The 135591-nt window shown below is 51.3% G+C and overlaps 10 protein-coding genes, 1 long non-coding RNA gene, 1 other non-coding gene and 1 pseudogene across 22 annotated transcripts in view; 3 read left to right on the top strand and 10 right to left on the bottom strand.

Moving 5' to 3' along the window:
* The window catches only part of LOC132417175 (uncharacterized), a 12517-nt gene extending 9521 nt beyond the window's left edge, over window positions 1–2996 (top strand). For both annotated transcript variants that reach the window (XR_009517768.1, XR_009517769.1), the window contains one exon: window positions 2494–2996. This is a non-coding gene — a long non-coding RNA (uncharacterized lncRNA). The remainder of the gene's footprint in view (window positions 1–2493) is intronic.
* Window positions 1–4174, bottom strand: part of LGALS4 (galectin 4) — a 7560-nt gene extending 3386 nt beyond the window's left edge. Inside the window, exons 1-5 of the mRNA XM_060000827.1 lie at window positions 4111–4174; window positions 3873–3956; window positions 3461–3549; window positions 1661–1865; window positions 159–293 (exon numbers count right to left, since the gene is read on the bottom strand). Of these exons, the coding sequence (XP_059856810.1) occupies window positions 159–293; window positions 1661–1865; window positions 3461–3549; window positions 3873–3917 (474 nt within the window). The 5' untranslated portion in view covers window positions 3918–3956; window positions 4111–4174. The remainder of the gene's footprint in view (window positions 1–158; window positions 294–1660; window positions 1866–3460; window positions 3550–3872; window positions 3957–4110) is intronic.
* A 1238-nt stretch (window positions 4175–5412) lies between these two features.
* On the bottom strand, window positions 5413–15541 carry ECH1 (enoyl-CoA hydratase 1). Its single transcript, XM_060000511.1, has 10 exons — window positions 15438–15541; window positions 14828–15035; window positions 14614–14702; window positions 7609–7733; window positions 7477–7525; window positions 7282–7346; window positions 6448–6518; window positions 6286–6357; window positions 5874–6024; window positions 5413–5695 (listed from the first exon to the last, which is right to left on the bottom strand). Exons 1-10 carry the CDS (start codon window positions 15487–15489, stop codon window positions 5591–5593), a joined length of 987 nt encoding a protein of 328 aa, XP_059856494.1. The 5' UTR covers window positions 15490–15541; the 3' UTR covers window positions 5413–5590.
* Window positions 15542–18086: 2545 nt separating this feature from the next.
* Window positions 18087–32578, bottom strand: HNRNPL (heterogeneous nuclear ribonucleoprotein L). 3 transcript variants are annotated; one of them, XM_060000060.1, is made up of 13 exons: window positions 29993–30265; window positions 27945–28063; window positions 27086–27323; window positions 26870–26955; window positions 25781–25877; window positions 25622–25694; window positions 22248–22319; window positions 21856–22136; window positions 20659–20780; window positions 20167–20368; window positions 19270–19327; window positions 19072–19167; window positions 18092–18493 (listed from the first exon to the last, which is right to left on the bottom strand). In XM_060000060.1, exons 1-13 carry the CDS (start codon window positions 30251–30253, stop codon window positions 18435–18437), a joined length of 1764 nt encoding a protein of 587 aa, XP_059856043.1. In that variant the 5' UTR covers window positions 30254–30265; the 3' UTR covers window positions 18092–18434. The 3 variants fall into 3 exon arrangements, with proteins under 3 accessions (XP_059856042.1, XP_059856043.1, XP_059856044.1); XM_060000061.1 differs by lacking the exon at window positions 29993–30265 and adding an exon at window positions 32543–32578 and having other exon boundaries at window positions 18097–18493; XM_060000059.1 differs by having other exon boundaries at window positions 18087–18493; window positions 21856–22319.
* Window positions 32579–44378: 11800 nt separating this feature from the next.
* RINL (Ras and Rab interactor like) lies at window positions 44379–52264 on the bottom strand. The gene is made up of 12 exons (XM_060000672.1): window positions 52212–52264; window positions 51853–52012; window positions 50475–50577; window positions 49444–49516; window positions 49296–49360; window positions 48886–49035; window positions 48402–48800; window positions 47683–48000; window positions 47291–47422; window positions 46976–47139; window positions 45560–46893; window positions 44379–44524 (listed from the first exon to the last, which is right to left on the bottom strand). Exons 1-11 carry the CDS (start codon window positions 52262–52264, stop codon window positions 46831–46833), a joined length of 1680 nt encoding a protein of 559 aa, XP_059856655.1. The 3' UTR covers window positions 44379–44524; window positions 45560–46830.
* Window positions 52265–53667: 1403 nt separating this feature from the next.
* Window positions 53668–73102, bottom strand: SIRT2 (sirtuin 2). Of its 2 annotated transcripts, XM_060000673.1 has the most exons (16): window positions 73010–73102; window positions 72130–72176; window positions 68928–68976; window positions 68555–68668; window positions 65119–65160; window positions 64852–64958; window positions 64667–64723; window positions 63928–63996; window positions 58535–58664; window positions 56667–56726; window positions 56287–56342; window positions 56057–56133; window positions 55919–55970; window positions 54823–54893; window positions 54609–54675; window positions 53668–54488 (listed from the first exon to the last, which is right to left on the bottom strand). In XM_060000673.1, the coding sequence occupies exons 1-16, from the start codon at window positions 73023–73025 to the stop codon at window positions 54333–54335; spliced, it is 1170 nt and encodes a 389-aa protein (XP_059856656.1). In that variant the 5' UTR covers window positions 73026–73102; the 3' UTR covers window positions 53668–54332. The 2 variants fall into 2 exon arrangements, with proteins under 2 accessions (XP_059856656.1, XP_059856657.1); XM_060000674.1 differs by lacking the exon at window positions 72130–72176 and having other exon boundaries at window positions 53669–54488; window positions 73010–73093.
* A 279-nt stretch (window positions 73103–73381) lies between these two features.
* Window positions 73382–81840, top strand: NFKBIB (NFKB inhibitor beta). Its single transcript, XM_060000593.1, has 6 exons — window positions 73382–73644; window positions 79178–79283; window positions 79366–79699; window positions 80503–80591; window positions 80682–80939; window positions 81686–81840. The coding sequence occupies exons 1-6, from the start codon at window positions 73469–73471 to the stop codon at window positions 81779–81781; spliced, it is 1059 nt and encodes a 352-aa protein (XP_059856576.1). The 5' UTR covers window positions 73382–73468; the 3' UTR covers window positions 81782–81840.
* Window positions 81841–81912: 72 nt separating this feature from the next.
* Window positions 81913–84376, bottom strand: CCER2 (coiled-coil glutamate rich protein 2). Its single transcript, XM_060000055.1, has 5 exons — window positions 84247–84376; window positions 83951–83991; window positions 83702–83789; window positions 82910–83373; window positions 81913–82254 (listed from the first exon to the last, which is right to left on the bottom strand). The coding sequence occupies exons 1-5, from the start codon at window positions 84320–84322 to the stop codon at window positions 82165–82167; spliced, it is 759 nt and encodes a 252-aa protein (XP_059856038.1). The 5' UTR covers window positions 84323–84376; the 3' UTR covers window positions 81913–82164.
* Window positions 84377–84407: 31 nt separating this feature from the next.
* Window positions 84408–97139, bottom strand: SARS2 (seryl-tRNA synthetase 2, mitochondrial). 3 transcript variants are annotated; one of them, XR_009517662.1, is made up of 18 exons: window positions 96861–97139; window positions 92799–92894; window positions 91196–91225; window positions 90477–90617; window positions 90340–90394; window positions 89960–90023; window positions 89616–89721; window positions 88882–88929; window positions 88526–88634; window positions 88162–88207; window positions 87990–88077; window positions 87783–87892; window positions 87022–87115; window positions 86834–86926; window positions 86656–86721; window positions 86405–86568; window positions 85150–85205; window positions 84408–84456 (listed from the first exon to the last, which is right to left on the bottom strand). XR_009517662.1 is itself a non-coding variant. In XM_060000044.1 (17 exons), exons 1-16 carry the CDS (start codon window positions 97125–97127, stop codon window positions 86425–86427), a joined length of 1557 nt encoding a protein of 518 aa, XP_059856027.1. In that variant the 5' UTR covers window positions 97128–97139; the 3' UTR covers window positions 85100–85205; window positions 86405–86424. The 3 variants fall into 3 exon arrangements, 2 of the variants coding, with proteins under 2 accessions (XP_059856027.1, XP_059856028.1); XM_060000044.1 differs by lacking the exon at window positions 84408–84456 and having other exon boundaries at window positions 85100–85205; XM_060000045.1 differs by lacking the exons at window positions 84408–84456; window positions 85150–85205 and having other exon boundaries at window positions 85574–86568.
* Window positions 94203–94516, bottom strand: LOC132416317 (large ribosomal subunit protein eL39-like; annotated as a pseudogene).
* Window positions 97140–97367: 228 nt separating the features above from the next.
* MRPS12 (mitochondrial ribosomal protein S12) lies at window positions 97368–100441 on the top strand. 3 transcript variants are annotated; one of them, XM_060000056.1, is made up of 3 exons: window positions 97368–97432; window positions 97724–97791; window positions 99749–100440. In XM_060000056.1, the coding sequence occupies exons 2-3, from the start codon at window positions 97743–97745 to the stop codon at window positions 100117–100119; spliced, it is 420 nt and encodes a 139-aa protein (XP_059856039.1). In that variant the 5' UTR covers window positions 97368–97432; window positions 97724–97742; the 3' UTR covers window positions 100120–100440. The 3 variants fall into 3 exon arrangements, with proteins under 3 accessions (XP_059856039.1, XP_059856040.1, XP_059856041.1); XM_060000057.1 differs by having other exon boundaries at window positions 97376–97437; window positions 99749–100441; XM_060000058.1 differs by having other exon boundaries at window positions 97387–97428; window positions 99749–100441.
* Window positions 100442–100682: 241 nt separating this feature from the next.
* Window positions 100683–128631, bottom strand: LOC132416613 (F-box only protein 17). Of its 3 annotated transcripts, XM_060000048.1 has the most exons (8): window positions 128496–128631; window positions 107893–108258; window positions 107071–107182; window positions 106061–106120; window positions 105512–105544; window positions 105036–105131; window positions 104425–104560; window positions 100683–102297 (listed from the first exon to the last, which is right to left on the bottom strand). In XM_060000048.1, exons 2-8 carry the CDS (start codon window positions 108239–108241, stop codon window positions 102154–102156), a joined length of 930 nt encoding a protein of 309 aa, XP_059856031.1. In that variant the 5' UTR covers window positions 108242–108258; window positions 128496–128631; the 3' UTR covers window positions 100683–102153. The 3 variants fall into 3 exon arrangements, with proteins under 3 accessions (XP_059856031.1, XP_059856033.1, XP_059856035.1); XM_060000050.1 differs by lacking the exons at window positions 105512–105544; window positions 106061–106120 and adding an exon at window positions 102389–102510; XM_060000052.1 differs by lacking the exons at window positions 105512–105544; window positions 106061–106120.
* LOC132417395 (U6 spliceosomal RNA) lies at window positions 114235–114341 on the bottom strand. Its single transcript, XR_009517832.1, has one exon. It is a non-coding gene; the product is annotated as a U6 spliceosomal RNA (small nuclear RNA).
* Window positions 128632–135591: the final 6960 nt, after the last annotated feature.

The following is a 135591-nucleotide window of genomic DNA, read 5'->3' as shown; positions in this document are numbered from 1 at the left end:
GACACGTCTGTCTTCCCAGTAGACTGTCCTGGTTGCCGCTGGGTCTGTGGCGTCACCTGGCAAAGGGTCTGGCCCAGAGCAGGTGCTCAGGAAATAAGTGAATGTAGGGGTGAATTAAGGAAGACAGCAAGCAAACAAAAGGGGGACACACCACACACCTGGTTTGGGGCGGGCTCGCCTCCGATGAAGTTGATTGATTGAAGCTGCAGGTCGCCATCCACATGCAGGTGGGTGACCATCTGTAGCGGGATCCGGTGCCCAAACTCATAGAAGGGATCCCCATTTACCACCACCTGGAGGGCAGGGGTCAGGTCAGAGGTGGCACCTCTGACCCTGGAGGGTAGAAAACAGGAAGCAGGAAACAGGGAGATTTTTAACTTGGGGGTCACGAGTATTGAGGGTGAGCTGGGACAGCCTCAGAGTCAGGAATCTTGAGTCCACCGGTCAGAGGTCAAAAGTCAGCTCACAGATTGGTGGGCAGACGAGAATAGAGAATTTAGCCTGAGGATGGAGATTGGGAGATCACTGAATGGGAGTCCTGGTTTGGGTACCAAATGATTGGGTGTCAGGTCCAGCTCTGACATGTCTTGGCTGTGGGACCTTAGGTAAGTCACTCACTTCTCTGAGTCTTTGTTTCTGCCTCTGTAAAATGGGATCTCGCTCTGGGACTGTTGGGAAGGCTTGTCAGAGGCACTGTGGAAATCCCAGGTAGAGCCTTGCCTTGTCATCACATCTCAAGAGTACTGTAAGCCCTCACGGTTCTAGTTATAGTGCTAAGCAACGGGCACAGCCGAGACCCAGCTCCCCAGGACTGAGAGCTTCCTACGTGCTAAGCACTTTACCTGCTGGCATCAACATGGTGATGGGCTCAACAGCTCCATGAGGGAGGACAAAACACTGTCCCTGTTGTTCAAGAAAGCAGAGGTTCCAGGTAGTAGAGTGACCAGTTCAAGGTCACATGCTGGGGAGAGGCAAAGCCCAGACTTGAACCCGTGTCTGTCCGAGCTCAAGCCCTAATGTTAACCTTGGTGATGAGGTTAGATATCTGGTGTCTATATGAGGGCAGATAACATCCAGGTAGGTCATCCTCCCAGAAGACTTCTCCCATGGGTCAGGCTGGGACAGATGTGCACAGGGTGTCTGATGTGTGTCATTTATGGGGAGGCAGGGGATGGAGAGAACTCCATTCATATTTATGAATGAAATTATATGATAGCTGGGATTTGCTTCTAAATAACCGGAGGGGAAGTGGGAGGTAGAGATAGGAGCAGAGGAACCTGGAGTGGACAGCTATCGGTGCTGGCCAAGGAGAGGAGGGCTTCCCAGGCCTCTGTGCTTCTGTGTGTGTTTAGACTTCCTGATAAGAAAGGGCCAAAATACATACCTCGCAAGAACACGGGAGCAAGATGTTATGCATGAAACACATTAGAAGGCTCTCCGAGGTGGAGGAATGGGAATGAGAAAGAGAGGCAGGAGAGGAGGAAAAGAAAAGAAAAGTGAGGTAGGAAGGGAGGAGGGAGGGGGAAGGGAGAGAGGAAAAACGAAGAAAGAAAGGGAGAGAGGGAGGGATCAGAGGAAGGCAGAAAGGCAGGGAGGGAGGAAGGAAGGGAAGTGGGGAGGGAGGGGTGGGGAGGGGAGGCCTCGCCCTTGAGACTCTGACCTTGTAGTGCTCGGCCAAGACCATGAACACCAGCTCGAAGGCGGCACCCTTGCTGAAGGGCATGCTCCTTTTCTTCTCCTCCTTGCCCCAGTTGCCATTCTGCCTCGTGTTTAAGACCACCTTATCCCAGCCGTCAAAGCGGGGATTGAAGTGGAAGGCGACGTCTGCCTCTGGGCCCTGCCCCACCTCGAAGTTCACGAAGAACCTGGTGGGACACGAAGGGCTGTTCCCCTGGCCGCCCATGCCAGCGCACTATTGACCCAAGACTGGAGGGGGAGATCGTGCCCCTGCACTCCAAGGGGCAGATTCCCACCGCTACCCCTTTGCTCACTCCCTTCCCTGACCCAGCTTCAAATAAGACTGCTACTGGGACTCCTGCATTTACCCCAGCCCAGTCTCTATCGGCTCAGGTCTCTCTGCCCCCTCCCTGGCTTCTGAAGGCCATTCCCCACAGGCAGCCAGAGGGACCCTGTGAAAACCCAAATCGGAGCACCTTCCACAGCTCCCTTCACACCAGCAGCCCCCAAATTATTCCAAGGGGGCAGGTACACACCTGCCTCAGGACCTTTGCACTGGCTGTTCTTTCTGCTTGGAATGCTCTTCCCTCAGATACACCCCAGGCTCCCTCCCTCTCACCTCCTTCAGGTCTTTGCTGAAAAATTCCCTTCCCAGGAACCTTTCCCTGGCCACCTTATTCAAAGGGACGCCACACAACCCCTACCCCACATCTGCTCCCCATCTCCCTTCCCTCCTCATTTGTCTCCATAGCATTTATTGCCATCTGACTTATTATATATCTGACTTATTTATTTTTTATCTGTCTCCTCTACTAGGATGTCAGCTCCACGAGGACAGGGATCTTTGTCCTGTTGGATGCTCTGTCCCCAGCGCCTAGGCACAGAGTGGGTACTCGGTGGACACAGAAACAATGACCAAAGAAACAACAGTCCTATGACATCATTCAATTATCATCACCATTTTTTTTTTATCATCACAATTTTAAAACCATAAAAAAAGCTAAGTGGACTTCCCTGGTGGCGCAGTGGTTAAGAATCCGCCTGCCAATGCAGAGGACACAGGTTTGAACCCTGGTCCGGGAAGATCCCACATGCCGCGGAGCAACTAAGCCCGTGCACCACAACTACTGAGCCCACGTACCATAACTACTGAAGCCCACAAACCTAGAGCCCGTGCTCCACAACAAGAGAAGCCACCGCAGTGAGAAGCCCGCGCACCGCAGCGAAGAGTAACCCTCCCGCCACCACTCGCCTCAACTAAAGAAAGCCCGCATGGAATGAAGACCCAACGCTGCCAAAAATAAATCTAAAAAATTAAAGAAAACAAAAAGCTAAGAGTTGTTGTAGTGCTGAATATACGACTCTATATGTTTTACATATTGAATCCTCAAAACCCATTTTATAGATGACAAACTAAAGCACACAGAGCTTTCCCAGTCACACGGTTGGTAAGTGACAGAGCTGGGACATGAACTCAGGTGGACCGGCTCTGAGCCTGTGATCTTAATTCATGCTGTCATACCCAACAATTCCAATCCAGTGTCCCAACTCTGGGGCCACCTGTCATGGTGAGTCTCCCTAACACCTCCCAGCCCCCCTCCTGATCTGATCACCAAGCCCTGGACTCCCCAGACCAGAGCTGTTCCTTGGCCATCAGGTGCGGTGGCATAGAGCCCTCTTCTCAGCGGCGGGGAGGGAGGGAAATAGGCCTCCTGCACCTGGGCTGGAAGCCCCCTGTTTTTAGCCCCCTCCCAGCCTAGCCTGGCATGGGGGAGGGTCTTACCTCTTCATATGCTCGCTAGCCACTCCTTGGATGTAAATGGACATTCCAACTCTGAGACTGCCTGGGATGGGCCTGTGGTAGGGCAGCGTCTGCAGAAGGGGCCAGGTGAGGGGCCTCAAAGGTCATCTGCCTATTGCAGCCCTTACTACTCAGTCAGCAGCCCCTCCAGTCCCCCTCCCTTAAGCAAGGGAGAGGAAACCAAGGGGTGAGGGATCAGCGTGAAGATGAAGAAGGCTGAGAGTTGGAGCCGGATGTAAATAGTCTATCAGGGTGGGAGTAAGTCAAGCCCCAGGGTCAGTACTGGGTAAATCAGACCCACAACGCCCGGGTGGCTGCCTCTGAGGATCAGGGTGAGGGTAAATTGGTGCGTGGCGGTCAGGGTGGAGCTAAGCCAGGGACTAGGGTATCTCACCGGGTTGTAGGTGGGCTGGTAGCCTGGTGCAGGAACGAAGGCCATCTTGAGAGGCTGGGCTGGTGGCTTCTACAGTGAGAAGAGCTGCAGGAGTAGGGAATGGTGGCAGATAGCGGCTGGTGGCTGGCCCTTATACCTGAGGATAAGGGAGTGGCTGGCAGGGCAGGGTCCACAGGGTCCCTCTTCTAGGGATCCTAGACACACATCTTCTAGGGCACCCCCAGTCTCCCTCTCTTACCAGCCTCACTGGTAACCAGCCGGAACCCAGATCTTCTGGGCCAGGCCTGGGGTACTCAGCTCAGGACCGCCTCCTCTAGGCCCTCCTGCAAAGAGGAAGTGCTGGCGAACTTTGGCCCTTCAAGGGCCTTATCGGAGCCCATAAAAACCTGGCTGACCCTTTGTTGTCAGAGGGAGGGTGAGGCCAGGAGGGTTGGGCAGGGTAAGGCTAAAAGGAGTGGCCCAGGACAGATGGGCAACGGAAACAAGTGAAAAAGCAAGGAGGAACTGGGCACTCCTGATACTCCCAGGAACTGTTCGAGGACCTCAGTTATTGCTGCGCGCCTCTAGTATGTGCGTCATGTTGTGTATGTCGTGGTTTAGATCACTGACTTCTGGGGCCTGAGGTTCTGGGTTAAACTCCTTCCTCTGCCGCTTCTTCGCTGTTTGATCTTGCGTCAGTGGTTTAACCTCAATTTGCCCATTTGCCCATCTGTTAAATAGGGAATATTAATAGTATTAACCTCATAGGGTCCTTGAAAGGAATTACTAAGTTAATAAATATTCATAACAGGACGTGGCATATAGGAGACACTAAATTAATGCTTGGGGACTTCCCTGGTGGTCCAGTGGTTAGGACTCCATGCTTTCACTGTCGTGGCGCCGGGTTCCATCCCTGGTCGGGGAACTAAGATCCCACAAATCTCCCACAAGCCGCACGGCGCGGCCGAAAAAGAAGAAAAAAAGGAAAATAATACCTTGTAAATTAATGCTTGGTCTCTTGCCCTCATTCCAAACGTAAATCCAGGACGTTGGTTTATTTATTTATTTATTTTTCTGGCCACGCCACGCAGCTTGCGGGATCGTCGTTCCCCCACAGGGGACTGAACCCGGGCCGCTGCAGTGAAAGCCCTAACCACTGGACCGCCAGGGAATTCTCCAGGAGGTTGGGATTATATATGGAAAAGAGAACTCAGAGCTTAGAGAAGTGAGGCAGTTGGCCCAAGACTGGGTAGCAGCAGAACCCTAGCCAGACTCCAGCACCGGAACCTACTACGCTGTGTAGTGAGTGGGGGCCAGGCAGGGGAAATGCCGCCCACGAGCCTGGGGCAGGCAGGAAGACCGTCTGTGGCCTTTCACGTGACTTGCTACCAGCCCTGGCCTGCCCACTGCCACTCTGAATGGTCATCACCTGCATGTCTTCCATGCCCATTGGTCATATCTCTGTCCCCAACTTTCAGCACAACCATGGTCTTTGGAGCCCCCAGGATCATCATGTTAACCCCCTTTCTGCCTCGCCTCTCTCTCCAATAAGGACACCGGCTTCTTTATATTGCTTTATTGTTCGTGGGGCGAAGACAAGGCATGAAAACAGGGAGACTGGCAAAGAAGACAGCGAGGGGGACCATCTTCACTAATCCTCCCTCTCTGTGAATGAGGAAGCGCAGTCACGAGACGGGACAAAGCTAGACCCTGGGCCAGGACCTGGGATGAAGGGCCTCTCAGAGCTTGGAGAAGGTGATGGTCTTCAGTTCCTTCTTCTCCATTAAGGCCTGGAGAGACTTAACGACATCCTCTGTCTGCAGCATGCTCATGTTCCAGGATTTCTGGATAAAGACGGCGGCGGGGAATGGAAAGGATACGGGAAGATTTTAATTGGACCAATGAAAAATAGGAGATAGCAGCGCACCAGTCAGAGGACAAGGCCTGCAAGGGGCCGCTGTGCCCTGATTGGTTGCGCTGGGATCAGAGAAGGGATGTGATTGGTCGGACGGAGAGTCTCACCATGAAGTTGAGGCTGTCGGTCACCGAATGGTCGCGGGAGTAGAGCAGGTTGATCTTGGTGCTCTGCACCGCCACGGGGCTCTTGCTGGAAATCTCGGCTGCCAGGGCGAAGGCCGCATCAAGCATGACCTCCTTGTCTGGGAAGACCCGGCTGAGGATGAAAGGCATTTGCAGTCGGCGGTCTGAGAAGAGCTCTCCTCTCCCTCTCATGTATGAACAAGTGGCCAATCACCGTAGAAAATGGAAGATACCGCAGTGAAATGGACCAATCAGAGCAGGGCAGTAGACTCCAGACCACCCAGAGAGAGGAGGCCACTTGGAATCCATGAGTTAAGGTACTCGGGGATCCAGAGAGCCCCACCCAGGTCTGGCTGCCCCTGAGCTCTTATCCAGCACAGGCCTCAGCCCCTACCTGACCAGCCCACAGTCCAGGGCCTCGTCAGCCATCATCTTGCGGGCAGTGAAGGCCAGCTCGTTGACCAGGCTGCAAGAGGGCAGAGCGTGTCGGGGGTGGCAGTCATCCCAGGTCTAGGAGATGTCCTGCCGTCCCCTCCCCCAGGCTCCTCTCACCCACCTCTGGTTCCCGATGACTCTGGGCAGTCGCTGCAGGGTTCCCACATCCGCTGCCAAACCTAGGTCCACCTCCTGGGGGGAGCAATCCTGCCCGTGCTTAGTTTCTGCCCACTACTGTCCCCATGCAACCTCAATGCCAATGAAATTCCGCATTTACTGCAGAGGTCCCACCCCACCCCCACCTCAGAGACTCCCATTCCAAACACCCCGTTTCATTCCCATCCACGTACTTTTGCCCATGTAGGTTCCTTCGGTCTAGAATACAGCCCACCTTCCAATTCTTCTGCCCTCCCAATTCTTTGAGGTCAGCTGCATCTATCTCCAGACAGAAGCCTTGCTTATCCCTGCCCTGCCCCCCTCCAACCCTGAGCTCCATCGTGCCTCCCGCCCCCTCCAGCACTGACGCCAAGCAGCGCCCCTAGCCTCAACCCCTCCCTGACAACTTGACTCACTCCTGACCTCACACTGACTGCATGGCCTACCCTTGACTTCCTCCCTGGCCAAGTGTTACTTTTCTTTTCTTTTTTTTTTGCTCCTGTGGCACGTGGGATCTTAGTTCCCTGACCAGGGATCAAACAGGCGCCCCCTGCCTTGGAAGCGCGGAGTCTTAACCATTGGACCACCAGGGAAGTCCCAAGGGTTACTTTTTTTTTTTTTTTCCAAGGGTTACTTTTTAAGGTTCAGTTCTAACTCACTCTTCCATGAAGCCGTCTAGACTCACGCCCACCCCCTTAGCTTGCTCTGTCCCTGCTCTGCCCCTGCTCTGACCTGTCTCTGCCACTCATTTCCCAGCTCTAAGCGGGGCCCAAGGAAGCAGCTCAGGAGGATGGCTCACCTTCACCTGGAAGGAAGCATCCTGGGTACAGTACCGGATGTCACAGGCAGTGATAAGATCCACTCCTGGGAAGGAGAGGCCAGGGACACTAAACCACCACAGGACTGCTCCCCACCCCCACCCCCAGACTGTGGGGTTGCGCCTCGGGCCAAAGTCTAACTGGCAACAGATCTGGGTGGGTGGCTGCAGACTCACCTGCACCAATGCAGCCCCCATGGATGGCGCCAATCACCGGCTTAGGGCACTGGAAGGGGACAGGAGGGGCGGGGTCAAGGCTGGTCCAGGAGCGGCAGGAAGGGGGCTGCCCCGCTAGCCTCCCAGGGTCACCTTCTCGATGACGCTGAAGGTCTCTTGGTATCTGCTGAGGAGGCTATGGAGGTGCCAGCTGATACGGGCCACGTCGTCTCCCGCGGGCTGAAGGAGGCCTGAAGCCATGTCCACGAAGTCGATACCTGGTGGGGAGATCTGGGGAGGCTCACCTAGCCGCCCAGGCCCAACCCGTTGCCCTGGCTAGGGTTCAGAGGCCACGCAAACCACCACGGTGGAGGCAGCAACTCACACAGGAGGGACTGCCTTTGGGGTGTGAAGACAAGGCAAGCTAACGTGTATCGAGTCTTTGCTCACCTTAGCCTCACAATGACCCTCTGAGGTAGGTCCTATTACTACCTCCATTTTCCTGGGGGAGAAACTGAGGCACGGGGAGCTTAAATCACACGCCCAAGGTCACACTGGCTTGTGAGCAGTGGAACTGCGACTTCAAGCCCAGAACTATGCAGCCGGCTCCAGGGGCCGTGCTTTCCACTGTGATGCCAGATGGCCTGGAGGTCAAGGTTTTGGGCACGAGCAACTGCGTCAAAGGTGGTGATGTTTCCTGAGACAGGAAGCTCGGAAATGGAGAAATTTTTGTGGCTCCAACTTTAAGACAATCCCAAGCCTGACCTTTCCTCCACTGACCTGCCGCCACAGTCTGTTCCCCACATGCGGCCAGAGGGCACTTGTGATCACCTCAGGGCCCTCTCTTCTCCCCGACGCCCCCCATCCCTCTTACTTAGAATGAAATGCCAGGTCTTCTGCCAAGACCTTACCAGCCCTGCACAAGCATCATCTCCAGCCTATGCCACTGGGCACGCAGGCCTCCATCAGCCATTCCGGCAACACATTTGCTTCCTAGGGCCTCTGTGCCTGCTCCTCCCTCTGCCTAGAACAGCCCTTCCCCAGCGATCAGGCCACAGTTCAAAGGTCACCTCCTCAGAGAGGCCTCCTCTGGGCACCCTGGCTAAATTGCAGCCTGTCACCTTTCACCTCCTTTCTTGGCCATATCTCCCGCACTGCCTTCTTGTTACCACATAACTGTATGCTTATCTCGTTTAGTGCCTGTCTCCCTTTCTAGGATGTGAGCTCCATGAGCGGAGGAGTTTGTCTTCCCCATCTCCCCACCCCCAAGGAGTTTGGCTTTTTGCCCACCACTGTATCCCCAGTGCCTACCAGGGCCTAGCACACAGCAGGTGCTCAATAAGTGAACAAGACAGACAACAATCTCTGCCCCCATGGAGCTGCCCTTCTATGGGAAACAAACAGGTAAGAAGATACATTTTGTCAGCTGGCAATAAGTACTAAAAGAAAATTAAAGGAGGGAAGTGGAATGGAGTGTGTGTGTGTGTGTGTGTGTGTGTGTGCACGCGCGCCCGTGCGTGCACATGCACAGTGAGGGCTCTTGCAGTATTAAGTAGGGTGGTCAGGGACCCTCTTAACTGAAAAAGTGACATATGAATAAAGATCTGAAGGACCATAAGGGAGGGAGCTGTAGGGATATCTGGGATAAGAGAGTTCTACATGTCAGGAACAGCCAGTGCAAAGGCCCTGCGGTAGGAATGACCCCGGTGTCTGTATGGAGGACCACTGAGGCCAGCGTAGTGGAGTGAGCAAGGGGGAAAGCAGGAAAAGCCAACGTCAGAGAGGTGACAGAGGCAGACTCTGTGGGGCCTTGTGGGCCAAGAGGAGGACTTTGACTTTGACTCTGAGTGAGGTGGAGCTACGGGGTCGTTCTGAGCAGAATTTTCTTCTTCCCGAGGTGAATCACTCTCATCCTTTTGCCTGTCCTCTGAACAATGCTATTTGACAAACCTGAAAAGTCACTCCTACCTCCAGCCACACCCCTGACTCTCTGAGGCTCTGGTGCCTGCACAGGCTTATTTAAATGAACGAGAACACAGGAGTGTTGACTCAGGGTAGAGCTGAATTTGTGCAGGTTAAATATGGGTAAGACAGAACTCCTCTGTGTGACCCTGGCCAGGTCACTCCATCCTTTGGGTTTCGGGTTTCTGCTCTGTAAAATGAGCCTAAAATCCTCCCGAGAGCTGATGGGGCTGCAAGGATTCAAGTGACAGAGCCCAGAGGCGCTTTGAGCCATGCCTGGCACGTAATGGCATCACCACAGTTACTATTATTATATACTCCGTCTCAGCCGAGGCCAGAAGCGCCTGCATCAGCCTGCAGACATCTGCCAGCTTCCCACTAGGCCTGCACAGCTTGTATGACTCAGTGAGACCAAGCTTACCCCCAGAACAAGCCCAGCTTGGCACCTGGCCACACCTCCTCCCACTGTTTTTGCTGGTTTATCTGCCCTACCTGGATCTGCAGACACGGGTGTCTGCAACCCCTTGGAATAAACGGCCCCAGACCACGGTACAAGGTGTCCCCCTCCAGAGTCAGAAGTCATTCCGGAGAGGTCCCCTATCTCGTTCCCTGGGAACCTCAGTGTTTCAGATCTCCTTCATCATAACAATTAACTTATTTATAATCATCAATAATAATAGCTACGGGGACTTCCCTGGTGGCGCAGTGGTTAAGAACCTGCCTGCCAATGCAGGGGACATGGGTTCGAGCTCTGGTCTGGGAAGATCCCACATGCCGCGGAGCAACTAAGCCCGTGAGCCATAACTACTGAGCCTGCGCTCTAGAGCCCGCGAGCCGCAACTACCGAGCCTGCGTGCCACAACTACTGAAGCCCACGCGCCTAGAGCCCATTCTCTGCAACAAGAGAAGCCACCGCAACGAGAAGCCCGCGCACCGCAACGAAGAGTAGCCCCCGCTCGCTGCGACTAGAGAAAGCCCGCGCGCAGCAACGAAGACCCAATGCAGCCAAAAATAAATAAATAAATAAATTTATTTTTAAAAATAATAATAGCAGCTACATTAATAAAAGTTCCACATGAATTAATGTTTTGTGCCTATTAACTCGTTTCATCCTCACGGCAACCTGATGAGGTGGGGGCTCACAGCATCTCCCTTTTCTTCAGATGAGACCACAGAGAGGTGAAGGTGTGTGCGGCTGGCAGGGGTGGGAGGTGGCGGGCTCCTCCGGCTAGGCATACTTTGAACCAGCCTGTCAGACACCTGGGTCACTTAGCCGTGAAGAGCAAGGATTCTGCAGCAAGGCAGCCCATGTTCAAAAATCGCAGCAGTGAGAACTGGGCAAGTTTCTTCCTCTCTCTGGGTCTCAGTTTCCTCACCTGTCAAATGGGGATGGGGACTGAGCCTGTCTCATAGGGTCGTGGTGAGAATTAATATGTGTAAGGTGCTCAGAGACACTCCGCAAATGTAAGTAAGTGTGGGCTAGTTCTTTTTTTCTTTTTTTTTTAAATTAGTAGTTTCATTCTATCATTGAAACTGCTAATTAAGTTGAGTTTCTTCTTTCTGGCCTTCAGATTGAAAATGGGACGAGACGGCCACAATCAGCTGTGAGCTGAAAGATGAGGACCCCAGGCCTGGCACGGCTACACATGAACCCTCATCCTGCACTCCACGAGGGAAAGGGCTCAGAAACAGGGGCTGCTTTCTGTTTCTAGGTCCGAGGCACCCAGGAAGGGGGCTGGCACTGGAATGTTGAATGGATGAACAAAGGAATGAAGGAGAACAGAGAGAGTGGTAGAAGGAAAACAACGGGCACGACGTGCGGAGATGTTAACAGACGAAACAGAAAGAAATGCATTGTCTGAGCAGGATGAACTGTCATTACAGACTAGAGCGTCTGATGTCTCTGTGACACCACTGCTTGGAACTGACCCAGCTCAGAGCAGGGGGCGCTCGTCTGGAGTCGCCCTGGCTTCTGCTGACTCACTGGTTTCTTCCCAGGCCCCTGATTCTTTTTGTTTTGTTTTGTTTTTTGCGGTACGCGGGCCTCTCACTGTTGTGGCCTCTCCCATTGCGGAGCACAGGCTCCGGACGCGCAGGCTCAACGGCCATGGCCCACGGGCCCAGCCGCTCCGCGGCATGTGGGATCCTCCCGGACCGGGGCACGAACCTGTGTCCCCCACATCGGCAGGCGGACTCTCAACCACTGCGCCACCAGGGAAGCCCCAGGCCCCTGATTCTTGAAGGAGGCTCCTGAGCGCCTCGAGGGTGTTTAAGACGTCCACTGTTGTGTTATTCTTGAATAAAGCAGGAGAGCTTTTGGAAGCCCAGCCAGGGCAGTGTCCCTTCACAGAGATTCAGGGCTAGCCTGGTGACTGAAGGCCTAAGGTTTGGAATTCTCCTCTTGGAGAAGTGCTGTTGGGATAGCTGGGATGCCCCGGTAATGGTTCCTGCCACTTCATTAACAGGCTGTGATAAGAAGTGGAGAGCAGCGCACCTTCTACCTGGGTACTGTGAATTCTGCTGACACAAAGGGTGTCCTCTACCTGGTGTTGGACAGACCCTCGGAACTCCACATCTTCCCTGCCTTAACCTGTGTGAGCAGCTGTCAACCTCCTGGGGTGGGGAGAGGGGACTGCCTAGAAATTTGGGGGCCAAAATCATTTAGGTGGCCTTTACTTGGTCTTATCAAAAGAATTCCAATAAAATATTTTAAAGCAAATTAAAAAAAAAAAGAAAGAAATACATTGTTTACTGTCTGTCTTCCCCACTGAATTGGAAACTCCATGAGGGCAGGGCCTGGGGCTGCCTCAGTCACCACTGGGACCCCAACATTAGGCTGGGCCCTGTGCAGAAATCAGTGTATGTGACCTTCCACTTCTGGTATGGACCCTCCTACAGGTGCCAACTAGGTGCCCTTGTTGGACAAGATCCAATTACCTGAAGGCACCTGGCAGACTCTGGAAGAAGTGACTGGCCGAGTTACCTGTTTTTAAAGTTAACCTGAGGGCAGGCTGAAGTTGTGCTTGAAGAACCAAAGGACAAACAGAGCCCAGGGTGACCTCAGCTGATAGAAAGTGAGGGGGGGACATTCCAGAAAGCAGAGAGCCAGAGAGGGGAGCCCCAGGTTCTGTGTATAAGCTCTGCCCAAATCTCTTGTTGACCCATGAAGCAGGCAGGCAGCCCAGCAAAGAGATTTAAAACACTGACTCCAACTCAGCTGCTAAAACAGGAAACTCAACACTCTGGAATTATGTAATAGGATCCTGAATTTCCACATCATTTTCTCCCATAGTCCAATATCCAGGATACAATCTAAGCTTACTCTGAAAACAAAGAAACAGGAAAATGAGACCCATTTTTTTTCAAGAGAAAAGATAAGAAACAGAGATTGACGCCAAGGGGACCCAGATGTTGGAATTAGGAGACAAGGATTTGAAAACAGCCATTGTAACTACGGTCAATGATGCAAAGAAAAATATGGTTGTGGGACATCCCTGGTGGTCCAGCGGTTAAGCATCTGCCTTTCAATGCAGGGGACTCACGTTTGATCCCTGGTTGGGGAACGAAGATCCCACATGCCGAGGGGCAACTAAACCCGAAAGCCACAACTACTGAGCACGCGGGCCACAAGCAGAGAGAAGTCCGCACGCGGCAATGAAGATCCCGAGTGAGCAACTAAGAACCGATGCAGCCAAAGATAAACAAATAAATATTTTTTTAAAAATATGATTGTGACAAACAAAAAGATATGAAACTTTAGCAGAGAAATGGAAAATATAAAAAAGGACCAAATGGAAATTTGAGAACTGCAAAGTACAATACAGGCATACCTCATTTTACTGCACTTCACAGATACTGTTTTTCCTTTTGATTTTTTGGCTGCACCACACAGCATGTGGGATCTTAGTTCCCTGACCAGGTATCGAACCCATGCCCCATGCATCCCTGCATTGGAAACAGTGAATCTTAACCACTGAACCATTAGGGAAGTCCCACAGATACTGTGTTTTTTACACATTGAAGGTTTCTAGCAACCCTGCATTGTCAAATGGTTAGCATTTTTTAGCAATAAATTATCTTTTAATTAAGGTAAGTACTTTTTTTTTTTTGCGATACACAGGCCTCTCACTGTTGTGGCCTCTCCCGTTGCGGAGCACAGGCTCCGGACACGCAGGCTCAGCGGCCATGGCTCATGAGCCCAGCCGCTCCACGGCACGTGGGATCCTCCTGGACCGGGGCACGAACCCGTGTCCCCTGAATCAGCAGGTGGACTCTCAACCACTGCGCCACCAGGGAAGCCCCTGTACTTTTTTTTTAGACATAATGCTACTGCACACTTAATAGACTACAGTATAGTGTAAATGTAACTTTTACATGCACTGGGAAACCAAAAAGTTCATGTGACTTTCTTTATTGCTATATTCGCTTTATTGTGGTAGTCTAGAACTGAACCCACAATATCTCTGAGGTATGCCTGTATCTGAAATTTTTAAAAATCATTGGATGGGCTTAACAGCAGAACAGAGGTGACAAAGGAGTCGATGAATCTGGTCAATAGAAATTATCCAACCTGAAGAAAAGACCTGTGGGACAATCAAAAGATCTAACAGACATGTAACTGGAAATCAGTTCATGTGGACTGAGTAATTAATTGCACGAAAGCATGCAATTTTTTATTTTTGGCCACGCCACTCGCAGCTTGCAGGATCTTAGTTCCCCGACCAGGGATTGAACCAGGGCCCCTGCAGTGAAAGTGCTGAGTCCTCACCACTGGACTGCCAGGGAATTGCCAGAAAGCGTGTAATTATTACAACACGCTTTACTGACATTAGAAAAAAACAGATTCTGGGTGATTAAAGGCCTTGATCAAGGCCACAGATTCAGGATGAAAACCCTGACTTTAGAGCCGATGATCCTGTCATGTTCTGTTGGACTAATTTCTTTTCTTTTGTTTTTGCTGCACCGTGCGGCATATAGGGTCCTAGTTCCCCGACCAGGGATGAACCCATGCCTCCTGGAGTGGAAGCGTGCAGTCTTAACCACTGGACCGCCAGGGAAGTCCCATGGACTAATTTCTGTATTTGAAAATGATCAAAGTGGAAGTTAGAAGCTGCTTAAAACACTAATTATGAAGCATTACTCTATTCCCAGGAGCAGGGGAGACTGGCAGGGGTGGGTGTGGAGAGCACCTCGTACCTGAAGTGAACATTTTTCCTGCGCCAGAGATCACCACAGCACGACAGTCAGCATCTTCTGCAATCTTGTTGAAGCACACCACCATCTCGCTGTGGGGGAAAGGGGGAAGGGCTATGTCTGGCGTGGGAATCCCCTGCCCTCAGGCCCACCCCTGCCCAGTCCCTTAGCCCCTGCCTCCTCCTGCAGGCAGGCCTCCAGAATCTGCAGGCCGGACCTCCAGAAGGCCTTGTTCATGGCGTTTCTCTTCTCCGGCCGGTTTAGCTGCACATGCAGGATGTGTTTCTGGGCAGATGTCACCCGAAGGGACTCATAGCTGTGGCCTGGGGCTTCCTCGGGGGCTGCTTTGGAGGGTTCATCTTGTGCAAAGGAACTCAAGGGATGAAGGTTAAGGCTGAGACCCAGGTTGGTGCGGGCTGTCAATCCTGGGGAGATGAAGGAAGGGAGAGCCATTGATGACCCCAGACTGGGGGCACAGCACCTTCAAGAGCAGAGGGCACACATCTCAGTGACACTAGATTGGGGAACACAGTCCTGTTAGAGGCCTTGGTTTAGGGAAATACAGACTTTAAGATTAGGGCGCACTTATCAGTGGCCTCAGTATGAGGAACACTTCAGACCCGTGATCGTGGTACTGACTCCAGGTTGGGAACACCGAGCCGTCAGCGACCCGATTGTAAGACACAGGCCGTTTGGATGGGGGCACGGACCCCTGAGTTTAATAAGGGGCTCGGACCCTGCGAGACCCGGGACAGGCCTCCCCGTCCGACTGTCGCTGTGACAGCACGAAAGCTCAACGGACCCCCAAAGGTCAAGAGGTGACTCACGACAGGTCAGCAAGTTGCGGAGCCTCCGAGAAGCCGGAATCACCGCCGCCATAGCTACTGATTCGTTGGAGTAAACCGACAGGAGGAAGCTAAGGGGGCGGGCACAAAAGGCCGCCATGTTTGGTGAGGGCATCGAGTTCGCAGCCTGACCCCGGTGACGGTCCTCTTCTCGCCATCTTTACCAAGGGCAACCGGAAACAGCCTTCTAGGTTCGCCGGCCATTAGAGTGATTCGGTCATGGAACTTTTGGACCAGTAGATACCCGGGCTAAGAAAATGGTTCACGCTGCTCTTGGACATTCTGTACAGAATTCACCACAGCTGTTTCATAATGGTGGAGAAATTGAAGACAGATGAATGTCTAAGGGCATAATGGCAGAATAACTGCAGCTCTGCAAGTTTGCAATCATGCATTTGTGCCTTATTAACAAAAAAAAAAAAACCACAGGGGGCTTCCCTAGTGGCACAGTGGTTAAGAATCCTCCTGCCAATGCGAGGGACATGGGTTCCAGCCCTGGTCCGGGAAGATCCCACATGCCACGGAGCAACTAAGCCCATGGGCCACAACTACTGAGCCTGCGCTCTAGAGCCACCGAGCCACAGCTACTGAAGCCTGCGCGCCTAGAGCCAGTGCTCTGCAACAAGAGAAGCCACTGCAATGAGAAGCCTACTGGCCGCAACTAGAGAAAGCCCGCGAGCGGCAACGAAGACCCAATGCAGCCCAAAATAAATTAAAAAATAATACATATTAAAAAATAAAAGAAAAAAGTTACTACTGAATTTATCCATGTACGGGAATGGGAATATAGGCCCACCACCATTAAGCGCTGACTGTATAACCTGAATTGCCACACCACCACGCGATTGTACTATTTTATGTTGTATGCAGAGGAAACCGGCTGGGGAGAAGTCACTAGTTCAAGGTCTCTGTCTCTGGCAAATAGGGTTGTAATGAATACTTTGCTTTTTTTTTTTAAATTAATTTATTTAATTTTTTGTCTGTGCTGGGTCTTCGTTGCGGTGTGTGGGCTTCTCACTGCGGTGGCTTCTCCTGTTGCAGAGCACAGGCTCTAGGCGCTTGGGCTTCAGCTGTTGTGGTTTGCAGGCTCTAGAGCGCAGGCTCAGTAGTTGTGGCCCACGGGCTTAGCGGCTCTGGGGCATGTGGGATCTTCCCGGACCAGGGCTGGAACCCGTGTCCCCTGCATTGGCAGGTGGATTCTTAACCACTGTACCACCAATGAAACTCTTTTTTTTTCTTTCTGGTCGCACTGCACACTGCATGCAGGCAGAACTTCCTAGACCAGGGATCAAACCTGAGCCCCCTGCAAGGGAAGGGTTGAGTCTTAACCACAGGATCACCAAGTAAGTCCTACTTTGCCTTCTCAATGTGTCAGATAGTAAGGATCTTTTGGAAAACAGAGAACTGTTTGGTCAGCTACACAATGGAGAACTCTGGAACCACTATGCAGATACCAAGATGTGAGAGAAAAAAATTTAAAGATGTAGAACATTTAGTTAGATTGCTATAAAAAGTTATAGATGGCTGTACCTTCATAAAAAACAATATATGCATAGAACATCTAGGAGACTCATAGCTACTAACATGGGATGAAGACTGGGTGCTGGCAGACAAAATGGGGAAATTTACTTTTTACCCCCCTTGATTAGCTTAAAATAATCCTAGATTTTTACAGCTGCAAGGTGACTGTAGTTTGTCTAGAGGTTTGAAGCTTTTCCTGATGAAACTTTGATAAATGCCATCTGACTTCAGTAGATGTTAATGTTTAAAAACTCTACAGGAAATTAGCAAAGTGGGTTTTTTCAAGCGCACACAAGGAACTGGACTTTTTGACCTGCTCCTCTCTGCAGGATCTCTTCCCTCCAGTATGAGTCAAGGTTCTTAAAGGCGGCTCCCTTTCAGGTTATCGTCTGCCCTCCACCCATATGGCCCAGCCCCAACCATAAGCACAAGTTCCCACACACCAAGACTGGGGAATATCTATCAAGTTGCAACTGAATGTATCCTTTAACCCAGCAATTCCACTGCTAGGAATTTACCTCCAGATCAGTATCAAGGAAGTTGGATAACATCTGTATGAAGATGCATAGTAGTACTGTTTGCAGTAGCAAATTGGAAATTACCTTCAGAACGAAGTAAATTATGACATATCCACACAAGATACTGTGTAAGACTGAAGATAATGAGGTTGCCCTCATGTGATATGAGAACATCTTACAGTACAAAGCATTTTCTGTTAAGACACATATGCAAATAGAACTTTCCTTATGGAAAAAGAAAAACTTGTTTTCAAGGGGAGTGGGGAGATGACTTTCACTTTTGAGGTTTCATTTTCCAACCTTAAAGAAAGGCGGGTGTTTACTTTTTAAGATTAAGGCTTTCTTCTTTTTAAAATCTCTTCAATTTAATTTTTTCAACTATTTACTTAAAAAAAAAACTCTTCAACTAGATCCAGCTTGTTTGGGTAGAGCCCATGAAGGATGCCACCAGGTCTCCCAGATTCTCAAGACCCTTCATCACTTCCCAATCTGCAGCTCTGGCCCACACTGCTCCTCAGGGCTGGGTCGGCCCCTCTGGAAGGGCTGCAGCTGTGTCCTGGCCGGCCTGCCCCTCTTCAGAAGACTGTGAGGGAAGTAGACACCCCCAGAATCCCAGAAAGTGCTACGTTTATTTTCCAAACAATTTTATTGAAATGTGCCAAGAGTACACGGACAGCACAAATGTATGAACAGGAAAAAAAAAAAAAATCACATGTACAATAATTTTTAAAAAGTGAAGGTTAATCTTGGGAGATATCAGTTCCCCTTCCCCTCCCCCTTTAGACTTCCAGCGTTTCCATTACGGTTAAGCCTCTACTAACCTAGCATTAAAAAAAAAGGAATACAGGAACATCTGCAAAACAAAACAAACAAAAGAAAAAACCAGCATAAAGGAAAGCAATGTTTTCCTGCTCAGGTGGGACTCTCCATAGGCACCTAATTAGGAGGCGTGCTGAGCGGTGGAGAAACACAACTTCAGGGTGTAAGGGTATGGCCCATCTGCAAAAGAGAGCACAGAGGTGTAACCGGACCCCTCTCTGGATGCTCCCCCCACCCAGAGTCCCCTGGTTTTGCACACACCTCTCATTTTCTGCAATTCAACTGCAAGGGTCAAACTCTTCACTGCCACTTTTGAGACTCAAAAACAAGACTAACACACAAGGCATTTCTCCTCTTCCTTCAATTCCATGGAGGATCCCATTCCCAGCTTTTCAGCTGGCGCACAATAGGCCTGCCCAGGAACTGGGTGGGCAAATTTCACCTGCTGGCTATTACAGCCCCCTTTCCTGGGTACTGAGCCAGCCTCTGATGCACAGAGAATGGCAGCTCCCTGGAGGACAAGCCTGAGCAACGCCCAAGCTGGCAGAGCCGGTGGCAGCAAGCAGCTGGGCTGGCCCTCCCACATGAAACATCAGGCTGCTTCTCCTGGGGACCAGGTCCCACCTGCCTGTGTCAGTGACAATAAGGAAATCCCTGGGGCCCTATCTTGATGGCAGGAAGGATGGCTCTGGCCCGAAGCGAGCCAACCCATTAAGCAACAAGGGGGATGGATGACCGCAGGACCCACAGATACTCACTTGGGTTTTTCATCTGATAATGGTTCAGGAAGCCCAGAGTCTCCAGGGCATCGCTCTTGGACTCCCACTCCAGCAGCCCAGAGGAGCTGCGTTCACCTGATGGGAAAAACAAAGGTTTAAGGCTGACCTGAGCAAAAGCCAGGGAGCTGCCCATCTACAGTCAAGAAATGGGCGAGGAAGGTGGGGCAGTTTACTCACTTTTGCCTGAGAATACTTTCACAGAAGATGGCCGCTTCACTCCCAGCTCATCGCAGATCTGCAACAGAAACAGAAAACAGACTCAAAGGTCTTCCCTGGTGTTTCAGTGGTTAAGACTCCACGCTTCCACTGCAGGGGGCATGGGTCTGATCCCTGGTCAGGGAACTAAGATCCCGCATGCTGCGTGGCCAGAACAAAAACAAAGAACAGACAGACTTAGAAACACAAGGAGTGCCACATGGCGGAACTGAAGCACGCCACAGCTGAACACTTGGACTTTTCGGGACAAGAGTTTCTAAGCTTTTGTCACACGCTCTAAGGTGTCCCTGTAATCCCCCCAAAGGTTGAGAAACACTGCTCTTAGCTATTTTGTTGCCTAAAACCGGGAAACTGCTTTTTAAGTTTCCCATTTTCAGCTGTTATTTGGGTGTGTTCTGGCACTAGGTAAATGTTTGCTAAACCGAATAGCAACACCTCAGGCCACAGTAAGGCCCAAAGTCCAACTCCACAGTCAGACTTCCACCCTTCCCCAAAGCTGCCCCAGTTCCCTGACAGCACCATAATGGGACCCTCCCTTCTAATGTCATCTAGGCCCCAGATGGCCTGACAGTGTGGATGTTTCGAGATTGGACTCCAATCACCAGTCCGTCACCCAGACCGGGAGGAATGTTTCAAGGCAAATGAGCAGCCACTCTGACTTGCCAAAAATACAAGCAGCATGGCGAACTCCACTGCTGCTGGAAGTCTGGTGCCATTCTGAGCCTTTCTTGGTCCCTGCTACATCCCTAGCACCCAACCCAGAGCCCAGCAGAGCAACTCAATAGATATTCGTTAAAATTCAAAAATGAATGGCCTCCTCAGATGGCTACGCTGAAGGACCAAGTCCATGGCACCCACCTCAAAGAAATTCTCCTCAGTCACCTCCAGAGGGGCATTGAAAAAGTGCAGCACATTGCTGGGGTGCTGGATGCGGTTCTTGGCTGCCTGCTCTGGAGTGGAGAACCGATTGTTCCTTGACTCACTGAAGTCTTTGTAACTGCAGGACCCATCTTCTAGCCCGTATGACTGACCGGGCATGATGGCTGGTTGCTTGGAGACACTGCAGGAGGGAAGGGGAGCCCTGTGTCAGACCTCAAGTTGTCCCCCACCTCCTACTGTGGCCTCCTTCCTGTCTGACAGCACTGTATGCCACAGCTGAGGAGAGGCCGACACACTTTCGCCCGCTGTTTCAGAAGAGCATCTGGGAACACACCTGCACGCCCAACTCCAGCCTGGATAAGCACTTGGCTTCTCTGTGCTCCTCTGACCTCTGTCCAGAGTGGGCCCCATTCCCCCTCCCTCCTCTCCTCAGTCCCTCTCCAACCCTCCACGAGGAGCCTGGGTACCTACCAGACATTCAGCTTCTGCCCAAACATGAAGTTGTTATTGAGGTGAGTGATGGCCCGGTCCACAGCATATCCATCAGCCATCTCCACCATGGCGGCCCCTGGCTTGCTTTTCATGAATTTCACCTTGAGGAGAGTAGCCGTGATCAGCACCACCGCCCAGCTGTCAGAGACCCTTCTCCTGTCCCTTCCAAGTCAGTCAGAAGGAAGTCAACTCCTGCTCTGGATCGAGGCTTCCATTTCCTCACTTGTGAGGAGCCAGGAGAACAGAGAAGCATGTCTGGCCCACAGCAAGTGCTCAGCCCAAGTTGGGCAGCAAAGACTAGGCAGTCTTTCCCTAACCTCAGGACCTGACCCATGAGCGGGCCATTTAACAAAGCACAACAGAAAAGCAGGAATGGTGGGAGGAAAAAAGCAGCTATTTCCATCAACAGACATATATACAGATACTGAGTCATGACTATGTGGGTTATGGTATAAAAACACTAAAAACAGTGTCAGCTCTGAGTCCTGCTTCCACAAAAAGGCATGTGAACCTGGGCAAGTTATCTGCCCCCCATGCTTTTACTTCCCCTGCTTGTCTCACTAAGGATTCTTGTGAGAATGAAACAACTTACAACATTTAAAGCACTTTTAACAGTGGTACAAAAAAACCCGCTTCACACGTTATTAGCTGCTAATATTAATGGGCCAGGCCAGGGGCTGTAAACTCAAAGGCTTCTAGGACCCAGATGGCTTTGACAGAAGAAACGACCTAGTCTGAAGTGGGCAGTCACCAGACAGCCCCAGCCAACTATTATCCCAGGCAAGGCAGGAAGGCTCAGTGTTGCCATATCATCTGAAGTGTTCCAGAGAAAATCCTGACATAATGATCTTTAACTGTGATGGGTAAATTTTATACACCGTAATATTTACGTAATATTAAGTACTAACACTTTCATGTGATAAAGTCTTGTTTTTTTAAAAAAAAAAAAACACTGAAAATTAAAAAAAATAAAAAAATAAATCACCCACATAGCATGAGGACCAAATAAAATCCATCTGCAATGTCACCTGATTACAACTAGTCACCCTCTCTGGACCTGCTTGCTCCTAAACACGCTCCTTCCCCCTTCTTTGCTCACTGGGGGGCCAAAAGGTCGGGGCCTCCCCTGGGGCTGCCAGGTCTATAAGGAAAGCAGTGGACCTAGCGGAAGCTCACCTTCTCCACGTTGCCATACAAGCAGAAGACATTGAAGACCCGGTCACAGTTCATCTTAGACTGATCCAAGCCATAGACCATGAGCACAGGGCTGTCGGCGTGGGGGCCATACTCGGGTGGTGGGGGAGGGGGTGGGGGGTGCCCATACTGGGGGCCGTAGCGACTTGGGCCCCGGCGGTGACCCCCCACTGGTGGACCCATCCTTCTCCCTTCGTAGTGAGGTGGGGGGGGCCCGTAGCCCTCATCATGGTAATGGCTGTGGTACCCACCGTGGGGCCCTCCTGGGGGGTGGGAAGGAAAGAGAGGGAGGACGGGTGAGAATTTGCGCGTCGGGCGGCGGGCAGGGGCACATGAGCCACGGGAGTCCACGGAGGGGAACCCCCTGCCCTCACCATATTCTGCGGGGTGATCTCCGAGGAGAGGGGGCTGCCTCTGGCGTTTGTTAGGGTTGCTGCCAGGGTCACCTGCAGACAGAGAGAACAGTTAGAACCTAACTTGGAAAAAGAGCTCTCTCTCTCCCTCCTGACTAGAGGCTGATCTCAGCGTCCCTCAGCTCCTGAGGGCCTGGGCAGCGGCCTTTCCTTCCTCACAAGGGTTACTGGGGCTTCCTTCCTGTGGCCGGACCCAGGGTGGGCATGAAGCCCAGGCCTCAAGGGTGGAGCCCACTGTCCCTCCCGCCGCCCACTCCAAGCAGGCTGCTTTCCTTCATCCGTTAAGGATGAAGCCAGGTTCCGGGCCTCTCACCTTCCCGAGCTCCCCCTCTGGGGAAGCTGCAGCCACTATGGAAGCTGATATGGGGGCCGGGAACAGATTTCTAAAATAACTCCCAATGAAGGGAAAGGAGTTAAGAGCCAGAAAATAACACAGAGAAGGGTAGAAAAATAAAATTGGGCCCACAAAGCCCCAAGGGTCTGAGTGCGCTAGGGCCCACTCTCTAGAGAGAAGACTTTCTCGATCTTGGTACCAGTCACCCTCCCCTCTAGTCACATCCACCCCAAGAAGAGGGACTGTAGGAAAGGACAAACAGGGCGACATCAACATCAGTTCAAATGAGCAGTCATGTACAAGGCATCAACAGTCTCAGACAATGGCGCAGTTCCACCCCGCCCCAACCCCAACTGCAGTTCAAAATCGCTACCGTTAACTTAGCACTTGAGTGGCAAACACTGTGCTAAGTACTTTACAAACAGACATCACCGTTTCTTAAATTCCTCACAACAACCCTATGAGGTAGGTACTATTTTAGTCCCGTTTTACAGATAAGGAAAATGAGCACTTAACTTTTAACTGAGCAGTTATAATACACTTTGGCCCAAGGTCACAAAGCAAGTTAGTGGCCAAGCCGGGACTTCAACCCAGGCCTGGTTGACTCCAAAAACCCAGGGCTCGGGAACACTGCCCCTTCCTGCCACCCGGCCTGGGTTTTGTTTTCCAACAGTCATTACAAAGATGGAAAAGGGCTACTTACAGCAGAAGTACAGAGTACAATGTCCATTTGTCACAAAAAACAAATCTGTATTTTCTCTTACCATTGGACGCTTCAACAGTGAGTTAGCACAGTTCTGAAAGATGGCGTCCCATCAAACATACACTGCGACCCTGCATCACATGGTTTTACAGTCATAAATACAAGTTACGGTACACATCCGATACAACTTTTTTTTAAAGAATTGTTTTAAAAGTCAATGTTCTGATTAAATCAAAAATGGCTCACAGATGTTCTGTCCTCAGAAGATATCAGAAAAGTGGAAAATAAAGGTGTATGAAGTGGGTAGTGTCCCTCCATGTTGTCACCTCCTCACATTGTGTGCTGCAGTGCGGTGCTTCTGGCTGTGTAGCGTTCCGTGTGCGTGTCTCCTGGTTATGAGGTGTGCCAGTGGCCCCACTATGCCCGCGCTTTTGGCCTTGGGAGCACTCCCAGTTACCCGCCAGCAGGTAACTGTGTACCTCTGAGCTGTTTGGCTGTTTGGTTTTAGGTCTGTTTTGGTTTTTTTGATTTTTTTGCTGCTGTTGTGGTTTAAGTTTTTGGTTTTTTTTGGTTTCTGATCTCCAGTTGGTGCAGATTATGTTGGCAGCCGATGACTGCAGAAAAAATAAAAATATCAAAACAGAAAAAAAAAAAAAAGAAGGCCCTCCCCAAACCAAAGGACTTAAAAAACGAAAAACAAAAAAAACCAAACCCACATGGCGAGGAATGGAGAGGATCCTATTGTCTTGGAGGCCCATGGAATCTACTTCAGTCTATGAAACGTTCTCCGAAAAGAGCGCCGCTGGCTGGCTGGGAGAGCTCTGTTCTCTGTGTTTCCTACTTCTGTGTACATTTTCGGGTTCAAGTTTGCTTGGATTTTGACATTTTTTTAATGTTTAGTAAAAAAGCAGTGTCTGCTGCCATGTTGCGTCTCTTTCTTTGTCTCTGTCTGCCTCTGTGCTTGTAGCTGTTCCTTGGAGCGCGGTGTGGTGTTCTTGATGTAGTGAGCTCAAGTCTGCGGCTGTTTCTGGGGACGTGGTGGAGGCTGCGTGTTCTGTTCTCTCCAGGAAGAGCTAGTGGTTTCTACCCTGTGTGTTGGTGAGCAATGTGCAGAGGCAGAGCCGCTGAAGTCTGGTTCCCGAGGGGGTGGCGAAGCACCTCCCTCACTCCAGGTCACCTCAACAGCTCTCGTTTTTGACCCCCAGCCTGGGGGCGGCCAAAGCTGAGAGGCATCAAAACCAATGCACAGCCAGCCCCTGCCACTAGCCCTTGCCGGTCTGCACATCTTCTATTTATGTTCCTTGGAGAAGAAATGGTTGGTTGCCGTGTTTCTGTTAGCAGTCATGTAATGCCATTGCCCGCTCTGGTACATTCACTCGGTCACCAATTTGTCTCTGACCTCTGGAGGGGGCAGCGAGCCCCACAGCGCCCATTGTGAGGGTCCTGGGGAAGAGTCTAGCCCACCCGGCCCACGGCTTCCCAGCTGCAAGGGCGAACAAGACAGGCCTGCCTAGGAACGGGGGCCTGTGAGATGTCAGCAACCAGCCACCTCCCTCAGCCCATGGCCTAGTCCGACGTATCAGACCAAGACAGAAACAGAGATGGATGGTCTTGCTGAGGGGGCGCCGCTGTTTTTCAAAGGCAAGGCTCCACCTCTCCCTCCTATCCAAGGCAAACCATTCTTGACAGATTCTAGGAACGGGGTTGTCCATTTGGGCCCCCTGCAGAGATGTTGCATTCCCTCTACAAGTGAGGTGAGGCGTGTCCGCCCTGCTCCAATCCAGGGTGTCTCACCTCCACAAGGTCAACTTGCTCAAAGGCTCTGCTGCAAGGGCCTGGGAGCCCTCGTCACATCCCCAATCTGTCCCCCCAGAAGCAGACCCTGTCAAGAGTGGAGAGCAAGAGGACCATTCCTGGCCCAGTGAGAACGGGGTCAGTGACCCTAAGCAGGCTCCTAGAAGAAAAGCAGCAGAATCCGTTTGGGAGCTGCTACTGGTTTGTAAGCCACTGCCGTGGCCTGTGCTCAGTGAGGCCCTGCTCCCCACCCCACCCAGGCCTCTGCCTTGACCCTGCATCCTCTGCTGCGTCAAAGGGCCACAAGCAGCAGCTAGGACCTACAGAGGCCCCTCATTCACCCCCTCCCACTGGAGTGTATCTTCCAAGAGCTGATCCCCAAGGCCCTCCCATGTCCACAGGAGCCCAATGGCATTACATAACCCTGAGTCCAGGTCTATGAAGTGCGCTAGTCAAGTGAAGGCAAGGCGGGTATGTTTAAAACAAAGCTGCCGTCAGGATTACCTTGTCCACTGAGATTGGGGTTTGTGTAGTCCCAAGTATCCTGATCATTCTTGAACACGTTTAAGCGTGTAGGCTGCAGGGACAAAAAAAAGCTTGAGGTCAGCCAGGCTCCAGGCTCACCTAGGAAGCTGACAAGGGGCAGCCGTTCCCCAGACCTACCTTCGCATACTCAATCTTCAGAGTGCAACAGCCTGAGTAGATGTCAGCCCCATTGAGTGAGGCCTTGGCCCGCTGGGCACTCTGCACAGAGTCAAATGTGAGTAAAGTTAAGGGAAAGTCCCATCCCAAGAGCTCTCTGAAAAGAGCTTCAAGTTGCACCAGAGAGGGATGAGGACAAGTAGCACCCCAAAGACTGCTCCAAGCGGGCTCCGGGGTTAGTTCACTGCCCATAGCCACCAGCCACTTGTGCAGACACAGCTGGAGTGCTGCCCCAAATGCGCAGACGCGGCCTGAGCTCCTCCGAGACCTGTACTCCCCCGCCCCGCCCCACGGCAACAACCTTCTCTGCCAGCCTCACGGGCCAAGTCACCTTCTTCCTCAGCCTCATCTCCCGGCCCCCCCCACTTCTACACGCCTTGACTAAGCCTGAACAATCTCTGAAACGTTAACTAGATTATACTCCTGCCCTGAAAACCCATCAGTGACTTCCCACCACTGCACCCTGACCCAAGTTCACCCCACTGCCCGGGATGCCGTAACTTCTTCCGATGGCCTAAGGAACCCTCTCCCCCTCGTCAGCTACTCTTCAGTTGTCAGGTTGTTTGCTTCCTGCAACGCTAAGCTCCTGCCCACCTGAGGACCTCTGCAGATGTGGTGTCCTCAGCCTGAATATCAGTTCTTCCCTCTTGTATCTCAGGGCACATTCTTCTTTCCCGTCACACTTTAAACCCTGTACTTTCACACTACACACCACTTGAACATGTGTGTGTGTGTGTTTTAGGGGCGCCGACTCTCTGTGCGGTTGAAAATCCATGTATTTAACCAACCACAGATGGCTTAACACTGTCGTATACACTTAGTGAGTGAGACACACCTTAAGTGGACCCACAGAGTCCAAATCTGTGCTGTTCAAGGGCCTATTTAGCTGTGATTGTTTATTAACCATCCCTTCCATGAGACCATGGGCTCTATGAAGGCATCTGGCACATGGCAGGCATTCAGGAGACACGTGCTGATTGAAAAGATGGATTCCTACCAAGCCCTGTGAGCTCCCATCTCAAGGAACACCCATTTCCCAACAAAGGATATTCCACCATAGCCTGGACTCCATTCTTCCGGAAAATGACAATTCTCTGGACAGGACCACAAGGGTTACAGATAGTATAAAGAACATCCTGTAAAAACCAAACACAAGCAAGATGAAGGGACACTGGCAGGTCAGTCTGGCTCATGGGAGAAGACAGGGAGAAAAGGCAGGAGGGAGATTCCACAGAAGCAGCTTAACGAATAACCACTGGCACGCACCGTGGTAATCGAATAGATGGGGTTCAGGATGGTAAAGAGAAGCACACTGTTGACGCTCCTGGAGTCATCCGAGTCCCCGGGGCGGGAGATTTTCTGGCTGGTAGAGTAATTGACAAAAGCTGGGTGGCCCGCGATGTAGATCTGGTTGTCGGCTGCGTAGTTCACGGCATTGCAAGCCCCCAACACATCTTCAAATTCCACCAACGCTTGTCTCTTTTTAGGCATTACCACCACATAACTGGCAAAGAGAACACAGGTTGCAATCCTCTCAGGGGGATGGAGACAAGAGTCAGAGGACGGCCTCAGTTATCTGTGATCTGACTCCTCCCTGGCCTCTGGACTCTGCTGTGCCCGTCATGGTTTCTTGACCTGAACACCCCTTGCTGTAAGTGGCACGACAAGCAGAAGAGCTGTGTGCGGCTTTGGCATCAGCTTCTCTGGGCAGCCTTCCTTCCCAACCCCTCCCTCACCTGATCGAGTCAGATGCCTCCCACAGACGCCTGGGTTTCCCCTATCACAGTGTTGACCACTCTGGGTAGGCAACTGTCTGGGAGGAATAAAGACAGTGGTGTTCACCACTCTATTCCCATTACTCACCATGTGCCAAAATTACAAGGCAGAGAGAGAGAAAAAAAAGGAATGAGAAAAAAAAAAAAAAGGAAGGAGGAAAAGACACGGAACTTGCTGTAACTTATCCAAGTACAATGGCTAACCCCAGGAGTAATGGAGGTCCAGGACCTAGCTAAAGGAACCTGGACCGAAATGGCCGAATTACTTCTAACCAGAAACCCGGTGACACACAGGACACCAAGGAGTTAACTCAGCTGAATACCCAACCCCTGGCCTCTGAGCTGAGTACCTGATGGGTCCAAACTCCTGCAAGGCCTCCACAAGGTCAGCTTCCACCACGCCGTCAATCAGGCCCCTGATGTGGACAACTGGGGAGGCGGGGGTTTTGTGCGGGTCATCGTAGTTCTCCTGAGAAAGGAAGCAAAAATAAGACTTCATTTTCTGCTGTACAAGATGGTGGATTATTGGCTTCTGTGCCACTGGGGACTCAGACAGATAAAACATTCGAGTGTGTCACCCAGAAAAGACACACAGGGCAGGCAACTAGAGGCAGCAATTCAACCAATCACCCCAAAAGGATTCTGGGCCAGCAGAGCAGAAGGCCTGAGTGTATGGCCACATACCTAATGGCTCTTACTGTAGTTTCTGATGAAGGCAAAATGGAGGACCAGACAAGTCCCAAGTCCCATCTTACAGTCTTCCCAGCACCAGTCTCTTCCCACTGGTCAAAGAAATGTGGGAAAAGAGTGGCTTGGAAAGGGGACTCAATTTTCTGCTGCATTCACCCAAGTTTTTCTGCCCCTCCCCTAGTGGAGGAACCTACGATCACCACACAGCCAAGCACTGCTGCTCCCCACCACTCATCCCCAGGTCCAGCAGGTGCCTCAGACACCGTGGCATCCAGGCCAGTCTTGTCTGCGTCTAGTCTTTACTCTCTCACCAAAATCTGTATTGGAAAATACTACCTAGGTCAGACTAACGAAAAAGACAGTAAAGTCTTTCAAAAGAAGAGAAGATCCAACCTGTACCACTAAAAATCAAGACAGTTCCCTTCCCAGGGGAAGTATCTTTCCACCCACAGACAAAAGTGTCTGGGAATCAAGAAAGAGCAAAGTAACTTTCTCCACCTCTCCTGGGCTCTGGGCCCAGCCTCCCATGTGAGAACCACCAAGCAGAAGCCCATGTAACATGGGCAGAATTGGATTCTATTTCAGGAATGAACCACACAAACCACAGGAGCCACACTCGCCTGAGGGTTACCAGATCAGCGACCTGGAGCTCCACAGTCCTGAGTTCTAATCCCTGCCCCTCCTCACACTAGCTACAAGACCTAAAGGAATTTACCTCGCCTCTGTAAATGGGGAATAGTAAGCCCATTCCTTACCTCATAGAGGAGTGTTAAGAATTCAATTAAGATACCTTTCAAATGCGTGCAACAAGGCCTGGCATGGTTTAAATGCTAGTAAATCACGGCTACAGAGCACCGCTAAACCGTGGAAAACTCTGCAAATGGCTGAACGAGACAAGGCTTCAGGAACTTCCAAGGAGGAGGGAATGGGCTCCAAGCCAGGAGTAACAACTGGTTGTCTTTTCCGAGCAGGAGACTGAAGAGGCTGAATCCCTTACAAAGTGCCCACCCCTCAAGGAACATTTGGGTTCATCAAACCTACGGCACCCAGTTAACCCTCAGAAAATGTAAGCAAACTTGTGATAACTCGAAAGCTTGGTTCAACTTCCAAACGGCTAAAAAGACCTCTCACAACGCTTTCTTCCGGTTTATAATGCCCACAAAAATGAGGCAGATATTCTGGACTGGGAGAATATCCTCAAAGATATCAATCTCTGTACTGAGACAAACCATGACGCTACAAAGATCAAATAGCGATCAGGCAGAATACCCCACTCAGGCACGGAAAAAAGCTACCGCCCACTCGTTCCCCGCTCACGCGGTGCCCCCGCCCCCAACCACCCACAAGGCCCGGGCAAGAGAAGTGCGCCTGCGCATGGGGTCAGAAAAGAAAATGATAAAGAAAAAATCGGCCCGACCGCGTGCCCGGGCCCCACAAGCCAGCCCGCGGCGCCTGCGCACTGCGCCACCTGCAGCGCGAGCAGTTTCCTCCGCCCCCCCACACCCCGCTCTGTAGAGCGCGCACGCGCAAGCGCCTGTCCTCGCGCAAACCCCGCCGTTTCCCCAACGCCTTCCCCTCCCCCACCCCGTCCACGGCGCGAGGGCCTGGGCGCGTGCGCATAGCCCCCCTCTCCCCAAAATAAATGTTCTCAACGTGAGAATTTTCCTCTCCCTTCCCGGCCGTCTCCGGCTTAGGGCCCTGGCCTCACCCCGCCGCCACCGCCCGCCGCCCCGGCTCCTCCACCGCCGCCGCCGCCTCCATGCTGGTCGCCAGCGTTGTCAGTCTTGAGCCGTTTAGGGGCCCGGCCGCCCTCACTGCCGCCGCCGTAGTAGCGGCCACCGCCGCCTCCGCCGCCCGCCGCCGCCATCTTCACCATCGCTCCGGACCGCCTCCGCTGCTCGTCCGGCTGCTGCCTCTGCTCCAGCCTCCGACGCCGCTTCTCCGCCCGGGGCAGCAGCCTCCGCGACATGGCGGTCCAGAACCCGCCTCCCCCCGCCTCTCATTGGGGGAGGGACACGCCCGTCACCGGCCGCCCCCACCCGATAGGGGGAGCCAGTGGTCCCGCCGCTGGGGGAGGGGAAGCCTCCATACGCCTTGCTCAACGATTGGGTAAAGCTCACGCCGTTCTGCAGGAGTGCCCGCCCTTGTTTGTCTGGGACACTCCTTATAGGCGAGCGCTTTCTGCCAGTCATTTCTCCGACCCCGCCGCCTTAAAATAAACTCCAACTTGATTGGTCAGATTTCTGATACCGCCTGGCCTCGTTAGGAGCACCTGATAGGAGCGGCGCTCCCCACTCTCCCCCAAAGCCCCGCCTCCTTCCCACTTTCATTGGTCTTCTCGCTAATCCATCAAACCGAAAGCCCTTAGTCTTACGTCACAGCGACTACCTTCCCGCGCCTCTCCGCAAGGAACCAAGGAGGCCCCTCCCCTTTGCCTCTCTCCACTGGCTACTGCAGGTGTCCATCTTCTGCAAGACGCCCGATTAGTCAGTTGAGAGTGGAAAGAGTCCTCTCACCAGACGGTAGGACCACTGGTGGCCCTTGATTGGGTGAAAAAGGAGAGCCCATCCCTGACCCGTAGGCGCTCTTTGGCGCAGTCTAGGAAAGGATCGGAGGAGAGGACGCATGCGCGAATCGCTTTCAGGCGCCTCTGGAGGCGGGGCGACCCTCTAAAGGAGGGAAGGCCTGAAGTATCCTGGGTCTTTATTTACTGCTGTAAGCAGCCCCGCAAGGGCAAACTAAGTTAGAAGGGCAACTGCCAGTGCAGCTCTGTCTCCATCACTATATTCTATTCCTCTCCATCTCTAACCTTCACAACGCCAGTGAAAAATTTTTTGAACCCAATCTGACCCTTTCCTTCAGTATAAAACCATTTGCTATTGCCGACTATCTTATGACCCAGTCCAGTTCTCCGGCGTCCTTTCACCACTCTACCACTAAATTCAACCACAAATAACTCCTTTCAGTTTGCAGAAAGGGAAGGATCTTTCGCGCACCTCTGGATCTTTGGCCCGAGCAGGCCCTTCCAACTAGAACACTTTCTCCGCTATTCCTCCTGCCAGAGCTAAAGAATAAATTTCTCTTGTTCGTGCTCTGCTCACTCTGAGAAGCGTTCCTTGTCCCTACCAGCCCAGACCCTCGGCTTCCCCCATAATAACCCCTGATCGCTCAGGCCAATGGTTCTTACGCGACAGCCCTTACTACTCTGGGTCGTCACAATTTGGTGGCTTTTTCCGTAGCATTGAAGTGCTTGTGTGAGCAAGGGAGCGGTGGTCTCTGCCTCGGCCTTAGTGAAGCTGGCCACCCTACCAAGCGCCAGGTACAGCACCCGGCACAGTGCCAGCACTCTGCAAAGGGGAGTAGTTAGGGTATTCTAAGCGTCTGGCGGGCCTTGTTTCCTCCGAGGCGGGTAGGGCCACCCCGCAGAGTACACCTTCCCAAGTCTAAGGTGCAACGACGCCCAACAGCCGGAACCTGGGGGCGGGGCTGGGGGGTGACCTAGGATCCCGCCCTAAGGGCTTTAACCTTATGGGGCTGCCTGCTGGCGGAGGAGGGGGTAGAGGAGGAGGGGACGCTGCTCTTAGAAAGAGAGGAGACAGACGTGGTAAATGCGGGGACGCCCACCAAAGATGCTCTGGAACCTTTCCACTCGGGTGAAAGGGGGTTCCCGAAATAGGGGTCCTAGTGGAAACTAAGTTTGAAATGGGGTCAGTGGCACTAAGGGAGTGGGACCGTCCTGGTAGGTCCGCGGGTTTGAGGAGATACGAAAGTTGGAGTGGGCTGGTGGAGATGTAAATCAGCTCCCAATCACCCCGAAAAGATCCGAAAGAGCCGGCCGAACGGAGATGGGGGACGGCGCAGCGCCTCCAACACGTGATCAGTGCGACGGAATTAAGGCGGTGCGGCTCCGACTGAAGGGCGGGGTCGCGAGGTCCAGACGTCAGAGGAATGCGGTGGGGGGAGGGGGAGAGAGGGGCCCCTCCCCTCCCCGCCCCCGCGCCGGGCCCGGACGCCCCTCGCGCCGGCGCGCGCCGACGGGACGCGACGGAACCGTCCCACGCGCGGCAAGTTCCAGGCAGCTTGGCCGCCCGAGCGCGCCCACGGCTGGCGACCGGGCTGCCGCGTTATCTGCACACCCGCGCTCCCGGCCTCCGCCCCTCCCCCACCCCTTGCACACGGGCCGTGGTCGCGGGCCCCGGGCGGCGCCTCCCTGGGATCCCCCCTCACTCCTCCCTGACCCCTCGCCCCCAGCCCCTACCAGTTCGGCGGCGAGCCTGGCCGGCCGTCCGAGATCGAAAAGAGAGCAGACACTGGGAAGTTTTGGGGGAGGGAGGGGCGGGACTTAAAGGGACCACGACCTCTTTCCAGCCCGGGGGAAAAAAAAAATGGGGGGGTAGAGGGGGGAGATCGAGAGTTGCTCTGCGGTTGAATGGAGGAAACAACGCAAAAAAGGAACGGGAAGACTCCGCGTCCCTTTTCCCCAAACATCCCCAGCCCCTCAATACCCGCCCCCCATCCCTCACAGAAAGTCGCACAGTTGTTTGGGAATCACGCCTCATTCCTCCTGGTCAGCCAAGTGTTCTGTTGGTTGAGGTAAATGTTGCGGTGCACATTGTACAGACGGGGAAATGGGCTCAGGGGACGCTAGCGACCTACCCGGGATCCCACCGCTTGTAAGTGGCATATAGCAGGATTTGTCTGCCACCAAAGACACATAACCAGTGCACTGCAGTGCCTGTTACGGTGATGGGGTCTGCAATATCCCTTGGAGGTTAAGAGCATGAGTCCTGGGGTCAGACTGCCAGCGTTCAAACATGGACGGTGCACCTACTTACTCTGTGGCTTTGGAAAAGTGATTTAGCATTCTGGGGCCTCTGTTTCCTCATCCGGTAGGAGGTTGGTAATAGCACCTGCAACACTGGGTGGTCTTGAGAAGTGCTGAGAATGTCTGGAAGCAGAGGGAATCTCAGGTCCACCTCCATTTCAGAAATTGAGGCTCAGAGAGGGGAAAGACCAACTGAAATTCACCACAGCTGGGCAGCATGTGAAAGAACAAGTCCTCCCCTCCTTAGGTCCTGAACTGCGTAATCCAACCCTTGTGGGCCCATCCAAATCCATGCCTAACCCTTTCCACTTGTCCTCTACATGGCACAAACACTGGTTCTCCTTCTGTTCATCAGATACCCAGAGCTCATTCCTGACTCTGCACTGGCTGTTCCCTCTGTCTAAAACACCCTTCTCCCAGATCTTTGCTCCTCATTTGAGAGGCCTTGGCTCAAATGTCACCTCCTGAGCACCCCAGCCTAGTTAGTCGCCATACACAGTTATAATCATGGCTTCCCATTTATCTCCCTCTTTGCTCTTATTGCCATGTGAAAACAACCAGTTATTTAATTTTTGTCTCCTCACTAGAATCTGGGCTCTTTGGGGGCCAAAAGTGGGTATGTTTTCACCCCTCTAAGGACCTACCCTGGGGTCATTCACTCATTCATCAGATGTTTATTGAACTAACACTCTTTGGGGCATCTGGGATAAAAATGGTGAACCAGATAGGAAAAAATTCCCTCCTTCCAGGGGTTCCATTCTAGTGAAAGATGCACAATACATCAGTAAAATATGTATCAGAGGTGATAACTGCTATGAAGATAATAAAACAGGGAAGGAGGCTGAGGAGTACATGAGGGCAGTTTGCTCAAAAGGGTATTCAGGTGAAGCCTCACTGAGAAGGTGACATTTTAGCAAAGGTCTGAATAGGAGAGAGAGGAAGTCATGTGGATACTGGGGGAAGAGCATTCCAAGCAGAAGGAACATCCAGTGCAAAGGCCCTGTGGTGAAATGTGCCTAGTGTGTTCCAGGAATTGCTAGAGACCTTTGTGGCTGGAGTAGAGGAAGGGAGGAGTAAATGGTAAGTGATGACATCAGAAAAGGGGGAGAGGGCAGTCTGTGAGGGTCCTCCTGGGCCATGGGGAGGGGAGGACTTTGACTTTTACTCTGAGGTGAGGCCACAGGAGGGTTCCGAGCAGGTAAGGGCCCTGATCTGGCTCAGGTGTTCACAGGAGCCCTGTGGCTGCATGCTGTGGGTGTGGGAAACAGACTGTGGGAGGTGGGGTGGGAGCAGGAAGACAGGAGGCTAATTCAATGGGAATGAGCTGGAGAAGGTGGACGGGGTCAGGATGGGGGCCGTGGAGGGATTGAAGTGAGCAGGTTATGGATCTGTTTTGAAAGTAGAGCCCAGAGGATGGGCTGAGGGGTCAAAACTCCTCATGATTCAAAACCACCCCAACTGCAGGGCTCATAGTGGTGGCCAACCTCCCCAGCTCCTTTTGGTCCTCTATCCACTATGAGATGCTTCTTTTTTAAGGAGCATCTCTTCTCCCTCTCTCTTTGACACAGGCCTGTTCCATGGCATCCCAGGACCCGCCATCCACATCAGTGTCGCGAGTGTGCATAACTGCTCTCAAACACCTACAGCAAGCCCATCCAGGTGGAGGTGGGGATTCCCTTGGCTTGTAGCCTTTTGAAAAAACACTTTTTAAAAAAACAATAATTTTTTTAAAAAATTATAGTTGATGTACAGTATTATGTGTCCCTCCCATGATCACACCTAGACCTTGTCTCAATTACCACAGCCTCTTTAGAACCTCAGTTTCATGCATCTTGCGCTTTCCCGGTCACCTGTCTTTCTAGTTCACTCCCTTCAGAAGCTCAACTCCAATAATCCATTAGCCCTACCATGTTTCCATGACCCCTCCACCCCCTCATACCTTCACACAGATTAAATTCCTTGACAAACCACTATAATCGCCCCCTTACGCACATTCTCTACACACTTCCCCCTCTCCACCCTACTCATCTGGCAAAACCACAATCCTTGTTAAATCTAAGACTCCATCTATCGCATGCCTGCATCTGTGCAGATGAATGTGGATGGAAAAAAATACACAATCATGCTAACTGCTCTCGCCTTAAATTCATACCCACCGACTTGGAATGCTGCCTAAAGAATCTTGCCTCTGCCCCTGGTCCCTTGACTCTCCCAGATGATGTATCAGATCTTCTCCTCAAACCTCTCTAACAGCGTCTTCCTCGTCACTCTCAGCAGTGACTTTCTCCCTGCTTCCTGGGAGAACTACAGCCACCCTCCCCCCATATCCACTCTCCTCCTGCCTACTTGTGAGTGGGGTAGCTAGCCATGTTCCCATCTGCTGGGCTTCTTTTTTTTCCTATGCCTATTCTCATTTTTTTCTTCCCTAGTCAAGAAATTGGTCCCCTGTGGGCTCAGGGTTTCAGGAGAGAAATGTGACAGGCCCCAAAGCAGAAATAGGCCAGCTTTCTTTTCTTTTCTTTTTTTAAAGCCTCCTCAGGGCTCCAAGCAGAAATATCTTCATGGTCTATTGGGCCTCAGATTGAAAACTCAGATGCCTTTAGGGGTCAATGGGTGAAGCCATTGTGGTAGAGGAAAAGTTCTCAGTTGCATCACACAGTTGTGACTTATTTTTCCCCAAGCTTTATTGAGATATGCCTGACATTCAAGAAACCATACATATTTAAAGAATACGGTTGATGAGTTTTGACTTATGTATAAACCTGTGAAACCGCCACCACAATCAAGTAATGACCAAAAGAAACAAGGACACCTACTGTATAGCACAAGGAACTATACTCAATATTTCATAATAACCTATATGAGAAAAGAATCTGAAAAAAAATATAGATAGATAGATATAGATATATATGAATCGCTTTGCTGTACACCTGAAACTAACACAACATTGTAAATCAACTATACTTCAATAAAAAATTAATTAATTTAAAAAAATTTAAGAAGAGAATCTGAAAAAGAATATATAACAGAATCACTGTGCTGTACACCTGAAACTAACATGATGTTGTAAATCAACTATACTTCAATTTAAAAAATAAAAAGAGGGGACTTCCCTGGCAGTCCAGTGGTTAAGACTCTGTGCTTCCATTGCAAGCGTGCGCAGGTTTGATCCGTGGTCAGGGAACTAAGATCCCTAGGGACACGGGTTCAATCCCTGGTCCGGGAAGATCCCACATGCCGCGGAGCAACCAAGCTCGTGCGCCACAACTACTGAGCCTGCGTTCTAGAGCCCGCGAGCCACAACTAGTGAGCCCGTGTGCCACAGCTACTGAAGCCCGCGCCTAGAGCCCATGCTCCACAACAAGAGAAGCCACTGCCATGAGAAGCCCGTGCACTGCAATAAAGAGTAGCCCCTGCTCGCTGCAACTAGAAGAAGCCCGCAGTGAAGACCCAACGCAGCCAAAAATAAATTACAAATAAAATAAATTAATTTTTAAAAAATTTAAAAATTAAAAAAATAAAAAAAGGGGACTTCCCTGGCAGTCCAGTGGTTAAGACTTCGTGCTTCCATTGCAAGGGTGCGCAGGTTTGATCCCTGGTCAGGGAACTAAGATCCTGCAAGCCACACAGTGCGGCCCCCCAAAAAATTCTTTTTAATTAAAATAAATAAATACATTTAAAAAAGAAGAATGAATGGCTTAACCATGAAAAAAATAAAAATTTAAAAATAAATAAATAAAATATAAATTCTCAGGAACATCAAAAAAAAAAGAAGATAATGACTAAAAAGGTAATGAATATATCCATCATCTCCAAATTTCCCCCTGCCTCTTGATAAACGCTTCATCCCTCACCCCTCCACACACACATCCCCAGACAACCACTAATCTACTTTCTATCACTGTTGGTTAGTTTGCATTTTCTAGAATGGAATTATATAGTATGTACTCTCATGTCTGGCTTTTTTCATTCAATATAATTATTTTGAGATTCATACATGTTTAACAATAATTCATCCTTTTTATTTCTTTTTTTTTCCTTTCTTTTTTTTTTTTTTTTTTTTTTTGCAGTACGCGGGCCTCTCACTGTTGTGGCCTCTCCCGTTGCGGAGCACAGGCTCCGGACTCGCAGGCTCAGCGGCCATGGCTCATGGGCCCAGCCACTCTGCGGCATGTGGGATCTTCCCAGACCGGGGCACGAACCCGTGTCCCCTGCATCGGCAGGCAGACTCTCAACCACTGCGCCACCAGGGAAGCCCATTCATTTTATTTCTGAGTGCTGTTCCATTGTGTGGAATAGTTTATTTATCAAGTCACCACAATTTGTTTATCAAGTCACCCACTGATGGACGTTTGTGTTGTTTGCATTTTTTGGCAATTATACAAATAAAGGTGCTATGAACATCAATGTACACGTGTTTGTGTGGATATGTTTTCATTTTTTTAGTGTATATACCTAGGAGTGGAATGTCTGGATCATGTGGTAGGTATATATTTAACTTTTAAAGAAAAGTTATTTTCCAAAGTAGTTGTACCACGGTGTCCAACTACTATTACTATTAACAACAACAATAAAAACTGGCTGAAAATTTAGTATTTATTTTAATTCATTTATTCCTTCATTTGACAAATATTTACTGGGTACTGCTTTGTGCCGGACCCTGTTCTAGGCACTGGGGATTCAGCAGTGAACAAGGCACACAAAATTCCCACCCTCGGGGAGATGATGTTTGACTTATCCTCTCTCAGCCCAGATGATTTGGTTTTCTAGGTTGGGGCCACACACGTGCTGAGGAGCCAGATGGCCTGGTCCAAATCCTGGCTCTGCCATTTCCTAGCTATGTGGCCTTGGCAAGACCCCTTATCTCTGAGTCTTATTCTGTTAAAAGGGGGTGCTGATAATACAATCTTTACCTCCTAAGGTTGTGGCATTGTTGGTTTGCAAACTGGCCCCTGTACACAGAAGGCAAGGAGAGACCCAAGAAAGAGGCATGTCCAGATTGGTAGATGGCAGGTTTAAGAAGCAAGGGAAAGTTCATACGAACTTTTTTCATATCTTGGGCAGCCACAAGATAAGTAGATCTCCTTACCCACCTGCCAGAATCTTCAGAGTTTATATACAGAGGCCTTAACTGGGCTCAGTCACACATACCGTCGAGATGGTCTCAACAAAACCCTTCTCTCCCAAGGCTGTGTCTTTGGAACAGCTCCCACTGTGGGAAGAGTGGGCAGCGTACATTCCAAGGACAGGGGAGCGGGTGAGGAGACTCTGACTGCCCGGGCCCAGCTCTCAGGTCAACTGGCAGTCACGTGTGTCCTCTTGATGACCTCCGCCAACAGGCATACAAGCCACTAAGCATTAGCTATTATCTGTGCTGGGGGGTGGGGGGAGCCAGAGAATAAACAGGCAAAACATACATTGTCCCTTAATGAGCGTGAAATAGTGGCTTATAGTGGCTTTGATTTGCATTTCCCTAATTATTAGTGACGTTTATTATCTTTTCATGTGCCTATCAGCCACTTGCATATCTTTTTTGGAGAAATATCTACTTAAGTCCTTTGCTCATTTAAAAATTGGATTGTGGGGAATTCCCTGGCAGTCCAGTGGTTAGGATCTCTGTGCTTCCACTGCCCAGGGGAGAGCTGGGGGCACCGGGCCCGGGTTCGATCCCTGGTCGGGAAACTAAGATCCCGCAAGCCATGCAGCGTGGCCAATAAATAAATAAACAAACAAACAAATAAAATTGGATTTTTGTGGGGTTTTTGCTGAGTTTTAGGAATTCTATACGTATTCTGGATATTGACCCTTTATGATTTGCAGATATTTTCTCCCATTCCGTGGGTTGATGTAACACTCTGTTGATTGTTTCCTTTCATGCACACTTTTAAATTTTGATGTAGTCCAATTAACTTTTTTTTGTTGTTGCCCGTTCTTTTGGCATCACACCCAAGAAATTATTGCCAAATCCAATATCATGAAGCTTTTCCCCTATGTTTTCTTCTAAGAGTTTTATAGTTTTGACATTTAGGTCTTTGATCCATTTTAGGTTAATCTTTATATAGGGTGTTAGATAAGGGTCCAACATCATTCTTTTTTGCACGTGGATATCCATCCAGTTTCCCCAATACCATTCGTTGAAAAGACTGTCCTTTCCCCATTGAATGATATGGACACCCTTGTCGAAAATCATTTGACCATACGTGCCAGGGTTTATTTCTAGAATTTGCATTTTTAACAAGTTGCTGTTGAAAACCATTGATATATAGTATCAGATTGTTGCAGGAAGGGGGACCCCTTCCAGGGCCCAAGAGAGGGCTCTTGTCTAATACTCAGAAATGAATTGTCCGAGGAGAAATACACGCTGCAAAGCAAAAGACTTTATTGGAGAGGGGCATCCGGGTGGAGAGCAGCAGGGTTAGGGAACCCAGGAGAACTGCTCTGCCACGTGGCTCACAGTCTCTGGTTTTATAATAGGGTTAGTTTCCAGGTTGTCCCTGGCCAATCATTTTGACTCAGGGTCCTTCCTGGTGGCGCGCACATCACTCAGCCTAGATGGATTCCAGTGTGAGCGTTTCTGGGAGGTTGGCAGGATATATCATCTCTTCCCTCCACCTTTTGGCCCCTCCCAAACTTTTCTGGGCTGGTTTTACGAGAGATACTATGGGCGGGCACGTCCTCCCTCCTTTCAGCCCCTCCCGAATTCTCCCAGTTAGTTTTCAGTGGCAGCACCTCGTTCTTTACTAGGACCTTCTGTTGTGAGCCAGCTCAGGCAAGCGGTTATCATCCTGCCTGGCCAAGCTGGGCGGTTTTGGTCAACAGCTCCCTAACAAGATTAACAATAAAACAGGAAGGGAGGCTGTACTTTTTGAGAAGTCATAGAAAAGGTGATAGTTGAGCAAAGCCCTGCAAAACACAAGGGAGTCAGACAAGCGTGCGTCTGGGGAAGACGTTCCAGGTGAGGCAGGAGGGACGGGGGCAGGGCACAACTGTTAAAAGAATGACGCAGCCATTTGAGAATACAACAAAAACTAGTTAGAATCAACTAGGCCAGAGATGGCAGAAGATGTGACTTCCCATAAACCTTGAGCCCCATTATATGCTCATTGTAATACATAAGCATATGCTAAAAGACACACCCACAGGTGCCATGACAGTTCTGAGGCTGACCAAAAAAGGTCAAAAAATGGGCAGTGGCCCAATTCGTGGAAACCCCTGCCCCTTCCCCAAAATAGTTAGAATATTCCTTCTACTCATTAGCATATGAAATTACCCAGCCTTTAAAAACCAACTACCCCCCACGCCACCTGAGATGGTCGACATTCTGCCTATGGAATGTGTATCTCTCTAAATAAAAAATAAAATAGTGTTTCTTGCAAACCTAATTTCTGGTCTGAGAGATAGACCTCTGAGATCTATTTTTAAAATTCCCTTCTGGCTGCCACGTGGGTGGGTATCGCAGAGGATCCCCAGGACTTGGAACCAGGAGGCAGAGGGAGGCTGGGGCTGGACCAGGATGGGGCTGTGGAAAGGGAGGATGGGGTGGGAGGGAGTGGGGAGAGGAAGGGTGCAGGACGAGACTCAGGCTTTGGCTGGCCTAGGGACCAGGGGATCGGGGGGGCCCCCTGAGATGGGCACTAGAAGGAATGGGTTTCAGGGAGATGCTGTGGCCAGTTTGGGACACCATGGGAATGGGAGGCCAAGAGGAAGCATCCAGCACGAAGCCCAGAGCTCCAAAGTGTAGCCAAAGCCCTAAACCAGTGATACCCCAAACATCAGCCATTTGGTTTCACTTTCCCATACTTTGCCTCGTATCCACGCATCACCTGTACGCTTAGCTACTTAATCATTTTCTTTAAATCGATTCACTGTTTTTTTTAAAAAATTCAACACATTTATTTATACAGGAAACATCATTTTACTCCAGGAAGTGGAAAACAGCCATGAATAGAATATAATAGTACAAATAAATCCAATGATTCAGCAAGGATCAAAAAGAGGTGGGGCTTCCCTGGTGGCGCAGTGGTTGAGAATCTGCCTGCTAATGCATGGGACACGGGTTCGAGCCCTGGTCTGGGAGGATCTCACATGCTGCGGAGCAACTAGGTCCATGAGCCACAACTACTAAGCCTGCGCGTCTCGAGCCTGTGCTCCGCAACAAGAGAGGCCGCGACAGTGAGAGGCCTGCGCACTGCGATGAAGAGTGGCCCCCGCTTGCCGCAACTAGAGAAAGCCCTCGCACAGAAACGAAGACCCAACACAGCAAAAATAAATAAATTAATTAATAAACTCCTACCCCCAATATCTAAAAAAAAAAAAAAAAGGTGCTGAAAGCATTGGGTAAAAAAGTTGTTGGGGGACAGGTTATTCACAGGGTCTCAATGTACCACCTACGGATAACATCATAATTCAAATGGGAAGAAATCTGACAGTCACTTCCTATTATGGGCTGAACTGTGTGTCCCCACCAAACTCATATGTTGAAGTCCTAACGCCCAGTACCTCCAAATGTGACTATATTTGGAGAAAAAGCCTTTAAGAGGTGAAAATGAAATCATATGGGCAGGCCCTGATGCAACGTGAGTGGTGTTCTTATACGAAGAAGAGATTAGGACACAGACACACACAAAAGAAAGACCATATGAAGCAAAGGGAGAAAATGGGCATCTTCAAGCCAAGGAGAGAGGCCTCAGAATGAAATCAGCCCTACTGACCCCTTAATAGACTTCCAGCCTCCAGATCCATGAGAAAACAAATCTCTGTTCTTTAACCACCCAGTCTGTGGTATTCTGCTACAGCAGTCCAATCAAACTAATATACTCTTTAACTCAATGGGCAAACTTAGCATCACAGATCACGGGGTGCCTGATGGGAGGTACTGAGAAGGACCAAGCCTCACCTCCACAGTATTCTTCATTTAACTGCAGGACTGGAATCTAATCGTGAAGAAACATCAGACAAATCCAGCAAGTGGGGCTGTCCACAAGACATACTCACGCAGGATATAAAGAGCTTCCACAACTCAACAACAACAGCAAAACAAATAACCCGATTTAATTATGGGCAAAAGACTTGAATAAACGTTTCTCCAAAGAAGATGTACAAATGGCCAGCAAGCATATGAAAAGATGCCTAACGTCACTAATCATTAGGAAAATGCAAGCCCAAACTACAGTGGTAATCACCTTACACCCATTAGGATGGCTACTATCCAAAAAAGAGAAAAATAAGTGTTGGCAAGGATGTAGAGAAATCAGAACCCTTGTGCATTCTTGGTCGGAATGTGAAGTAGTGCAGCTGTTCAGGAAAACAGCCTAGAGATAAACTGTTAAAAAATTAATTTTAATTAAATTAAAAACTGTTGTAAAACATTAAACATAGAATTACCATATGATCTGGCTATGCTACTTTTGGGTATATATCCAAAAGAAATGTAAGCAAGATTTCAAAAAAGATATTTGCACCCTCTTGTTCATTGCAGTATTACAATAGTCAAGAGGTGGAAGCAACCCAGTTGTCCACAGAAGGATGACTAGATAAACAAAATGTGATATATACAAACAATGGAATGTTATTCAGTCTTTTAAAAGATGGGGGACTTCTCTGGTGGTCCAGCGATTAAGACTCCACGCTTCAACTACCAGGGACATGGGTTTGATCCCTGGTCGGGGAACTAAGATCCCGCATGCCGTGTGGTACAGCCAGAAAGAAAGAAAAAAAAGAAAAGTTTAGGGCTTCCCTGGTGGCGCAGTGGTTGAGAGTCTGCCTGCCGATGCAGGGGACGTGGGTTCGTGCCCCGGTCCGGGAGGATCCCACATGCCGTGGAGCTGCTGGGCCCGTGAGCCATGGCCGCTGGGCCCGCGCATCTGGAGCCTGTGCTCCGCGGCGGGAGAGACCACAGCAGTGAGAGGCCCGCGTACTGCAAAAAAAAAAAAAAAGTTTAAAAGATGGAAATCCTGTCCTATGCTACAACATGGATGAGGCTTGAGGACTTTATGCTTAGTGAAATAAACCAGTTCACCAAGAGACAAATGCTGTATGATTTCACTTACATGAGATATCTAGAGGTGTCAAAATCATGGGAACAGAAATTAGAACGGTGGTTGCCTGATGCTGGGGGGAAGGGGAAATAGGAGCTGTGTTCAATGGGTAGTTTTAGATTTAAAAGATGAAAACGTTCCAGAGATCTGTTACACAACAATGTGAATATAGTTAATACTACTGAACTGCACACTTATAAATGTGTAAGATGGGGGATGTCCCTGGTGGTCCAGTAGTTGACTCTGAGCTTCCAGTGCAGTGGGTTCGGGTCACATCCCTGGTTGGGGAACTAAGATGCCACATGCGGCATGGCCAAAAAACAAAAACAAACAAACAGAAAAAGAAAAAAGTGTAGGGACTTCCCTGGTGGCGCAGTGGTTAAGAATCTGCCTGCCAATGCAGGGAACATGGGTTCGAGCCCTGGTCTGGGAAGATCCCACAGGCTGTGGAGCAACTAAGCCCACGACCCACAGCTACTGAAGCCCGCGCGCCTAGAGCCCGTGCTCCGCAACAAGAGAAGCCACTGCAGTGAGAAGCCCGTGCACCACAACGAAGACTAGTCCTTGCTCGCCCCAACTAGAGAAAGCCCGCCTGCAGCAACGAGGAACCAATACAGCCAAAAATAAATAAATAAAAATTTAAAAAAGATAAGAGCGTAAATTATATATTTTTGCTACAATTTAAAATAAATAAATACATATGTACATACATAAACACATAATAAATCAATGAAATTCTTGATGCCCTGCTTGCCCTGGAGGTCAGCTCCTTCTTACAGGACATGACCCCTCCCATCTCCTGGGGTCTGACCACCCCCCTCAGTGCTGTATGAACATAAGATCAGATACTGTGTCCTGCAGTCTCTCCAATCCCTTCTTCCTGCTTCACTGCCCAATGCAGCCATCCTCAAGGTTCTTGGCTTTCAAAAACAATTGTGAAAAAACTCTATTCCCTGGGACATTTTTCAGTTGACATCTAAAATTACAGCATTTTGATCATTATAAAATGTAAATTTTTAATGGCAATGCATCTCTTCATTAGATGGATTAAGAGGGATTTTCCTATTTTTCTAGTAGACAAATGTCCTTGTTGCTGGAATGAGGTTGAGTATTAATTCTACTCTTATTTTTCCTTTTCATTAATAGTGCTGAGACTCTGTAAGTTTCCTGGGGCTGGTGTAACGAATGACTACAAACTCGGTGGCTTAAAACAACAGAAATTTATTCTCCTCCAGTTCCGGAGGCCAGAAATTAAACATCAGTATCACTGGGCTGAAATCAAGGTGTCAGCTGGGCCACACTTGTTCTGCAGGCTCCGTTCCTTGCCTCTTCCAGCTTCTGGAAAGTGTTCCTTGGCTTGTGGCCACATCACTCCAATCTGCAAGGCCAACATTTTCAGATCTCTCTCTGCTCTGCCTTTATAGTGCCTTCTCCTGTTCGTGTCAAGTCTTCCTTTGCCTTCCTTTTATAAGGACACATGTGGTTGCGTTTAGAGCCCCCCTCGATATTCCAGGATAATCCCTCCATTTTAATCCTTAATTTGGGACTTCCCTGGAGGTCCAGTGGATAGGACCCAGCGCTTTCACTGTCATGGGCCCAGGTTCAATCCCTGGTCTGGGAGCTAAGATCCCGCAAGCCTCAGGGCATGGGGAAAAAAAATCCTTAATTTGATAACATCTGCAAAGACCCCTTTCCAAATAAGGTAACATTCACGGATTCCAGAGATTAGGACATGGATATCTTTGCGGGGAGCCATTTTCAGCCTACCACAGAAAATGTGTTCATTGAACAAGTATTTATTGAACACCTACTGTGTGCCAGGCATTTGTCTAGGCACTGAGGATACAGCTATGAACAGAACAGAGATCCATAGCCTCCTGGAGCTGACGTCCTAAGGCTGTACTCACTGTCTAAAAATGGTAGCTACAGGCCCTGAGTGGCTATTGAGCACTTGAGATGTGCTGCAGTGTAAAACACACTGGAATTTGAAGATTTAGGATCATACACACAAAAAGAATGTTAAATATCTCAATAATTCAAAAATACTGATTACATGTTGAAGTGACATAATGGGTTAAATCGGATATGTTATTAAAGTTAAATTCACTCGTTTCTTTTTATTTTTTTTATTTTTATTTTTCTCTTTTTTCTTTTTCTTTTTCTTTTTTAATGTAGCTATGAGAGTGTTTAGAATTACATGTGTAGCTTGTATTCTATTTCTATTGGACAGCACTGTCCTAAGGGGAGGGAGAAGATTATGGACAATTAACACAGTAAATAAGTATATTATATGGAATGATTGGAAGTGAAAGCTTCTATGGAAAAAAAAAGATCAGGGTAGGGGAGTGTTTCCTATGGCTGCTGTAACAAATTACCACAAACTTAGTGGCTTAAAAAAACACCCATTTATTACCTGTTGCAGTTCTAAAGGTCAGATGTCCAAAATGTGTCTTAGGGTCTAAAATCAAAGGCTGAACTTGAGTGGACCTAGAGATTATCATATTAAGTGAAGTAAGTCAGACAGAGAAAGACAAATGTCATGTGGTATCACTTATATGTGGAATCCCTTCCCCCCAAAAAGATACAAATGAACTTATTTACAAAACAGAAAGAGACTCACAGACATAGAAAACAAACTAATGGTTACCAAAAGGGATAGCAGAGGTAGGGAGGGAGGGAGAGATAAATTAGGAGTTTGGGATTAATATATATACACTACTATACATAAAATAGGTAAACAACAAGGACCTACTGTATAGCACAGGGAACTACACTCAATATTTTGTAATAACCTATAATGGAAAGGAATCTGAAAAAGAATATATATGTACATAACTGAATCACTTTGCTGTACACTTGAAACTAACACAACATTGTAAATTAACTATACTTTAATTAAAAAAAAACAAAATCGAAAGCTGAGTTCCTTTTGGAGGTTCCAGGGGGAAATCCATTCCTTGTCTTTTTCAGCTTCTAGAGGATGCCTACATTGTTTGGCTCCTGGACACATCACTCCGACCTCTGCTTGCATCATCACATCTCTTCCTCTGAATCTGACCCCACTGCCTCCCTCTAATAAGGACCCTGGGGATTACATCGGGCCCACCTGAATCCAGGGTAATCTTCCCATCACAAGACCCTTAATTTTTTTTTTTTTTGGCCGCACCCCACGGTATGCGGAACTTCCCCCACCAGGGATCGAACCCCCAGCCCCCACAGTGGAAGCGCGGAGTCTTAACCCCTGGACCACCAGAGAAGTCCAAGATCCTTAATTTAATCACATCTGTAAAGTCCCTTTTACCACTTAAGGTAACATATTCACAGAGTATGGAGATTAGGGGGTGAACATCTTGGGGGGGCATTATTCTGTTTACCACAGAAAGGGCAAGCCAGAGAAGCTGTGGTTTTAGACAGGGGTGTCTGGGAGAGAGCCTCACTGAGAAGGTGACATCTGCCTAAAGATCTGAAGGAAGGGAGGGAAGGAGCAGTGTGGATATCCGGGAATGGCATTCCAGGAAGCAGGGACAGCCAATGCAAAGGCTCAGAGGTCTTCCCTCAGACCCGTTTCCTTTTCCTGGGAGCCCCTCCTTCTTGCTGCCTCTAGTCTAAACTACAGGGGTCAGAAGTTGGTGCTGCCCTAGGTGCCTCCCGAATCTTGCTTGCGGAGCAGAAGGGTCTGAGACTCTAATCATCACTGGCCTCTTGCACAATCTCTATTGCCCATGGTTCCTCAAAGGGCAGCTTGGCCTGTGGGGAGAGGCAGGAGCCTGGGTCAGAAAGGCAACAGATCCAGCCCTCCCCTCCACCCGCAGTCCAGAGGGGCGATCACCTGGGCTTCGGTGGGGCTCTGTCTATGCAGCGTCCGCCTGCGGTGCCACTGGCGCAGGGAGGCCCGGGCCTCAGAGCTGAGCCCCTGGGGCGCGCGGCCCGTGTCGGGCTGGTAGTGGGCAATGTGGTACAGGGCCCCAAACCACGTGGTCAGGTAGTACCCGGCTAGGGGCAAGAAGGGGAGGTCAGCGCAGCCCCCTCAGGTTCCCTGGCCGCCTGCAGGCTCCCTGCAGGTTGACCGCCTTCCCTCCCGCTGCAGGCGGGCGGCCTAGGGCGCCCCCTCTTGGGTCCCGGCGTTCTGGGGCTGGGGCGTCACCCTCTCCCCGTAGCTCGTCCGGATCCAAGAGCTCCATGAGAAACTCCACGTCAAGCTGAGTCTCCCCAATGTCCGGACTCCAGATTAGTTCCTCTGTTAGCGCTGGCAGGAAGGCGTCGGCCCCCAGGGGCTCTAGGGGAGCCGGAGGACAGGCGCTGGGGTGGACGGGGCGTGCAGGCACCTTCCATCCGATCCCCAGGACCGCAAGTGCTGGCTGCCCTTCCACTTTGCCGGGCATGCAAACGCCCGTTACTAGATTCCCGCGGCCCGCGTAGACGCCTCCTGCTAGAGCATGCCATCTTCCCCTCGACGTGTGCACGGGAGCCTTCTACCTGGCTCCTGTAACCCTCAAGCCACTCCACATTCAGGTAGACTCAAGACTCCTCCTTTACCTTGGTTTTCGTCCCGAGCCAGGCCCTCGTAGACGTCACTGCACACCGCCAGCAGGAGCGACACCTTGCGGCGTGGGGCGCAGGCTGAGTGGAGGCGCGCCAGGCGCGCGTGGATGCGGCTTCGCAGGGCGGGGACGGGGCCCCGCCTCTCATGCCCCGCCCCCTGAGCTCCCGGAGGCCCCGCCTCCGCTCGCAGGGCTATCTGTCGCCGCCGCAGTTGCCGCAGAGCTGGGGCGCGGAGCGTGCGGAGTCGAGTCCACAGGGCCGGCTTCAGAGGCGCCAGCACCGCCCGGCACAGGGCCGCCTCCACCGCGGGGCCTGCAGGGGTTGAGATGGGTGAAGGAAGGGTCGCCAGGCTGACCTATGCCTACCCTCTCTCTCCAGCGACCCATCCTCGCCAACCGCAACACCTTCCTAGCCTGTGGCCACCCACTTGTGTAGACTTAGGTGTGAGCACGTGTGGAAGGAGCCTGGGTGTGAACGAGCGCGTGGGAGAGAGAGTATGGCTGTCACACGTGTGTGAGATGGAGCAGTGGTGAACAGAATAGGTATTATTACATGTAGGAAAGGGCGTGTGAGTAGAAAAGGAAACAGGTATGCACACAGATGGAGAGAAGGAAGTTGGGTGTGAACACCTATGTAGGGCCAAGAGATGGCAAACATGAACCTGTGCGGGTTGGGAGAGTGGCCCTAAGTTCCCTCTCAGCCCTCCTCATTACCTAGATCCTCGTCCTTCTGGGGGGCCCCGGGAGCCCTGCTCTCAAAGACAGCCCTGACATCGGGGTCCTTTGCTAAGTGATCTTGGAGGTCAGCAAGGAGGTGCCGCATATCCTGAAGCAGCTCTGTGGCCGGGTCCCCAGGCCTGTGGGGACCTTCAGCCTCTGAGGTGAGGCGCACCCGAAAGCCCCGGAACTGCCTGGCCACGTAGCTGCTCCGGGCCCTGGCTAGAGCCCGGATGTGACGCGTGAGCGCATCCTCAGCTCCCTCTTCTTCATCTTTGTAGTCATCCTCCTTCTTCTCTTCCACCAGGCTGGCCAGAGCTGGCCTAGGATGGTGTACTTCTGGGCTGAGTGGGCCTTCCACCCAGGAGACCTGGTGAGGGGCTGGGGTCCTGGGGGCTGATGGGGAGAGAGGGTTGAGTTCCACAAAACAGTGGCGGCAGCTCCTTCATCCCTCAGGGGCCCGGGGCCCTGCTCATCTAACCTGGACCATGTCTCTCGGCAGTCTCTGGAGTTGTCTCTGGGGGCGTCTGCTCCATCTCCCACCCTCTGTGGGTCTCCAGGTAGAGCTTGTTCACCACAAAGAACACCCTCCCTGAGGTGTTGAGTTGGATGCTGCCAATCTGCAGAGGATCTGGGGGCCAGCAGAAGTGAGGTGTCCCAGGTGTCCAAGGGGCCAGCCTTAGTGTCCAGCTTCGTTACTGGAAGAACTGAGGCTTGGTCCCTGGCACCTCCTCCTCATTCGGGCCCAGGAGTCGAGCACCCCCCCCCACCTTTCTCAAACCCCAGCCTTATCTTCCCTCGAACCCTGTAGTTTGGTCCCTCAAGTACCATCCTCCTGGACTAAGGAGGTGGAAAGGTGGCCTCTTCCTCCATTAGAGAATCATGCCTCACCTGTGTTTTGGTCTCCAGGCCCTAGAGTGGGAGGGGGCAAGAGCAGTGTTCTGGGCAAAACATCCCTGAGAAAAAATGAGGAGTCACAGTATGGGTGAGGTATCATAGGGAAGGATCCCCCTTAGCCCTTTTGAAAGGTGACCTGTACCTGCTGGCTGATAGGAAGGCCAGGAGATGGGGCAGGTCTGACATGCAGAGGTTAGAGGACTCCAGAGACACACCTGCGGGGAGAGGGCAAGGAGGAACAAGTTAGAAAACTCGAGGGGTAGCAGCCTTCTTTTCCCTGGGACTCTCTCTTCCCCAGTCCTGCAGGTCCCCCAAGAACCTTCAGAACAAGGAAATTTCTACCCTTGCAGTCCCTATCTTTTCCTGTGACTTTAGGCTTGCATTCCACTTATGCCACCAAATAGGATTCATTCATTAGACAAATATTTATTGAGCACCTATTCATTTTCAGGCACTAGGGATACAGTTGTCAAAAGGCAGATACATTCTCTGTCTTCCTGTAGTTTACCTTTTAGTGGAGGGAGACAAAAATGAATGAGTAAACAAATAAAGATAAGAGTATTAAGTATTGAGTGCTATGAATGAAATGGAGTGATTGAAAGTGACCAGGGCTCTCATTAGCTGTGGTGGCCAAGGAAGATTACATTTCTACAGAGGCCTAAACGATGGAGACTAAACTAACCATTCAAGGAAGGGCATTCATGCAGGAAAAACAAATACAAAGGCCCTGAAGTTGGGACACATTTAAAATGCTCAAGAAACAGAGAAAACAGTGTGTCTAGAGTAGAGAGAATGAAGGGCTGTAGATGGAGAGGTGGGCGGGAGCTAATCATTCATCACCTTATAGGCCATGATGGGCTGTAAGGAGTCTAATGTTTATCTAAAGATGTTGCATGTCCTTTGCAGGGTTTAGGGCAGGAATGTATAACATCTGATTGATGTTTGAAAATATCTCTCTGGCTGCCGTGTTCAGAATGGAAGAAAAGGGTGGGAGCAGGAAGACCAGAGAGGAGGCTACTGAAATTGTCTGGGCAAGAGGTGATGGTGGCTAGGATTAGGGTGATGGAGGTAGAGAGCATTGGGGAGATTCAGGAGATATTTTAGAATTAAAACTGACCAATCTTGGTGATAAATTTGCTGTGGACTGCAAACTTGGGGGTACAGGCTCCTCACCTCCAGGAAGCTTCAGGATCTGGTAGGTGTTGATTTCCCCTGGTGAAGGTCCTGTCCTCAACACAAGGACCTGTCTGGGATCATGTCCTATGACCAGGAAACTCTGGGGGAATGGAGGCAAAGTTCAGCTTGAAGAGGATTTGTGCCTGCCTAGCCTCCATTGCCCTTATTTTGGGTTCCACACCTCAAATTTCCTTTAGAAAACTCTCTACTCCACTCTCTACTCTAGGTCCTGTGGGTGACTAACTCTCCGTCAAGCTCTAGGGGTGGGTCCATGACCTGACCTAGCCAATAGGATTGACAGTGTTCTCTGACCACTGTGATTGGTTCAGAGATGGGCACGTGCACCAAGCTCAGCCAATGGAAATCTTCCACAGGATTTTTGCTGGAGCTCTTTGGAAAGAGGCCTCTTTTTACACGGAGGTTGCTAAGCTGGCGAGATGTGGCCCTGAGCTGGGGCCAGCCATCTCTCTAACTACAAAGAGAAAGCCTCCCTGAGGAGGAAACTGTGGTATACCTGTTAGTTGCTTTATCCAGATCTATTCCCTATTCCTTGCAGAACTCCAGCTTTATTCAGGGCATTAATAGGCCCAGCCATAGAAGATGGATAATGAGTGATGTAGGCAGTGGTTCTCACCTCTGTATAACTCCCAGGTGAGCTTTTAAAAATGTTGCTACCTGGGCCTTATCTGTATATTCTGAATCAATTGTGAAGGCTTTTGTTTTTCCTAGTAAAAGAAAACAATGCAACTGGTGCCTCCTTTCTTCCTTCCTCCTGCCTGGAATGCACACATGTGCTTGGGTCCGGGGCAGCCACTGGATGACCATGAGGGAAGTCCAGGAGAATTGCAGAGAAGATGGCCTTGATGTCACCCGAGGAGCAGAACTGGAGCCTGCAGCTACCTTTCTGGTTATGTTAGAAAGATAAATGCCTATTTATCTAAGCTATTACAGAACAAGTGTTTACTTGCATCCCCAAATATTTAGAATTCCCTGCAGTTTAAAGCAAAGCCAAGGGAATTCCCTGGCGGTCCAGTGGTTAGGATTCTGCGCTTTCACTGCTGAGGGCCCAGGTTCAACGCCTGGCCAGGGAACTAAGACCCTACAAGCCTTGTGGCAAAACAAAAAAAAAAAGGGAAAAACAGAAAAACCAAGCCAAGAAGTGGAATGAAGAGAAATGTATACATTGTCTGATGTTCAGGATCCAGACATTCCTGAAATTACTTTTACTTCTGGGCTTTTCAGTCATTTGAATCAATAAGTAGCCTTTCAGTTTGCCTGGTCTGTGCTGTGGTTGTCACTAGCAACCAGCAGGGTCCGAACTGATTCAGAGTGTCATGGGGAGGGTCAGAGAGGGTCCCCGGCTGTGAGCACTTACCCCTGGTGGCCACAGCTCCAGAAGGGCTTTTGCATCCTGGGCATCCAGCTCTGGGATCTGCCACACCCCCCATGTCCTCTGAAGGCGAAGGAGTGGCTCTGGGGTCCCAAGGACTCTTAAGGGGGTCTCACCTGCTCCATTCGCCTGTGATGGGATTAGTCTGGGACACACAGGGACCAGGAGACCAGGGGACAGAGGAAGGCAGTTGGACACTGAGATGGGGTCAAAGGTACAGGAAGGGGAAGCCCAGGGGCAAAGGGTCAGAGATGGGGTTCTGGGTCCTGTGGCGGGTGGGAACTGGATGGAAGGGGCTTCTGAATCCAGGGGCAGGAGCTGGAGACAGCCCCAGCAGCCCTCACCTCTCCCCATCGGTGGGGCCTGCTGAGGCCTTGTCCTCTGGCTGTACCATCATCCTCAGGTTGCAGAAGGCCAGTGAGCCATGGTCTGGCCTCTGGCAGGGAGAAAGATAAGTCTATTTACAACCCGCATGGCAGAGACCTTGACCAATCAGAATGGACTTGAGACCCGTTGCTGTGCCAGGTATTAATTCTTTCTTTGCTGGATGGTGGGGCGATCTGGGGATCCCAGGAGTCTTGAGTCTTGACGTAGTGGGGGAGGAAGATGACTCAAACTGATAGCTATTTACCAAGGGGTAGGGTAATATTTCAGATTATAACATCCGGTGCAGCCTTATGAATGTGGACCAGCTAACTAACAACCTTGTCAAAATACAGTGCCCGGAAAAGGGCTCTGCCCACAGCAGGCACTCTGTAACGGTGACAAATGTTATACCACATTTCCTCTCCCTCCCTTCCCAGACCACAGAGGAGCCCTCAGATATTTTCTCCCAACGTTTTATTATGAGAGATTTAAAACATTCAGAAAAGCTGCAATAATTTTACAGGGAACATCCACATACCCGCTACCTAGATTTTACTATTATTCTTTTTGCTTTATCACACATCTGTCCCTCTATCCATCGGACCCCAACCCTTCTCACCAGGTAGAGAGTCCTACAGTGGGTTATCAGTTAAGGTGGGCATTCTAAAATATTTTCCCTGCAGCAGTCCCAGGAGTAGGAGTCCTAGGTCCATCCATGCATCCATCCATCCATCCGTGCACCCATCCATCCAACAAATATTTATTGAGTACAGGCCCAGAGTAGGGGAAAAGGGTGCCTGAGGAAGAGGGTGATGGGCAGAATAGGCCCCTGCTCCCAGGGGCTTCCATTCTTCTTGGGGTGGGTACAGGGGATGGAAAATAAACAGCTAAACAAATCAATCAGCCCACTGACCAGGGTATTAGGAAGTGGGAGACAGAGAGCAGGTGCCCTGGCCAGGGGAGAGCAGTCAGGAGGGGTGGGGGGAGGGAGACAGATGCTTGCCTGGGTCCCATGAGAAGGGGAGAAGGAGATGGGTGGTGCTGGGCAGGATGGGACGGCGGCAGCTGCCTGATACCTCAGGGAGGCAGTGGGTCAGTGGGGGGGGTGATGATGCCAGCTGCTCAGTCCCTGGGGACCCCTACCTGTTCTCCGAGGGGAGGCCTGGAGTAGCAGGAAGTGAAAGTGTTCCTCGCAGAGAGAGGAAGCTGAGTGGGCAGGGGGAAGAGGCGGGGCTGGGGTTATTTGAAATCGACCCTCCTCCCTCTTTCCGGGGGCTCAGGCCTTAGGTGACCGGGCTCTGGAGGAAGGGACCCTGGCAGTCTGGGAGTCCAGGGGTAAGACCCATGAGGCTCCCACGGCCCCAGGAGTCCCCTCTCGGCACCCTTCGGCACCCTTCACCCTTTCTCATGAGAGCCTGTGGATGTTCTTGTTTCTTAGGGGCCCAAGGTCTAGTCCCTTCCTCCGGCAGCTTCCCTGTGGGCCCGCAGGAAAGAATAGCGAGGCCAGACAGCTGATGGTTAGTTGTTTTTTGTTTTTAATTTGTCTCTAATAAGCGACACCATCTGCCCACCCCCGTCTGGGAAGCGGGTCCCGAGTTGGGGGGCCTGGCACCCACTTTGGGAGTTGTAGGCAGAGACTTGGGAGGCCTTGAGGCTTGGACCCCCCCACTGGGTGTGAGTTACGTCTGGAGGGCGCACCTCCTCACCCAGGGTAGGTTAGACTTCGTCGACTTGGCCTCAAGCCCCTGGGAACAGTAGAGAGCATGGGGGCCCTGGGGCTCTCGTCCTGGGACAGTTAGCAGTTTGGAGGTACCCCTGGCCCCCTGAGCAGTTAGAGATTAGGGGAGGCTGATCCTTGGCCCTAAGGGTGATTAGGGGCTGCGGGCTGTTAGAGACCGGCTGCCCAAGCCTCAGCCCCTAAAAATGTTAGAGATTCGCCGGGGTCAGGGGTGCTGGGACCCCAGTTTGGGGAGGGAGTAGTTAGTAGATTGAGGAAATGTTCTGAGCTCCCCAGAAAAGAGCTGTAAGTTAGAGGGGGCCAGGCCTGGTTGGGGCTCAGCTGTCCCAAAGCTGGGCGTCCTGCCTGGGAGATGCAGCTGTCACTGGGGTTTCTCTCCCTCCGTGGTCCTGGCCTCCTCCTTGGCAGGAGGTGGAGACTTCCTGGAGGAAGCTGAAGTGGTGGGGTTGGGAGCCCCTGACCCCGACTGGGCATCTATGCTGGCATGCTCCTTCCGGACAAGGTCCTCCAGTTCCTTCTGCAGGGGACAAAGTTCACAGAGGTCAGAGGTCATCATGCATCATAAGGTCAGAGGACCTGTGGGACGGGGGTCCAGGGACTGGGCTCAGGGTGGGCGGGGGTGGCCCAGGCTCCTCACCTTCCATCCGAGGAGGTCGGCAAGGGCCAGGCAGCCCTGGTCGCAGTCACCCAGCCAGGCCACATCCCTGTGGGCGGGTGAGAGTCAGAGCTCCCAGGTTTGTCCCAGGGCCCTGTCGGCTCTGCCCTGCCCTGTGCCTCCGTGCCCTCCCTCCCACCTTGGCCCTGTCCTTTGAAGGCTCCACTGCCCCTGCACTGCCGCGGGAGGGCCTCACCTGTAGGCCTTCTTGGAGTCGAAGTCCATGCCTCCTCCGAGGCCCATCATCATCCCGAGGAAAGGGTCCATCTGTGGGGAAGGGGGTGGAGTCGGGGGGAGCTAAGAGCACAGACCCTGGAGCCAGGTGGCTTGGGTTGGAATCCCAGCTCTGTGACTTTGCTCAAGTGGCCTGGCCTCTCTGAACGTCAGTTTCTTTCTCTGTAGAGTGGGGGTGATCATCAAACCCACTCCTAGGGTTGTACTGTCAGCGGGTTAATACAGAGGAAATGCTTAGCACGGTATCTGGCACACCGTACGTTTTTTGCCTGTTGGAGAAACATCTGTCCCCAGGAGGGAGCCCCTGCCTGGGAGTGAAGCTACCTCAGGAAAAGAGAGATGAGAGAGGGAGCGGGTAACTCCTGACAGAACTGCTGCAGGCCCAGGGGCCAGCTAGCCCTGACTCTTCAGTCACGGGAAGCACGACATTCTCGTTTTGGCTTAAGTCGCTTTGAGCTGGGGTTCTGTCACTCGTTCAAAAGGGTGAATGAGGGACTTCCCTGGTGGAGCAGAGGTTAAGAATCTGCCTGCCAATGCAGGGGACACGGGTTCGAGCCCTGGTCCAGGAAGATCCCACATGCCATGGAGCAACTAAGCCCGTGTGCCACAACTACTGAGCCTGTGCTCTAGAGCCAGCGAGCCACAACTACTGGGCCCGTGTGCCACAACTACTGAAGCCCACGCGCTCTAGAGCCCGTGCTCCGCAACAAGAGAAGCCACTGCAATGAGAAGCCCGTGCACCGCAACAAAGAGTAGCCCCCGCTCGCCGCAACTAAAGAAAGCCCATGCGCAGCAACAAAGACCCAACGCAGGCAAAAATAAATAATAAATAAATTAAAAAAAAAAAAAGGGGTGAATGACACAGAGGCCTGTGGAATCTTGGAGTCAGGGCAGCCTGGAACCTGAACACTGTGGATTCCAGAACCCTTAGGTCTGAGCTGAGGGGTCCAAAGTATCGGGATTCTCCAGAGACCTGTCCCCTGGTTCCTGAGGAGGCCGGGGGCAGGCAATGTGGGGCCCCTGTGTGGGGGTGGCAGGGTGTGACTAAAAGGACTCACCTGGCCAGTCTTCTCCTTGTTGATGAGCAGGCGCGGGGTGGAGAGGGGCGCCCTGGTGGAGGGCGAGCTGAGTGGTGAGGGCCTGTCCCGGCTCCCCCAGTCCCCAGCAGCCCCCCATAGCCCAGAACCCCAACCTACTTGCTGATAAGGGATGCGAAGGGCTGCACCTGCAGGGAGGTGCCCATGATGATGAGGAGGTCCACCTTCAGGAAGTCCTGTGAAGGGGGAGCGGCCAGTGAGGCTGGGCTGCGGTCCCCGGCCCCCGCTGCAAGCCCACCCGCAGCTACCTGGGGAAGCCACCTTCCCCAGGGCAGGACCCAGGCTGCCCCTGCGTGGACCGAGATGGGGGGCGCGGCGGGTATACTTACTGACTGCAGGCAGGAGAAGAAACGCGCCGGGAGGTTCTCGCCAAAGAACACGATATCTGAGGTGGAGATAGATGGACAGACAGACACAGGGAGAGATAGAGACAGTGAAAAAGCAGGGGGGCAGAGACAGGGAGGGAGAGAGAGGACAGGCAGGAGCAGAAGGTGGACCGCAGGGCTGGGACGGGAGTGTGGAGCGCTGGGGACAGACTAGGGGCTATGGTACCCACTCTCCCTGGGGCAGACTCCGGGCACTGGTCAGGGAGAGAGGGTGACGGGGCTGGATGGACAGATAGGGCGCGTGGCCTTCTTGGGAAGGGGTTAGTGGCTGAGGGGGTCCCAGCCTGAGTCTACCGCGGTTGGTCCCCGGCCCCAAGGCTCACCAGGCTTCACCACACTCCGACATTTCTCACACTTGGGAGTCACCTCGGAGAAGATCTTCTCTGAGCGTGGGGAACGGGGAGGGAGAAGAGGAGGTAAGAGGCTTTGGGCTGGGGCCGCAGCCTGCCTGCCCACCCCATCCTTCCTTCACTGTCAACACAAACACACCTCAGTCACCGGGCGGGCCTCCTGGGGTGTTTGCCCTGCTCGGGAGGGACCTCCCTTCTTAGACAGCTGTCCCTCCCCCGCCCCCAACATTCCTGGGGTGGCTCCCAGCACCAGCCTATAGCTATTAAATGAACAAACAAACAAATGAGCAGACACTCGCCCCTAAAAGGGGCAGCTGGGTTCCACCAACCCCCGACCCGGGGGATCTGGACTTGGGAGTGAAGCTCGGCCAGTGGGTCTTTGAGGGCAGCCCTACTTCCCCGTGGGTCAGAGAGGCCTGGTAGGCGCCAGGCCTAGTGGCAGAGAGGGAAGAATTATGCAGATGATGCTGGGACGGGGACAGAACCTTAGGTGCAGCTGCTTCCCACTCTCGGGCTCTGTGACAGACACACCCCTGCCCCCACGCACACCCCATGCTTATGACAATCGTCCTCATTGCCTATTGATTAAGGAAGCTTGAAAGCATTCTGTCACTTGCAACCCACAGAATCCTGGCTTGTTCATTCAACTATTCACTCATTCCTTCAACAGATATTTACAGAGCACTGCTTTCAGGTCTGTCATTTACTTGAGAATATTTTTGCATTGACAGTACATGACATTTTGCGGGTGACGCTTGTGCTACTGCTGTAAGAGAGACATAATGGGGTAATGTTAATTGTCCATCACCCCCAGCTGCGTGCACTTGGGCTATTCAGGAATCCTCACCCCAGGGGCGGGCAGCTGGCATGTTGTCAGAAGGGCCACACTCCAGGGGCCCTACTATCAGCGCTGCAGCTGTCCTTATCACACAGGGACACCAGAGGCTTTGTGAAATCAGCATAAAGAACATCAGAAATGGGTTTCCATGGATGAAGTAAGTGGCTTCTTAATTAGCACAATGGATGTCAGAAATCAGCTCTCACTGGCATTCAGGAAATGTGGATTGGCTGGATTTTTTGTTCCTCCTTCTCTTTTTGGACACTCTGCCCAGGCAAGAACAGGGATGAGGACTTTAGCAAGCCCTGGAGTTTGCATCCTTAAGGACAGCCCCCAGGCTTCATTCCTAACCAGGGCTGTGCCCAGCTTCACACGCCACGGCCTCTGCTCGCCTGAATCCAGCTAATCGGCCGGTTGAATCCTGTGCCTCTGGGGCAGTGCTGGCCGGTATGCTGGTTAGAGCCACATGTGACTTTTAAATTTTAATTAATACAAATTAAAGAAAGTTAAGAATTCAGTTCCTCGGTCACATTAGCCACATTTTAAGAGCTCAACAGCCCCATGTAGCAAGTGGCTGCCGTGTTGGACATTCCCCTCACCCCAGAAAGTTCTCTCAGATACTTCTGCTCTTCTTAGAGTGTAGCTGCGCTTGCCTGGATGAGCCCCTCATGTGAGACGGGGTCAGAGCGCCCAAAGGACAAAGAGCTAGGGTTTCATGACCTCACAGAACAGGTTGTAGGACCACGTGGGGGCCTGTCTGCTAACGCACGTCTCTGTGTCTGGAGTCCGCATCCATCATAACCTGGCTGTGAGGTGGTGTCGGGAGAAATGAACCCCCACTGCCACCTCCAATCTTTGGGGGCTGCCATTATCTGCTAAAAAGAGCTGCAGAGCTATGCAGGACAGAGCTGGCGTCCGCGCGTGGAGACCCTGTCCCTGGCGCTGGGGAGCAGACAGGGGACGGGAGGCCTGCCCTCAGGGATAATAGCCTCCGGCCCCTCACCTTTCATCCAGCTTAGCGCGTACTCCTGCCGGCAGACGGGGCTGATGCAGTGAGACGTGTAGAAGGTGCCGTGGGCCTCCACCAGGTCCTCGGCCTCCAGCCCCGCCACTCGCTCCAGGGTGTCTATGTTCTGGAGGGAGAGATGGAGGAGAGAGGGTCAGGAGCGAACCACACCCCCCAAGGGGCAGAAGGCATAGCCAGGAGTTGCGGCTGAGAAAAGCAAGTGGGACAGGGGAGAACGGAGGGAGGGAGAAGCAAGGGGCAGGGTGTGTCTAAAACTCTTCTGTTCATCCTGATGGTGCCTCTGAAAAGGTAAGTCATGGACACTTAAAGGCAGGGGCCCAAACTCAAATCTCTATGAGCCCAGACCCACTGCCACCAACCAGCCCTGGCAAATTTGGGCCACTTTGCTTCCGTTTTGCTGCAAATGTGTTTTGTTAGAACCAGACACTCTAGTGGCACCTGCCAGAAATTTGCTGAAATAAACATACAACTCTCCAGTGTCTCCACTGTAAACGCAGCCCCCTCAGATATGGCATCCTTGTGCAGTACCCAACCTGCACAGCTGTCTGTGGCAGCCCTGGCCAGGCATTAACATAAATCAATGAATCAGGAGGGTTTTTTGGGTTTTCATCACACTGTTTTCCTACTTAACCTTACTATGATCTGCTGCATTGATAGTATATTAACTTGTAGTCTTTTCAGACAGAGATACTTTCCTTATTCAACAGGCAAGAATATTCTTCTCTTTCACATAGACACTTGCGCTTTCTCCAGCCCCTCCGGAGCAGCTTTCGTTTGCCCACGAGGAATGCTGCTGGGGCAGGTGCTGCTGGAGGACACTGGCAGACGTTACAGAGATGGCCGGGCATATGCAGCCCCCAGCTGACCCGACGAGGTTTCCTGGAGGCTCCGTGAACAACTGAGAGGGTTCCCTTGCAAGGGCAGACAGCCCCAACTGCCCTCTCTGCTCCCAGCCAGCCATCAGTTTATCCCCAACACATGCAGACAAGCGTCACTGTCCCCAGACTCTCTGTGGCTTTCCCTCTCCCCCCTTTACTAGAAATGCTGGTTTTGCCTTTGTTTCTTGACTTAGTTACCAACTCCCGGACACGTAAGTAAGCAGTATGCACGCATATAACTAAATGGCACGTCAAAGGTCTACCTACACGCCTCTGTGTTACCCTTTGATGTCACTTTTTTTTTTTTTTTTGCTATGCTGTGCGGCTTGCGGGACCTTAGTTCCCTGGCCAGGGATCGAACCCACGCTCTCAGCGGTGAAAGCACAGAGTCCTAACCACTGGACCACCAGGGAATTCCCTTGATGCCACTTTTGATGGAGAAACCACAAACAAACAAAAATGAATGCGGTCAACCCGTATGTACTGGTAAGAAGGGATCTCTCCAAGATGTTAGAAGGCCCAAAGCACAAAGGCAGTGTGTACAGGATGTGAAAAAATCAATATATGAATTTGTGTATTTGCTTGCCTAAGTATGGAATATCTTCAAAGGAGACCCAAGAAGTAGGCAGCAGCCGTGGCCCCCGGGAGGGAAGCTGGGGCTGGGGAATATGGCCCAAGAGGTTCGCTATAAAGGCCAAGCAGCAATGAGTGCATGGCAACACACAGCAACTGACGTCTGGCCTCAGCATCAGGCAGGAAAGAGGTCATGGTGAGGAGGCGGGCCCTGGGCAAGGTGGGCAGCGGCCGCTCAGCTCCAGCCAACCACTCTCCCCCACAGAAAGCCACCCAGGGTACAGCCAGCTCTTCCCGATTTTCAAGAGGAGCCTGATGTCTGGGTTTTCATCTGCAATCTCTTGAATTTTAAACCTTGGCTCACTTCTGGTTTCAAGACATCACGTCTCTGACATGCTTTTAAAAAGCATGAAGCTGGGACTTCCCTGGTGGCACAGTGGTTAAGAATCCGCCTGCCAATGCAGGGGACACGGGTTCAAGCCCTAGTCTGGGAAGATCCCATATGCCACAGAGCAACTAAGCCCATGTGCCACAACTACTGGGCCTGCGCTCTAGAGCCTGCGAGCCACAACTACTGAGCCTGCATGCCACAATTACTGAAGCCCGTGCGCCTAGAGCCCGTGCTCCGCAACAAGAAAAGACACCGCAATGAGAAGCCTGCGCACCGCAACGAAGAGTAGCCCCCGCTCGCCGCAACTAGAGAAAGCCCACCTGCAGCAACGAAGACCAACGCAGCCAAAAATAAAATAAATAAATAATTTTTTTTTAAAAAAGCATGAAACTGCTATGTGGGTGCAGATATGGAAGGATCCTCCAGACAGGGCTTAAATGAAAGAAAGCCAAGTACAAACCCTATGTATGATGTAAATGCCATAGATATAGATTTAAAAGAGCGATAAGCTGGTTTGCTGAGGAGATCACAGTGACTTGAACGAAGGCGACAACTGTTCTCATGTTTGAATGGATACTTGTGTCTTGAGATAAAAATAGCATCGCGCGTGGCTTCGAAAGTGCTGCATCGTCACAATTCAGAGAGACGTGAAGACAATGTGTTCCAGAAAACTGGGTCAGTGACTCAAAAAGTGGCTGAGGTTAAAGAAGAGGGTGATGAGTTTAAAAAAAAAAAAAAAAAAGGTTTCGTGAAACGTGAGACTGGAAAAATTTTTTCCACCTTTGTCTATGTTACGTAATGCGCCATTTTGAATACGTATGCGTGCTTAAATCCACACATGAAGAATTGCAACTGGGGGGAAATGCCACCACATTTCACGCTGACCTCACAACGCATTGGTGTTGGCTTTCGTCTAAAAATAGCCTACAGCTGGTGTGCTTTCGTGGTTGGGGCAGGGGGTTCTGCCTCAGACAGAGCTGGGAAGCGAGCCCTCTGAGCTGCCCCCATGAGCCACCTGGGCCTGGGCCTGGGCTTCTCGTGCTGGGACCCCTGTGATCTCATCCTGTCTGGAGGGTTTAAACGTCGTCTATCTGCTGCTCTCCAGCTCGAGTCCAGACTCCTGTGTCCAGCTGTCTGCCCATGTCCCCAGGTGGTTGTCTAATGGGCATCTCAACCCCGACATGCCTTCAGCCAAGCTCCTCCTCTGCCCCCCACGCCTGCACGTCCCACCATCTCAATAAAAGGCAGCAGGTGCTCAGGCTGACAGGGAGCCAGTCATCCCTGACTCCTTTCCTTCTCTCACGAATCGTTTCACATTCAACCCATTGGCAAGTCCTGCCAGCTCCACCTTCAAAACGGGTTCGTAAGCCGCCCACCTCTCCCCTTCGGCGGCCCCCTCCCCGGCCCAGCCTCCATCCTCTCCTGCTTGGAACATCATTGCAGCCTCCCCCCTGGTCTTGGTACCCGCCCCCCACTGCTCCCACAGTCTGCCCCCCTCACGCAGCCAGAGGGACCCTGTGAACACCTGGGTCAGGTCACATCCCTGCCCTGCTCAGAGCCCTCCTGTGATTCCATCTCACTCAGGGGAAAGGACAAAGCCCTCCCTGTGGCCCCCAAGTCCCCACACGGTCCACCCCTGTCACCTCCCTGACCTCGTCTCCTCCATCTTCTCCTACTACTGTCCTCCCTGCTCACTCAGATCCAGCTTCTTCTTCTTCTTCTTTTCTCTTTTTAAAAATATTTATTTATTTGGCTGTGCCGGGTCTTAGCTGTGGCATGTGGGATCTAGTTCCCTGACCAGGGATCGAACCTGGGCCCCCTGCATTGGGAGCGTGGAGTCTTAACCACTGGACTGCCAGGGAAGTCCAGATCCAGCTTCTTGAACACGCCAAATGCAGCCTCCCCTCAGGACCTCTGGACTGGCTGTTTGCTTTGCCTGGAATGCACTCTCCCCCGACAGATGATCCCATGGCTCCCTCCCTCCCCTCCTACAGGTCTCTGTTTAAATGTCCTGCTTCTCAGTGAGGCCTTCCCTGACATCCTGTTCAATACAGCACCCCCGACCCCGCACACACAGAGCTTGAGTCCCCTTTCCTGCTCAGCTGCGCGCCATAGACCTCTCAGCATCAGCGTAGATACGCAACTCACCCATCTCGTCCGTTGTCTCTCCCCACACTACAGTGTCAGTTCCAGGAGGGCAGGGATGTCTGCTCCCTCCGTTCACTGCCTGCAGGGCCTGGCACTGGGTTGGCACTCAGTAAACATTGGGACAGAAGCTTACAAACAGGTTTGCCAGCAGGGCTATGGTGAGGATTTCATGAAGGCACTTGGCTTCAGGTGAGCTGTTCGTATCAAGTCTGAGTCACATCTCATGGAAAAAACTGACTCTCTGGGAAGAAAGGTCAGGTTTATTCTGAGCTGGGGCTCCTGCTGGAAGGAGGAGGCCATCCCCTCCCCCGCCAGCCCTGGGTGGGAGCACGTACCCCACTTGAGAATTCCGGACCTACAAAGATTTCATCCTCCCCCTGGTGGCAACTTCTGAGGCTGCAGGCTCCCGATTGCCAGGCGCAGGAAGAAAATAATAGAACACCTATTTCTATCCATGTGTTCTCTCTCTATTTCATAATTTTGGGTTCTGAGGTATGAATTAGAGCAGGCATGGTATCAGGGCTATAGTACATCATGTAATTTGAATACGTATTTATGAAACAAAGGTAGAGGTGCAAACATTTTTCCCTATTAGGGGTGCGAGATCCTAAAAGGCTCACCAACTCGGAAGCCAACAATGTGAGCTGTCCTTCCCTGAGGACACCCCGGCGAGGCCCTCCGCCAAGCACTTGACCTGTATGAGCCACGGCCCCACGGTACGCACAAGGCCTTTGTGCAAATTACAAAAGGGTGTCCCAGGACTTCCCCGGTGGTGCCGTGGTTAAGACTCCACGCTCCCAATGCAGGGGGCCGGGGTTCGATCCCTGGTTGGGGAACTAGATCCCACATGCATGCCACAACTAAGGAGCCCGCCTGCTGCAACTAAGGAGCTGGTGTGCCGTAACTAATAAGCCAGCGAACCGCAACTAAGGAGCCCGCCTGCCACAACTAAGACCCAGCACAGCCAAATAAATAAATATATTTTTAAAAGGTGCCCCACAAAAAAAAAAAAACGATAGTGCTCTTTCCTTAAGAGTTTACAGCTACCAGCCGGAAAATTGTCAGGTGTAGTGATCGTATTAGATCAACTCAGTTTGGAGTCATCTGCTGGAAAGCCCCGCCAAATACGAAATCTACGGTGCCGATAGTGTCTGCTCAGAGAAGTACTCCTGGGATGGCCCTGAGGGAGGTCACTGCCACACCACCACAGGCCTGAGAGGGCAAAGCTGTTCTGGCCTCTGTTTTATAGAAAGGGAAACTGAGGCTGAGAGAGGGGACGTGAGTCACTGCAGGTCACGTGACAGAGAAGCCGCGGCCTGAGCTCTCGGGGCCCCTCCAGCCCACGCTCTTCCTCCCAGCACGCCCGCGGTCCCGCCTACCTGCGTGTAGCAGCGCAGGAGCAGCCCTTTCTCCTTCAGCAGGCGGATGAAGTAGTGGCAGACGGTGGGCTGGAGGGGAGCAATCATGACAGTGCCGATGAAGACGGAAGACACTGACCGCGCACCGCCGTGTGCGGGAACCGTTCCAGGCGCCACGCCTGTTTTCCCTCATGGAATCGTCACACCGACCTCGCAAGGCGCGCACCTTTGTTATCCCCATTTCACAGGTGAGGGAACTGAGGCACAGAGAGGGTGACTGTCTTGCCAGAGTCACCCAGGTTGTGGAGTTGGGGTTTGCACAGAGAGGACTGGCTCTGGGGTCTGGGCTCTTGCATGTATCGTTAACTCATTTAAGCCTCACGACAACCCTTCTCGTGGACTATTAACAGCTTCATTTTACATAAGGGAAAACAGAGGCTCAAGGACACAAGAGCAGGAAATGAGGGACCAGGACTTGGACCCAGGCCGTCTGGGCCCGGAGCCCATGTGTATATATATATATATATTTTTTTTTTTTGGACGGTGCCACACGGCTTGCAGGATCTCATTTCCCCAACCAGGGACTGAACCCAGGCCACAGCAGTGAAGGCCCGGAATCCTAACCACTAGGCCAGGGAACTTCCCCAGAGCCCATGTGTTTAATGGCTATCATATTTGTCTGAAGGGCCCTGGAGGGGGCTTTCCCATGCCTGCTGGCCCCCAACCTTTCCTGTCACCGCCTCCGCAAAAGAGAGCTCACCTTGAACTGCCCAGGATAGAGTTCCTTGGCGAGGGCAAAGAAGGGCTCTGGGTGTTTCTGTGGGAGAGAGAGCCGGAGGGCAGGTGGGCACCCAGATGGCCCTGGTGAGATGAGAGCTGGAGAGAGGCGGCCACGCCTCCACCCCCCACCCCCATTACAGACGTTCCTCCCTGCAGGACACGTACCTTGAAGTAGCCAATCTCAAAGATGGCCTCCGGGTAGGGAAGATGGTATTTCTCCAGGTTGGCGTAGAGGCCCGTGTTTGGGGAGCGGAAGTCAGGGATGCCCGCCGCTGGGGGAGGAGTGGCAGCGGGCATTCAATCGATGAGGGACCTTGGCCCCTTCTCTACCACACTGACCCTCCCAGGCAAGGGCCCCCATACAGCTCCTCCCCAGCTCTTCGAAGGGGCACCCCCAACCAGGGAGTTCTCTTGGGGGAGGGGGGCACTTACAAGTGGAGATTCCAGCTCCCACCAAACAGATAACCCTGCGACCTGGAGGAGAAAAGTTTATGCAGCGTGGGTTTTTTGTTTCTGTTTTTTTTCAGTTTACGTTTGTTTACCGTTGTAACATTTTGTTTTGAACATCAAACACTGCTCCAAAATGTGACCATTTATCTTAAGACAGTTGTCTTTGCCATAAACTAAGTACTGAGCTGGTGTTCACAATGAACTTCTGACAGCTTAAAAAATTATTAGTGGCTCTGCTGTCTAATAATCAAATATATCATCACAGACTGAATGTAATGATTACATTAAAAGACCAAAGTTTCCCCTTCCCTTTCTTACCCTTAAATAATACCACCCACCACAGTCCCTGAAGCCGTTTACTCTGTGCCTGGCCCTGGGGCAAGCATTTCAGATCCCTGAATGGCTCTCCCAACCATTTCAAGGAGGGAGGTGTTAACATCCCACTTTATAGATGAGGAAACTGAGGCTCAGATAGGGGAAGGGGTCACACAGGTGACTGATGGAAGAGCCAGCATGGGGTCAAAGAATCCACTGTTTGAAATTACACCAATGGGGACTTCCCTGGTGGCGCAGTGGTTAAGAATCCACCTGCAATGCAGGGCACACGGGTTCGAGCCCTGGTCTGGGAAGATCCCACATGTCACAGAGCAACTAAGCCTGTGTGCTACAACTACTGAGCCTGCGCTCTAGAGCCCGCGAGCCACAACTACTGAAGCCCGCGCACCTAGAGCCTGTGCTCCGCAACAAGAGAAGCCACCACAACGTTCTCATGCGCACTGCAACAAACTGCAAGTAGAGAAAGCCCACGCGTAGCAACGAAGACCCAACGTAGCCAAAATAAATAAATAAATTTATATTAAAAGAAATGAAATTATAGCAATGTAGTAAGATTCCAGAAAAGGCCACTTGGAGAGAAATTTCTCCTCGCTAGATCTAGACAAAAATGCATGAGATCTTAGTGAGAGGGGTGGGGTGGGGGGTTCCCCCGGAAGAGCTGCAGGTTATTGTGAAAAAAATCTCTGGCCACCCCTCATCTTTTGGACATAATCTTGGATGGCCATCTATTTCTAGCATATGATACACATTCCTTCATCCTATTCCTTCCCTCCATAATCAAATGCACATCAGCCGTCGGAAGTCTGGTAATTTTCAGGTGAAGACCAAAGACTGGCCACTCTCAGCCCATGCCCAGTGAGCAGCAGAGTGGATAAGGGCTTCCAATCCTACTTCTTCTGCATACCAGCGGGGGCGTCTTAGTTCAGATCACCACTCTGGGCTTTAGCTTCCTGCTCTGTAAAATGGGCATAATCACAGTACTGACCTTGCAGGGCTGTTGAGAGAATGAATTCATCCCTGGGAAGCTTAGATCAGTGCCCAGCACTGATGATTCTACAAGTCACTCGTGCTCAACTTCTTTAGCCCCATGATTCGTACACCTATAAGCGCTTTGCTCCCCCATCGTCACCAGCTTTCAGAGAAGAAGATGGGGAGGCGTGGTAGGGGTGGCATCACTTCACAAGCACGTGGGGCTGTGCAGAAATAGCCCAGCTGCCTCTTCAGTGGCTGGCTGGCTGGCAGCCCTGCCACGCAGCACCCTTGGCATCTGCCCCTCAGCTGATGGACAGACACGGGTGTGAGGCGCCTGTGAACCGGGCGCCTCTGGGGTGTTCTATGCAAAGGAGGACAGCAAGGGTGACAAAGGCTGAGGCCTGCTACAGCCACAGCCCTTGGCTTCGTCTCAGAATGCCATTGGACTCGGCCCAGTGGACCCACCAGGGGCCATGTGGAAGGGAGCGTGCGCCCTGGATTCAGGCGGCCTGGCATCGAGCCCTGATTCTGCCTCTTGCCAGAAGTGTGACCCTGTACCCAGTCACAGTCTCTCTGCGCCTCAGTTTCCTCCTCTTTCCAGATCACTCCTCACAGGTATCATGTGAAGATCAAAGGAGGGGACACCTGTCAAGTGCTTAGCCCAGTGCCTGGCAAACAGCGAGAGCTCAATTCATTGTTATTATTATTTTTATATTTTTAAGATTTTTTTGGTGTGGACCATTTTTTTTTGTTTGTTCGTTTTGTGGTACACGGGCCTCTCACTGTTGTGGCCTCTCCCGTTGTGGAGCACAGGCTCCGGACGCACAGGCCCAGTGGCCATGGCTCACGGGCCCAGCCGCTCCGTGGCATGTGGGATCTTCCCGGACCGGGGCACGAACCCGCGTCCCCTGCATCGGCAGGCGGACTCTCAACCACTGCGCCACCAGGGAAGCCCCTCTGTCGACCATTTTTAAAGTCTTTATTGAATTTTGATTACAGTATTGCTTCTGTTTTATGTTTTGGTTCTTTGGCTGTGAGGCATGTGGGATCTCAGCTCGCCAACCAGGGATCGAACCCATACATACCCCCTGCGTCGGAAGGCGAAGTCTTAACCAACGGACCGCCATGCAAGTCCCCATTGTTATTATTTATTATTATCCCCTCATAGGCGCCCTCATGAATCAATTATCCTAAAACCCATGTGCAGGAGGACAGAAGGAATGAAAGCTTTGATGCCACTGCCTTCGTTCTCTTGGGGGCCCACCCAAGCCAAGAGATGGCTGCAGACAGCTGTCTGGCCTGCCCTAGGAGAGGGAGGTTCAGGACGGCTGGCCTGGCTGCCCTCGGAGAGACGGCAGCAGCTGGAGGACAGGGAAACTGGAGAAGACGTCCTCAACAAAAGGCTGTCCAGGACCCTCAAAGAGTGGATTGTTCTAGTCGAGGACTGCCGAGGGCTCGGTTTCTCAGCCTCTGGCGACCTCAACTCGTGGCGAGAAATATAAATTACATGGTGACCCCATAAAGAGGCACCTCTACACCACACCTGAAACAAGCCTCCTGTAATAATCGTCACAGGGAACACTTAGGCAGCCCTTGCTCTGTTCCAGGCCCGGTTCCAGGCATTTACATCTATGAATTTATGTAACCCCCTCATAACCCTATAAGGTAATTACTATTATTAGCGTCTTCATTCTGTCAAACAGGCCTGGCCAATCAGAGACACGGTGATTGGTTCAGGGGTAGGAATGTGACCCAACCCGGGCCAATTGGAGCCGATCTCTGCTCTTTTGCCTGAACTACTGGGAGAAAGGTGCTCTCTTCAGTGGGAGCCACTAGGCTGCTGGAACTTGTATCTGCCACTGCCAGGAGCAACCTTGACCCCAACACAGAGAAGAGCTGCACCAGAGAGGGTTCAGATTTTTGACAACAGCGTGGAAGCCGCTGAATCCAGCCACGATTAAAGCGGGGTTTTCATTACAGGATCAACACACTCCCTTTCTGGCATAAGCCGGTTTGAGTTGAGGTTCTTGTGACTTGCAGACGAAAGTTGTGAATTAAGTCACTTGGGGCCAGGAGAGGGGAAGGGGCCCAGGGCAGGCAGAGGACTCACAGCGCTCACTCTGCATGTAGCGGGTCACCCCTTCCAGGGTTAATTCGTCCAGCAGACGCTCCTTCTGGGTGCCCAGGCCCAGTGTCTGGGAGAAGAAATTCCGCAGGAAGTCCACTGGCCAAAAAGAAGAGAGACAGCAGCCGGGTGGGTGTTCAGTCAGGGTGCCCAGAGGCCCCGAGTGCCCCTGCCCAGCCCTGGGGCCCCGCCGCCTTCCCGCAACTAAGAGCTCAATGCCTGGCCCAGTCAGGGGCCTCCAGGCGCTCACACTGCATCTGGTATTACATACTTTGAATGTCACCCCTGGCGGAGGTGAGCACCCAGATCCCTGCCCTAAACCGCCCCCCAGAACCGTGCTCTCAAGGAAGATACTCACTCTCTCCTTCTCCGCCAGCCGCTCCTCCCTCAGTGTCTGAATCTGAGTCCTGGAAGGGGTGGGGGTGGGGTGATCAGGCCCCAGAAGTGGGGTGAGGGAGGGAAGGAAGTGGGGGTGACACCGGGTTTGGGGAAAAGGCTCTGGCTGGGAGCTGGGCCCGAGGAAGTGAGGGGTGGAGGGGACAGCGCTGGGGGCCAGGGTGTGGGCTCTGGGACAGGCTGCCTGTGTTGGAAAACCCAGCTCTGCTACTTGCAAGGAGCACAGTCTCCGGTGGGTGACTTGGCTTTTCTGAGTCTCCGAGCTCCTCCTCTTAGAAATGGAGCTCAGAGGACACTCATCTCAGAGTGCTACTGTGAGATGAAGTGAGTTCACCTCTGGGAGGTGCTCAGAACAGCCCTGGGGCGGGTGTGTGATGGTGATCGCTCAGGAAGCACTGGCTATGTTCTCATCACCTCCCGGTGTCCACGGCCTCGCCTTACAACCCCTTAGTCCCCTGCCCCGGCCAGCAGTCCTGCAGCCCTCCTCACCTACGTCACTCCTGTGAATAACGCCTCGGTCCTCACCCTGCGGCCGTCAGCCCTCCTGCCTGAAGCCCCCCACTCCACCTTTCCAACCCTTCCATCTCCTTTATCGACTCCTCCCCTCAGCCAGACTTCCAAATTGAGGGTCTGGGACTCTGTCCTGGGCCCTCCCTACTTTCTCTGTTCACCTTCCCTGGTCGGCCTCATCCACGCCACTGGTCTGTCCTCCAGATCCAGGGTTCCCGCAGCCTCCTGGTATGCCTCCTTCTAAGTGACCCCCGGTCCCTCACTCCCACCACGTCCCAAACTGGCCTCAGCATCTCCCCCAAACCTGCTCCTCCTCCTGGGCCCCATCTCAGTGTGGCTTCCGGCCCCCGGTCTGCCAGACGCCTCCTGCCTCCCTCCCCTGCCCTCCTGCCATAACACGTCCCCTCTCCAGGGCTCCACGTGGCCCAGCCTGTCCTCCCCGCGGTCCTGCCCCGACCTCCTCCCTAGGCTCCCAGCCTCAGTCTTCACCTCTGATCTACTCTGCTGCCCTGTGTGTGATGGCCTGCCTGGGTCGGCCCGCTCCCCTCCACTTCAAAGGCCCTTCTCTGTGGCTTCTCCAGTCTAATCATCTGATCACGAACATCTATGGAGTCTACCATGATGTCAGCTCCAAGAAGGCTGGGAGTTTTCGTCATCACCGCTGGAAGCCCAGCACCAAGAACAGGGTCTGGCACTCGGCGGGAGTTCCAGAACTATCCACCACTGCACAAACGGACACCGGCTGTGCTGTGTGCTAGCCCAGGCCTGGGCCCTGTAATGGACCTCATGCAATGGTAGGAATGCAATTCTGGGGAATTCCCTGGCAGTCCAGTGGTTAGGACTACGCGATCTTACTGCCAAGGGCCTGCATTCAATCCCTGGCTGGGGAACTAAGATCCCGCAAGCCGAGTGGTGCAGCCAAAAAAAAAAAAAAAAAAATCTAACCAATTCGCTCTCCTGTTTAAAACCCCTCCAACGACCCCTCTCCATCACTCACAACTCTGGTTCCAAGCCTTTCTGAATAGAAACCTCCCTTCCAAACATAGTGAAAACTTTTCGTTACTTTCGGACTACGTATGCTGCACAAAAACTTCGACCATTAGACAATGTATAACTTGGGGGCACTTGCTTCATGATTCCCTCACCCACAACCCCCGTCCCATTCCCCCACTTCAAGCTAACCACTCTTATTAACAGTACAATGGTAATTACTCCAGATTTTGTCTCTGCGGGTAAAACTCGTTATTTCCCCAGAAATGGGTCATACCACAGTACGATGCTGCAACTTGCATTTTGCGCCAAACAATATATCATAGACCTACCAGCTACATAGCGTTGCAGTGTGAGGATGCCCCATAGTTCATTTAACCCATCAACTGATAGCCGTTTGGGCTGTTTCCAGTTTTTCTGTATGAGACAATGCTGCAATTTACATCCTCGAATCTCTCTCTTTGGGACTGAGGATCGCTTTTTCACATGAAACCTTTTTCCCTGACAGTGGTCGTGCTTTGGGAGCCAGGCGAGGGAGAAGCCCGGCCTGACAGGAAGCTCTTATCCCCTCGGTGTGGCTCTGCCGTGCCTCTGTGGGGTGCTCTCATCACAGCTTCTGCACTGGCCTACATCTGAACTGCGATCTCGCGTCTGTGAGTGGGCTGGCATGATTTCAGGTTGCAGACAGTGAGGCTCTGTGGAAGGATTTCAGGGCCCTGCTGAGAACGTGGGAGCAACAGGGCCTAAGGGGGAGCTGGAGGTGCTGGTGGGGCCTCTGTGAGCCTGCTTCCAGAGAAGTGTCCGGGACGCAATGTGCCGGGTGCCGTGGGTCGCAAACCCGTGCCTGCCCTTCTAGCCAAGGAACAGTGGACAAGTTACTGAACAACTCTGTTTCCAATTCCTCATCTATAAAATGGCTACAGTAGACCTTGCCCCCCAACAGGGATGCTGGGAAGATGAAATGAGATGAGGCACATCAAACACTAAGCAGAGTACCCGGCTGGAGTAAGTACTCCATAAATGCTAACCATGAATATAATTAGCTGACCTCCCCAGCCACCTGATTACTGAACACATCACATTCTTTCATGCCCCTCAGTGTTTGCAAAAGCTGTATCCTCTGTCTGGGACACCATTTCTCACCTTGCCTGAGAAGATTCTAAATCACTCTACACTAACTACCATGTGCTGTGTCTCAATCTGACTCCTAGATCAGCCTGTGGATTCCTCCAGGGAAGGGACTGGCAGGAATCTGTGTGACCCCCACAAAGTTTACTCTGGGCTCCCAGAGTGCCCTGAGCTACTTTCATTATCACCCCATAGGGTCATTGTCTAGTCACTTGTCCTGTGAGATCTGTGAGTTCAGGGACCAAAGCTCTTCCATGCCCAGTGCAAATGAGTTTCAGAAGGGATGGGGGCCGCGGTGGGGAGGGCAAGGAGAAAGGAAAGTTTGGAAGGGCAGGCCTGGGGTTGAGGCTGCACACCCTTCTCTGACAGTCCCCAGAATCCACCATTCCCCGGGAGGATGAACCAGGAGGTGGGGTGAGGGACTGGGGCAGTGAGCTGAGGGCCCTGGGGTATCTGTCTCCCCTCTGCCACCTCCCCCCGTGTGGGGTGTTGGAAGTCCATCTCTCTCCTTCCCTCCACCCTTCCCTCCATCTCACCTGGGCCTCCTGCACCTTCCCTGCCTGGGTCTCCACAGGGTCAGAGGCTGGGGGAGGAGGGGGAGCAGATGTGGTTATGGTGAAGGGAGTGGTTAAGGGGGAATGAAGGGTTTCAAAGCAGCGGGGGGCAGAGGGGGTCAAGAAGACCCACCAACCTAGTTATACTGGGGTGGAAGTGTAAAAATGGAGTAGATGGAGGGAGGGAATGGGGAAAAGCAGATCTTATCAGAGTGGGGAGTGCTGGGAGGACAGGTGGTTAGTGAGGGACAAAGAGGCTGGGACGGGAAGGTTTAGGAGAGAGAAAAGAAAGTAAAGCATACAGGGTATGGAGGAAGACTTAGGAGGAGTTAGGAAGGACGCAGTAGTGTGTGAGTGTGTACGGGGAGGGTTAGGTTTACAAGCAGAGGGAAGCGTAGAAAGCAAGTGAGAAGATAAGAAGAGATACTCCGCCTGGAAGAGGTGTTGGGTGGTGGGGGGCAGGGAGGGTGGGATGGTAGGTTTAGGAAAGGAAGGAAGAGATAGGAGGGGACACCAGGGGTCCCCTAGCATCCTACAGTTCCCACTAACAACCAGGTACCCTCAGCAACCTGGACCGCGGCATTCTAAGTCTCTAGCAACGAGGGTCCTTAGCAACTAAGGTGAGAGAAAGACGCGATCATTAGTAACCTGGGGGACGTGGCAAACGGACCCTTAAAACCTCGCGACCCAGAAACCCACCAAGCTAGCAATATGGATCATTTTGCAACGGCCCCTGAATTCCATTCCCCCCCGTGCAGCCCCCATCTCCTGCCCCACCACGCCCGCCCTCGGGCCCCGGGGCCTGCAGCCCTCAGCCAGGCCCCGGCACGGCCCGACCCTCCCACCAGGGCCCCCGACTCACGATCCGGCTCAGCCATGGGCGCGGGGCGGGGGCCCTCGGTACTGTCACCGACTGCTCTGCCCCGTGACGGCACCGGAAACAGGAGGGGTCCGAGACAGGGCAAAGAACTACAACTCCCAGGAGCCATCGCGGCCGCCAACAACTCCCGGAGCTAGCCCCTCTGCGGTAAGGAAGACACAAGAGGGCTGGACTACGCATCCCAGAGTGCCCCGCTCCCGCAGCCATGTTGGTAAAGGGCGCGCGGAAAGAGTGGGAAAGGGTAGAGAGTCGCAGTCCATCTGAATACTCTGATTGGTCACGGTGTGGTATGGGGGCGGGGCGTTTACTATTTAACCCAGTCTGATTGGCTGAGTCAGGGGGCGTGTTGGGGAATTCCCCCCAGGGCGGAAGCGCTAGAATTCCAGGCAGAGCCCAGCGACTGGCGGGCGGCCGCTGGGGTCCCCTGAGGCTTTGGGGGCCATGGCCGGGGTCGCGTGCTTGGGGAAAGCTGCGGATGCCGACGAATGGTGCGACAGCGGCCTGGGCTCTCTGGGTCCGGACGCGGCGGCCCCCGGAGGAGGGCTAGGCGCGGAGCTGGGCCCGGGGCTGTCGTGGGCGCCCCTCGTCTTTGGCTACGTCACTGAGGATGGCGACACGTGAGTGAACCTTAGGCTGCCACACCGGGCCCTAAAATCCCACATCTGACTCCCTATTAGTCTCTGATCCTGACTTCCCAACCTCTCAATCCTAAATCTGTCTTCTAAATGCTTTCCCTGACCTCTAACCCCCAAGTCTAACCTTTGATAAATCAATTTCCAATCTAATTTTGATCCTAACCCCTTCCTTTCTGGAACTCTGGTTCTCAGAGCTCCACATCCATTGATTGATTCCACATCCAAGGCTCGATTTGACCTTCCTGACTGCGGTCCTGAGACCTATGTTAGAACTGAAGTTCGGGCAGGCTCCTCCTGACATCTCACCTCTAAATATGATCTTTGATCCTTAGCTCCTAACTTAGACGCATTAGATTTTGATTTCCGAAATTAATACTTGGCTTTTGACTCTAAGATCCCACCTTCTGAGCACTAATCTTCAAACCTTACATTCAAACAGAAAATGTAAACTCCATGACAGCAGGGATTCATCTGTTAAACAAATATTTATCCGACACCGACAACGTTTCAGGCCCTGTTTTAGGTGCCGGTGATAAGGCAGTGAAGAAAGCACAAAAACTTATGACTTGTGGAGCCTACATTCTAGTGGGGGTATATAGATGGCAGGGCAGACAGACTTACAGAAAGGAAGGGAGGAAGGGTGGGAGGAACAAAAGAGAAAGAAAGGTAGAGGGAAGGAAAGAAAGAAACAGAAAGCCACATAGACACAAAGTAAGAAAGAGAGACAGAAGAGAAGAAAGATAGGAAGAAACAAAGATGGAAAAATGAAAAAAAAATAAGAAAAATGGTATGTCAGAAGATAGTAAGTTCTTTGGAGAAAAATAAAGTAGGAAAGTGAGATAAGTAGATAATCTGGGGAGAGCATTCCAGGTAGAAAGAACAATGCTGTAAAGGCCCAACTGAGGGAATGTCCCTGGGGTTTTTGTGTGTTGTGTTTACAGTTGTATCCCCAGTGACGGAACAGTGCCTGGCCCATAGGAGGCACTCAAGAAACACCGATCTTCTCAAAGAACCAGCTGTGGTTTCATTTATTTTCTCTATAGGTTTTTTTTTTTCTTGCTTTCTATTTTGTTGATCTCTCTTCTGACTTTCATTATTTACTTTCTTCTGCTTACTTTAGGTTTAATTTGTTCTTCTTTTTTCTATTTTCTTAAGGTGGAAGCTGAGGTCATTGATTTGAGACCTTTCTTTTTTTCTAGTATAGGTGTTTCGTGTAAATTTCCCAGAGTAGTGCTTTAGCAGTATCTCACAAATTCTGGTGTGCTGTGTTTTTATTTTCACTTAATTCAGTACACTTTCTAATTTCTCTTTTGATTTCTCCTTTGGCTGGTGGATTATTTAGAAGTATGTTATTTAGTTTCCAGATAGTCCAAATATCTTCCTTTTATTGGTTTTTAGTTTAATTCCATTGTGTGTGCACTTGAAAAGAATGTGTATTCTGCTGCTGTTGGTGTAGTGTTCTCCAAGTGTCAGTTAGAGGTTGTATTGGTTTCTTTGGTTCTTCTGTTGTTCAGGTCTACTGTATCCTTGCTGATGATTTCTGTCTACTTGTTCTATCAGTTATTGAGAGAGGGGTATTGAAATCTTCAACAATAATTGTGGATTTGTGGATTTCCTTGTTCTATCAGGTTTTCCTTCGTGTAATTTGACGCTCTGTTATTAGGGGCACAAATGTTTAGGATTATTATGTCTTCTTCCTTAATTGACCTCTTTATCATTAGGAAATAATCTTCTCTATCCGTGGTAATATTCCTTGCTCTGAAATCTACTCTGATATTAAAATACTCACTCCTGCTTTCTTTTTTTTTTTAAACTTGTTTTTCATTGAGTATCTGTTTTTTATGCTAGCCAACGTTAGGGGCTTTCGTGTATGCTGTCTTATTTATTTATTTTTTGGCTGCGTTGGGTCTTCATTGCTGCGGGCAGCCTTTCTCTATTTGCGGCAAGTGGGGGCTACTCTTCGTTGCGGTGCATGGGCTTCTCATTGAGGTGGCTTCTCGTTGTGGAGCACGGGCTCTAGGCGCACGGGCTTCAGTAGTTGCAGCGCATGGGTTCAGTAGTTGTGGCTCATGGTCTCTAGAGCGCGGGCTCAGTAGTTGTGGCACACGGGCTTAGTTGATCCGTGGCATGTGGGATCTTCCCGGACCAGGGATTGAACCCGTGTTCCCTGCATTGGCAGGCGGATTCTTAACCACTGTGTCACCAGGGAAGTCCTTCACTCTTGCTTTCTTTTGACTAACTGGTGTTAGCATGGTATATCTTTTTCCATTCTTTTATTTTTAACCTATTTTAAAATTTATTTTAAAGGGTGTTACTTGTAGGTAGCATATAGTTGGGTTTTGCTTTTTTATTCAATCTGACAGTTTCTACCTTTTAATTGGAGCTTTTAGACCATTTACATTTAATTTAATTATTGATATAGTTATGTCTATCATCTCGTTATTAGTTTTCTACTTATCTCTTCTTTGTTTACCTTTTCCTCTTTTTCTGTCTTTTGGAACGAGCAAATTTTGTTCCGTTGTATTTCTTTTTCTTTTCTTTCTTTTTTTTTTTTTTTTTGCGGTACGCGGGCCTCTCACTGTTGTGGCCTCTCCCGTTGCGGAGCACAGGCTCCGGACGCACAGGCTCAGTGGCCAGGGCTCACGGGCCCAGCCGCTCTGCGGCATGTGGGATCTTCCCGGACCAGGGCACAAACCCGTGTCCCCTGCATCGGCAGGCAGACTCTCAACCACTGCGCCACCAGGGAAGCCCCGTTGTATTTCTTTTGTTGGCTTATTACCTTTAACTCTTTGTTTTTTATTTTAGTGATTGCTCTGAAAGACAGGTTGGCAAACTATGGTCTTTGCCAACAAAGACAGGCAAAATCCAGCCAGCTACCTGCTTTTGTATGGCTGTGAGCTAAGAATGGTTTTTACATTTTTAAAAGGTTGGAAGAAAATCAAAAGAAGAAAAACATTTCATTGCAAGTGAAAATTATATGAAATCCAAATTGCAGACGCCATTAAGTAAGTTCTGTTGGAATCCAGCCATGCCCATTCATTTACATATCGCCAATGGCTGCTTTTGCATCCTGACAGGAGAGCTGAGTAGGTGAAAGAGAGACCATGTCGTCCACTAAGCTTGAATTATTTATCTGTCCCTTTACAGAAAAATTTGCTGACTCCTGCTTTAGGGCTTATAGTGTGCCACTTTAACTTATTATGGTCTGCCTTCAAGTGATATGATTCCGCTTCTCATAGCATAAAAGAACCTTAGAATAGTATATTTCCATTTGTCTCTTCCTGGCCTTTGTTGTATTGCTGTCGTACATTTCACTTATACATGTGTTATAAACTCCACCAGACACTGTTATAATTTTTGCTTAAACAGTCAATTCTTTTTAAAAAATTATCTTCTAAAGAAATTTACATATTAAGAAAGAAAATCTTATGTACTTACCCGTATAGTTACTGTTTTCAGTGTTCTTTATTCTGTTGTATAGATCCATATTTTCGTTTGACATCATTTTCCTTTTGCTTACAGGTTTCCTTGAACATTTCTTGTGATGTGGGTCTGCTGGTGATGAGTTCCTTTTGTATAGTTGAAAGCAGCTGTATTTTGTCTCCATTTTTGAGAGATATTTTTGCTGGGTTAAAGAATTCTAGGTTGACAGTCCGTCTTTGAGTACTTTAAAGATGTGGCCGCATCGTGTTCTCCTGTATTATTTCCTTTGTGAAACCTGCTGTCGTGCTTACTTTTATTCCTTTATACTTAAGGTATCTTTTCCTCTGGCTGCTCCGAAGATATTTATCTTAGTTGTTGATTTTGAACAGGTTTTTCATGTGGGGCCTCGGTATACTTTTCATATTTCTTGTGCTTGGGAGTCATAGAGCTTCTTGGAGCCGTGGGTTTATAGTTTCCATCAGATTCGGAAAACTTTCTAGACATTATTTCTTCAAACGTTTTTTCTATCCCCCTGCTCCTTTAGGAACTTGTTACGGATAGACTGGGCCGCTTGAAGTTGGCCCACGGCTCACTGATGTCCTTTCCGTTCTGAAGTGTTCTCTGTGTTTCATTCTGGAGAGTTGCTATTGTGAAGTCCTCAGGTTTGCTAATCTTTTTTTTTTGGTAGTGTGTAATCTGTTGTTAATTCCATCCAGTGTCTTTTTCATTTCAGGTGCTGTAGTTTTTATCTCTAGGAGTTCAGTTTGAGTCTTTTTTTTTTCTTTTTTTTATCCGTGTCTCTACTTAACTTGTTGAATGTATAAGATACAGTTTGAATGTTCTCGTTTGCTAGTTCTGCCGTCTGAGTCATTTCTGGGTCAATGTCCATTGGTTGATTATTCTCACTATGGATCATGCTTTCCTGCTTCTTTGGCAGGCGGATTCTTAACCATCTAATCTTTGATTAGATGCCAGACATTGTAATTTTTACCTTGTCAGGCTAGCTAGCTTTGTATTCCTATAAATACTCTTAAATATTGTTCTGGGATGCGGTTAAATTACTTGTAAGTAGTTTGATCCTTTGGGGTTTTGCTTTTATGATTTGTTAGGTGGGTCCTGAGCACCCACCTAATCTGGGGCTCATTATTCCTCATTACTGATGAAGTAAGACCTTCCGGAGTATTCTACCCAATATCCTGTGAATTGTGGGTTTGTCCTAGTCCCGGCCCTGTGTGAGCACCAGGCATATCTCTCTAATCCTTTTGGATGGTTTTCCCCCAGCCTGGGGTAGTTTCCTTACACCCTTGCACTGACCAGTATTCTAAATACTCAAGAGGCCCCTCTGCGATCCCTGGGCAGCTGTCTCCTCTCTGGTTCCCTGTCCTGTGACTCCAGCTGCCTTGCTCTCCTGAGACTCAGCTCTGTCTCCTCACCTCAGGCAAATCTGCCTGCATTCCCCTTTCTGCATCATGGCTTGGAAACTCTCAAGACAGAAAGCTGTGGCAGTCAACTGAAGGGCTCATCGAGTGTGCTGCCTGTTTCCCTAGAATTGCTGTCATTCATTGCATGATGTCCAGTATCTTGGGAACTGTTGTTTCATATACTGTATTATGTCTGGTTTTTTTGGTTGGTCGGAGATGGGAGTGAAATCTGGTCCATGTTACTTCATCTTGGGAGGGAGTAGAAGTCTACTTAATAAACACTGGAGACTTCCCTGCTGGTCCAGTGATTAAGACTCCACGCTTCCACTGTAGGGGGCTCGGGTTCTATCCCTGGTCAGGGAGCTAAGATCCCACATGCTGTGCGGTGTAACCAAAAAACCCCCAAACCAAACCAAACCAAAACATTGATTAAACAAATTTGCTGAATTAACTCTGACCTGACCCTCCCAGGTTCCTGACAGCTGGTTCCAGAACTGTGGTCATAATGCCTAGCACCCAGCAGGTGCTCCACGTTTGTTGAATGAACGCATGCTAGAGTACTTGACCTCATAAGAAGTAAAACAAACAAACCAAAAAAAACAAACAAACACCCAAGCAAACTAAAAAGAGAGTGCCAGACCTCTGCCTTCTGACCCCGTCCTTGTCCTCAGGGCCCTGCACTTGGCCGTGATTCACCAGCACGAGCCCTTCCTGGACTTCCTCCTAGGATTCGCCGCTGGGACTGAGTACCTGTACCTGCAGAATGACCTGGGCCAGGTGAGCCACCCGTAGGCACCGTAGGGCTTGGGGGCCAGGCTTCTCTGTGTGACCCCCTAACCCCTGCCTTCTGCTCCTGCAGACAGCCCTGCATCTGGCAGCCATCCTGGAAGAGGCATCCACGGTGGAGAAGCTGTATGCAGCGGGTGCCAGCTTGCTGGTGGCGGAGCGTGGGGGCCACACGGCGCTGCACCTGGCCTGCCGCGTCGGGGCACACGCCTGCGCTCGTGTGCTGCTCCAGCCCCGCCCCCGGTGCCCCAGGGGAGTCCCCAACACCTACCTCGCTCAGGGCTCTGACCACACCCCTGACACCAACCACACCTCTGTTGCCTTGTACCCTGAACCTGACCTGGAGAAGGAAGAGGATGAGAGTGAAGAGGACTGGAAACTGCAGCTGGAGGCTGAAAACTATGAGGGTGAGTGTCCTCTGTCACTGGGAAGGGCCCGGGCTCCCAGGCAGGGTAAGGGTGCCTGGCTCTGGGCTCGGCTCTCCTGACTCAAAGCCTGGCCCCTTGGGAAATAATACCGAGGCTTTAGGGAACCCAGGCATCAGGCCCAAGGGCTCCTGCTCAGGTCCCAGCTTATTGAGAACCACAAGCCCCAGGCCACCCAGGACAAGGGAACTCAAGCGCCAAGCCCTCTGGGAAACTCTGGCAGCCCAGGTTCCCAGAGGTTGACATTGGAGTTCAGGGACAACCCTCCTCAGCCAGGCCTCATGGGAAAATAGACCTTGTCTACCCAGGGCCCTAGCATCTGAGTCTCAGCTCCCCCGTCTCTAAGCCCACCCAACTACTTGGGACCAGGCCCCTCCACAGGTAGAAGGGCGGGGTCCAGTGTTCATGGCCCACCCCACCCCCCAAGGTCATAGGCCCTTCAACTACTCAGGACCCAGGAATTTGGGGTCCTGGTTCTTTGTGAAGTAAGACCAGAGACTCAGGTCTCCTAGCCCCAAGATCCAGGCCTCCTGTCCAAAGCCCCTGGGCTCTTCATGCATGGGCCCCAGACATCCCACAACCCAGGCATTGGCACCACCAGCAAGTTCCAGACCACCTGAGACTTAGGCATTTGGGATGCAGGAGCCTCTTTGATATACCCAGGCATTCAGGAGCCAGACCCCAAACTCCATCACCCTCAGGCCACAGAACCATCCCCTAGGATCGTGGCATTGGGGGCCCAGGCCCACCCCCCCATCATCTGACATAGGTCACTCTGTCCCCAGGCCACACCCCACTCCATGTGGCTGTCATCCACAAAGACGCGGAGATGGTCCGACTGCTCTGGGAGGCCGGAGCTGACCTCAACAAACCGGTGAGCTGCCCTAGGGAGAAGGCGTGGCAGGGTGGGGATCGTCCCCGAGCGGGGCAGGGCCTCCTCTAACCTCTCTGCTGCACCCCACAGGAGCCCACATGTGGCCGCAGCCCCTTGCACTTGGCAGTGGAGGCCCAGGCAGCCGATGTGCTGGAACTTCTCCTGAAGGCCGGTGCCAACCCCGCCACCCGCATGTACGGTGGCCGCACCCCACTCGGCAGCGCCATGCTCCGGACCAACCCCATCCTCGCCCGCCTCCTCCGTGCACACGGAGCCCCTGAGCCCGAGGACGAGGACAAGCCTGGCCCCTGCAGCAGCAGTAGCGACAGCGACAGCGGGGACGAGGGCGTGAGTCAGGAGGAAAGACTGGGCGGCCCAGCTTGGGGGTCAGAGTAAACGGGCAGGTGGAAGGGGGAGAAGAGAAATTAGGCAGCACGTTGAGACTGACGTTGGGCTGCTGTGATTAGAGAACTCAGGCAGCAGTGAAAGTGATACCAGACAGCGATCAGGGGAGACCTGGACAGGGGTGGCGGGGAGAACTCAGGCAGTGGCAGTTGAGAAGTTAAGGTAGAACTCAGGCAGAGGGAGAGAAAAGACCTTGGTCCTAGTGGTTGGTAAACATAGGCAGCAGAGGGTGGCAGCATGGGGAGTTGTTTTGTGGGAGCAAGAGCTGGAGAATTTAGGCTGTGGGAAGATGACCTTGGGCAGCAGTGATTCAAACACGGGCAGCGGTGAGGAGGCTTTATTGGAGAACCCAGGCAGCAGAGACACTGCTGGGGGCAGGGGTTGTCGTTGAACGGTGGGGGTTGAGGAATGTGGGTAGAGGCAGAGGGAAGGGGCGGAGGGGGAGACCTCAGGCTGCGGCGGCTGAAGGGCTGGAGAGGCAGCAGGGCTGGAGCCCACGCGGTAGTGCTGGGAGAACACAGGTGACCTGGAAAGTGGTGCTTAGAGAACTAGAAGCAGGGAAGTTGAACTGGGAGCGGGGAACTTGGGCTTCAAGGCAGCACCCGGTTCTCAGGGTGGGTGGGAGAACTTGGGCAGCGGGCAAGGTGGCAGCCACCTGAGCCCCTCTGCCTGGCCCCCTCTGCCCCCAGGATGAATATGACGACATCGTGGTCCACAGTGGCCGGAGCCCAAACCAGCTACCTCCCACCCCAGCCTCGAAACCGCTCCCTGATGACCCCATCTGACTTAATTGTGAATAGAGTTTCCAATTTAATAAAAAAATCCCAGTTCTGACAACAGTCTCCTTCCCAGGCCTCCCGCCCACTCCTCAGCTCCTGTCCCTCTAAAATCAAGTGCTACGCGATAAGCCTTGGTGGTTTTCTTTGTGCTTTATTCACTCGGGAGGGTTGGACTGCGTTAGACTGGTGTCAGGGCTGTTTCCTGAGTCAGTCTGAGCCCAGCCCCTCTACCCAGCTCAGACTTGGCCCCTCAGGCCTGGTTTCAAGGTGCACCCTTCTCCCCACTCCTGCAGGTTGGGGAGCAGAATGGGGTGACGGACTGGAAGGGTTTGGGTGTCAACAGTCCTAAGCCGGAGGGTGTGTGAGGAAGGAGGACACGAGGTCAGGGGTCAGCCCGCCCTCCTGAGCTCCTCTCCCAGCATCTCCGTCGCCTTCTTCAGCTCATCTCTCGTGTGCTCCAGCCGTTCCACGTCATGCTCCTGGGGGGATCAGAAGTGGGGTGCTCAGCACCCACCTTCAAAGGCAGGCCACCTCAGTGGTTGCCCATGAATGTGGGCCAGGTCAGTTCACTTAGTGGCAACCAGCAGTGGTCATCGTGGGCCGCGATGGTCGCCCTGCTGGTTGCTGCAACCCTGGAAGGGTCACGGCAGCTAACGTGGCCAGCGGTGAGGCCTGTGGTGTGTGCCATAGCCAACGGCGGCAGACAGAGGACTAGCAAAGGCGCTCCGCTGGGATGCTGTGACCCATCTGTGAGGTGATGGCCATTTCGGTCACTGCCACCACCTTTGCTTCTCATGACCCAGCAGTGGTGTCCATCTAGAGCCCAGTGAACCAGCCGCGGCAGCTACTTCTCATGGTGGCCAACTTGCTGGTCACAGGCTAGCAATGGTGGCTAACCCAGGCACTTCTGTGTGGTAATGGTGGCCTCTTGGTTACTGCAATGGAAGTACGGAAGCCCTCCTGGTCAAGTGAAGGCCCCGCTTAGATGCTGCTGCCTAGTCCTCGTGTCAGTCCTGGTCTCTACGGCCCGTTTGTGGTGGGTCTTGCTGTTCATGGCCCAACACCGGTGGCTGTTCGGTAGGAAGTCCACTGGCATCTGCTCCACCCCACTCCCCCCTTGCCTCCTCCACTCACCTCCCTGTCCGAAGCCTCTCTCTTCTCCTGCTTGGGCTCAGCTTCTGCCTGGTGGAGGTGGTGGCGGTCCTCGTGCCTCTCTCCACCCGCCTCGGCACCCGGCCACAGGCTGTGGCCCCTGCCCAGCACCTGCACCCCCTTCTCCTCTGCCTCGAACTGGGCCGTCTCCTCATCGCTGGTCTGCCCTGCCACCCGCTTCCACGGGCCCTCAATGGTCTCCACGGGCCCTCTCTCCTTTTCCTCCTCCTTTCTGTGGTCCTCCTGGCGCAGCCGGCCGTGGAGCTGCTCGCGGATGGCCTGTTCCCGCACTTCGGCCTTGTGGGTCCTTTCTGCTGCCTCCTCTTCCTCGTCCCTCACCTCCTGGCTGGACCTTGTCTTCCCAGCCTCTGGCTTTTTAAAATCCCCAACCAGGAGGCCTTTCTCTTCAGTGGACCCACAGCCGCAGGACTCTGTCTCACACATTTCTAGAGGAAAGAGAGGATGTTCTCTGTGCAGCCAAACAGAAAACAGCCCTAGAGGAGTTCTGGGGCTGCCCGAGGTCCCACAGGGGCACTGCCCAGACCTGGGAGGGGAGAGTCAGGTGCTGGGAGACACTCTCTGCCCCCATCCTGTACCCTTGCAGGGAGCCCCGAGGGTGGGGCTAGGGGCCAGGCTCCTTCAGTCTGGACACACTTGACAATGCCGGGCCAGCCCAGACAATGGCTCTAGGATGAGAAGAGGACACCCCTTCCTCCAGGCAGCCCTGGTGGGGTGGGAGCTCCTAAGAGGAACTGGGGCCTGGGCCCTCCTTACCTTTGTGGAGCAGAGCCATGCAGGGGCCTCGCTTGGCCTGGCCCAGCATCAGCACTTCTGTGACCACCTCTGCCAGACAGCGGGTCAGCTGGGGGTGAAGGGTCAGAGGGGAGGTTGAGGGTAGGGCAGATGGGGGGCATGAGAACAGTGGGAGGGTTGGAGGGGAGACAAAAGATCGTGGAGGGGGCTGGGCAGGGGGGACCAGGGCCCCAGGGAGATGAGGCAGGGCAAGAGGGCCGCAGTCCTCACCTCCTCCTTGGAGGGTCGCGGTGCCAGGGGAGCCGCGTTGGCTGTGGAGGAAGGACGGGGGCGCTGGGCTCGTACTCCGGGCGCTGTCCCGGGTGCTGATTCCAGCTCCGAGGTCGTCCCGGTACCCACAAGTCCCCTCCCCCAGCCCCCCTGCCAGGTGCGCCGTCTCCACCTGGAAGCTCAGCCCGTGAAAGCTCTAGTCTGGCCCCGCTGGGTGCGCCATCCCCGCCCCCGGTCACCCGAGTCCCCCGCTCCCCAGGCTGGCCGGGGGGGTCGCCCTGGTCTCAGGCGCTCACCCGCCCCGAGCAGCAGCGCCAGCAGAGGAGGCAGCAGCAGTAGCAAGAGCGGCACGGTGGGCTCGCGGCGCTGCATGGCGGGGCGTCCGGACCAGGGTCCTCGCACCGTGCGGCCGGGGAGGCAGCTCCTTATAACCCGCGCCCCCAGTGGCCCCCACGGGAGGAAGTGACGTCACCACCACCCGCTCCCCGCCAGATGGAGGGCAACAGCTGCGGGGCGGAGACCCGCCTGAGACCCTCAATTATTCATGGGGGCCCACTCCCTGCACCCTCCCCTCCAGCTTCCAGCCCCTGAGCTCCAGCGCGGGGGCGGGGGGGGGGGATTCTCTGCCCAGGTAAACAGGGTCTGATGAGCTTAAGGCCCCACTGGGAGGCGGGACCTGGGTTTGAATCCAGAGGCAGCCACTTACAGACCAACCTTAGGCAACTCCTTCCTTTCCTTGGCCCATTTTCTCCTCTGGAAAGTGGGTCTCATAAATCTACTTCCTCAGAGCTGTATCTGGGCCCCACCTGAGTCCCAGCTCCTCCACTACCAGCTGTGCAGCCCTGGGACAACTGCTTAATCTAAGACCTGTTCCTCACTTGTGAAACAGGGCTGGTGACAACCTACTCCACAGCTTGACGGGGAAGATTAAATCAGTTACTGCACGTTAGCGTGGGCAGTGCTTGGCACTGCGAACTACACAGGTCTGAGCTCCCTCATCCCAGTCATTTTTGTTGAGCGCCCATTACATGCCCAGTCCTCTTCTAGACCCTGGTGCTACAACAATGAATGGGGCTACTGGCAAACTTCCCTGGCCTCTTGGAGCAGACATCTGAGAATGGGGAAAGACAACACTCAAGGAAGGAGGCTGCGGCGCAGCACAGCACAGCGGCACAGATGCTGAGTGCTGGGGTGTTTACTTTGGCCACGCTGGTCAGGGAAGTCCTCTCGGAGGAGGTGACATCTGGGCTAAGGCCTGAGTGACAAAATGCAAGCAATCACACAAGATCTAGGGGAAGAGTAGCCAGGGAGCGGTCTAGCAAGTGCAGAGGCCTGAGCTGGGAATAAGTCTGAGGATGAGAACAGCAAGGCAGGTTGGGGGGTGGCCAGAGCACGACAGGGAAGAGGCTGGTTGAAGAGGAAGGTGGGGGGCGGGTCACGTGGGGCCCCGTGGACCATGGTGACAGCTTGCCCTTTCCCCTGAGTGAGATGGAGCCACGGGAGGGCCCTGAGCAGGGAGGGATGTGACCCAACGCAGGTGTCCACAGGGTCCCTCTGGCTTTGTGCGGGGGACAGGGAGCAGGAAGACGGCCGACAGACTGCCGCGACTCTCCAAATGGGAGATATCAGTGGACAGGCCCAGCGAGGGGCCAGGGACGAGAGGGCAGAGGAGGGTTCTGGAAATATTTTGAAGGAGGAGCTGCCGGGGTTTGCTGAAGGATGGGATGTGGATGTGGAGAGGAGAGAACAGTCGAGGATGACTCTCAGGGCTGCGGCCTGAGGAGCTGGGAGAGCAGTTCCAGGTACTGAGACAGGGGCACTTAGGGGAGGAGTGAGTTCTGGCTTCACCGAGTTTGGGCTGCTTCCTGGACCCCACCCGGAGCTGGGGAATGAGGGGGGAGGTTGGACGTGAGGTGCCACTTGTCCCAGAGTCAGGGGAGAGGCCTCGGCATCCTCTCAATTCCCTCAGTGGCCCCCAAGCTACCCTCCACGTGCTCTGGGGATGCTGGACACTTCTGGCTTGGTTCCTGCAGCCACAGACCCCCTGAGGATTCAGCACCTCTGAGCAATAGCCCAGCATCCCTAGCAGGTTGGCCAGGCCACCCCCCTAACTCACAGACCCACAAAGGCCTTTGTTCCACTATTTATTGGGGGACTTTCTCTTAAGCACTGAGGGCGGGAAGAAGGAAGGAGGGATGGAGGCCTTCCCCCATCCCTAGAACCTCCAAGTCCCCTTGGAGGAAACACTGCTTCCCAGCACAGGCTGGGAGCTCCAACGACAACAGGGTCACTGACTGATCCTGAGGAAGTAGGGGCACAGGAGTGGTGGACCCTGGAGTCCAGGGGCCCAGGCGGGGAGCTGACATGAGGAAGGCAAATGTCGGGATGGCTCAGGACAACAGGTCCCAGGGGCCCAGCGACCCCCTAAGCTCCAGGAAACAGCGACAACCCTACTGGCCAACGAGGATGAGTCCTCAGCTCGAGGCAGGCTGGCCCGGGAGCCTGGGCTTCTGGGGCTGGTTGGGGCCGATGTACTGGAGAGGCACGTGGGTGGGGGTCGTGATCCGATCGGTGCTGAGGTAGGGCTGGAGGACAGGGGGCACGAGCACCGAGCCGTCCTGGGGAGAGAGCAGGCCTCAGGCGGCTGCCCTGCCAGCCCTGCAGCCTCCGCCTCCCTGCGTGAGATCCTCCCGCTGCCCCCTCACCTTTTGCTGATTGCTCTCCAGGAGCGCAATGAGGAGGCGGGGGACAGCACAGGCTGTGGCGTTCACCTGCGAGAGGGGCACGCTCAGACCCAGCTGCCGGCCGGCCCAGGGAGGGGCTGAGGTGGTGGGCCCGGGGCGCCGGGGCACTGGGGAGGGTGGGCGAGGGTGTGTGGCTCACCGTGTGGGCGAACTGCAGCTCCCCGGCCTCCGTCTGGACCATGACGTGGAGGCGGCGGCTCTGGAAGTCCGTGCAGTTGGAAGCACTGGTGACCTGGGCATGGGGGTGGGGTGGGCTGAGACGATGGGCCGTCGGCGGCGGTGGGGTCCTCTTTCCCACCCTGTCGCCCCGCCGGGCAGGGGGCTCACCTCGCCAAAGCGGCCTCGGCCCGGCATCCAGGCCTCGATGTCAAACTTGCGGTAGGCGGGCAGGCCCAGCTCCTGGGTGGGCATGTCCAGGACCCTGCAGCCCAGGAGAAAGACATGGCAAGGGCCAGCAGGTGAGAGGTGGTGGAGGAGCAGGGCAGGGGCAAGGGGAGGCGATGGAAGAGGAGGCAGCCAAAAGAGGGAAATGCAAGGGATAAGGTAGAGGACAGCGGCAAAGGGGAAGAGGTGGCCGAGTGGGCTGTTCACCATCGCCGTGCTTCCTTCTGTAACAGGAGCACCCTCAGGTTTTTGTAATGGGTCACCCAGATAAAAGTCCACCCTTCCCAGCTTCTCTTGAAAGCTCCGTGTGACTGACAGGGTGCGAGGAGGTGGGGCTTGTGACGTCCAGTCACCCCCTTAAAGGGAAGGGGTGTGCCCTCGCCCCCTGGAGGGTGAAGAGCCATACTGGACCATGCAGATGAGGCAGCACCCTAGGGATGGGGAGCAACAGGAGGGAAGGGGCCTGGTCTGGACACTGGAGTGCCCTGCGCAGCTTATGCGGCCATTACGATCCTATGCGGGATTTTATAGACTGATAGGTAGACGGACATCCTATATATAATCGTAACACAGGCAAAAGGGGGCAGAGGGAGAAGAGGTGGTGAGGATTTTCAAGATGGGGGAGCACCTAGCCAGCCCTTCCCTCCCTCCTCCCTCACCCCCATCCTCTGCCACCCACCTCAGCCCCCGGCCCCTCCCCGCACCGGAAGTGCAAGCCCAGCTCTGTCAAGATCTCCATCTGAAGGGACAGGAACTCCTCCAGCAGCTGCGAGCTCTGCTCCAGCCCAGGGCCTGTCACCCCAAACATCTCCACCTGGGGCAGGGCGGGGGGCACAGGAGTCAGGAGGCGCTAGGCTGTTGGGCTCGACGGGCTGGGGCGCTGGGCTGTTGCCAGTCCTAGCTATGCCAACCTTGGTGAAGTGGTGCACTCGATACAGCCCCCACGGCTCCTTCCCCGTGTCTGTTTCCGCCCGGTAGCAGGTACTGGAACAAACCATCCTGGGGGGAGCAGGGTAGGTGGGGTCAGGGAGAGGAGAGGGAATGTCACTGGTGGGGACAAGGTCTAAAGGAACTGGGCATCACCTGATTGGCAGATCCCTGAAGGCCACAGAGTGGTCCATGAAGTAGCCTGGGAGGAGAGGAGGACAGAATGGGTCAGCCAAGGCCACCATCCAGCCAGCCATAGGAAACCTTTGTGAGAATTACAAAAGGTGTCCCCTCTAGCAGATGCAACCTCAAGTCAGGACATGTGGCTGGATCCTCACCGTACCACTGTGCAGTAAACAACCTACACAACTGTACACGTAGGCCCTGGGGTCGCTGAGATATCCTGGGCGTGCAGCCATCACCCGCCAGGAGGCTCCTGGCTGTCCCCTTTTGATCCCCTCCTGCTCTGAGGACACTGGAGGTGTCCTCACCCCACTCTTGCGCCCAGGTAGGAACTCACCTGCAAGTCCCACCTCTGCTGTCCCGGCCAGGTTGAGGTCTTCAAAGCGGGAGGGGTCGATGTTGTAAATTTGGGATGGTTTGGCATTTGGTGTCATCCCACAGCCTTCCTGCGGAGGAGGCCAGGCCACAGAGGTCAGGGGTCAGGTAACCTGGGTGGCCCCCATTCTGCAGTCACAACCCCTGCTCCTCCCCTGAAAGCATCTGGAATCACCCTGAGCTCCCTGTTATGGCTTGACCCCCTCAACGCAGCCCCAGGGCAGGTTCCTCAGGGGAGACAGGCTGGTCTCTCCACCTGGAACCCTCAGAATGGGGCCTGACACACGGCTGGGCATGGGGAACAGAGTCCTCACTCACAAACACAGCTCCTCGGAGAAGGTCTGGCACCGTCATGGGGGTGAAGCCCTGTGAGGGGGGACGGGAGGGGTGAGGAGCACAGCCAGGACCCCCACCAGACCCCAAGCTCAGGCCTGAAGAAAGGACGCTGCAGGGTGGGCCAATGGCTCCCCCGTGTCACTCCAAAGTCCATTTCACTTCAGAGGAGATCGAGGCAGGCCTGAGCAAGTGGGCTTGGAGCTGGACCCGGGGTCCTGGGCCCCTGTCACTGGGGCCCCCTCTGCTGGTGCTTCCTGGTTTCCTCACTTGGATATACCACTTAGATCTGACCATGTCCCTCCCCTGCTGAAAGCCTTCTGTGGCTCCCCAGTGCCCTCAGGAAATGTCTGAGTCCCTCACCATGGCTAACATCCCCTGCATTCATCCCTTGCCGACACCTCCGGTTTCAACGGATGCTGTATTTCCCCAACACTCCCTGTACACTGCAAGCAGGCAGTGAGGGGCAGTGGTTACAGGTGCGGCTCCACACGCTAGCTGGGAGACCCTGGCTAGTTACTCCCTCATCCATCTTTAAAGGGGATAATAATAGCACTCACCTCGTAAAGTTGCCCTAAGAATTAAATATGTCAATAATACATGTAAAGCTCTGAAAACAGTGACTGGAGCAGAGGTCACCCCCTCCTCTCCACCCTGAGCCTTCAGAGCTCAGCTTCAATGCCACCCCCTCCAGGCAACCCTCCCATCCAGGCCCATACCCGGTGGATGAGCTTGTTGAGTGTGAAGTTGACCAGGCCGTGCTGCAGGAGGGCCCCAGCCCCACGCAGGTAATAGGAGCGGTGGCCAGACACGTGGGACAGACGCCTGGTAGACAGATGGGCAGACAGGCGGGGGCACGTGGGCCAGGGCTGGTGGGGGAAGAGGGGGACTCAAGCACCCCGGGGCAGAGGCCCAGCTGCCAGGCGGGGGGCCAGGCATCAAACATTCATGCCGGGCAAGGCCCTGGCAGTTCCACATCCCATGCTGAGCCCAATGAGGCAGAGCCGGCAGCCAGCTGTTGGGTTGGGAGGGCTGGGCGATGGGGGCTGGGAGGGGGGCTCACTTCTGACGGATGATGTCGAGTTTCTCAGCTATTTCCAGGTGGCCCCGGGGTTGGAAGGAGAAAGCTATATACGGATGAAAAGCAATGGGGTAAGAGGGGGAGGAGAGACAGGGACAGAGAGAAAGAGGATTAGAGAGAGAGCGGAAGAAGAGGAGGACAGAGGGAGGGAGAGAAAAGGAGAGGAAAAGAGAGGGGGGAGGAAAAAAAGACAAATACATGTGTGCGTGTACACACACACACACGTGTACCCGCACACACACACATACGAGACAGGGTGAGAAATGAGAAAGCCCTGGGGCTCTACAGGCTCCAGCCATGGTCCCAGACCCCAGGAGCCCCCGCCCCCAGCCTGGGGTCCCCTGGCCTGGGCTGTGGTGCACCTGGCTTGTCTCCAACCACATGGAGCACTCGGGCCTGGCTTTCGTCCCCGACGGGCTGCAGGGAAACAGTGGGTGTCACTGGGACGGTGGCACTAGGTGGACCCCTGGCCTCCCCCGCTGCCCAGCGCGACGCTCACCACGTCTGGGTGGGTCTGGTTGGGCAGCCTCAGCGCCCGCAGGTAGAACTGCTCCTCAAGTTGGGCCTCCTTGGGGTACAGGAGCATGAGTTGCTTCCGGATCTCCCGGCCACGTGCCCGCAGACTCTGATACTGGGGGTCCTGGGAGTGGGGCAGGCAGGGTCAGCCCAGGAGCGGGTGGGGTCCCTCAACCAGTTTGACCTTGATCCCAGCTAGCACAACCTCTGTGGTGGATGTCTGCTGCTGCCTGTTTTCACTCAACATCTGGTATTTCCTTCCAGGAACCTCCCCTCACCACCACAGGGACATGGCTCTGGCCTGGTCTACTAGAACATTCCATTGCTTTGACCATAGTGATTGGCTTAAAGACAGGCACATGACCCAAGATGAACTCATGAGAATCAGCCCCAGGGCTGTGTCTGGAGCTGTCAGGAAAATGGTCCTCTCTGCACCAGACCCTGCCTCCCCTTGCCCCAAGGGGAGAAAGCTGGTCTGGGAATAAGAAGGAAGCAGAAGCAAATATGGGCCAGGACCTGGATCCAGCTGTACCTGAAGCCAATCTTTTTAGTTTCATGAATCAATAGAGCCTCTTGATGTTATTTTCCTTACTCCTATTTGAGTTATGTTTTCTATTACATACAATGGAGACTTCATGGCTGATAATGGGATCTTTGCTGCCCACCCCTCACCAGGGACAGGATATCAACTCCCTGTAGTACCTGCTGCACTTGATTGTGGTCCTGGTTTACCTGTAGAAAAGAGAAGGAGGCGGTGATCAGGTTGATGAAGTTGGGGATGGGGAGGAGGGGTGAAAGGTCAGGGCCAGGGGATCTGAATTCTTTGCTCTGCCGGTGCCTGGCTGGACCCTCCTCCACTCTGTGCCTCAGTTTCTCTGTCAGTAAAGCTGGGAGGAGGCAAGGTAACATAATAGTAATCATGCCTGCAGCTCCATTTATTGAGTGCTGCCTCATGCCTGGCCAGGTGCAGAGGACTCTCATATGATCCTATTTCTTCATAACCCACTCCATGAGTTTCGTGCGTCAATGTGATGCCCGTTTTTTTTTTTTTTTTTTTTTTGGGGGGTTGAGGGTGGGGGGGTGATGCCCGTTTTGTAGATGAGAAAACTGAGGCTCGGAACGGTAAGGTCTGTGAGCATGCATTTGGAGGCCTGAGACCAAGGGTCTGTGATACTCTGAACCTTCTGTGGTCCTGAGCACCAGAGGGAATCAGGCAGATCTGGGTCTGAATGTTGGGTGCCTACCAGCTGTGCGCCCTTAGGCAAATCTCTTCCCTTCGCTGAGCCTTGGTATCCTGGTCTGTGAAATGGGCTAACAGGAGCTCCTTAGTAGGGCTGTTGCCTGGCTTCCTGAGAAGATGAGCTAGTGCTCACTGAACATGAACTGTGATCAATCTTGTTGTTTTCACTGGCTGCTCGCCTGTGATGCATGTAGCCCAGGGCCTGGCAAGACACAGCAGGTCACTGGGAGATGTAGTTAGGGTTGGGAGAGTGGTGAAAAGCTGCCCAAATGCCTGGGTGCCAATCCCACCTCTCCTGCTTCCTAGCTGTGAGACAGGCACATTTGAACCTCTTGAGGTCTCGGTTTCCTCAGCTGTAGAACCGGGTTTGTATTGTTCCTGACTCACAGAGCTGTGACGATTGAGAGTAAGGAAAGCACCTAGGACAGCGCCTGGCAGGCAGCGATGGCTATGGACACGTCTGCTATTATTACGATGACTGCTTTTCAGCCCTCTGTGGCAGACGCTGTTGGCTGTCTAACCCAAGACCATTTGCCCTCCTTCCTCCTTCTAGCCAGAGATCCCTGACTCAGTTCACCCTCCCCTGGGTAGCCTGCAGTTCAGGGAACGTGGGCCCAGCCAAGGTTGCCTCTTGTCATTGACTGGTGTGGCTGTGGGGTGTCTGGGCCCGTGAGACATGAGGGGACTCTGCTGGATGCTTCAGGAAAGGTCTCCCTGCTCTTGGAAAAGGCACTCAAGCCAGAGAAGTCCTGTTTTCTGCCTCTGGCAGAGACATGCCAGGAGACGCTGTACCACGGCAGGCACCCTGGGACCCTGAGGGGGCAACTGAGGTCAAATCAACATGGTGAGGTTGCAGGTGGAGAGAGAGGGAAGGAACCTGGCTTAGGGATGCTGGGGGGAGCTGCTAATTCATCAGTCCCAGGGATGCCTGGCCCTGGGTGGCTTGTTGTGTGACATAATGAATGTCCACCTCCTTCACGTTCCATAAATTGGGTTTCCTGTTACCTGCAGCCAGAGGCATCCTCCTGCCACCCCACCCCACCCACCCAGGACCCCCGCGCTCACCAGCAGGGCCTGCACTGCCTCAGCCACGGCCCCCTTCTCCTCCTCCAGGCTCCGGATCTGCTCCCGCTGCTGCCTCAGCTCCTGCCATGTTGAGATCTGGGGGTGGACACAGGAGGGAAAGATGTGAAGCGGCCACTGTCCCCTGCCCCTTCTGGCTGGAGCCTCGTCCCCTCGGCCCCCTGGACCAGCAGTGGGGTGAGGTAGAGACCACTCACTGTCCCCCAGTAGCCATTCTCCCCTCCTTCCCTTCAGTACTTGAACCCTCTGATGTTTAGCCGGGCACACAGCTGCCCAGAATTAAGACACACTCCCAGCCTCCCGGGCAGCTACATGTGTCTGTGGGCCCAAGACTGACCAAGGGACATGAGCTGAAGTGGTAGGTGTCACTCTTGAGTTGCCTCCTTAAAGATAAGCCCCCATTCTGGACTTTCTCACTCCCTTTGGACTGGACGACGGACCCTGAGGAGAGGTGAACAGGACAACCCCCTAAGGGATGCAGAGCAAGAAGACGAAAGGACCTGGACGCTGGGGGACGTGGAGCTGAGCCGCACTTACCTCTTGACTCTCATGTGAGAGCAAAACAGCCTCTGTCCTATGGGGCGGCCACGGCAGCTACACCTGCACTCACCAACCCAGGGGGGTCAGGAGGGTCAGGAGGGGCGGGAGAGACGCAGCCCCCTCCAGCCCTCACTCTTTGGGCACACCTACTGCTGTGGAGTCCCTCTGTGAGCCCAGATCCCCGAGCAAAGCCCTCTGTCCTCTCTGGCTGCAGTTTTCCCTTCGACAAAATGGTGCAAGCAACACTGTCCTACGTCCCTGGAAGGGGGAGGGGAAGCCAGAGGGGAGAGAGGGAGATCACAGGATGGTTTGTTACCCACTTGGTGGCTCCCCCTGGATGTCTCCTGGACACCTCCCAGCTCACCGTGTGCAAGAGTGACTCTGGGAAAAGTATCTCCCCCACATCTGCTCCTCCTCAGGGACAGCCCCACTAACGCCCACCCTCCACCCCAGCCCCGCAGCCAGGTACCATGTCCTGATCTTTCTGTCCTTCCTCATCTCCCCACTCCTGCCCCACCCCAGATCCCGTCATCACCCCCCAGAAGCCCTGTGCCAGCCTCCTGGCCTTCAGGCTCACCTTCTCCAGTCCAGCCAGAGTTCTTATACAATCCTCTCCTGCCTGAGAGCACCCCTGGCCCCCAGCGCCCCCAGGAACAAACTGCATGCCCTGCTACTGCCTGACAAGCCACACGCCATACTCCTCTCCATACTTATGCCCTAAGGAAGTGTTTTTCAAGCTTTGGAATGTGATCCGTTTGTGGGTTATAAATTTAACTTAGGGTCTCTAAACCAGCACTTTAGTAAACTGAGGTAAAACATACATAAAACTTACCTTTTTATTTTTTTCTTTTTCCCAACAAAAGGTTCACATGTTTATTACTGAGCTACACAGTGAGCAGTGGTGAGGAAAGATCAAGAAAAGAGGAGAGAGCATCAAACACAGGCAGTTGTTCCAGACACTAGTGATGTTCTGACAATGTGCGCCACTTCATATGTGAGGCTCCTTATAGACCCAGCTTGGTTCTTCTCCAATGTCTTCTCTTAGAGTTGTACCTGATTTTATTACCAGTTTTCATTCGAATCCACTGGGGAATGGGACGATTCTACTTTTGTTTCTTGGCCAGGAATCGCTTGATCCTGAAAGTCTTGTGAGAAGACATGGCGAGGAGTAAATCCAACCACCAAAATTTACCATTTTAATAATTTAAAAAGTATCTTAAAAATTTATTTATTTTTGGCTGCATTGTGTCTTCATTGTTGCATGTGGGCTTGCTCTAGTTGCAGTGAGCAGGGGCTACTCTTCGTTGCAGTGCAAGGGCTTCTCATTGCGATGGCTCCTCTTGTTGTGGAGCACGGCCTCCACACGGTGCATGGGCTTCAGTAGTTGTGGCACGTGGGCTCAGTAGTTGTGGCGCATGGTCTTAGTTGCTCCGTGGCGTGTGGGATCTTCCTGGGCCAGGGCTGGAACGCATGTCCCCTGCACTGGCAGGTGGATTCTTAACCACTGTGCCACCAGGGAAGTCCTTTAACCATTTTTTAAGTGTACAGTTCGGGGAGGAGGGATAAATTGGGAGATTGGGACTGACCTATACACACTATATAAAATAGATAACTAATAAGGACCTAATGTATAGCACAGGGAACTCCACTCAATATTCTGTAATGACCTATATGGAAAAAAATCCAAAAAAGAGTGGATATATGTGTATGTATAACTGATTCACTTTGCTGTATAGCAGAAACTAACACAATATTGTAAAGCAACTACTCCAATAAAAAATTGTTTTTAAGTGTACAGTTCAGTGGCATTAAGTACATTCATATCGTCGTGCTATCATCATAACTACCCACCTCTGGAACTTCTTTACATTCCCAAACTGAAACTCTGTACCCATTAAACTTTCTCCCCTCCTGCCCCTGACAACCACCATTCTACATTCTGTCTCTGTGAATTTGCTCCAGGTGCCTCATACAACTGGAATCACACAGTATTTGCCCTTTTGTGACTGGCAAATTTCACTTAGCATAACGTCTTTAAAGTGCATCCACGTTGTAGCATGTGTCAGAATGTCCTTCCTTTTTAAGGCTGAATGTTATTCCATTGTATGTATTTACCACATTTTGTTTATCCATTTATCCATCAGTGGACCCTTGGGTTGCTTCCACCTTTTGGCCACTGTGACTAACGCAGCTATAAACATGGGCATACAAATATCTGAGTCCCTTCTTTCAGTTCTTTTTGGGTATATATCCAGAAGTGGAATTGCTGGAATACATGGTAATTCTATGTTTAATTTTTTGAGGAACTGCCATATATTTTTTGTTTTTCTTTTTTGAAAAATTAATTAATTTTTAATTATTTTTGGCTGCGTCGGGTCTTCCTTGCTGTGCACAGGCTTCCTCTAAGTTGTGGCGAGCGGGGGCTACTCCTCCTTGCAGTGTGCGGGCTTCTCATTGCGGTGGCTCCCCTTGTTGCGGTGCTTGGGCTCTAGGCACGCGGGCTTCAGTAGTTGTGGCTCGCTGGCTCTAGAGCACAGGCTCAGTAGTTGTGGCGCATGGGATTCGTTGTTCCGCGGCATGTGGGATCTTCCCGGACCGGGGCTTGTACCTGTGTCCCCTGCGTTGGCAGGCGGATTCTGAACCACTGCGCCACCAGGGAAGTTCCTAGGTTTTCTTTTTTAATTAACTTCTCTGAGCCTTAACTTCCCCTCTGATAAAATAGGGGAAATAATGGTACCCACGTCATAAAGTTGTGAAATTTAAATGAGACTCATCTGTGTAAAGCACTTAAAATAGGATGGTAGGGGGGCCCAAGAGAGGGCTGGGAGGATTTGGGGTCCCCATCATCCTCAGCACCCCAGCAGGGTCTAGAAGTATGGTGACCCTGGTTCTAGTTCCCCAGCATGCAGTACTATATAAGTGCTAGCTTTATTATTATTAATAATAATATTCACTGCCTTATTCTCAACATCTGGAACACAACAGGGGTGCTCCCTACATATCTGTTCAAAAGCACATTCATTCATTAAATAACACTATTTAACTGCCTACTACCTGTGGGGTAGGTGCACAACTCTACCTCTCATTCTCCAAAGGCAAGAGGCAACCCCCGCCCCTACCGCTGATTCACACCCCCCCGCCGCTGATTCACATCCCTGTCCCCCATTTTCCTTCGTGGCCTTAGGATAAGCCTGGCATGAGGTCTAAGCACAGAGGACGCTGGCAGACAGTAAGTTCCTAACGCAGAGTGGGTACCCAGCACGCTTTATGGGGCAAGCGCATCATGGGTATCTAGACAGTAGGGCCTTAGCACTCTGGCTAACTGGCACGTAGTTAGGTGCCAAGTACAACACGTTGGCTAAACTTGGGAAGGAACTAAAATTCCTGCGATAAGACCGGCCCCTGCTGGAGAGTTTCTTGCTAGCCCATTTCGTCCGTAAAACGAACAGCCAATAGACAAAGCGGCCCGGCCTCGCAACCACCGGCCGGCGCAAGCGCACTCACGATCGTGGGCAGATCCTCCGACCGCAGCTCCCCCTTGCGGAGCTCCAGGGCGCGCGCGGCCTCTTCCGGGTATGCGCACAGCGGCTCCATGTCCAGCTGAGGGAGCGCGCTGTAGCCCTCACGCGCGTGCTCGTACAGGAGGTTCCGGTCTCGTCTCTCTGTAGCGAAACTTCTCCTTGGGCTCTGGTTGCAAACGCAGCCTCCCCGGAGCCGCGAGCCCCGAGCAGCCACCAGAGGCCACAAGCGCCGCATTATGGACGCAGCCATCTTGGAAGGGGGACAAAGAGACACGCACTCTTCGTCCCGCCCACTACGCGTTTAGACTAATTGCAAAGCAGCTATTCTTGGGACTAGCCAATCAGAGCCTGGAAGGGGTGAGCCCTCTCCCATGCCTCAAGAAAAAAGATCAGCGAGAACAGTTGACCGAGATTGACACTGTCGTTGCCCAATCGTCATCTGTTCCCCGCCCCTTCAGTGTACGGGAGAGGCAGAACCAGCCAATCCCTGCCGGGATAATCCCTAGACCGTGCTAGAGGCCGCATTCGGCGTGTCTGTGGACCCGGCTAGGGTCGGTAAGGTCGGCAGAGTTCTCGGGTCCTCCAAACTTCCCGGGCCTCCTCTCAGTTTCTAGTTTCCTTCTGTTTGTGAGCGGGGGCGGTTGGGAGAGCCTATTCAGAGCAAGACTAAATTTACGGAGGGATTTTCTGTTAGCAGCGTTAGGGGTTGTGGTTTTACAATGAGAGGAAATTCCTTAGATTTAACCGGAAGGCTCCGAGAGTGGGATGGGGAGAATTTGGACCCTCCCCCGACTACGGCCACTTTCCCTTCCTCCTGCTTAATGAGTCTCTTATCCCCTAACACAGGGACGCTGCAGGCGGCGGGATGTCCTGGTCCGGCCTTCTCCGTGGCCTCCGCACGTCCCTAAATCATGGTAAATGGGGGGCTTGGGCTGCAGAGACGAGGCTGCGTGAGGGTTATTTCCCCTGGGACTTGTGTCCCTCTGCCTTAGCCCCGAGTTTCGGCGGAGCAGGGGTTTCAAGGGCAAGAGGTAGGAAGTAGCATTTAGGCGTCTGGTGGGTATCAGGAGTTCGGATCAATTATTTTTTTCAGCAAATGATATTAAATACTTCCCATGGGTGAGACATCCAAGCAAGACTTTGAAGTCATTCATTCAACTGACGTTTTCTTTTCCTTTTTTTTTTTTGGCCGAGCCACACGGCTTGTGGGATCTTAGTTCCCTGATCAGGGATCAAACCCGCGCCCCTTGCACCCTTGCAGTGGAAGCGTGGAGTCTCAACCACTGGACCGCCAGGGAAGTCCCCAACTGATGTTTTTCAAGAGCCTACTACATGCCAGGCACTGAGAGGGACACTTTATTTATGAACCTAGTTCTTCCACAAACATCAAATGATTCTCCTGGGCCATGCCCTTATGAGAAATATTCCACTCAGTCACTCTGCAGACCTTTATTCACCAAGGGTCACAGGACTGGACAAGACAGATCTGTGCCCTGCTTGGGGAATCTGGGCTGGCTTGACATGCATATTTCATGGAAGCCTCTCACACACGGTGCTAAGGAGGGAGACCTGAGTGTGGTGCCCACCATACAGATGAGGACACTGAGGCACTGAGAGGTGAACAGTCTTGGTCAAGGGCAGACCCGTCGGAAGAGACTTCTAGGAATGTCTCGTCCTGAGGATTGTGCTGTAACTTGAGGCATAAGGACACATGGAAATGGACTGTAGGGCCAGGACCTGCCCTGAATCTGGAGGGGAGTGTGACATTTGGGTGTGAGAGGGCATTCGTGCTAGGGACACAGAGAGAGGATGCACCTCACAGCTCTGGCCTGGGAACTCCAAGAGGACATGGCCCAGGGTTGTCTCAGTCACCACTGCGTCTCCATTATTGATTGGGGCCAAGACACAGTAGGTGCTCAATGAATGTTTGTTGAAGAGAATCCAGTTGTTTGAGTCTTTTTATGTCCTATTTCCTGTCTATGAGCACATCCTGTCATCTACCTTAGAACCATATTCCTGCCCTTTTCCCCCACCTGCCTTTCCTCTCACTGCACTGCAGCCACACTGCCCTCCTTTCTGTTGATGTGTTCGTGGACACAGGCTGAGGCTGGAGCAGGGATAACGAGGGGGCAAGTGAGGAGATGAGGTCAGAGAAATAGCTCGCAGACCATGTGGGGCCTCGTGGGCCCCCCGGGGGGGAATTCGGCTCTTACCCTCACTGAGATGGAGCCACACGAGGGCTCTGAGCAGGGGAGGGATGTGATCTGACCCAGGTGTCCATGGGGTCCCTGTGGCTTCGAGTGGGGAGCAGACAGTAGGAGTCGGGAGACCTGGGAGGAGGACGAAGGAGGACAGGAGAGTCCAGTGGGAGACGGGGGTGGACAGGACCAGGGTGGATGCCATGGGGGAGGGAGAAAAGGGATTCTGATCAGTTGTGAAGGTTCAGTTGATGGGATCTGCTCACCGGGATAGGAGAGGGTGCGACGGGAGGAGGAGGAGTGACACCTCCCAGGGATACCCCTTGGGGTCGCTGTGGAGCAGCATAAATTAACGTAGGTACGATGCATAGAACAGTACAGGACACAGTGGGAGCCTGTTTGCGTTTACTGTTGTTTAAACAGCATTAAAATTAATGTCTTCTTTGCAGAATAAAATGAGTTAATTCATAGAAAATGCTTAAAATAGGACCTGACACGTGGTGGTTACTCCGTAAATGTTATATTACTCTCAGCCGTGAGTACCCCTAGCCGTAAACAAATGCACCCTGGCGAAGTGCTTGGAACGGTGCCGAGAACACCAGAGCGGAGTGGCTGATGCTATCATCTGTTCGCTGGGATAATAACCGCGGCCCTCCCGGTTGTGTCTCTCCAGGCCTAGCCCTGGCCCCGCGGCCTTGGGCCCCGCGTCCCATGGCCACCCTGAACCAGATGCACCGGCGGGGTCCTCCAAAGCATCCGCCTACGAAAGTGGGCCCCACGGAGGGCCGGCCACAGCTGAAGGGCGTGGTCCTGCGCACGTTCATCCGCAAGCCCAAGAAGCCCAACTCGGCCAACCGCAAATGCTGCCGCGTGCGGCTCAGCACCGGTCGGGAGGCCGTCTGCTTCATCCCCGGAGAAGGCCACAACCTGCAGGAGCACCACATCGTGCTCGTGCAGGGCGGCCGCACGCAGGACCTGCCCGGCGTCAAGCTCACCATCGTGCGGGGCAAGTACGACTGTGGCCACGTGCAGAAGAAGAAGTGACTCCCTCCCCACCTCCCCCGGGACACGGCGGGTGGGTGATCACCGCAGAACAAAACCTTCCCCTCGGGGCCCCTGCAGTGTCCTTGGGAAGCTAGTACAACTCTAGAAGTAGCTGGTCATGGTTCAAAGCCTGGCCGCCTCTTCCATCAGGACCACCCTTAACCCATAGTGGTCCTGGGTGTGAGTCAGAAAAAAGGCGCCCCTCTCCCAACACTCTTGGTTTCCATGTTGGCGCCAGGGACCTCTTCTGCTGGGACGAGACACTGTAGTGCCATCTACTGGGAAGGGGTTGCAATAAACACAGAGACACGCCCCCCCCCACCCCCTTGTGGTATTTGCATGGTATTTGCCCTCTGTGTGGTCTTGGGCACCGACATCGCCTCTGGCCTCAGTTTCCTCCTGCAGAAAAAAATAGCTCCACTTGCAGTATCGCCTTTGTTGGGTTTGGTGAAGATTAACCTGGGTGCTTTATGTGTATAACACATGCAGTGGCCACTCTGTTTTAAACTTTGGAGTTAGTGGGCAGCACTGAGGCCCAGTTCCCCTTCCTGCAGGCTGAGGGCCTGGGCACGAAAGCCCTGCTGTCAAGCTTCCTCATCTGAAAAGTGGCAGTAATTGTAATGTTGGCCACGAAGGGGTGTTGCAAGGATTAATGGTGTGTGCTGCTCTTCTGTCATTCTCAGACACACACACCTGGGTTCACATCCTGCCTCCACCTCTTCCTTGTTCTGTGACTCTGGGTATATTTGCTTCCCCCTCTGGCTTCAGTTTCCTCCCTTGGAAAATGGCACTGAGAGTGGTGCTGCCCTCACGTGATCATGTGCTTGGCCATGTTAGGTTTGAAAATTTGGGAGCTGAGCTTGTATCCTCAGGCTTTGGAACCCAATGTCTGGTATAAGTCCGGCTTCCCCTGTTTCCTGGCCAGGTGACGCTGGGCAGGCCTTTTAAACTCTGAGCCCGTTTCTGTCTGGACTAAATGGCAGTGATGACAGTGCCTCCGTGAGAGCTGCTGGGAGAACAGCTGAGATCGGGCACAGGAGCTGTTGGGTGAGCCCTTGTAGCCCGTCTCTGGGTTCTCAAAGCCCACCTCTGTTTCTTGCACGGCACTTAGCACACCTGAAGTTCTCACGATTGGAAACATCCCACAAGGCCTTTTAGGATCGGAGCTAGGGGCAGACAAGTGCATCAGTTACAGACAAAAATCCCCCATCACGTCATGCTTAGCACCGAGTTTATTGAGCGAGCTTGTTGGCTGCGCTCAGTTGGGGAAAGGAGAGCTTTCCTTCACAGCATGCCTTGCTCCTGGGGTCCATCTCCAAGCGGGCTCAAGTGTGGAGAAAAGGAGGCTGTCGCCTGACAGGAGGCGAGCTACCCCTGAGGCAGGGGCAGGAGGTAGGGGTGGAGGATACAGTTTGGGGGTCAGCACAGAACTGGCCTCAGAAATTCTGAAAGAAATGGCACCTGGCCCAGAGGGGAGGTGCTGATGGGCGTGGTGCTGGAGGCGGTTGCACGGGCCCGCTGCCAAATCCCAGAGACTCCCCAAAACAACAGGAAGAGTTCACTTTGAGGCTGCTGCTGGTCCCCTCAAGGACCTCTGCTCCCTGCCAGCAATCACCTTGCCCCCAAAGCATGCTGAGAAGAGTCCTTGTCCACGACTGCCCGCAGCTTTCCTCTGTCTGAAATCCTGGTTTGGCCTTTGTTTTCTGACTCAGTCTGTCAACTGATATCCACACATGTGAGAAAAAAATTTGCAAGTAACGTACAGGTCTCTGAGTTACTCTCTGACACTCCCCCTGGGAAGCTGGGGAAGCAAGTGACCAGCCTGGTTGGATCCCTGGTTTCTCGAATAGCATGGGGGCCACCACACTGAAGCAGCAGCAAGTGGGGTTCACTGGAAACATTCCGGGAACAGGCTACACGGGACCCCCACTGTCCTCGGGCATCCTCCGGCTCGTGGCTGCAGAGCCGACCTTGATTGACGATGGTGTCTGGCAGATGGCAGTCTGTCCCGGAAGGCTGGATCAGGCTGGTTAGCTAGGACAGGCGGATCCTGACCCTCACGCTGGAGTGGGTCACGAGGGCACCATAGTGCCCCACCCAGGAACGCGTGTCTCTTCCATACTGCTCAAAAGACACATAGCGGATGCCCTTGCCAAAGTTGGTAAAGACGTGGGAGACCTGTGCAGGGAAGGAGAGTGAGGGAGTGAGGCTCCATGGACTCCTCTTCCTCCGCAACCTCAACAGATGTTCCCCAACACCAAGTAGGTACCTGGCCCTGCTCCAGGCGCTGGGGATATAGCCGTGAAGAAAGCAGCCAAAAGATCGTATCCTGGCGAAGCTGAGTCTAGACTGTGACGCTGAAGACAGATGGGGGAAAGGGCGGAGGAAATACTGCAGGAGGGTGGGATTGTAAAGCAAGGGCCCCACTGAGATGACAGAGACTTGATGGGGCAGGGGAGCCAAGTGGGGATCTGGAGTGTTCCAGACAGAGGAACAGTCAGTGCAAAGGCCCTGAGGTGGCAGTGTGCCTGAAGCAGAGTGAGGGGAGAAGTAAGAGGTGGGGTCAGGGAGGTAGCGGGCAGATCGTGTGGGGCCTTTGAGATCGGCCACAGAAGGACTCTGGCTTCTGGCTTTTTTTTTTTTTTCTTTTAGCCACGCCACTCGGCATGTGGGATCTTGGTTCCCCTGACCAGGGATTGAACCCACGCCCCCTGCAGTGGAAGCGTGGAGTCTTAACCACTGGACTGCCAGGGAAGTCCCTGGCTTCTGGCTTTTTAATCTTCTTTAATTTTTTAAATTGAGCTAAAATCCACCCAACATAAAATGTACCATTTAAAACTGTACAATTCAGTGGTTTTTTTGTGTGTGTGTGTGTGTATTCGTAATGTTATGCAATCATCACCACTAATTCTGGAACATTTTCATCACCCCAGGAAGAAAACCTCCAATCCCTTAGCTGTCACTTCCAATTCCTCCCTCCCCCTATCCTCTGGCAACCAGTAATCTATCTGCTTTCTGTCTCTATGGCTTTGCTTATTCTGGAAATTTCATATAAATGCAATCATACAATATGTGGCCTTTTGTGTCTGGCCTCTTTCACTTAGCACAGTTTCCAAGGCTCACGCATGTTCAAGTGTGAATCTGTACTTCATTCCTTTTTATAGCTGCATGATAGGATGTTGGCTTTTGCTCTGAGATGTAGCCACGGAAGGGTTACAAGCAGGTGAGATCCGTGGTCTGACTCACCTTTTTTAAAAAATAAATTTATGGGCCTCCCTGGTGGCGCAGTGGTTGAGAGTCTGCCTGCCAATGCAGGGGACACGGGTTCGTGCCCCGGTCCGGGAGGATCCCACATGCCGCGGAGCGGCTGGGCCCGTGAGCCATGGCCGCTGAGCCTGCGCGTCCGGAGCCTGTGCTCCGTAGCAGGAGAGGCCACAGCAGTGAGAGGCCTGCGTACCGCAAAAAAAATAATATAATAAAATAAAAATAAACTTATTTTATTTATTTATTATTTTTGGCTGTGTTGGGTCTTCATTGCTGCACGCGGGCTTTCTCTAGTTGCGGCGAGCGAGGGCTACTCTTTGTTGCAGTACTCGGGCTTCTCATTGCGGTGGCTTCTCTTGCTGCGGAGCATGGGCTTTAGGTGCGCGGGCTCTAGACTGCAGGCTCAGTAGTTGTGACACACGGGCTTAGTTGCTCCGCGGCATGTGGGATCTTCCCAGACCAGGGCTCGGACCTGTGTCCCCTGCATTGGCAGGTGGATTCTTAACCACTGCGCCACCAGGGAAGCCCCTGACTCACTTTTTAATAGGAGCTTTCTGGATGCTGAGTCTGTGTGTTGGGTTGGGGGTGGGTGGGAAGAGATCAGGAATGGAAACCAAAAGACCACCTAAAAGGTTACTTTGATAAGTGAGGTATGATGAATGACAGTTTAGGCTCAGGAGCCAGCCTGGGGTTGAATCAGGCCCTGCACGCTTTAGGGTGACTTCGGGCCAGTCACCTAACCTCCCATGCCTCAGTTTCCCCAACTCTAGAATGGGGATGGAGCAAGGACTTCGGTTCACTGCTGCATTTCTAGCAACTAGAGCATAGCAGGCACACAGTAGGTGCTCAAAAATGTCTGTTGAACAACGAGGCCATTGTGCTAATGAAATGAATTAATGGGTGAAACTCTTGGGCAGGCCTGTAATAAGGGTTCAATGATTGTTAGCTGTTGTTATAGATACCCAGCAGTGCTGAGAGCAGAATTTGAGCAGGGTGAGAGGTGGGTGTGCCTTTGGGTGAGGGAAGGTAGTCTGGACCCACCTGTCGGCAGCCTCTTTCAGTCCACTGAAGGACCGGGTTGGGTGATGCCGAGAACTTGACCACTTCGTTTTCGTACATGTCCAGGAGGCGGACCCGGAGCCGGTAGATGCAGCCGCAGTTCTCCCGGGCACCCCACCTGCCGGGTGGCAGTGAGCCTTGATAGCCTCACCACCCGCTCAGGTCTCTGGGTTGGGGAGGGCGACTGAGGTCTGGCCTCCCTGCACTTTGATGAGGTTAGGCCTGGGAACCTAGGGGGAGGAGCCTAGGTGCCCCTGGGGTGGAGCCAGGGCCTGGGGGAAGAGCCTGGGTGCTCCTGGGGGCAGATTCAGGAGGCTGTGGGTCAGGTGTATATGGACGGGGGTGGGGAGGTAATGGTGTTCTGGGGAGGAACCACAACCTTGGGGAGGAGCTTGAGGGTGTAGGAATCTGGGGGTTCTGGGCTCACCAAAGTTCCGCCCCTCCCTGGCTCTGCTACTATGAGAGCATCGCTTCCCCTCTGTCAGCCTCACTATGAAGGGGGCACAGTAGCAGTGCCAGCCGTGGGGTCGATGGGGGTGTGAAATGACTCCCTTCTGCAGAACTGCTGCCACCACGGGGGGTTCTCCACTCACCAGTCGGCCACACAGATCTCGATCTGGGAGCTGTCGAGCAGCTCCTGCCACACACCCTCCATCACCAAGTCCACAAGCTGCCTCTTGAAGCACCATCTAGGAAGGGGGGATGATAGGATGGGTGGGGGGGGGGGTAGAGAATCCCATCATTCAAGTCAGCCCAGAAATCACCTCCTCCCAGAAGCCTCCCCTGACTACTACTAAAGCAGCCCATCAGGGTTGCTCTACCAGACAAGATGTATGATGGGCTGTGCAACCCCACTGGCCTCTCAGATCCCCTCCACCCTTCACTCTGCTGTGGACTCCAGGAGGCTGACTGTATGCAGGCCTGCCCCTAATATTTGTGGGGACCAGGACATGAATACAAATGGAGGCCCACATACTAGACATCTGAGCAGAGAATTCTGGGGTCTCCTCAAGCACCAAGAGGCCCATGGTCTAAGGTTGTGTTGCCTGTATGGAAGGGTCTCCCTTACCCTCTACTTCCTGTTGGGTCAGCCAATGAGAAGCTCCAGCAGCAGATAGAAGGGAGAAGAGAGTGAAATCAGGGTATTTATTCTCCTGGCTCCCTCCCAAGGGATCATCGTGGGACTGTTGTATTTCTCAACGAAAGGGCCCTCTCCACAGTGCCCTCTCCTCCCAGCCTTCTCTGTCTTCATGTTTCAGTAATTGCTTCCTCCCCTTACCCCTGCCAGGCCTAGGGGTGGTAAAGTCCCTTCCCCCCACTGTTACTAGCCTAGAGTCCTGTAGTATCTCTTGTGTTCTGCCTGCACCTTTGTAAACAGTCCTTCTCCTCGAATTTCAATGTGCCATAATAACAGAAATAGTGATTTATCAGAAGAACTGATAAACTGACCAGAACTGAACAGAGTGCTCAAGGACAGACCTAGGTTTGTATGGGAACTTCATAAATGATAGAGGTGGCACCGCCATTCCATGGGGGAAGGGAAGGATTCTTTAGTAGATGGTGTTGGGAAAACTGGCTCAATATAAGGAGGGGGATAAAAAGAAAACTGGATCCTTACCGAACATCACATTCAAGGTGGATTAAAGATCTAAATGTAAAAGATAAAACTATGAGGTTACTAGAAAAGAGTATAAGAGAACACTGTTAGGATCTAAGGGTAGGGAAGGATTTTTTAAACAAAATTTCAAAGAACAAATTCTAAAGCAAAAAGATGAATTTGATCATATGTAAATACCAAATAACACATGGACATAGTTAATGCAGATGGTAGAGTGGGGGATTTCTATAATGTCCAGGATGGACAAGGGACTGACAGCTAGAATATACAAGAAATTCTTGTATATCAACGAGAATAAGATATCAACCTTAATAGAAAATATGAACAGGCAACTTACAAAAGAGGGAATCCAAAAAGCTAACAAGCACATGAAGAGATGTTTAATTATTAGTAAACTGAAACATGCAAATTAAAATAACAATGAGATAGCCCGTCACCCCTAATATACTGGTAACTACTAGAAAGCTAGATGCCACGAGAATGGTTGACTGTGGGGGGAGGGCACAAGGAAAATGGGTATGGGGTATGAGGATAGAGAATCAGCCAATCAAACTGTTTTTATGTCTTCACAGCATTTACCACATCAGAAGCTCTGAAGTCAGACTACCTGGGTTCGAATCCCAGATCCACCATTTATAATAATGGTATTTGTGTCATAGGGTTATTGCCAGGATTTAAAAATTTACATGTAAAGCATCTGGCATAGAGTAAGCCCTCTAAATGTTTATTATGTTTTTGGTTTTTTTTTTACTGTTTATGCGTTTAATGGCTTCCCCAACCCTACATCTAAAATGCAAATGAAAAAAGAGCAGTTTCCTGATCTTTCTGAATTTTCCTTGTGTCTCTGACATGTAAAACAGTGCCTGGTACCTGGTAGGCCCTTAACAAATATTAGCTGGTTGACTGAACAAATGAATGTGCGAAGGAGAGGCTGAAAGTGGGTGAGGGTGAGGATGAGGACGGTAGGGTAGAGTCCCCCTCCCTCGCACCAGGGATCAAGGGCCACTCACTCGAAAGAAGTCACGAAGCAGGTCTGGGAAGGAGCGCCCGGCACCAGTATTAGGTTCTTTTCCACAGCCCAGCCATTCCCGCCGTGCTCCACCTCCCAGCCTCTGAAGCCCTCTGTGAGATACAAAAGGGTTGAACACCAGGAATTCGCCCGCCAGCTCGCCCCGCAGAGAACCCGCCATCACCTAGCTTGCTCCGCCCACCAGCTCCTCCCTCCCAGCAGGCTGTATTCGTGGTCCCACCCCACAACGGCGTCACTCAGCCCTGCCCATCCACTCAGCTTCTCCCCAGCCTCTCTAGGCCCCGCCCCCTGTTCTGCCTCCCTTCACTCTCAAACTACTGGGCTTCAATTCTGGCCCCGCCCCGGGCTCCTTACACCACCGCTTCCGGGCCCCTCCTCCCTTGGTCCCGCCCACTCATTCAGTTCCCCTCCCCACAGCCTCTCAATACGACCTTATATTTCTATGCAAGCTCCGCCCCTGCCAGCACCCAATCGGCTTCTCCCCAGGCCTCCCCGGGCTCCTCCCCCTTTAACCGCGCCCACCTAATCTACAGTTCAAGCATAGCTTCCCGGCCCAGTCCCCCGGATCCTTCTGCTCTGTCTCGCCCAGCCATCTTGGCTCGCTATACGGCCCACAGCCCCTGGCTCCTCCCACCCAGTTTCCCAAGAGCCTCGACCACGTCCCCTGGCTCCCGGCCCCGCCCCTGTCTGCTTCACCCTGGCCGCGGCCACTCACTCCACCTCGCCTGGGGTCCCCAGGCCACACATCCTTTTGGTCTCTTTTTTCCCGCCCCTGCTGCTAGCCCGTGCACCCGGCACCCACGCTCTCCGCAGGAGTTGAAGATGAGGTTGCGGCCGAGGGGCGCTCTCAGGCAGTAGCGCGCCAGGGCGCAGAGCGGGAACTCTTCCTCGTCCTCGCTGTTGGGCGGGCAGCGCTGGGCCACCGCGTAGAGAGCGCGGCCCTCCGCGCTGCGGTCGCGGGCAAGCTGCAGCAGCCACACGGTGGGCCCGTCCACCACGTCGCGCCAGGCGCGGCACACTGGGCGGCAGCGCGTCACTAACGCTCGCGGTGGCACGTGGCTCAGCACCTCCACGAGCAGCTCCGGCGGCAGCGCGTCCAAGGCTATGGGCGGGTCCGCGGGCAGCCGCCGCCGCGAAAGCCGGGCGCCCATCTCCGGCCGCCAGAGTCCTGCAGGTCGAGAGGGGTCGGCGGGTCAGAGCAGCCCGGCCTCCCTCCACCTCTCCTTCCAGGACGCAAGTCCCCTGCGACTTGACCGTGACCTCACCAGGTACACGGGCGACCGGGGGACTGCCATAACCAAGAAAATGCAGCATCTATTTCCTACCACTTGGCTCTGGACGGGGACCGGTTTCTCCCCACCTTTCCCCCTCAAGCAACAAACCCCTGGCCTGATCACGACCCCACCAGGACTGCTAACCACGACTTCTTCCTCTGGCTAAGCACTTTACATATGACCATATACACACTGAAGACCCATGAGAAAAATCCACCGAGGAGGAAGCCATTTCCATCCCATCCCCCAACCTGTCCCAACTCCAGGGCCTTTGGAATCCAGGACCTGTCCTTCAGCAAAATCTATGTCTTCAATCTCTTCGCTGAAGATTCTTGTCACATTTTTGCTCTAACCAGAACCCAGCTGTCCTGTGGGCCTTCCAAGTGGGTAAATCTCCTTGCTCCCTGGTGCTGTTTCCAGAGATTCTCCCTCCATCCTCCCCCAAATGCCGCAGCTATGAATCTCATCATCAGGGTAGATCGTTTGTCACCTTGTCGTCATCATCTGCTGACCCAGATGACTACCCCTCACTTCTCCATGATTTTAGCTCCAGGCTCACAGCCACTCAAGCTGTTCTTATCAACATTCTTGGTGATTTCCGTATCCAGGATGACGATCCTTCCTTCTGCCACCAGGCCTCTCTTGTTCCCTGACCAGCTGTTCTTCTAGCCCCTCCATCCCGTGGTCGCACCTACACCTTGTCTCAGTAACCACAGCCTCTTCAGAACCTCAGTCTCAGGCTTCTCACTCCCCACGCATCACCTCCTCTCTTTCCAGCTCTCTCCCTCCAGTGCCCTAGACCTACCCCCCCCCACACACACAGTCCTTCCAACCACTATGATCTCCCATCCTTTGTCCCTACCTCTTTTTCACTGCCCCACACCCCCTCAAGTCCTCAGTCTTCCTTATCCAGCTTAAATTCCTTGGTTAATCATTTAAAACATTCTTTGCATACACCCTTGCCTCCTCTGGCTTCTTCCAACGCGTGCCCCGGTTAAATCCAGCCCTCCACCTACCTGTGCCTGTACCCGCACAGTTTAAAGCAGCTGAAGAACAACACACAACTCCACTGGCTGGTCTCACTTTAAGTTTGTGCACTTGATGCTCAAGTGTACCCACAGTGCTGCCTGGCAATCAGATTACATGTCTCTTATCCTCTTGCTCTTCCTCTCTGTAGATAACTATTTCACACCTTCTCCCCTATCCCCAACACATCACACTTCCTTCCACCTTTTCACTCTCTCTTTGCTTCTCATTTATATTTTTTTTGGCCGCGCCGCGCAGCATGGAGGAATCTTAGTTTGCCTACCAGGGATCGAACCCATGCTCCCTGCAGTGGAAGCATGGAGTCCTAGCCACTGGACCACCAGGGAATTCCCTCCTTGCTTCTTATTTTGCAGAAAAACTAAAATCGATGGGAAGTGAACATCCAGAGACCCCCACCGCCCCATGTACCACTGTGCTTTCCCACTGTGACTGCGCCCACCCCAGGTCACCGTCTCACGGTTCTCCCCTCTGTCTGCTGCACCTTCAGCTTCCCCCTCTGCACTGGATCATTCCCGTCAGCTCGCACAGAGTCATCTCTCATTTGAAAACAAATTAAACTCCTCTTGACTCCACCTCCCCTTCCAGCTCTGACCCCATTTCTTTGCTCCTCTTTATAGTAAATCTTCTCCAAAAAGTTGTCACGCTCACTGCCTCCATATTTTCTACTGATATTCTCTCTCAAACCTTCTCCAATCAGACTTTGCCCTCCTTCTCTACCCTGAAATGTCAAGGTCACCAATGACCCCCCTTGGTGCTGAGCCAGTAGTCACTGTTCAATCCTCACCTTGCTTGACCTGTCAGCAGCACCTGACACAGTGAGGTGACGCTCTTCTCACTTGGCTCTGGGCCAGCATGTCTCTCTGGACCCCTCCCGTCTGCCTGTGGCTCCTAGTCGGTCTCCTCAGCTGTTCCTTCCTCCTCCCTCTGATTTCAGTGTCAGGGATCGGTGTTTTTTTAAAAAACAAATTTATTTATTTTTGACTGCGTTGGGTCTTCGTCGCCGCGCATGGGCTTTCTCTAGTTGCGGCAAGCGGGGGCTACTCGGCTACTCTTTGTTGGGGTGCATGGGCTTCTCGTTGAGGTGGCTTCTGTTGTTGCGGAGCACGGGCTCTAGGTGTGTGGGCTTCAGTAGTTGTGGCACGCGGGCTCAGTAGTTGTGGTGTGCGGGTTTAGTTCCTCTGCAGCATGTGGGATCTTCCCAGATTAGGGCTCGAATTCGTGTCCTCTGAATTGGCAGGCAGATTCTTAACCACTGCACCACCAGGGAAGTCCCAGGGATGAGTCTTTGAACCGCCTCTATTCTCCATCACCTCTCACCTGGACCATTACTGTCTCCCTGCTCCTTTCCCCAGCTGCCAGGTGTGAACACCTGAGTCAGGTCCTGTCCCTGCCCTGCTCAGAGCCCTCCTGTGGCTCCACCTCACTCAGGGTCAGGGCAAGGTCCTCAATGCAGCCCACAAGCCCCACACGATCTGTACCCATCACCTCCCTGCCCTCATCTCCCCCTCACTCACTCTGCCCCAGCCACACCGGCCTCCACACCTCAGGGCCTTTGCACAGGCTGTTTCCTCCACCTGGAACCAGAGCATTTCTTGGCTCACCTCCACATTCCCTTCAATCTTTGCTCAGATGTCAACTTCTCCATGAGACTGTCCCTGGCCACATTATTTACAATTTCAGGGCCTCATGACCATCACCTCCTCCTCCTTCCCGTTTTCTTACTTTAGTCTTCCCTAAAGAAACCCACTTCACAGATGAGCAAACTGAGGCATAGCAAGGTGAAACACCTTTATTTAACAAGAACTCAGTGAATAGCTCAAGACCTAGTGAGAAACGCATTTCATTTCCCCATCAGGGCAGAAGAGCTTAGTGATGAAATGCTCATGCCTGGGTCCAGCCAGCCTGGGTTTGAGTCCCAGCTAAGCCTCTTGCCTCAAGGGCAAATCACTTCAACTTTTTATGCCTCAGTTTCCTCTTCTGAAAATGAGGATGTTAACCTTACCCACTTCATAGGGTTATTGTGAGGATGAAACGAATTAATATTTATTTGTAAAGCGCTTAAATAATCGCTGGTGTTTCATAAATAAAAGTGGTATTGATATAATATTAGACACTAAATTATGTTAGTTGCTGTTATTATTACACACCATAAAAAGCTGGTGAGCAACCACTTAGCTACAATATTTTCATCTGGTGACATTTACTGAGCCCTGACTAAACCACCCGTGCCGAGCATTTAAGCTGGATCATCGCACTGAATCCCATCATCGTGTTTTAATGTCCAAAACAATCCTTGGAGGTTGCCCTGGGTTAAGAGGCTTCAATGATCTAATGCTTGTTATACTATCTAATGCCAGTAAGTGCTCCATTCATGTCAGCGGTTACTATTTTGAAATAAATTGATTAAGGTCTTGTTAAGGATTAAGGCTCTATCAAGCCAGTGGTCCGTGGACGTGGCACAAAGCCCGATTCCCCTTCACCCCCACAACAGAGAACTGAAGTTGTGGAGACACGCTTTAGAGACTAGGGTGTGCTTTGCCCCAGGTGGTTATTAGCTGCATTAATAATTAGCTGCAATTTACAAGCAAATCCACCAGCTTGCCCGGTATGGATGTGTGCCGATCACTGGCAAACAGGGGATCCCTGGAGCTGGGGGTGGTCCCCTCACACAACGAGGGCAGCCAGACTTCACTGAGGGGCAAGGACCTTCACATGATGTACCATACGAGCCCTGGGTATTCAAAATGCTTGTGTGTGATGCTCTCCTGAGGACCACGAGGTGCCCTGTAGCCAACATGTCCAACACGGCTGAATGCCAACGACTGGCTGGGTCAGAATGGCACGGCGCTGCCTGCTGCTAGGGTGTTTGGGAGTGTGTGTGTGTGGGTGTGTTTGGTGGGGAGGATATTGTATTGGTTGTCACAGTGACTGGGGGATGCTACTGATATTCGGTTTCCAGGGACCTGTGATGCATGGCAGACATCTTCCCCAGATGGTTATAACAACGTATGCAAACTGATGTGCTCTTTTCCAGGAACTGGTCATTCTCCATTAAGGAGTGGCGTCCACAGCCCTCCCCTTGACATGGGCAGGCTTTGGGATTGTTTCGCCTTTCAGAGCATTGCAGAAGTGACATTGCTAAGGGATTTCAGAGGCTGGGTCAGGAAAGAGGATACAGCCTCTGCCTGACTCTCTGGGGATGCATGCATGGGGAGCCGTGAGTCCAGTGGTGTGCTCCTAAAACGTTTAACAACTGGCTCTGTAGGGGAAAAAAAGAAAAGAGTCTGGGTGTGTAACGTTTGCTGATTTCTGTGGTGTGAATACACCTTCCATGGCTGACAGCAAGCTACCAACACGACGTCCCTGGACTTTGGCGTTGGAAAGAGCTGTCCACAACGTGCTTCCAGGATCCGGTGCGAGCCAGCTCCAGCACACCACGGCCTGAGTCACCATGTAAGTCTGGCTGCCCTGAAGTCGTCACATTGGAGATACACCGGGAGATAGACATGCTTGGGAGCCCCAGCTGTTTGGGTCTCCCCATCCAAGGTGCTACAGAGAGGAGTGAATGAGCCCTCAGATGACCCCGTCCCAACCACTGCCTGATGGCACCTGCACTAGATAGAGCCCCTGAGAGCTGCTTAGCTGAGCCCAGTCAATCCCCAGAGCCGCCAGAATAATAAAGGAATGGTTATTGTTTTAAGTCATTGCATCTTGAGTGGTCTGTTACGCAGCACTCGCTAAATGTAACGATGCTCAGTGACCTGCATTTCAGGGGACAGGTACCCCTCACAAAGGGTGGCCAAGAGAATTCCAGTCAGCATTAAAAGTTCCATCTGGAATGGATAAAGAAGATGTGGTCCATATATACATGGAATACTACTCAGCCATAAAAAAGAATGAAATGATGTCATTTGCAGCAACATGGACGGACCTGGAGCTTATCATACGAAGTGAAGCACATCAGAAAAAGACAAATACCATATGATATCATTTATATGTGGAACTAAAATATGACACAAATGAACTTATCTGTGAAACACAAACAGACTCACAGACATAGAGAACAGACTTGTGGTTGGTTGCCAGGAGGGAGGGGGGTGGGGGAGGGATGGACTGAGAGTTTGGGATTAGCAGATGCAAACTATTATAAATATTATAGAATGAATTAACCACAAGGTCCTACTGTATAGCACAGGGAACTATATCCAATATCCTGTGATAAACCATAATGGAAAAGAATATAAAAATGAATGTATATGTGTGTAACTGAGTCACTTTGCTGTACAGCAGAGATTAACACAACATTGTAAATCAACTCTACTTCAATAAGTTAAAAAAAAGTTCCATCTGGGCAGAGGAACTGCCTTTAGAAACATTTAGAAAGATTTTTTTTTCTTTCTTTTTTTTTTTTTTTTTCCTTTTTTAGGGTACGCGGGCCTGTCACTGTAATGGCCTCTCCCGTTGCGGAGCACAGGCTCAGCGGCCATGGCTCACGGGCCCAGCCGCTCCGCGGCATGTGGGATCTTCCCAGACCGGGGCACGAACCCATGTCCCCTGCATCGGCAGGCGGACTCTCAACCACTGCGCCAAGAAGAGGAAAGCCCTCTTCTTGTTTCTTGATCTGAGGGCTGGTTACATGTGCGTTCGTTTGTAAAAATTCATCAGGCTGTACAGTTTGTGTACTTTCTAGAAAAGGTTTACTAGAAACGATAACAACAATAAAAACAGAGATGGTAGTCCGTGGAAAGGAACCAAGGGATGTCCAAAAAGCTCTCCCCACTGTTATCAAACAAAAGATAGGATTATTATTATTACTATTATTTTAAACTATGGAACGCTTCACAGATTTGCTTGTCATCCTGGTGCAGGGGCCAGGCTCATCTTCTCTCTATTGTTCCAATTTTAGTATATGTGCTGCCAAAGTGAGCACGATAGGATTATTTTTAAATGAAGGACCCCATGAGAGCATTAAGAGGTAGCTTCTCTCTCTCTTCAGTGGTTCCTCCAATCAAGTAGGGCCTTTTTATAGTGATGGAAAATTTTGCACAAAAATACCTCCGTGACTCAGTGGTGATACCATTGCCATGGTTTGGTGGTACATACTTATAATAACCATTATTTATGATTATTTTTTATGGCTCTAGGGACTGACTGGGCTCAGCCAATCAGTTCTCAGCGGCTCTCATGCAGCGGTCCTCAGGCAGGGGCTGGTGCTGGGTCACCTGAAGGCTCATCACTCTGTCGAGCACCAGAGGTGGGGACTCAAACAGCTGGGGGCTCCCCAGCATTTCTCCGTCTCCACGTGGTCTCCTGCTAGCACATACTTTTCCCTGAGTAGCCAGTTTTTTTTTTTTAATGCTTTTTGCCACATAAAAGTAAACACTTTATCTTCTTTGTTGTTGTACAAATCACGATGATGGAACTGTCCTTCTCTCTCTCTTTTTATTTGGCCGTGCGGCGCAGCATGTGGGATCTTAGTTCCCCTACCAGGGATCAAACCCCGGTACATTTTGGTACTTGAAATATCATGTCGTTAACTTTTGTTTTATGAATTTGGAAGACTGAACAGTTACTGTGAATAGTAATATTTCAGTATCGGTCTAAAAAAATACATGGGTATTGTCCTTGTCTCCCTTTCTTAGGAGTCAGTGTTTATCCACTGTATAATTATTTCAGCTTTGGGAATTTCCTGGCAGTCCAGTGTTAGGACTCGGAGCTCTCACTGCCGAGGGCGTGGGTTCCATTCCAGATCAGGGAACTAAGATCCCACAAGCTGTGCAGCGTGGCAAAAAATAAAAATAAAAAAATTTTAAAAATCAGCTTTTCTGTATGCTTGAATTCGCTTCTCTGTATCGTTGAATTTTTTCAGAATATAATCATGGGGGTAGAAAAGACCCAACTGCCAAAGATTCAGTGTCCGGGCTTCCCTGGTGGCACAGTGGTTAAGAATCCGCCTGTCAGCGTAGGGGACACAGGTTCGAACCCTGGTCCAGGAAGATCCCACATGCCTCGGATGCCACAACTACTGAGGCTGCGCTCTAGAGCCCATGAGCCACAACTACCGAGCCCGCATGCTGCAACTGCTGAAGCCCGCATGCCTAGAGGCCATGCTCTGCAACAAGAGAAGCCACTGCAATGAGAAGCCCGCGCACCGCAACGAGGAGTAGCCCCCACTCGCCGCAAATAGAGAAAGCCCACACGCAGCAACGAAGACCCAATGCAGCCAAAAATAAAATAAATAAGTTAAAAAAAACAAGATTCAGTGTCTGTAAAGCCTATTAGGACCCTCTACCGAGGGCAGGGAGCAACTGAAGGTTTCCAGGATCCTGGGCTGCTGCTCCCAGCAGGATAGCTGATGGTCAGGAGCTCCCACTATGGAGGCAGACGATCAACGTTCAAATCCTGGTTCTGCCTCTTCTTGGGCAGGCCATCACTTACGCATGTTGCTGGCCTCTGAGCCTCAGTTTTCTTGTCTGTAACACGGGGATAACTATTGTTCTACCTCAAATGATGGATGTGAGCAGTGAAGGACAAATATCCCTAAGCCATGCCTGGGACTCAAGGAATAACTCTCAATGGTCATAAAAGAGCTGTAGGCTTTCGCCCTTTGGATGAGGATTTGATAATCCGAAAGAATTAGGAACCTAGTGAGATGCTCTCTGTGGATCCCCCTTGGGGAGAAGGGAAGTGGGAGAGGGGGTGGGCACACATCTACCTCATCACCCTTTCAAAACTCTGCCAACTACCCAGGGCACCCATGTTGCACTTGAATTCCTCAGGGAGAATGCATGAGCAAACCACCAAGCCAAAGCCAGAAACTACTTCCAATAACACCCCATGGAGAGATATGCACCTGCATAAGCTGGGGAATCTTGGTGGTGGGTTTTGTGGTGCATTTCTGCTGTGTGTGTACACGTATATGTTCCATTTATATTTGCACACAGGGAGCCCTGTTTCCCAGAATGGGTACCTTTTTAAAAAAATTACCTTCATGGATGTATAAATTACATCCAATAAGATGCACACATTTCAAGTGTACAATTTGTGTTCTAACAACTGCGTACAACTGTACAACCATGCCCACAGCCAAGATGTGGGACATTTCTTTCACTCTGAAAGGTTTACCCCTTCCCAGTTAAGCCCCACCTCCATCCCCGCCACTAATCTGCTTTCTGTCACTATAAATTCGAGTTTTCTCTTCTAGAATTTCATATAAATGGAATCATATGGTGTGCCAGTTATTAATTTATTTCCTCACAGCTCCAAGTTGAGAAATTGGAATCTGGGCGTGTAAATCTTTTCCCTTTGCCGGCTGACATGTTAAATATTTCCAGTAGAGGGAGCCAGAGAGGCATCGCAGGAGGAAGTAGTGTTAGATTCTGCTGCACAGCAAAGTGAATATGCATACATATATCTCCGTATCCCCTCCCTCTTGAGCCTCCCTCCCACCCTCCCTATCCCACCCCTCTAGACGGTCGCAAAGCACCAAACTGATCTCCCTGTGCTATGCGGCTCCTTCCCACTAGCTATCTATTTTACATTTGGTAGTGTATATATGTCCATGCCACTCTCTCACTTCGCCCCAGCTTCCCCCTCCCCCCACCCCGTGTCCTCAAGTCCATTTTCTATGTCTGCGTACTTATTCCTGCCCTGCCACTAGGTTCATCAGTACCATTTTTTTTTTTTTTTAGATTCCATATATATGTGTTATTTGCAGTAAGGTGGATGGACCTAGAGTCTGTGATACAGAGGAAGGGGTTTTGCTTCCCACTTCCAGACTGCCGGGATAGGCAGCTTCTCCTGCCCCATTCCCAGGCGTACATGCATGCTTCTCCGGTGTCGGGCAGTCAGCAGCATCCTTCAGCCAGCACCCTCCCCTGGCACCCACCTCAGCTGGTTTCCTAGCTGAGTGCCGCTGGTGGGATACTTCCTTGGGAACTGCTTTCCCTGGCATCCTAGAGGACTGACTTCTGGCAAGTTCCAGAGGGTGGATTTCCAGCAAGTTCTACAGGTGCAGCACAAAGGGATTCTTTTGCCCTTTAGTGAGCCATCTCCAAGTGTTCTCCAAAAACAGCAGGGATTCTGGGGCTGCCACGGACGGCCTGGGACTGGCATCTTTCTCAAGCTCTCTGTCTTAGATCTTAGGGGTAGTGGCTGCTCCTTGTAGTTGCTATTTCTTATTCTTTAGCATTCTCTTATTTCTTAGCGGCTAATCCCTCTAACTCTAACCCTCTGCTATAATTAATAATTCTGTATATTAAACATTCTCCCTTCAAATTCCTGTGTGGTTCCAGTCTCCTGACTGGACCCTGACTGATAACTATAGAATGTGCCCCTGTGTCTTCTTTCCTTCAGCATCACATTCTGTGATTCAGCCACATCGTTGCATGTATCCATCAGCAGTTCACTCCCTTTTATCGCGGAGTAGTATTCCATTGAACAGGTTACACCACGACCTGTTTACCCACCCAGCATGATGGACATTTGGGTTGTTTCCAACTTGGGGCTATTATGAATAGAGCTTCTATGAACGTGCACACCCAAGTGTTTGTGTGCACATATGTTTTCATTTCTCATGAGTAACTATGTAGGAGTGGAATTCTTGGATCACATGGTAAGTGTGTATTTCACTTTACAAGAACACGCCCATCGTTTGTTTCAGCATGATTGTGCCATTGGCGATCCCATCAACCATGTATGAGAGTTGCAGCTGTCAGCATCCTCATTTATTAATTTTTTTTTTTTTTTTTTTTGGCTGCCCCTTGCGGCTTGTAGGATCTTAGTTCCCCGACCAAGGACCGAACCCGCGCCCTCAGGATTGGAAGTGTGCAGTCCTGGACTGCCAGGGAATTCTCTCCCTTATTAATTTTAACTCTTGACTCTGAACTGTGGTGCCAGTGTTGTTTCTAACCTGTGACAAATGGTTACAGAAAAACCATCAATAAAACAAGATTGAAAATTCTTTGCTTTGGGGAATCATTTGCATGTACAAAGATCTGGTGTGTCTTCTCCTTTAAGAAGGCAGACTGAGCTATTGATAATCAGAGCCTCTACTGGCCTGGAAGAGTTTTTAGGTAGATTTTTAAAAAATGGTACCCTTTCTGGGTGAATGCAAGCCGGGGGTAGCAGGGCCTGGTGATCAGAGCAAGGGCTGCGTTCAAGCCCCCGGCTGGCCTCATAATAATAATAGCTAGTTCTGTGCTAGAGGCTCTCAAAACAGAATCCCAGGAATCCCAAGTTCAAATGCCTACAAGAGACAGGCAGTATCCAAAGTGAGACCAACTTGGTGGAAGCAAACCGGAGAGAAGAGCCCAGGCTGGAGGCTGTGCCAGTGTTCACTGGGGCTGATTTATTGCCCAGTAGGAAGGTGGGCCCAGTTCGGCTACATTTTCCGGTTTGTCAAGTGATTGGAAATCCCTGTTTTTATGTGAAATCACCCAATTTTTAAATGTTAGCAGTGCATTTAAAGAAAAAAAATAAAGAACAGTGTGGGCCAGGTGAGACAGATCTGCAGACCCAGGAACTGATTGCGGGCAGCCTTTTGTGGCTTCTGTATTATCCCAGTTGATCTTCACACCATGAGGAAACTGAGGCCCAGAGAGGTGAAATGAGGCACAAAAGGTCACACAGCAGTCAGAAGTGGAGTGGCGATGGGAATCTGGGCAGTCTGATCTCCCTCTCAAAGGGCATCCTCCCTATGTACAGCAAAGAAATTAAAAAGCAAAGTGAACAGGAGGGAGACCATCACCAAGAAAGAAATGCTGATAAATTTCTGCAAGACAGAAAGCAGAAAGAAGTGTAGGGGCTAGGACAGAACTCAAGGTGGGGACAATGGAGCCTCAAGGACCCCCAGAGGCTCTGGACCCAGAGTTGAGGATCCAGAGGGGCCCAGGCTGTGGTAGAAGTACAGGTCAGGAGTCGAGAGGGCAGAGGGAGGACAGAGGTTAGTCCATCTCTGAAAAACTGTGCCTGTTGGTTCCCTGTTCCCTCACCTTCCTCTCCCATGCTTTGCCACACAGATCTCAAGCTGCCCAACATTCACATACAGGAAAAACAAAACAATACTGGATGACTGTTCTTTGAAAACATTGCATGAAGCATCCAGGAAGAGCCCAGGCTGCTGGTGCTCCTGAGGGTAGCCTTCCCCACTCTGGCATCCGGGAGTGAGCTCCCAGCAGCCTGGTTTCCCCCAAGTTATCACTGACAAGTGCTGCCTCCAAACACAGGGTTCTCAGTCATACCTTCAGCTGGACAAAGAGGGTTCTCAGTCATACCTTCAGCTGGGAAAGCAGGACCATATTTACGAAAGCCCCAAATTTCATACCAGTTACTTAAATAAGTCACCCAGCCCCTTGTTCGTTTGAAAATGTGATTGGACAAGCAGGGATCACCAGATGCTTAAAGAAAACCAGCAGCCTGAAAAAGAACCAGTAAGATAAACATGCAGGGCTTCCCTGGTGGCACAGTGGTTAAGAATCCGCCTGCCAATGCAGCAGACACGGGTTGAAGCCCTGGTTCCTGAAGATGCCGCGGAGCAACTAAGCCTGTGCGCCACAACTACTGAGCCTGCAAGCCACAACTATTGAGCCCGTGTGCCACAACTGCTGAAGCTTGCACGCCTAGAGCCCATGCTCCACAACAAGAGAAGCCACCGCAATGAGAGGCCCATACGCTGCAATGAAGAGTAGCCCCTGCTCACCGCAACTAGAGAAAGCCGCGCACAGCAACAAAGACCCAATGCAGCCAAAAATAAATAATAAATAAATTAATTAATTAAAAAAAAAAGATAAACATGCAGAGCAAAAGTGAACTGACCCCAGAGGTAACAGAGACAGTTCAGAGGGCCAAAAGAATGTAAAGGAAAAGAAAAACCCTAATTCGTACACTCAGGGCCGGCTTCAGGCTTCATGGGTGTGTGACCTTTGGAGTTGTACTTAGAAGGGCTCCATGCCTGTTTAATGGTCTGCTACTGCCAACCTGAAATTCTTAATCGTTTTTGAACAAGGGGCCCACATTTTCATTTTGTACTGGGCCCTGCAAATTATGTAGCTGGTCCTGAGTACACGTAGATTTGAGAAGAAATTCAAAGCAAAACAAGAACAGCATACTAAAAAAGGAAGAATGTCTTTTAAAAAAAAAAAAGGAAGACTGTCGTCAAGAAGAAAAAAAGAATTCCAAGAAATAGATGGGATGAGTTAAAAACAGGAAAATCCTTCTCTCAAAAGAGAAAAAGTAAAGTTATTTAAAAGAACTGCAGGAAAAACAAAAAACTGTTTAAGAAAGTCATGGCACAAATATGATATACACTGAACCATATCCATGTTATATCCATTTGATAACGTACAAGAAAAAGGAATCCATTTGACCTGGAGGCTAGGGGCATTCTCCTTATACTAGCTCTGTTTATTGGTTTTCATGGGGAAAATATTGTTTTTGTTTTATTGAGATATAATTAATATTGTGTAAATTTAAGATGTACAGCCTGTTTTTTGGTTTTTTTTTTTTTTTTTGGCCTCAGCACGTGGCTTGTGGGATCTTAGTTCCCTGACCAGGGATCGAACCTGGACCCCCGGCAGTGGAAGCAAGGAGTCCTAACCACTAGACAGCCAGGGAACTCTCCAGCCTGTTGATTTGATACATTTATATATTGCAATATGATTATTTATTAGCAATGCCTTTATCACTTCACATAATTATTTCCTTTTTTGGTGAGAACATTTAAGATCTGGTCTCTTAACATAAAGATTGTCTTTTCAAAAAAAGACAATCTTTTGGATTGTGCTAGGAAATCTACATGCAAAAGGATGAATTTAGGCCTTTACCTCACACCATACACAAACATCAACTCAAAATGAATCAGAGACCTAAATGTAAGAGTTAAAACTATAACATTTTTAGAAGAAAACAGGAGAAAAATCTCATGATCTTGGGTTAGGCAAAGATTTCTTAGATACAATACCAAAAGTATGATTCATAAAAGAAAAAATGGATTAATTAAACACCATCAAAATTTTAAACTTTTGTACTTCAAAAGACATCATTAAGAAAATGAAAAGACAAGTTATAGATTAACTGAAAATATTTGCATACCATATATTTGATAAAGGACTTGTATCTAGAATATATAAAGAACACTTAAAATTCAATAATAAGACAATCCAATTTAAAAATTGATGAAAGGGGCTTCCCTGGTGGCGCGGTGGTTGAGAGTCCGCCTGCCGATGCAGGGGACGCGGGTTCGTGCCCCGGTCTGGGAAGATCCCACATGCCGCCCAGCGGCTGGGCCCGTGAGCCGTGGCCGCTGAGCCTGCACGTCCAGAGCCTGTGCTCCACAACGGGAGAGGCCACAGCAGTGAGGGGCCCGCGTACCGCAAAAAAAAAAAAGATGAAAGATTTGAATACACATTTCACTGAAGAAGATATACAAATGACTAATAAGCACGTGAAAAGATGCTCAACATCATTAGTCATTAAGGAAATGCAATTTGAAATCACAATGTGATGCCACTTCATGCCCACTAGAATGTCTATTGTCCAAAAGACTGGCAAAGGACAGGGAGAAACTGGAACCCTCACACACTGCTGGTGGGAATGTAAAATGGTACAGCCTCTTTGAAAAACAGTTTCTCTAAAAGTTGAACATTAAAAAAAAGAAAACGTTAAACATAAACTTACCATGAAACCCAGCAATTCTACTATTAGGCTATCTACCCAAGAGAAATGAAAACACACGTCCACGCAAAGACTTGACTGCAAAAGTGCATAGCAACATTATATCTTCGGAAACAATCCAAATGTCCATCGACTGGTGAATGGATAAACAAAATGTGGTATAGTCATACAGTGGAACACCGTTCAACAATAAAGGAATGAAGTACTGGTATGTGCTACAATATGAGAATGAACCCCCAAACAGTATGCTAAGTGAAAGTACCAGACACAAAAGATCACGTATCGTATGATGGATTCATATGAAATGTCCGGAAAAGACATACAGAAGGATTAGTAGTTGCCTGGGACTGGACATGGGAACAGGAAGTGATCACAGATAGGCACAAGGGATATTTTGGAGGTGATAGAAATGCTCTAAAACTGTGGCGATGGCTGCAAAACTCTGTAAATTCACTAAATCACTGAATTGTACACTTAAAAGGGCTGAATTTTATGGTAAGTAAATTGCACTTCAATAAAGCTGTCCAAGAAAAAAAAAAAAAACCCCAAACCCGGCAAACTTTACAGTTAAAGCATGTAAGACTTAAATAGTGTAACGGAACAGACTGTAGAAGTAATCAACCTTGACAGTGTGAAAGCAAGTGTACAACTGACAAAAGATGGGAAAGGAAAAGGTGGGAGGAGGGGAAGCCAAGACGCTTCTCTCACTCACTCAGTATCATGGGAATCAAAAGTTGCCAGAATAAGAAATACAAGTGAAGCATAAAATTTAAAGTTACAAAGGTAAATAAGAAATGATCTTTTAAAAAGTACAATTATTAAAAATTAGTGGAGCGAATACACAGTGAGCTAAACACCATCTTTCATAGCAGACAGTAATAGACGATACTGAATCTCCCTATTTCTCTGTCATTTTCACTGTCATCACCCTCTCAGTTATTCAGCTGCTTTCTGGACCACAGCATGGGTGAAATGGGAGGCAAAGTTACTTCTGATTTTGGTATATTCTAGTTTAAATGTCACGAACATCATGCGTATTAAAATCAATCAACCAACTAGCCAACTAGTGCAATGTCACCATAATTTACTTAAAATGCCACTAGTGAGAACTCCCATACACACCTGACGAGAGTAAAAATTGGTGGAACCACTTTGGAAACTAGTTGGGTATTTTAAAATTTATTTATTTATTATGTGGCCGCACCACAGGGCATGTGGGATCTTAGTTCCCCATCAGGGATTGAACCTGCCGCGCCTGCAGTGGAAGTGCGGAGTCTTAATCACTGGACCGCCAGGGAATTCCCTAGTTGGACATTTTTAATTTATTTATTTTTGGCTGCATTGGGTATTCGTTGCTGCGTGCGGGATTTCTCTAGTTGCGGTGAGCGGGGGCTACTCTTTGTTGCGGTGCACTGGCTTCTCATTGTGGTGGCTTTTGTTTGTTGTGGAGCACGGGCTCTAGGCACACAGGCTTCAGTAGTTGCAGCACGTGGGCTCAGTAGTTGTGGCTTGTGGGCTCTAGAGCACAGGCTCAGTCGTTGTGGCGCATGGGCTTAGTTGCTCCACGGCATGTGGGATCTTCCTGGACCAGGGCTCGAACCCATGTCCCCTGCATTGGCAGGCGGATTCTTAACCACTGCGCCACCAGGGAAGTCCCAAGGCATTTTTTTTTTTTTTTTTTTTTTTGCGGTACGCGGGCCTCTCGCTGTTGTGGCCTCTCCTGTCGCAGAGCACAGGCTCCGGACGCACAGGCTCAGCGGCCATGGCTCACGGGCCTAGCCACTCCGCAGCATGTGGGATCCTCCCGGAATGGGGCACAAACCCGTGTCCCCTGCATTGGCAGGCGGACTCTCAACCACTGCGCCACCAGGGAAGCCCCCCAAGGCATTTTTTACTTAAGTTAGAAATGTGCCTTCTCCATGACCCAGCAATTCGACCCCAAAGCCAGGAAACACATACTAGGATATTCACGACAGCATTGCCCCTAACAGCTTCAGCCTGGAAATGACCCAGGTGCCCATCCGCTGTAAGGTGTATAAACAAATTAAGGCAGTCACAGAATGGGATACTAAGTAGCAATAAAAAAGAGTTAACGACAAGTAAACACAACAACACAAATGGACCTCAAAAGCATAATTTTGGGTGAAGTTGCCAGACACAACAAGTCACCCAGAGTGCGAGTCCCAGGACAACCAGACAGCTGGGTGGCCTGGGGCAGTCCTGTCTACACCTAGTGTCCCAGGGTAATTAGGGTCATTGTTAATAGTGACCCCTATCACTTCCAAAATTCCCTGGTTTAGATGATAAATTATATACTCACACCAGTGGTTCTACTCTTAGAAAGCTTACAAACAAGCTAAACCAATCAATACTACTTACGGATGTACACACATATTAAAAGGTACTAACACCATATTAAAAAAACCAAGCAGGGAGACGAGCATTATAAAAGTCGGGACGCTGGTTCCCTCCGCGGGGATGGAAAGGGCTACTAACCAGAGGAGCATCTGGGGGCTGGTAATGTTCTCCTTGTTGACCTGGGTGCTGGTTATAGACTTCATAATTATTTGTTAAACTGTACATGTATATTTTATGTACTTTTCTGTATGAGTGTTATATTTCGCCATTTAACAATTATTAGTGCTATCAGTGAACACCATGATTATTTAAGTCAAAGAAGGAAACAGTCGCACTGCATCTTAGTGCAAATAATAGTTCATATTTGTCGATGCTTTCTTTGTGTAAGGCATCCTGAGAAATTCTTTACGTGCATCATCTCATTCCCTGGAGGCAGCACTGACATTTCTGGGGCATCACAGGGCTAGCCGGGGACATTGGTTTTGGGAACTGCTGGTGACAGCCTGCAGAGGAGGTGGCACTGGGGAGAGGTGAAATGTTGCCAGTTCCACATTCAGTCAGCCCCGGTTTCTCCCCAGCCCTAATTCAAACTTCTTCGTGAATTTGGGCATGTGGCTTTCCCTCTCGAAGCGTAGATTTCCCCTCTGGAAAATGGGAAATGTGCAGGTCCACATCTCCCGTCCACAATCCCTAAATCCAAAAGCTCTGCAAACCAAGTCTTTCACAGACCCATTTGGTGGCAGAGCTGCCTGGAACGGATGGAAGGTTTTATTTATGGTATGAACTTGCATTTCACTGAAGAAATGTCAGTGTGTTTGATTACTCTCCAGCCCCACCAGGAATCCTATCTAATGTACAGGATGGTTCCTATGGCTTGCCTCATAGTCACTTCCCAAACGCATTGGTCCTCAAAAGTTTTGGCTAAGACACTGTGGACTTGTAGTAACTCTCACTTCTCATGGTGATGGGGAAATTCAGTGAGATCAAGGCCTGGCCCTCGACAAGTGTTAGCTGCCATTGTGAACGTTGTGACTACGATTAGCACTTAAGTCCATCTACGGGACTGGAGTCTGTGGCTGCACCTCCTTATGTCAGAATCACGCAGCCATTAAAGCCATGACTGGAGGAATGTGGGCTAAGGGGATCCTTAGGGAATAACGAAGCACAGCAGGACATGAAACTGCAGCAACGGCAAGGTCAGAGCCATTCAGTGAACTTAAAAACGGCAAGAGAAAAATGCCGAGTTTGGGACTTCCCCGGTGGCGCAGTGGTTAAGAATCCACCTGCCAATGCAGGGGACACAGGTTCGAGCCCTGGTCCGGGAAGATCCCACATGCCGCAGAGCAAATAAGCCCGTGCGCCGCAACTACTGAGCCTGAGCTCTAGAGCCCGCGAGCTACAACTACCGAAGCCCACGCGCCTAGAGCCCATGCTCTGCAACAAGAGAAGCCACTGCAATAAGAAGCCCGCACACCGCAATGAAGAGTAGCGCACATTCGCCACTAGAGAAAGCCCGTGTGCAGCAGTGAAGACCCAATGCAGCCAAAAATAAATAAATTAAATTAAAAAAAAAAGAAAATGGCAAGTTCAAAATCTATCTCCAGAAAAAAAAAGGAGTAGAAGGAAGGGCTCAAGAGCAGTGATGATGTTATGAGTAGTTATTCCCAGGTGAGCAGACCATGGTAGTTAAGAAAAATCCTTCACAAAATACTAACAGCTAATGTTAACTGCACTCTAACTGCTCTAGGCATGTGGAAAGTGCTTTACAAGATCTCACAGAAGGCCCCACAACAACCCCATGAGGCAGGTGCTATTTTTCAGCTGGGGAAACTGAGGCTTGGAGGAGGGAAGCAACCGACCCAAGGTCGCCTGACAGGCAAGTAGGTCGGGGATTTGAACCTCAGTGTGGAGGACTCCAGGGTTTGTGCCACTGTGCACGTCTTCATCTCTGAGTTTCTATACTGTCTTACTTTATTTACATCAAATTTTACCATAAAAATGTCACCGTACAGAAAAGTTGAAAAAAATAGTTAAAACGAATATCTCAATGTGCTCCATATTTTGCCATATTGGCTTTCTCTCCCTCCCTCTCTTTTGATTAACCTTTTTCCTTTTTTTGATGGTCTTGAACCACGTGGCATTTTATTTGAATTGCATTTTACATTTTCTGTCTTGGTATGTTGTGACTCCAGAGGACTAGCTACTGTTGCCAAGGCGAGATGACTTTGGGTAACTTCAGGGATCCACAGGGGTTTTTGTTTGTTTTCTAAATTATTTTTTATTGGAGTATAGTTGATTTACAATGTCTCTTTTGATGAACTATTAAACATGCATCTTCTAAGAAAGAATAAGGACCCTCTATAAGTCTATACTAACATTTAATCCACTAAGAAATCCATTCTACCATCTAATCTTCACTCCATGAACACTTTTTCCCATTGTCCCAAGGTCTTCTGGAGCTGTATCTTCCTAACAAAGATGGGGCTCACACACTGCTGGGGGTGCTCATGTCTCTCTAATCTCTTTTAATCTAAAACACTGCCCCTGCCTTTTCCATTTTTCTTAAAGAGATTATATTTCTTTTATCATAGGAAAACACTAAGGCAGATTTTTCTATTTGATTTGTGAATCATATGTATAACTTGACTGGATTGAAAAATTAGCATTTAAATAAATATAAATACTTTATTAAAAATATTTTAGGGACTTCCCTGGTGGCACAGTGGTTAAGACTCCACGCTCCCAATGCAGGGGGCCGGGTTCGATCCCTGGTCAGGGAACTAGATCCCACATGCATGCCTCAACTAAGAGTTCGCATGCCACAACTAAGGAGCTCGCATGCCACAACTAAGGAGCTCGCAAGCCACAACTAGGACCCAGTGCAACCAAACAAATAAATTAAAAATATGTATATTTTTTAAAGTAGATTCCTCAGTCAGGCCATACAAAAATGGGAGTCAACAGATTATATACATATATATATATAACAAATATATATATAGTGATATATAGATATATTTAACGGAACAAGAAAACAAAAGTTTACAAAAATTATTTCATGTTACAAAAGTGCCAATAGAGAAACTAAAAGGAATGTCATGATTATTTAGGAAGGAGGGAAACCGTGGAGATGATTGATAAACTAAGAAATAACAATGGAAGAATTTGCTTTAAAAATTTGGAAGTAACTACCAGAGTAATAAAAAGCAGAGGAAGGTTTAAAACCATGCACCACGGATCACAAGTTACTTTTGCCATTTCTGAAAAGTAATTTAATTACAAAGTTTTAAAACTGGCTGCGGGGGAGGGTGCGCTGTTTAAACGACTGATATTTCATGCAAAGCTTTGTCCCGTTTGTCTTTTGTTCTCGTGTTACTGGGACATTTAAAAAATTGTTATTATTTATTTTAAAAGTAGGTTGGTAATATTGTAAATTTGAATATTGGTAATATTCAAAATAAGGGGTAAACAGCTGCTGTCTAAAGTTGAAGGACCAAGATACGGAGTGTTAACAAATATTACTGAACACTGCAAAGGTTAACTTAGAACAAAATTTAAATTGGGTGGAGCGGCCGCAGCTAAAAACATACTGTGCCCAAGTTGCTAAATCGAGAAACGGCGCTCTAAGATCTTCTGATTCACAGATTTTTCCGCCAGTCAGAGGAAACAAAAACCAGAATTGGTAAAAAGTGGTCTGGCCTTTCACCAGCTGCTGCGAACACGTGTTGGTCGGGTACGTTTCGGAGGGGGATTTATTTAATGGTGGCCTCCGCGGGCCAGCAGCCGAGCGGAGAGGCGAGGGCTTTAGAGGACTGCTTTTAGCAAAGCCCTTTCCGAACGATCTGGGGCTTTCAAACGTGCGATTGTGTAACTCTGGACTTAAAGGGGCAGAAGCTGGCTGGGGCAGGCCGGGAAGGGGCACTAGGGCGCAGGACTCTCGGGACACGCCCCTCCGGGCAGGGCCTGGGGCGGAAATCCTTCCCGGGGCGCCTCAGCCGCGAGTGGGGACGGGACACCGGTCCCGACCTGGGTCCCTACCTGTCCCGGCGCTCACCTGGCGGCCTGCTCGGAGGCGGCGGCGGGCTAGGATCCCCTTCCCCACCCTGCTCTGAGAGGCAGTCGGGGGGCTCCCCGGGAACGGCCGCGCCCAGGGAGCCCCGGGACCCGCGCTCTGGGCAGTCGGTCCTCTCCGGGGCGGACGGCTGTGAGATCCCGCGGGCGGGCGGCTGCGCGAAGCCGGAGCGAGGGAGGGGCGGGGTCTGGGAGGTTGTAGGCGCTGGGAGGAGGGCCCAGCTGCCGCAAGGCTGGCGGGGAGGAGACCCAGCCCCCGCCCTCGTGCATCTCGGGGCCCGCTCCTCTGAGAGTTTACATTTTCTCCACGTGGTTACGTGCTGCCCAGGCGCCCCGCGATTTGAGACCCGGGTTCCCCGGCGCTTAGCGCAGGCACCACCGGTGGACGAGTCCCACCTCCCGGGGAGCCTCCCGCCGTGGAAATGGTCCCAGCTGCCCCCACCCCCCTAAATCATGTCTTTCCTTCCTTTTCCCGCCACCTGCCTACAACCGCCTCGCCGTTCACAACATCTCTCCCACCATACGTCAACTTCTAGTAAATGGCCGAGCTGTGACTTCGACCCTGGGCTTGGTGTGAAACACTTGGATAGAAGCTTCTATCCACAGGGGTTCTCTCGAATTTACATTGTGTCCCCAGGGTGGTAGTGTCTCAGAAGCCCAGGCTTGTTCTTAAGTTGAGCCTCTCTGCCAAACATACCTCTCTGGGGTGACAACCTGGGCGCTCCTACATTAGAAACCTGCCCCCTCCCCTAAATTGCAGACAAGGTAATTAATCCGAGGTTCACAGGAAGGATGGGGCCAAGACCCATTTCTCTCTTGACCTCTGCCCTTGGCCCTGCACAGTTTCTTCGGATTGCCCTGTACTGCGCAAGGAACCTCAAGGACTGACCTTAGCCTCCCCAGAGCCAGTCTTCTGAGCTCCAGGCCTCCCACAACCTAGGAAATCGTCACCAGTCCCAGTTACCCCAGCGCTCACTCATCACGGGCACTGAAACTGATAGAACACGTCTCTGTACTTAGCAGAGCCTAGGTTCCTCTGTCTCCCGGTAGAGAGACTTCAGGGAGAGGCAGAGTGACAGGTAAGAAAAGAGTTTACAGTATTAGTATAGGACACTTTTGAGGCCTACAAGCTGGTGGGCAAGGGAGTGCCACGCCTGGAGAACTTAGTGGGCTACAGTTTTATAATCAAAGGAAAAGTGGAGAGGGGGAGAAGACCACCTTTTTCCTCATTCTTGAGTAGATGGTGAGCTTCCATCATCAGCTCCTCCTCCATGTGAGGTGGGGGAGTTTTCTTGTCCCTCCATGGTCAAGCCGGGACTGTCACGGCGCAATGGAAATGAGCAAAAAGGCGGTAACGTATGCTAAAAAAATGTAAATCATCTCAGGGTTCAGTATAATGTCACCCTTTCCTTATATTTTTGTTTTCAGTGTGCCCAGAGGAGCATGTCCTAGGAATCATTAACCTACTGAGCTCACTGGGCAAGACATGGGTCTCATGCCACCATCGTTTTATTGTTTTGGGGCATGTCTCATGCTTCTGTTGCATGGTTTTGTTGCTAAGCGAGGCTGCTTGGTGTTGTAGTTAAGCAAACATGCTTTCTTGAGTGATCATTAACTTACAGGGGTCTCCCATACTTTTTTCTCTACTTAAAATCCCCTAGTGGGATTAACTAATCACCTACTTTGTCCCTTTACTCTGTCCCTATCAACTATGCTAAATGGAATATGCATTATTCCATGGGCACCTCTCCTGAGAAACTGAGGCCCAGAGATACGTAGGCTTTGCACGAGGTGCAAGTCACTGGCTTGGTGGTCACACAGGAAAGGGTTTAAGCCTCGGTTCCCCAGGTCCCCTCCGCCGGAAGCCTCAGAAAGGCACCACAACGCCATCATGAGGACGGCGTGAGGTCCGTGCCTGCAGCGCGCAGTAAACGTCAGCTCTCGTTATTTGTACCATCTGCCTTTCGAAGCATTTTCTGCGGTGGGTTGTAAAATTGTTGTATTATTGGTAGCGTGTATAGTATCGATCCACACACAGTCCCATATCTGAAAGGCCTAGGACTAGATGGTTTGGATTCCGGATTGTTTATTTTTTACTTTTCAAATTTAGAAGGCAGTAGAATGCATATGACATATATACAGCAATCTGCAGTATTCCCAGCAGGATCAGGGCAGCATTCCATGATCATGTGATATTTCTGCGTTAAATTGTGTGTAGAAAGAACTACTTAGTGGAATAGTTATGAGTACCTGATGTCAGTTCAGTCAGGTCTTATTGCTTGAAGAGATTGGGGCCTAATTTATGAAGAAAGTTTGTGGGTAAGAAACTATAACAATGTTTTTAAGTTGTTATTTATTTATTTATTTATTTATTGAGCCTCACTGCACAGCTTGTGGGGTCTTAGTTCCCCGACCAGGGATGGAACCCAGGCCCGGTGCAGGGGAAGTGAAGAGTCCGAACCACTGGACCTCCAGGGAATTCCCTATTTTTTTAAAAAAATAACTTTATTTATTTATTTATTTTTGGCTGCGTTGGGTCTTCGTTGCTGCACGCCAGCTTTCTCTAGTTGCGGTGAGCGGGGGCTACTCTTCATTGCAGTGTGCGGGCTTCTCATTGCAGTGGCTTCTCTTGTTGCAGAGCATGGGCTCTAGGTGTGCAGGCTTCAGCAGTTGTGTTTCCCGGGCTCTAGAGAGCGGGCTCAGTGGTTGTGGCACATGGGCTTAGTTGATCCGTGGCATGTGGGATCTTCCCCGGGCCAGGGATCGAACCCATGTCCCCTGAATTGGCAGGCGGATTCTTAACCACTGCGCCACCAGGGAAGTCCCCTTGATTGGGTCTTGAATTGGTGATTTCCTTTGGGTTCTGTCTTGCTCGGGGCTAGTTTTCTTTTCCTGTCTGATGATCTAGCTTGTTCCTTGCCATTCTCAACTGAGGAGCAAGGCTGGTGTCTGGTAGGTGATGGGACTGTGCTTCCTGTTATAAATGTTGGACTGTTTTCCCGCCAGGTCTCAGGGTGAATGGGAGCTTTGTGTCTGGGCGTGGGGCTTGCTGTCGGGCCAGCCTCACATGTGGATGGTGAGAGACCAGAAGCCCCACTTCCGGCTGCCCCTCCCCTCCTCCACAAGTGCCGAAATAGGACTGGCTTTTTCCAGAAGCTGACACCTAGCCTAGTTACCACCTCAGGCTGGCAGAGAGCTGGATCTCTTTAGGGAAGCGCCCTTCGATTCTTGTTGTCCTGCCCATGAATGTTGGGTGGCCTGTGCCCTGGGGAAGGGGGGAGGAGAGGGTGCAGGAAGTGTGGAAAAACTATCATCTGAGCCTGCCTTGGCCCTTTTTTCTCACTCCTGCCTGTCTCCTACAGCCCGGGTCATGCTGGGCTCCCTCTTCCCTGCAGTCCTGTCCTGAGTGCGATGACCTCTTCACTCTGATTCATATCCCCAAGCCTCTAGCAGGTTTGCCTACCAGAAAAGTGTGGGAGTCTCTTACATGTGGGTGGTCTCTGCAGTAGACTGAGTAAAGACCCCCTGAACATATCTGTGCCCTAATCCCTGGGACCTGTGAATACTGCCGAATGCGGCACAAAATATTTTACAGGCTTGTAACCTCCAGAACTGTAAAAGAATAACTTTTGTTGTGTTAAGCCATTGAGTTTATGGTCATTCGTTGCAGCAGCAACAGGAAATGAATCCAGTCTCCTCCCCCAGCCCTTTGTCAGCTGATTTCCTTTTTTATTCCATTACTTTATAGAAATGGGAATGTATCATAACCTCTAAGGTGCTAAGACCGGGGGTGTGGGGGGGGGGGGGCTCTGGGTCAGACTTTATCTCCTGGTGACACCGCTGATTACTGAGTGACCCGAGGCAGGTCACTTTGCTGTCTCACCGTGTTGTCATTTTCCTTGTGGCGTGAAGGTCAAACTGGATGACGCAGAAGTCGCCTCCAGCTTCTGTCAGGCCTACAGATCTGTTTTGTTTAGCTTTCAGTGTTTTAAAGTTTCTCATTGTATTTATTTTGAATTGGATAATATATTTACAAGGTATAAAAATTTAAAAGTATAAAAAAGGTTTCTAGGGCTAATCTCTCTTCTACCACTGCCCTCAGCTACCCCAGTTTTCCCCTTGATTCAGACATGTTCTTGCAGAGATTTTCTGTACATGTACGAGGAATTATGCAGACACACACTCTCTTCAAATAAACAATAACATACCATGTACTCCCTGTTTGACACTTTGCTTTTACCGTAAATATATATTTTAAAAATCCTTTTCCTTTATGGTTTATTACAGGATATTGAATATAGTTCTCTATGCTCTACAATAGGACCTTGTTGTTTATCCATTCTATATATAATCGTTTGCATCTGCTAATCCCAAACTCCCAATCCATCCCTCCCCCACCTCCCCTCATTTAATATACTTTGATGATCTTTCCATATCATTACATAGAGAGCTTCCTTATTTATTTACTTTTATGTATGGGGGTACCCCATGTCTTACTCTCATCCTTTACTGATGGAAATACAGGATATTTCTAATATTTTGTTTACCAACAGTGTTGCCATGTACAGTGTGTGTCATCATAGTATGTGTATATTTCTAAAAGCGGAACTGCTGGATCACAAGATATGTGCATGGTTGTAATTTTAAAAAGGAACAATGACAGGTGTTGCTGAGGGTGCAGGTAAATCGGAACCCTCATACACCGCTGCTGGTGAAAACATAAAATGGTGTAGCGGCTTTGGACAGCAATCTGACAGTTGCTCAAAAAGTTGAACTTAGAGTTCCCATAAAACCCGCAATTCCACTCCTAGGTATATACTGTAGAGAAAGAAAAACTTATCTCCACACAAAAACTTGTACACAAGTGTTCATAGCAGGATTATTCATAATAGCCAAAAGATGGAAACAACCCAAGTGTCCATTAATTAATGAATAGATAAGCATAATGTGATATTTCCATGCAATGGGATTATTGAAATGGGATTACTGAGCCAGAAAAAGAAAGGAAGTATGGACACATGTTACCACGTGGATGAACCTTGAAATCCTGTTGATAAGTTAAAGGAGCCAGACACAGAAGGCCACATGCTGTACCGATTCCATTTACATGGAAATGACCAGAATAGGCAAATTTACAGAGGCAGAAAGTAGACTAGTGGTTGCCAAGGGCTGGGAGAATTGCGGAGAACGGGGAGAGGATAACGTTCTGGAATTAGATAGTGGTGATGATTGCACAAGATTGTAAATATACTAGAAACCACAGACTCAAACACTTTACAATGATTAATTGTTTTGTTATGTGAATTCTATCTCAATAAAAAAGTGATACTTATGAAAAAGTATGTGCAGCATAAAATTTCCTTAGCTACTGCAGAATTACCCATTACTCACCAGGAATGTATGCAAGCAGCCATTTTTCCCTGCTGCTGATTTGCTCACAACCATTGGGCTGGCGTGTCAACAGGAATACTAGCTAATCTTTGTTCTTTGATAAAATCGTTAAGCAGTTATTCTTCTATATCAGAATTCCCTAACCAATTAAACACTCCTTCCAAATGTAATCACTTAAACCCTTCACAAGTCTCATATCAGATCTTTGCAAACGTTGTAAATACCTTAACGAATAGATGAGGCAATTGTGTGATATTATAATGATTGTAAAGCTAATTACTTGTACTGACACATGTCACAAATGTGCTGACACTGTGGGTTTGAATTTGTTTCTTGACGATGGCTGTTCCAATGTGTATTCTTCTTTCCTGTTGGGAGTATGATTTTATTTGCCAATGTGAAGAGTCAGAGTTATTGCCTCAGAGCTGCTGAGGTTTTGGGTGGAGGTGGAGCCAGTTTCGGGATGGCCGATGATTCAGGACCAGTGAGGAGATGGGGGGGCACCCACCGCAGCAGCCCACTGATGTGGTCTTTCCTCAAAACTGTCCACGGTATTGGCTCTGAACAAGCAGATAGGCTGGCACTCTTTGTTCCGAGCAGGATCTGTTTCCTTTTCTTCCTTTTTTTAATATTTATTTGGCTGCGTCGGCTCTTAGTTGCGGCACGCGGGCTCTTCATTGTGGCGCCTGGGCTTAGTTGCCCCGCAGCATGTGGGATTCAGTTCCCTAACCAGGGATTGAACCCAAGTCCCCAGCATTGGAAGGCGGACTCTTAACCACTGGACCACCAGGGAAGTCCCTGAGCAGGACCTGTTTCTATACAGTCAAATCCAAAGCCCTTCATCAGTGTGGCTTAATAAAACCCCAACTTACATTTTTAAAATATATTTATTTATGTTTGGCTGCGTTGGGTCTTCCTTGCTGCGCGGGCTTTCTCTAGTTGCGGCGAGCGGGGGCTACTCTTCTTTGCAGTGCACGGGCTTCTCATTGCGGTGGCTTCTCTTGTTGCGGAGCACGGGCTTTAGGCGCGCGGGCTTCAGTAGTTGTGGAACACGGGCTCCGTAGTTGTGGCTTGTGGGCTCTAGAGCGCAGGCTCAGTAGTTGTGGCGCACGGGCTTAGTTGCTCCGCGGCATGTGGGATCTTCCCGGACCAGGGCTCGAACCCATGTCCCCTGCATTGGCAGGTGGATGCTTAACCACTGTGCCACCAGGGAAGTCCTTAACTGTTTAATTTTCTTTGGACGCTCAACAGAAGCTTCTAAAAAGCGAAACCTTCCCAAGTATTTAACTCTTACAATAAATTACAAGAGTGTCAAGATCTTTTAAATATTCTAGTACCATTTACTCTGTTTGAAAAATTCCCTTTCACATTTCAGTGACAAATTACAAGTCTAAAATAATGTATTACTCAATTACACACTTCAAGTTGGAAGACTTACATTTGCAGGACACATTCGTCACATTTTCTCCTATGCCAGATTCTCTTAAACATTTCAAATATATTAAATACCAAACATCCCAGATGATTCTTAAACATAACACAAAACTATTAATTCTGTGGGTTCACCTGACTTTCTCTGATTGTAAGCCTTCTTACAACTAACTGGGCATTAAAAGACACTCATAAGGAAAATTTTACTAGTGAGGTGAGGGCGATTCTTGGCCGGGAATTTGGGACTGGAACAGGAG

This window comes from Delphinus delphis, chromosome 20 (genome assembly GCF_949987515.2).
Source record: "Delphinus delphis chromosome 20, mDelDel1.2, whole genome shotgun sequence".
In the NCBI taxonomy this organism is placed as follows: domain Eukaryota; kingdom Metazoa; phylum Chordata; class Mammalia; order Artiodactyla; family Delphinidae; genus Delphinus; species Delphinus delphis.
Note: the sequence above shows the minus strand (reverse complement) of the source record. Positions and strands in the feature narration are given on the sequence as shown.

Excerpts from the sequence above, each read along its gene's own strand:
- MRPS12 (XM_060000057.1), top strand. The coding sequence starts at position 97,743 with ATGTCCTGGTCCGGCCTTCTCCGTGGCCTCCGCACGTCCCTAAATCAT. Across the intron at positions 97,792-99,748 it reads CCGCACGTCCCTAAATCATG|GCCTAGCCCTGGCCCCGCGG; the intron begins GTAAATGGGGGG and ends GTGTCTCTCCAG.
- LOC132416613 (XM_060000048.1), bottom strand. The coding sequence starts at position 108,241 with ATGGGCGCCCGGCTTTCGCGGCGGCGGCTGCCCGCGGACCCGCCCATA. Across the intron at positions 107,183-107,892 it reads CTTCAACTCCTGCGGAGAGC|AGGGCTTCAGAGGCTGGGAG; the intron begins GTGGGTGCCGGG and ends TGTATCTCACAG. Across the intron at positions 102,298-104,424 it reads CTGAAAGAGGCTGCCGACAG|GTCTCCCACGTCTTTACCAA; the intron begins GTGGGTCCAGAC and ends TTCCCTGCACAG.
- NFKBIB (XM_060000593.1), top strand. The coding sequence starts at position 73,469 with ATGGCCGGGGTCGCGTGCTTGGGGAAAGCTGCGGATGCCGACGAATGG. Across the intron at positions 79,284-79,365 it reads TGCAGAATGACCTGGGCCAG|ACAGCCCTGCATCTGGCAGC; the intron begins GTGAGCCACCCG and ends CTGCTCCTGCAG. Across the intron at positions 79,700-80,502 it reads GGAGGCTGAAAACTATGAGG|GCCACACCCCACTCCATGTG; the intron begins GTGAGTGTCCTC and ends CTCTGTCCCCAG.
- HNRNPL (XM_060000059.1), bottom strand. The coding sequence starts at position 30,253 with ATGTCGCGGAGGCTGCTGCCCCGGGCGGAGAAGCGGCGTCGGAGGCTG. Across the intron at positions 28,064-29,992 it reads CGGCGGGCGGTGGCGGCGGG|GAGAACTACGATGACCCGCA; the intron begins GTGAGGCCAGGG and ends TTCCTTTCTCAG. Across the intron at positions 19,168-19,269 it reads GAAAGTATTCTCAGGCAAAA|GTGAACGCAGCTCCTCTGGG; the intron begins GTGAGTAAACTG and ends TTTTCCCATCAG.
- SIRT2 (XM_060000673.1), bottom strand. Across the intron at positions 64,724-64,851 it reads TTGAGATTGGCTACTTCAAG|AAACACCCAGAGCCCTTCTT; the intron begins GTACGTGTCCTG and ends TCTCTCCCACAG. Across the intron at positions 56,343-56,666 it reads TCGGAGTGTGGTGAAGCCTG|ATATCGTGTTCTTTGGCGAG; the intron begins GTGAGCCTTGGG and ends TCTCCACCTCAG.
- SARS2 (XM_060000044.1), bottom strand. The coding sequence starts at position 97,127 with ATGGCTGCGTCCATAATGCGGCGCTTGTGGCCTCTGGTGGCTGCTCGG. Across the intron at positions 92,895-96,860 it reads CGGAGGATCTGCCCACGATC|ATCTCAACATGGCAGGAGCT; the intron begins GTGAGTGCGCTT and ends GTCCACCCCCAG. Across the intron at positions 90,024-90,339 it reads TGTGGTTGGAGACAAGCCAG|CTTTCTCCTTCCAACCCCGG; the intron begins GTGCACCACAGC and ends ATCCGTATATAG.
- RINL (XM_060000672.1), bottom strand. The coding sequence starts at position 52,264 with ATGATGGTACAGCCAGAGGACAAGGCCTCAGCAGGCCCCACCGATGGG. Across the intron at positions 52,013-52,211 it reads GGCCCCACCGATGGGGAGAG|ACTAATCCCATCACAGGCGA; the intron begins GTGAGGGCTGCT and ends TGTGTGTCCCAG. Across the intron at positions 48,801-48,885 it reads TGCCGAGAGACATGGTCCAG|CCCCCAGGACCCCAGCCCCT; the intron begins GTTAGATGAGCA and ends TCTCCCCATCAG.
- CCER2 (XM_060000055.1), bottom strand. The coding sequence starts at position 84,322 with ATGCAGCGCCGCGAGCCCACCGTGCCGCTCTTGCTACTGCTGCTGCCT. Across the intron at positions 83,374-83,701 it reads CATGGCTCTGCTCCACAAAG|AAATGTGTGAGACAGAGTCC; the intron begins GTAAGGAGGGCC and ends TCTTTCCTCTAG. Across the intron at positions 82,255-82,909 it reads GAGAGGCTTCGGACAGGGAG|GAGCATGACGTGGAACGGCT; the intron begins GTGAGTGGAGGA and ends TGATCCCCCCAG.
- ECH1 (XM_060000511.1), bottom strand. The coding sequence starts at position 15,489 with ATGGCGGCGGTGATTCCGGCTTCTCGGAGGCTCCGCAACTTGCTGACC. Across the intron at positions 6,025-6,285 it reads CTGGACTGTGGGCTGGTCAG|CCGGGTCTTCCCAGACAAGG; the intron begins GTAGGGGCTGAG and ends TTTCATCCTCAG. Across the intron at positions 5,696-5,873 it reads CCGACAGCCTCAACTTCATG|AAATCCTGGAACATGAGCAT; the intron begins GTGAGACTCTCC and ends GTCTTTATCCAG.